The sequence below is a fragment of the Pyrus communis genome, chromosome 4 (genome assembly GCF_963583255.1).
Source record: "Pyrus communis chromosome 4, drPyrComm1.1, whole genome shotgun sequence".
Taxonomy (NCBI): domain Eukaryota; kingdom Viridiplantae; phylum Streptophyta; class Magnoliopsida; order Rosales; family Rosaceae; genus Pyrus; species Pyrus communis.
Window position 1 is genome coordinate 7615315 of NC_084806.1, and position 119970 is coordinate 7735284.

The following is a 119970-nucleotide window of genomic DNA, read 5'->3' on the forward strand; positions in this document are numbered from 1 at the left end:
AAAGGGCACAAACTTGCTGTCAAAGGCAAAATCGGAAAGCTCATTGTTTGGGCTAGCAGTCTTATTGGAATGGTTTGATGTTGAGCTTGTCCTAACCATTAAATAAAATTATTAAGTGTTTTTGGTTATGCTTCTTCATAAAACGCTTTTACTTATGAGCGTTTTTTTGTAAGTAGCACTTTTATAAAAAGAACAATTTGTTGTTTGCAAGCAACCAAATAGATGCTATTACACTATACAAATACAAGTGCTTTTGATGCTAAGTAGAATGTTGGACACTTAGTATTACGGTCTAATGATATTCCTCTTCACTTGTAAGTGAGAGGTCGTAGGTTCGATTCTCACCAAAGGCTAATTTGAATCACAATATTATTAGCTCATTATGAGGCTAAACACACCCCTCCTCTTTAATGTATATAATATCGATTATTAAAGAAAATGAAAAAAAGATTTAAGTAATGATAAACTAAGGATATTATTTTCTCCAGATTTATTGCATTTGTTATTTTGACCGGGTCAGATAATTTGACCTGGTCAAAAGGGACAGACTCGTACCAATGGTCATCCATCCAGCTCATTTGCTAACTCGTCACCCAAACATTCCTGCCAACTGGGGGAGTAATGCAGGTCACGCACGCGTCCTTATATGTGGTGTTTGCGTGAATTTGACCGTTAGTGGCGAGCTGACTCCCCTTATCGGAATTTACCGTACTCCTCCTCTCACCAGCATGGCGGCAAAAGAAAGTGTTTGGTTGGGGTCTTTCCTGCGGAGCAAAACTCAACGCGGGGTCTCTTCATATCCTACGGAGTTGTCGTAGGACGAAGAATCGGTAGATCGCGTTATACATGGAGGGGAGGAAGAAATGCTAATTGCTTATGCTAATAACTCACATCTTTACTCGACGTCGTATTGTCTAGTGATGGTGTTTAAAGGATGATGATGCCCCGAATGGCGGTAAAGGCGGAGAATAAGTTAGTGTTGGATCCGACGGCCCACATCACCCAGACACTCGTTTATATTCACAGCCTTATAAAACCCAAAATCTTCTCAGTCGCTCCTCTCACGCACTCCAGCTCTCTTTTAAGGTTCTTGCGGCTCTGTGTTTTCTGGTTTGCTACAATCTGCATCGATCAAGATGGTTAGAACTTCGAACCCAACACATAAATATTTTGTTTTTCATATATTTTCAACCAATTTCTCTGATCGGAATCCGTATTTTCATTCGGCTCACAGATTTATCCCCAGTTTCCCATATCGCCTGTTCTTTTTTAAACTGGTTTAATGTGTTGAATGTCACTGATGAGCGATTTTTTGAATTGGGTCGTTCTGTTTTTGTTAAATTAATTGGGAAAGATAATGGTTTGTGAGAAAATGGATTGATTAGTAGTGGATTTTGATGGCTGGTTGTAAACAGGTGCTTCAGAACGATATCGATTTGCTTCAGCCACCAGCTGAGCTCGAAAAGAGGAAGCACAAGCTCAAGAGGCTTGTGCAGACGCCCAACTCTTTTTTCATGGTAACTAATAGTACGTAATTATCGATTTGACGCTTGCGTTTTCGTATAATTTTTGTTTTCTTTGGTGAAGATTGTTAATTTTGATTGTTTTAAATGCGCCCAGGATGTTAAGTGCCAAGGATGCTTCAGCATGTAAGTAATGATGCCTATTTCGATATCTTCCTTTACTCGTTGAGATGATTTTGTTGTAGTAGTTTCAATATATGATTTAAATTTGAGTGTAAGTGTAACGAAGTGAAAATCATTTGCGCAGAACAACCGTGTTCAGTCACTCGCAAACAGTTGTGGTGTGTGGGAACTGCCAGACAGTGTTGTGCCAGCCTACTGGAGGCCGAGCCAGGCTCACCGAGGGTTGCTCTTTCAGAAGAAAGGGGGACTGATGCTCGTGCTTTGATCGCATTTACATGTATTCGGCAAATTGCAGAAGAGCTTTGTGAGGGTGATTTAAGGTTGAATTATTGGTTCTCGTTTTTGCCTTTGCTTTTTTATTTATAGTCTTTTGAATATGTAATTTGTTAGGGCAGCGGTCTGGACCTTTACCATGAGAGTGTAGTGTCATGAATATTTAGTTAATTTTGGTGGTTACATTACCTTTTGCACTTCTTATGGATTGTTTGAAGTGTTCATATGCCTGCCCTTTTAAGTTCCATTTACAGATTATCATTGATCAATTTCTCTGTCATGGAAATGTTATATAGCTGCTACTTTTGTTCATCGATGCACCAAATTGTTTTCAATGTATATTGTGTGTTGATATGCAAATGCTTTGCAAGTGATTTGGCCTTGAATGTTGGGTTTCACATTGTTTTATTTAGTCGGAGGGCTGAATACCGAATCACTGATTCAGCTTGTGCTCCATATCTATCTTTTATTTTTGGGAGTAAGGCTTTTAGTTTGCATACAAGGAGCTTTTGTAGTTGAATCTGGAATTTTCCTTGTGTAGCGATAACCCTTTGGTATTACGAGCGAGTGTTCTGATGATTAGAATTAGATCATGTGTTGTAGTTAAGTGCATCTGAGTTTTGTAGATTTCATTCTCTCTCTGCACCCTGATATCTTAAGCTGCTCTGTACGTAGTGTTTGGGGTGCTGATTAATGTTGTGTGTTGTCATTTTCGTCTATCCTTACATACTGCACTTACGATCCTTCTTACTCGGGCAAGTACCGGAATAAACCTTGCAACCTTTGTGTAGGAATGTCTCTCAAATTGCATTGGATTGACATCTTGTTCTTGATGAATTCAGGTTTTCTGTTTCTGTTAAAGAGCTTTGAGATTTACCGGCAACTGCGACATAATATTTTGTTTGCAGATTTTATGGTTTCGTTGCGACACAATCCTTCCTGCATGTAACTAATCATTCGCCGGATATGCGTGCTTGCCTACTTGCTGGTGGATTTTAGGTCTCTTCGTAAATTTAGAGTAATTTAGGATATCGTTGTACCAAAAAAGGAATGTCCTTCCATTCAATCAATCTCTCTCTTTGTTTTAATGCAAACAAACCACCTGTCTAGATCTAAAAATCTAAATTGTACGGAGCGAATTGTTTTGCCTGACTAAGCTTCAGCTGGTTTTTACTGTTTATTCGCTATGATCTATCAGTGCTATGATTGTCCCGAAAGGTAGAGTAACGAGAAATGTTATTGCCATTTCAAAAGATTTTTCTGCACTTCTCCAACATGAAAAATGGAACTCCGAAAGGATCATTCTACATTTCTCTTACATAAAAATCATAAACTACTAAATGATCATTTTGCATTTCATTTGAGAGTCGTGAGGAAAAATGCATTATTTCTTTATTAAGAAAATGACAGAGAATTGCAATGTTTTAAACATAAAATACTTATAATGACTTCTCCGGAGCAATAATACTCATTTTCTAATGACGTGTTTGATAACCATTTCGTTTTCACCTTTTTAAAAACTAAAAACTGCTTTCTTGAATTTCAAAATTTTTAGCTTTAGTTTTTACTTTTTGTTTTCCTTTTTTATTTATTTATGCGCTTCAAGAACTTATTAGTGCATTGGTGGGTATGTTGAGGCTCGGTGTTTTTTGGGTCTTCGAATTCAATACAAAATTAGATTGCCCATTATGTGATTTAGCGGAATTCTTTCTTCCCTTGATGTAAATATATCGTTGTACTATAAAAATAAAAAAAAGTGGTTGATGCCGCGAAGGTGGCTATCCTTCCCGCTGAAACATATCGCCCATTCTCAAAGTCTAAAGGGAGAGTGGTGTTCCCTACAGGAAGCCAAAGTTCACAACTTTACAAATTTCTTCGTTTTCAGTTTTCGTTGGCATACTTAGATTGCTGCCAAAGAACGTTGTAGTCTGCAAATCTCGCCACTCAATTAACAACAACCGCCGTGACAACCTTTTCACGATGTGGGTTCGCCGCCCAACTGGTCCCACAACACTTCACCTTCCACCCAGAGCTTCCCAGCTCTGAGTTCGATTCTCACGCATACGGCGCCGTGCTCCAGCACTGTCTGTGAAACGGCTATTCAACTTCCGCAGTGGGCCTTCATTGCGAGATTTTGAAAAAAAGGCGGCTGCTTGGACTTGTTTACTGACAACATTCTTCTCAATATGTATGTCAAAGTGGGTATGCTCGTTGATGCTGCTAACCTGTTTGATGAAATGTGCGAGATAAATGTTATTTCGTTCGTTATTTTGTTAAGTCGATGTCGCTAGAGATGTTTTGTTGATATTGTTTGTAAGGATATGGTTGTTTGGACTGGGATGGTAGCATGTTATGCCGAGAACGGTTGTTCTGAAGAAGCACTCAAACTCTTCTCTCGAATGAGGGTGACTGGGTTCAGGCCAAATAATTATAGTTTTACGGGTACGCTTAAGGCTTGTGTGGATTAGAGGCCTTAAATGGAGGGAAGAGTGTCCATTGGCGTGTAATAAAATCATTTTATGAAGGGGATCTGTATTTGAGTACAGCATTGCTTGATAAGTGCACCAAGTTTGGAGATATTCAGGAGGCTCGGCAAGTATTTCAAGTGATACCCAAAAATGATGCGGTTGCTTGGAGCCTCATGGTTTCACGGTTTGCTCAGAGTGACCGCTGCAAAGAGGCTCTGGACTTGTTTTGTTGGATGAGGCCAGCATTTGTTGTTCCCAACCATTTTACATATGCAAGCTTGTGCAACTATGGAGCATTTACTTTTCAGGAAGCAAATCCATTGCCATGTAACCGAGGTTGGTATTGATTCTGTTGTCTATGTTTCAAATGTCCTCATGGGTGTCTATGCTAAATGTGGAAAGATAGAGGACTCTATGGACTTATTTGTGGAGATTGGGATCACCAAATAGAAATTATGTATGTTGGAACACGATGATTGTTTACGCCCAGTTAGGTGATGGAGAGAAGGCGTTGATGTTGTTTCAAGATATGCTTAGATGCCAAGTCGAGGCAACAGAAGTGACGTACTCTAGTGCTCTCCGTGCTTCTTCTGGCCTAGCAGCGTTGGAGCCAGGAGTTCAGATACATTCTGTAACTGTCAAAACCATATATGACAAGGATACTAGTGGGTAATTCATTGATAGACATGCATGCCAAATGTGGGAACATTAAAGATGTTGGCCTGGTGTTTGATAAGTTGAAGCAACAAGATTAGGTTTCATGGAATACCATGATCTCGGGATATTCTATACATCGCCTTGGCCTTGGGACTCTAATTTTTTTTGAAATGATGCAGGAAACAAATTGCAAATCAAACAAGTTAATTTTTGTTGGTGTCCTGTCAGCATGTAGCAATGCAGGACTGTTAGATCAATGACAAGCTTATTTTGACTCTCTGGTACATGACTATAATGTTGAACCGTGCATGGAGCACTACACTTGTATGGTCGGGCTTTTAGGGAGACAAGCCATCTTGGTAAGGCTGCGAAGTTGATTCAGGAAATCCCATGTGAACCTAGTATTATAGTGTGGCGTGCTTTGCTTGGAGCTTGTGTTCTCCAGAATGATATTGAACTTGGAAGGACGGCTGCCAAGCATGTTCTTGAAATGGATCCTCAGGATGAGGCGACCCATGTGTTATTGTCAAACATATATGCCACCGTGAAGAGATGGAATAATGTAGCGTATGTTATCAAAAACATGAAAAGGAAAGGAGTAAAGAAGGAACCTGGCCTAAGTTAGATTGAGAACCAGGACACAGTTCATTAATTCACTGTGGGCGATACTTCACATCCTGATATGAAACTGATCAAGGGCATGCTGGATTGGTTGAAATTGTGAACCTTGAAGGCAGGACATATTCCCAATTGTAATGCCATTTTGCTTGATGTGGCGGACGATGAAAAAAAGTGCCTCTTGTGGGTACACAGCGAAAGATTTGCTCTAGCATTTGGGCTGGATAGAGCACCATCTGCGAGCCCCATTCGTATCATAAAAAGTCTTCGGATATGTATGGATTGCGATGCCACAGTGAAGTTAATATCAAAGGTTGTGCAGCGAGATATTACTGTCAGAGATATCAATTGATTCCATCACTTTCAGGATGGAGTTTGCTCTTGTGGTGATTACTGGTGATTGATCTGCTTTATTTGGATCTATGGTTCCTCGAGGGTTGAACTGAAGAAGTGCCCTTGTCCTCAAGGATTCACTCCCTTCCAGGTTTACTTAGCCCTGACCAAGTAAGTGAACAATTTACCCAGTTTTTGCTGTGCTTCACATCTTGTATGTTTTATGCTGCTAATTTATTTTCTTTGCAGTTCTTAATGGCTAGAAATTGACTATTAAAACCTGCTGATTCCATTACTTGTGCACATAGGTATCGCCCACTTGTTTAATGCATGTTTTTTCTTGGTCTTCAAGTAATTCTATATCAAGAAGAAAAAGTTGTGTCAAGTTTAGACCATTGGCTGTATCTTCTACATCCATCAATCCAAACAAATGCATTACACATGTACACATTCATTGATCATTTCTCTCAAAATGTTTGCAGCCTTTCAGTAGGGATAAACTTTCTAGTTTGGCCGTTGTGATAATCATGATAAAGAAGTTTACATTTTTTTTGGTGATTGGAAAGTCACAGCATTTTCCCAATTAAAAGACTCCTACATCAATTGTCTAAATGTGAACTGCAACTCCCACTGAACTTGTTAATTGTTGGTTATATTTTTTATCCCTTTTCATTGTTCTTTTTTTACTTTAGAAACTTTCTTATTCCTATTGTATAGCTTTTTACTTTCATTTTCTGATTTCAGTACAATTAAATGAAAGGAAATTTTCAACCTCACTATAAATTGGCCTGCCATTTGATGTAATGATTTTGTCCATTACTAATCTGTAGTCATGAGATTACATTCGTCTGCGTGCGTTGACGTTGTCTATTTAAAGATGATTACAGATTATATGAATTGTTATTGTGCATCATCTTTTCCCTATCCATGTGGGGATCACACCAGTTTAAAGGAATTGGGAACCTTGATCTTTTAAAATCCGAGTGCATGCACCCATGTGTATCTAGTATTTTACCAAATTATAATTTATACATATGTTGGTGTATCTATGACCTGAATCCATATTGAAATTTAATGGTACAACAGTAGAGAGGTTATTATATTTTATGGGCTTCCCTTTCAGTTTAAAGAGACTGATGCACAAGCATAATAAAATTGTGAATGCATTGACCTGAAGCGAAAGGATGTATTTTTCATGTTGCGTATTTGCATGTATCCATCAAATATGCGGTATGCATGGATAATGTTAGATTCATGGCAATTTGCGGTATCCATCAAATATCTTCCGCATGCTGTGGACTTGCGTGTCATATCAAACTTGCTAGTCATTTGTGGAATTAGACATCGTATCACATCGTAAAATATACTGTATTAGCACACCACCTTTTGAATCGTCTAACATTGCGATTTGAATGATGACATTTTGACTTTGATTCTCATCCTTGTAGATAACATTTTAGGTGGTAGTGGATTGAGAAATCTCATGATGAATTAGGTAAGCATATTTCTAATTGCTCCATGGAAAGATCAGCGTGAACCAAAGGCATATCTCCCTTTCTTCGAATCATCATAAACTGCAAGTGGTTCTTTAGGCTAGGGTGGAAGTTCTACCCTTTGGATCTTCACTTTAGAAAATCATTTGTGACGGCAGGCATCACCAACTTCTTAGTCTGCTATTATTATGATGACTACAAGAGTTACATAGCCATATCTAAGCCTAGGATAATATCAAATATCCTTCCATTTATTTGCTGCACATATCTTAATGGCTCACTTTTGGGACTCATCATCAGGGATATGACTATATTTATCGGAACTTGGGACTAGTGTTAGTTTAAACATATTAGGATATGACTATACAAACAGAGCCTGGGGCGGCAACTGTGAGTGTAAAAACAGGAATGCACTGTATTACCAGAGCTAGTGACTCATCAGGAGTATGATAAGATATCAACTTATGAAGAAATATATTGAGAATTGGTCTAGAGATCGTTTCTTTATGCTTACAATCCTCAACCATGTGTCAACTTTTTCCCTTTGTTTTGCAGGAAACACAGTATTGCCTCTTAGCTACATTTTTTTCATTCTCTTGGAATCACATTGTCAATTGTCTTTGTGCTTCTCCAACTAGTTATAGAAAATTATAGAAACAATTTCTATAACTATTTGCATTCCATTTGAGGGATTTTAGCTCTGAGAAAGCAACAGTTCATCTCACTGAAAAACAATATAGTTTATTGGTAAGGCTTTGCTTCAAAAGAGAATTGACCATCCAACTACTTATTTCCCACTATCTCTAGGAGTATACAAATTTTTCTAATTTTCCAGTTGGTCGAATTACCGTTTGACTTCGTTTTGGGTTTTCCACTGAGACCTTTTGTTATCTCTACCTTCAGATGGTGCACTAGAGGTTGAACATTGTATAACTTTTTTGTCGACCACTTTGAAACAGATTTAATGCCAAACATTTCCTAGAATGGAATCAGCAAGGAGAGACTTATGTCTAACGTTAATATTTTCCTTTCTCTTTGGACTCACTTTTGGACAATTTATGTCACCGAATCTATAAATTAACAGGCTACTTAGCTATGAACTTGCATATTTTTATCTCGCATCTTTACTGTAGCAAAAACGAAGGTTTTTAATTGTTCGTCCAATTTCTATAGCATCTTGCTGCAAGCTGAAACTGATTTTACACTCATTTTTTTCCCAAATTATTTTTGTGGATGATTACTGTTGCATCTGTTTTTATGCTTTCATTGTTCATGTTGCTGATACTAACTATTAGAAACTTGTTTTGTGCTCGACTTAGATGTATAACTAAAATTTATAGAAGACGTGGAGCTTGATACGTCAGCAGCAATTTGCAAGCGCTACACAGTGTGTTCCATTGTCGAAGCAAGAGAATATAAGTGGCCTCTGTTTGACAGCGATACTTACGGTTAAGACCACTCTGATTCTGAGAATGTAGGTGACGAAGGTGACTTTAGAAAGAAGGCTAAAGAAACTCCCTTTCCGGAGATTGCTTACATCAATTTGCCGATCAGGTTAGAAAGTTGCTCTTGTCAAGCTTTCTAAATTTATGAGTCCGGAATATACTCCGAAGTCCCAAGTCACACAAAGTTTGTCAGAATCTTGTCTTGCCAATGGGGGTAATTTGAGGAGACAAATCAAATTATTCAGAGAGGGATACTTAGATACAATTTTAGGATCAGTTCAAGATCACATATGTAAATCTTGAAGGTGTAAGTTGTAACGATTAGTTGTTCAGGCGTAAATTCAAATTTATTGTACCCCTATTGGATTCGTAGGCTCTGAAGGCCTTTATATCACGATATGTATCCTTAAATTCGATTTTGGTTATCTGTCCCCTAATTTTCCTTCGATGGTTAAGTCGTGCTGCATTACGTAGGAAAATCGTGTTCTTCTCAGAGATTTGAATGCAGGCTGTAACTTGTGAGTGGCATTGATGCTGGTATTTTTTAGCTCCGATTTTTTGGTGGTTAATAGTGAGCTTTTTCCAACAGAACATGAAAAGATGATATAAATTTATTTCACTGCTGCTCATGTGGAAAATTCCTTGGGCCATTCTTAAGTTGTACGCCAGCCCATCGGATCAGTCATTGGTTGTAACTAACATTCAGAAGCAGAAGCTCAAAGTAGAAAATACATAACCACATACTAAGGTCTCGTTTAGAACTACTTTTAAAATGATTGAAAGCGATTTTTGTGAAATATTTTTAGAATCAATATTTAATAAAAATGCAAGTGAATTTTGGAAAAACATTTCCAATAAAAAACACATAACTAATGTTTCTTGCAAGAAACACGTGCTTTTGGAACCCTAATTAAGTAAAAATTAAACTATAATACATGCGATAAAAACTTAACAAAAAATTATGACGGTCATTCAACAATGTATGTTATACATAAACCTTTTCAACCGTTAATGTTACGGTTCACGGTATTTCTGAGAGTATAGAATGTTAACTAACGTTGGAGCCTATGTACGAAAATTCATTCACGGGGGAAGAAATTAAGGCACAGTGTGTCTCGTGGATGAGCAACACACACCCACAAGGGCCACAACGTTGGAAGTCTATGAAACCTACCAAACAACAGAATCCTGCCGACGAATTTCGAACGCTCTCATCTCTCATCGGGTCCTGCTAAGGAAGAATATGTTTTTCCAACGTTTGAAGTTTCAAAGCACTCAACTAATGAAAGGACCCTACAGAAAGAAAGAAAAAATAATAATTAAAAAAAAGAAAAGAAAAAAAAAGAGAAAACATTACACGTCTAACTTTAATCTAGACAAGGTTATATTTTAAAAATCATGAAACTAGAAACATATGAGTGATCGTAGTTGTGACGTAAGAAACTCATTAACCGTCAGATTAGCTTCTCAATAAATATGATTTAGAGGATAATATTAATTTGAAATTTACTGAAGAAGTTGCCAAATATCTTGTAAAAGGTTGTAAATCTCGCGGAATTGCTTGGATAAGAACTTCTAAACCTCCTTTGATATTAAAATTAACAAACCGCACTCCGACTGTTCAATGCAAAACATGTCAAAGAGCTATAGTTTTAGCCCGCGACAGAAAAGTTTAACCGATGCTATATTAGTTGGACTATTTCAAACACATGATATGGTTGAAAATTCTTTTTTACCACGCTTGTTTTATTTGTTTAGGTGAATAATTGCGGACAAAATTATTAGGTGAAGCCACTTGATCGACACGGATAAACACACGCATATACATCATGCATGCAGTGTGCTTAATTAACATGTAATATAAAGATGTGAAACCGGGGCGAATGTGAATGGGGGTACGTCATACGTGCACCCTCTCAGTTTTTTTTAGCAAAAAAAAAAAAATATATTGAGAGTACTACTTTCATATTGGAGAAAAAAATGTATTTTGCATGTGCTTAATAGTTGGGCTAATCTCCGAATTGTAATTGGTTTTATGATAGAACATTACATTTCTCCATGGTATCAGGGTACCAAACGAACAAACAAAACAAACTAATTAACTACAAATATTATTAATTGAAAAACAAATAAATACTATTGTCGAGATAGCTACAAACTGAAGTCAAAATTTTGGTTGACTTATTCTCAATTGAATAACATAAAACAAACTAATCCTAATAAGTATGAAAACGAAAACCTAATTATACGGGTTGGGCCCAAATCATAAACCTAAAAGAAAACTCAAAACAATAAAAAGAACGTAAAAAACAATTATTTTTCAACACTTCTTGTCAAACTCATGGTGGTAAACAACACAAGTTTGCCAACAAGCTGATGCGAATATAAGCTCCGTTAGGTGGACAGGCTAGTTGGGTGACTGATTTTTGTTGGTAAACTGAACTGAATTTGATTGAATTGAACTGGACTAAACTGGCGATTTAGACGTTCTAATGTTGAGAGTATAGAAAGAAAGCATATAAGTCCTCTCTATTATTAAGCAGACAAGATTTCCATATCCCAATTACAGAAACAAACTAACAAAAAAAAAATATCTAAGCAAGTTGAGAATGAATCTTACATTAACTAGGAGAATGACCCTGCATAGGCTTATAAATAAGTTATGCATAGGCTTATAAATAAGTTAACATACTCTCCGTATTGCCAATTGGTTTTATGGTGAAATCTCAACTTTCTTTACAGTATCAGAGCAAGTTGTCCCATGTGTGAAGCCAAATGGTCACACATTTATCACGTCATTCGATTTGTATTGTCTACGTACTAAGCTTAAAAATTATCATAATTGAGGAGACATATTAAAAGTATTAATCCCACCTATCGAAAAAAGAAATAACTTTGCATGTGTTTAACGAAGATAGAAGCCTGCATCCATCGATACTTATAGTTGTCCCAGTAAACTAACATTTTGGCTTCGCCCTTCATGTGAAGAGTCACCTTTGCTACAAAATTAAATAAATAAAAATGAATCTGCATAAAATAATTAAACATCATAAACTTATAAGTTACTTTTTCAAAAAAAAAAAAAAAAAATCAAAGAAAGATTTTGAACATAATGAGGTTGTCTTATTTGACAATTGACATGTGCACTCATCACTCATCACTCATCACTCTTCACTCTTCTTCCACTTGTTTTGGTTCTACATGCACACCTAGCTAGCTATCCTAACCTAGCCTAGTACCAACACTTTTTTATGTTTTTTGTTCATGTACGTAATAGAAAACTTTTTGTTTCGGTAAATTTACGTAAAGAAAACCCTACGTGTTTTGAAACCTGCAAATCTGCAATGCACACCCCTAAAGAACAAAATGTACGTTTATATGGTGAACAGAATAAATGTATAATTCAAATTCGTTCGACCCAGATCAACTGTAGCTAGAAAATTAGGGTTCATAGCTGCAAGATCAACCTCTTGCAAAGAGAAAAAGAAAAGAAAAAGGGTTATTATGTGATTAATCTATATATGTTTGAGGCAGTTGACTATGTAAATATATTTATATATCTCTTTTTCATCTTATATAATATAAATGGAGATGATTGATGATGAGGGCCATGAGGCATATGAGCCATCCTGTCAAGATCTTTTAGTAGTGGAATTACAAGACGAACGATGCATATAAAAAGCTAGTTAGCTCTCTCTCTCTCTCTCTCTCTCCATTGTGAATTTGTGAGTGCGGAGGCATTGAATCATCGATCATCAGGCAGCAAGAAGACTCACGTTCCCATTACTAACTGTTTCACTTTTCATCAATAATCAAACGTCCACGTGACTCAACCATGACAATGCAACCCAATTCGCAAAAGAAATTTCATGGTTATGATAGCCGGTTATAAAATAATGGGATCCAGTAATTAGAGAACAATCAAACGGGGAATCAGTTTAATTAAATATTAAACTAGTCAGGCCAAATGCGGATTAGTAAAAGAAGAAGGTGGTGATGATGGCGGTAATAGAAAATGAGACGAGAGAACACATGTGGAGGGTTTTCCTAGGGCCCACAGGAGAGCCCCCCACGAAGTCCGGCTTTGCACGCGCAGTCAGGGATGGTGGGGACCACAGGAACAGGTCCACGCCTCTGTCCATGCAAAAGAAATTAAAAAAAGAAGAAAAGAAATAAAAAAAATGAAGCGTGGAATTTTATGGCCCAGGCAGCCCTTGTTTTGTCGGGAATTTCCAAGGCCTATCGCTGTTATCCTGAATCTGCGCGCACCCACACCATAACCAACAGAGGAGCTCTATATCTCTCTCTCATGCATGCGCATTCTTCTTCTTCTCCTCCTCTCAGCTTTCTAGCCCTTCCAAGTTTATTACCCAATAAAACTAAACCTACCATACACGTAACCCTAAAGAACATATATATATATATAGAGAGAGAGAGAGAGAGAAGTACTATGCTATGCTGACCAGGGAATTAATCTGTTTGCTACATGCATACATAGGATGAAGTAGAATTCTCTCCCTCCTCATCCCTTTTTTTTTTCTTCTCCTCTATTTAAATGGTTATGATTATACGACTCCGTGGAACTGACTCTGTGCCTTGTTCCTCGTGTGTACTCCTTACGAGTTACCAGCTGTAGGCCATTGATTTCCGCCTTAATTTCTTATCCATCTGAATATAGATACATACCATCCAAAAAAATAAAAAGAATCCTAACAAACATATATATATAGGGGTGTGCTATCCACACATCCCATTTTACTTCTCACACATCCTTTGATAATTTATGTCCGTTGATATTTTTCAATTCATCCGACCCGATGACCGAAAATTAATAAGATGTGTGAGAAGTAAAATGGGGTGTGTGGATATATATATATATATATATATATATATATATATATGAAAAATACACACACATATAACTTCTTCCAGTTGAAAAGGAGAGATTATATCCAATAGCAGTGTACTTTATATCCCAAGTATTTGAAAATATTAATATATATCAAAGCTAGGTTTGCGTTTTTTAAGTGGAGGGATCTAATGAGTACAGTTTTAGTAAATACCTAGCCAAATTAATGTATGTGGTAAATACACTTGGTGACACTTTGATGCTAAGTCATTTTGAAGTACCCAAACCAGGAGGTTAAGCATATCTTTAATATCTTTTGCAATACAAATGGATGTTCTTGACAAAGATTGTGAAATCCCATCCCCGGATTTCACTATTTAAAATTACGTATCGTATTTCGTATTCATTTTCGTAGTTTTGACGCTTTCATATTTACGGCGTATATATTTTTTCAATAAGTAAAAGGACGGAATTGCCCCTATTGTATTAAACAAAATTTTCGCGGACGTATTTGATCCTCTCATGATTTTCCAGATTTCTTTACATATTCGGATAGTATGTCTCAATACAGACGTGTGATGCAAATGGAGTGTAATTTGGAGTTATAATGAAGAAGTTATAGACGAGCAAAGACATGGGCGAAATGGTCATTTGATCATTATCTGGAATGCTCCAAATTCTTTGGAGCAAATATTTGTGAAGCCACGTGTGTGGCTGTGATGGAAAGGAAATGAAAGAAAAGGAGGGGTGCGGACCAATGGGAATGGGGAGCAAAGAGGGAAATGAGAGAACTCGGACCCCCTTTTTGACCCACAACCCGACCCAAGATTTCCATGGTCTCTGACGCTTTTCATAGCGGTTTTCCGGCGAGTTAAAGCCACTCACCACCTAGAAAACACTCCACAACCCTCCCTCTACCAATTCCACCTCAAAATTGACGAAATTTTGGCCTTGAATTTGTGAAAACTGATTGATGGGTGCAACGAGTGGGTGGCGGCGATCCACCAAACCTGAAGCTAACCCCGTCAATCACCACTACTAATAGACTCCCCTCAATCTCAGGAACAAAGGCCAAGCAATGGTGGAGGCGTTAGAGCTTGTTTTGAGGTCGAATCAAGGACACCCAATTCAAGGGTTTCTGGCGGATCGAGAGTGTTTTCAAGGGTTTCCCGGCATAATTGGACTTCGGCCTAGGTATAAAATTTCTTCCCCTTCTTGTGCTTTACATTTATGAAAAATTTGGTAATTTTTGGAGTTAGGTGAATTTTCAGGCAAGTCGGGGCGGCACGTGGCTAGTGGGCCGATGATGCCAATTTAAGTTAAATTCAATATCCTAATTTCAATTTGATATCTATTTGATGTGATGTGATTGTTTGAACCTCGTTTCATTAGGGACCGCCACTAGACTATTGTAGTGAACGACTATCCGACCATTGGATCGTCAGCAAACCTTAATGCGTTTTAGCATGTAATATTTGAGGACATTAGAAATTGATGGATCAAGAATCCAACGTACGGATCTTGATGAATTGAATTTCTAAATTTGAAAAATCGAACGTGACCGCCACTTGATTTTAGTGATGGGCGGAGATTCGACCGTTGGATCGTTGAAAAATTGTAGAATATTGTTCTAGAAAATTAATGAGAATCTTAGGAAGCTGCGGATCGAAAATTTGTGGGCGGATGTTCCACATCGAATTACGTAGGGTTATGGATTTCACCGTTGACTGAGAGTTGACTTTTGGTCAACATGTCTCGAATCGTTTAAAATACTAAAATTAGTACTACTAGAGATTAAGTGAAGGCTGGTGGGCCTACAGTGGTTATTGAGTGACATTAATAAATGTGATATGGTTATTATTCTGGTTTCGTATTTAATGCCTTTTGTGGATATCACTTGATTTTATAAATGTGATTTCTATTGAAATGTGATTTGATTTGTGGATTGGAAATATTTATGAAATGTAATTTGACGTGCATATTTGAAATGTAGTTTGATTTGTATGATTGGTATGATGTGATGAAATGTGAGGGCTAGTAGTGGACCGTTAACCCATTGCCATGGGGTTTATTGCTTCGAAGTTTGTTTCATATCCCATTTCATTGTTTCATTCCTCACTTCTTTGACTCGTTCTAAATTTAGTACTTATGCTTTGTTTCATTTTGTTAAGCCTTTGTAAATTGAGTAATTTGATTCATGCTTTGTTCTTCGAGCCGTTGATATGTTCCTTAGACTTCCTCTCGGTTCCGTTGAGTGATCCAAAACTGGGTTCCGTTGAGTGGTCCGGAATCCCTCGTGTTCCGCAATTCCGTTGAGTGGCCCAGAATCATATCCTGCATTGGATTCCATTAAGTGGCTCGATACCCATTGTACTTCACGATTCCGTTGAGTGGTACGGAATCGTATTCACTCAGATTCTGTTGAGAGGTCTGGAATCCCTTCTACTCCACGATTTCGTTGAGTGGTCCGAAATTGTATCCAGGTTTGGATTCCGTTGAGTGGTCCAGAATCTCGTTTGGTATTTTGGTTCCGTTGAGTGGTCTGGAACCTGATGTTGTTGGATTTCGTTGAGTGATCCGGAACCTGATGTTGTTGGATTTCGTTGAGTGGTCTGAAATCCCATTCTTTAGAGATGTGGCTTTGGCAGAACCGTGTCGCTGTAGCCTGGCATTTTGGTGCATTGTATATGTTATTGATTGATATGACTATGGAATAGTGTTGGAAAACATACATGTGTGAATGGCATACCCGTGTGCATGGCAAGATGACAATTGTTGTTTGGCTTATGGTTGATGTGTAGTATGGTACTCTATGTTTTTGCTAGAAGTATTTTATGAAAAGTTTAGAGTGTGATGAATGGTGAACTACGAATGACTTGATCCCTATTGAGGATACGTAGGCTGTCTAACAAGGAGGTTAGATGCAGCCATAAAGTATACGAAAATTACTACACAATTCGAATTTTGAGTTATGCTTTGTCCATATTCCGGAAGCGGGGTATGTTAAGTATGCAAGTACTTGGTGACGTCCGTATGTCGGGATCGGGACGTGACAAAGATCCTTAACAAGACCATACTAGATATTAATTACTGTCTACGAAAACTGTTGTTCTACCAAAGTTTATGGATTTTAACCTAAGAAATAATTTTATTTGTTTATTTTAGTTAAATCGTTGAGGTGCATATAACAACAAAGTAGTGCAAACTTACATGGTTTCACCGAGATCTATCTAAACAGGCTGATAGAATTTTTCGTAATCAGTGATTCAATATATATACATATAAATCAGAACAAAGATGATCATTTCCTTATATAGAGGATAATGCGTTGAGCTCTCAATATTGTTGTATTATATTTTTGTAGTTTTTTTTTTTTTTTATGGACTTTTGGTTGTATTATACCTAATTCTTGCACATTGTTTTAAAATGAAATTGTAATCATTAGGAAGAAACAAAGCTGGTTGTTGTTAAGTACTAAATCATGGTATCATTAAATATAGATGCACTTGCTGCCTTGCACAATATGAGGGATCCCGTAGAAAGACTTGGGGTTGGTCGAAATTTTTCAGTGCGTGTAGACATAATTACACGTCCGTTGCATATATTTTATTTGGATACAAACATTAATAGTGGGGATATAATGATAACCCGTTACTCGCTAATTAGCTTCATGGTCCAACATGATTTGATGAGATACATAGTCATATTCTCTTGGTTCTTTGGTGATCCTAATTTTATAGTCATTCACCGTTACTATATATATAGTAATTTGTTGGGGGTGTGAGAACTAGCTATAGCTAGGGAAGGCTCATTTGATGTCTATGATTGGATATTGACTTGGACAATTACAAGATTAAATGAATGTTGAATTGAAATATGGATGTCAACTTGCATATTATGTTCAAATGAAGTTAGAAGATAGAGAAGTCATAAAGATAATCCCTCTCAATCCCCCTATTTATGTGGACATTAAGGGCTGGTTTGGTATTGCTGTGCTTTGAAAAAAAGCTGATTCTACTATACTGTGAGAATAAGCGGCTGTGAAATAAAGCAGCAGAGTGTTTGGTAAACTTTTTTGTAAAAGTGCTTGTATTATAGTGTTTGGTAAACTTTTATGTAAAACAGATGTGAAAAAAAGCCGATTTTTCAAAGCTGGGTTTTGCAGCTTCTTGTTTTTGGCTTTTTTTCATCCAAAACTGTGAAAAAAAACTGAAGCTGAATGTTTACCAAACACAAAAACAGCTTCCAGCTTTTTTTGATACCAGCTTTTTTCAGAATCACCTCAGTACCAAACCAGGTCTAAAAGGGATACGTTTTCTTCATAATCTATCCATCTTCTACTTTCACTTGAACAAAATATGCAAATTGACATCCATATTTGTTCAACATCAATTGAATTTAGTGAATTGTCTAAACCAAACCAATCCTAGACATCAAACAATATAGTGAGGGGAAAAGAAGGGCCCTTTTTCTCTTAGTTCATGTATATATAGGGATGTACAATATTTTGGACTATGAGATACTTCAAATATTTTAACTGTTAGATATTTGTTTAAAATATCAAAACTAATTTAACGGTTAAAACATCCGGAGTTTCCCGATATATACATGCACTAAAGAATGCCTCGATGTTTTAAAGAAAACCAGTTAGCATGCAAGTTGTTCTAACCATATATATTAAAGTTGCAGCTATGCATGTCAGTCATTGTTTGCCTTTTGATAAATAACATGTTATTGAATGTCTTTCTGCGTTTCTTCCAATATCTACCTCTCCCCTGTTAAACAAATCCAGTTGTATCAATTTTTTACATAAAAAACATAAGTATTTGGGTGGTGTTGGAATTGCAGTTTGCATGCGACTTGTTATTATTTATGTTAGTTTGTTTTGTTTTGTTTTTCTTTTGGTAATGTTTTGTCCACTGTTTGTACTTTGCTGATGTCTAGCTCTTCCGCTGCTTGTCAATACGTTAGATTATAGCCTCCGCAAAAGATGAGTTGGCTAGCAGCCATGAAAGGTACCATCATCAAATATGAGTGAGAGAAAAGGAAAGCGAAAAAAGCTTTGATTGCCTTCCAAGGTCATCAATTGGCATGCAAAAGTGGTAAACAAAATTAAGCGTTCATAGTTTTTAATATTACAAGCTATAGTGGCAAAAAAGTTTAAGATTCATTGTATGTAGTCTAATATCCTAGTAGATATAATGTTGGGTTTTCACTCATACGTACCGGTTCGAAACTTCTCATCTCTTAAACTATTGTAATAGTTTTGAACCTTCCCCTCTCTTTAATAAAAAAATAAAATAAAAAAATAAAAAAATAAAAATTAAGTGTTCATAACTTATAGTACTTACAGCTTACCATACAATTCAAACGCTTATATTGTAACATGAACCCTACGTTTTAAGTTAGAATCTAAAGCAATCAATATAATTAAATTCACAATATATAGAACATTTACATTGTCGCAAAGTAAAATGTTCTTATTCGGAAAATATATAATATTTGGAGTTGGTTTGCCATGTCTAACTCTTGTCACTATTAATGGTATCTGGGACGAAATCATAATTTTAGAGTCGGGTGGGCTGATTTAAGTTCTTTTTCTTTCTCATGGACAAAAAAACTATACGTACAAATTATTCTTCATCATAAACAACCCCAAGATCATAATAACTTAATTTTAGAGAATACAGTGGTTGATTTTTAATTTGAGAGACCATCGTGACGGTATGGGTCAATATTAGGAACTATTTGTCCTTAAATCTTGTGAGCCTCATTTATTTGTCACAACAACACATTAACAAAAATTTTGACAGAATTATGATGAAATTAAAGCATATTAATTTTGCAACACATATTTTTTAAAATTACATTGGTCGATTTTCAATTTCAGAAACTATCGCGATGATGTTGATAAATTTCAAAGCTCATTTGTAATAAAAACCCCATAGTCTTATTCTTACTCTTTTTCCCATCTCTTCTGATAAAGTAGTTGTACTTGTCCATACATTATTTTCTTATTCTTTTAACCATATCTTCAGATAAAGTAGTTGTCCATACATTCTAGACATTAGATGGAGATGACCTAATAGTTGGATTTACTCTTCAGCTTACTGTTGGGATCAATTTTAGATCAATTAAATGCTATTCTCGTAGCAATTGGTTTTATGAATTTTAAGTTCAAAATATACATTCTGAAGGGAAAAGCACATGTACACTATGTAATATAATCCACTTGCGAAATACATGTTTGAAGAAGAGGTTAGCAAGCTAGGTAACCTGACTAGGACCCATTTCGAAAGTATAAAATTTAACATTAACCCAAAACCCTTCTATATTAAAAAGGGAATTGTTATTAGCACTCCAAAAATCTCATTTGGCACTTCAAACTTTCTGTAATTAGAAAGAAAAATACACTTGTGAGAAGTGTAGAATAAGATTTTTGAAGTGCTAATAACAATTCCCATTAAAAATCCTTTATTCTTTTTATGACCGCAATATCCTTGCTAATAAATTTTGCTCTTGTTTAATGTTCTTTTATGACATTTGTAGCATAATATTATATTTTTAATGAAGTTTTTTCCGATTTCATCTTTGTTTTAAGGAAATAACTATTAAAAGTAGACAACGATGTTTAATTTTTGTATCTTTGTTATAGGTGGATATTTTTGCATAAGCAAATACTGGTGTCAAATGACTTGAATATTTTTCATAGGTACATAATAGTTTATATCTTTGTCTAGATATACAGATAATAATAATATTAAATATCTTCGTCATAGGTAGAGAAGTGCTACAAGTACATAAAAAATATTCAATATTTTGTGCCTTTGTTATATGTTGATAAAGATGCTAAGTATTTTTCTTCCCACTTAGACCCTAACTAAAGATGCAAGTATTTTTTTTCCCACTTATACCCTAACCTTTTTCACATGTAAATGAGTTTGAATATCTTAGTCATAGGTAATTATTATTGTCAAAATTCAAAATTCAAATTAGGAAAATGAAGAATGTATAAATGAAGAATTTTAACTAGGATTATGCTATTGCTAGGAAGACTAAATTTTTTTAAACAAAATTTGCAAACCAAATATGTAAATGATGATTGGATTATTACTTAACATACTTATGAAATTCTTATTAGTGACATATCATTTGATTTACAAATTTAATTTAAAATTTTGATCTTTCTAACATTATCTTTTTAACTAACTCTTACAGGCTAATGGAGGGCAAAATAGATTAAAAAAAATTTGAAAAGGTTGACTACAGCTGTGCATGTTGACTTGGTCTATATCAAAAGACCACACTTTCGAAAGTTGCCAAAATAAATGGTAAAATGAAGATAAAAAGAAAACACAAAAGGTGATCTCCAAGTCAATTTGAGAGTAATTGCAAGAACCTTTTGGTAGTAAAACTAATAATCGCAAAGACGGAAGTAAAAAATGATAAAATGGAAGAAAGCGGTAGGGTTTGCAAAGAAAAGAAAGCTTTATCTCTGAAAACCAGCCGGCCAAGAAAAAGAGAAAATGTATAAAAATCAAGGATTACGAAAAAGAGTTTGGAATGATGAGGTTTGCAGTGATAGTGAGTGGGAAGCAGTGAAGAAGAAAAAAGAAATAAAAAAAAAGAAGGAATTTTAACGAAAATTTTCCGGTATTATTTATTTTAATGAAAACTCACATTTTTATACTAAAAAGTTAACTCCTGATACTATTCATTTTACTTTTTATTTTTTCATTATAGTTAAAACTCAAAGTTTTCAAACTCTTTTCATTAATTTTCATTAGAAAATAATGGAATATTTGGGGGTTTGGTGACATGCAAGCTAGCGCACTGCGTTGCTTCTGTCAATCTTTGGTTTATAATTACTTACTACTAGGTACTCTTTTTCATTCGTAAATTCCCATGCATATATGCTTGATCAAAACGCTAAGCGTGCCTGGTATGCTCTCTGCTCTCTCATAAATTCACTTTACTAGTACTACCCCAGCGGTTGTTCCTTTGAAGACAGAGATGATTTCACCACCAATGTTGATCATTTTAAATTTAGCTGTTAATTTTATCTTGAGGATTTAGGGTTTAGGCACGGTGAACACTTGTGAATCAATAAATTTATTAAACCGAGTAAAATTCATTGCAGTTAATTAATTCGATTAATTACGCGAACTTGATTATACATAGATTAGTCCATAAAGTGGGGAAAGGATGCTACCCAATTACCAAAAAATGGGCTGGGCAGATAATAGTTTTTATAGATGAATAAATTTAGGAAAGATATATTAATCGAATATATATATATATATATAGAGATGTGTGTGTGCGCGCGCGCGTATCCTGTAGACGTGAGAGGCTTTTCTTGCACTTAAGGGGACATGCAATGCAAAGTGGTAAACCCAAAACGGAGGAATATATAGAAAGTTGGCCCCCTTTTCATTTTGCAATGCATATTAATCACTAGAGCAACCCCACAGACCACTAAGCCATGACAAAAGCCATCCAACAAGCCTCCTACAAAAGGTGTCTCTGCTCGATCGCACATACATATATAATTTCTTTGTTCTATTTTTATTTTCCACCAACAAAGTAGACAAACCAAACCCTACGTACCTTTTTCTCCTCTAAGACCAGTCCCTGTCATAAGATTGTAAAAGAAATTAAAGCACGTCTTGGGCGATGAGTTTTAGACAGATCACTCTACCCTTGTCACACTATGACCCAATTTTAAAAGTTTGCACAGTGCTAAGAGAACTGAATTGACCACCAAGCAAGCAATACACGGAGGGAGGGAGGGGCAGAAATATGATCTAGTGCTATATATATAATTGTTGGGAAGTGTTACTGGCATTTCAAAAATCTCATTCTACACTACTCATAAATGTATTTTTCTTTCTAAATATAGAAAATTTGAAGTGTAGTATGAGAAATTTGGAATGCCAATAACAATTCTCTAATTGTTTCATGAGAACCTAGAGCAATATTCTTTGCATAATCAAGTTGGTTCTTACTTTACGTTTAATATCCTAATTAATCAATTCTTAACTTGATTATTTGTACGGTCATTAACAGTCGAGGGTACTATCTATGGTGTCATCTCCATCAATTAACGTGTATGAGGCGATGAATGATGACTAGCATATATCTGGTGAAGAGTCAGAAATCCAAACTAAAGTCTTCGCTCGTCATGATCAATGTTCTTTTTTTTTTTTTTTTTTTAAGAGAGAGAGAGAGAGAGAGAGAGAGGGGGGGGGGGGGTATAGATATCAATGTTCTTTTTTGGGTAAGCTCAAATATACAGTTCATGAAGGGTTTATATTTATATAGCTCATGACCATATAGGGTTGATTTGGGTTTGGTAATCGAACCGAAACCCTTATCCGAAATTTTCGGTTCAAGCAAATTGTATAATGATACCGAACCAAAATTTTTGGGATTCCAAAATTCGATAATATACTGAAAATTAATTCGATTTTGAGGAAATTCTGACCCCCAATTCAACAGTCAAAAACCCTAATTTCAAATTTCACAATTTTTAAGACTTACCTTGAATCCTTGATGTAATTGAAGGTGGAAAACTGGGGTTGAGGTGAGGTTCCTCCCAAACCCAGATTTGTTTGGTTTTGTGGGTGGAGGAAAAGGTTGAAGATTGAGGGAGAAATAGAGGTGTGGTGGTGGTGCAAGGGTGGTGGCGGATCTAAAAATGGGATAGACAGAGTGGTTGTAGATGGTTGTCATTTAGAACGAGAGGAGAAGGGCGACAAAGTGGTGGTGGTGATTGGTTGGGCATCGTCTGGGTCTAGTTCGACTTCCACATCGAGAAGATGAGATACTTGAGAGAGAACTCATCTTCAGACTCTAAGATTAGAATTCAAACTAATGGTTGATCTCAACCAATTTGATGACTATTATTATTTAGAATTATACATATTATATAATAAAAAATTTAAGTATATATATATATACACACACAATATATACATTTATTTATTTTCGATATGGTTCGAGACTACCAAAAATATGGCGAGGAGGTCTCGATCCCCGTATCGAATAATCGGTTACCGAACAGTTTGGGAGTTTTTGGTTTTGGAGTTTTCAGTATTTGGTTTGGGAGTTCAGGTTAGGTTGGGTTCGGTTTTTCGGTACAAAAATACTAGACCTAAGCTCATGTGGAGGGAGAAGCTTTTGTGTGTATTCAAAACAACTCTATGTGATGTTACTATTTGATTTTTAATACGGATGAAAGACATGATTAATTGGACACATTGTGGAGGATGTGAAAGTTTTGAAGTCAGAGTCTACTTGAGTTTTTCTCGCCACGTGCATTACCAAGCAAATGAAGTCGGCCATCGTTTACCTTGTGATCGATCATGGTTTGAAGAATCTCCTAATATAGTTCTTGATCTTTTGTTGGAAGAGTGCAATGGCTGATGCCTATTTTTCGGTCCTATATTGTTATTTTTTGTGTAATTCTCTTTTATCAATGAAATCTATCATTGCAATAAATATATATGTGTGTAAATATAAAAATAAATGTAGGATTATGATTTTTCAAAGCTGGAGTAAGGCAGATCGGAATACAGTTTCCTCAAAAGTCCAGTCATGGACTAAACAGCTCTAAGCAGAGCTGGGTTAGACAGAGCAACGGTACCACCATCACCTTGTTTTGAGGCCATAGGCGAAGTCCGAGCGACTTCACTGGTATTACCATGCTAGTTCTGCAAGACACGAGATCTAATTCAGATATGGAATCAATCTGATCTTTCATATGTCTTGGAGTTCCTACAATCTAGGAATTAGCGTGTAATGCAAATAATCACAACTCCTAAGAGGGTGTAATATCTACTTCTAGATATCCTCTAGGATTTTCCTGGCTTAGTTTGAGGATTCTATCCTAAAAAAAATCCCTCTCCCAATGGTATAAGTACATCTATCTAAGGTTCATCTCTGGTAACAAAATCTCTATACTCTAATTCTCTTGCCCACTGCTTGAATCTTTAAAACTTGCTGACTAACTTGATCGTCGATAGCCTTTGCTCGACACACACCATGGTCTCAGGCTTGTTCATGGTTGTTCTCTGTTTTACAAATTACTCGAATTTGTGCCTCCACAGTCCTTGGTGGTGCGCAAATTTGTTTCCAACAATAAATACGTGTTATAAAGGAATATAACACTATATAGTGATAGACCTAAATTCTTTGAGAGTAATTGGTGTCTCTAACCACATTAACGATCTTGATCATAAATTTAAATAATAACAGTCTTTCTTCTTATTTTCTCTTGGTAAATGGCGTTCTCTACCATTATGACATGTTTATTAATATGAGTTAGATTTTGATTAGGCATATTTGTTAATTTGCTCCCTAAACTTGTATAGAGCTGCCAATTTTTCTCCTGAACTTTAATTTTAGCCAATTACCATCTTGAAATTTTATAATTAGCCAAATTCCCCCTTAAACTTTAATTTAGCCGATTACCCCCTAATAAATAGCTAATTTCCCCCTGGCGTTAAATTTAAAATAAAATCATCAAAATTTTCATCCATCTTGATCACGAAAACAACACATAACAATTGTATGAGGACAAAAATAATAGAAAATTGGATGGATGAAAAATTGAATGAAAGTTCTTAAAATCTAACGCCAAGGGGAAGTTGGCTACTTATAAAAGTTTAGGGGGTAATCGGTTAAAATTGAAGTTCAAGGGGGAAATTGGCTAATAATAAAAGTTCAAGGCAGTAATCGGTTAAAATTAAAGTTTAGGTGAGAAATTGGCAGTTGCATACAAGTTCAGGAACAAATCAACAAATACCTCTCTTTTGTTTATTGATTATTTATGCGTTTAATAATAATTTTGTACGGAGGAATGCGAGTGATGAAATATTGCTCTTATAGTTAGAGTTTTTCTCTTCAACAATCGAACTTCAAATTCTCTTTTTTTTTAGTGTAGAGTAGTATAGATTATCTCTTAAAATTTAAAAAAAAATGTATGGAGAGCTCAAAGTAAGTGGAGACCATACAAAACAAAGAATTCAACTCATGATTGCAAACTGAACTCTTTGAAAGATGTAGTACTTTAATTCTTAAAGAAACAAGCCATAAAATTCCAAGCTTGCACATTTACTCTAGGCAAACAACATATAAAGCATTTTGGTAATTAAATTGACTTAGAAAGTCAGGTAATTTAGCTAGTAAACAATCTATATGAAATCAGTATGATTCTTGTTTTGATTTGAGATTATTTGGTGAACAACCTTAATGGGAATATGGATTGAAATTTATCATCAATCATAATGACATGTGTTTACTAAATCATAATTGGAATCAAAATAAGGAGTCAAATTCATATTACAAAGTATTCATGTTTAACTGAATGTGCTCATATAACTCTAAAAATGAGTGCTCAAAATTTTCAATGCTTATTGCGTCTCACTGTTGTCCTTATACAAAGCTATAAAAAATTTTACATTAATATTTATCGGCTGCTTTTACGTTGTTTTACATACTCATATTACTTTTAAAATACTGTTTGTCAAACAGTCATGCTTTATTTTACAATTGATAATTCTTATTGAAACTGTAGCAACTTTTTTAATACCCACAACAATCTCAAATTGACTCTTTGTAAATAACTTATATGAAATTTATATTAATCTTACTTTGATTCTATAAATATTTCAATAAGCATTTTGCAGCTTTATCTAATAATTTCAACACGATTCTGATTATGAATCTTTCTTATTTCAAGTTTTTCTAAATTCAATTTCTCTCATTCCATTTACTAGCTAGTTTATAAATTAGTAAATGAGCACTTATTCCTTTTTATTTAGTTCCTCCAATTGCACTTGGGAATTGAGATCATACGAGACTTAATAAATTCAATTTAAATGTTCTGCAAGTAAAAAGAGAATATGGCTATGGAAGGCAGATGAAGAATATGTTGACGAACTTTTCTGGGCTCTGAATTTAATTGGTAGAAAACATCGTATAGGATGGGAATGAAGGACTTCTCACTAAAGGGAGGAGACGTAGAGGGAAGCAATTTGTAAAGAAGCTAAAGATTAGTCATCAAAGTTGTTGCTAGGAGTGAGTTATAGTTTGTTAGAGAGTTTTGTATACTGTTAGTTTGGTTGAGGGCATTAGTGTAATTTGATAGAAAGCTCATATGTGTATATATAACAAACATTGTGTAATTATTGAGGTATTCAATGAAATAGAAAATATTCATAATTCTATATGGTATCACGCCCTTCTCGCCTCACGGCTTTCTCTTGATCATCTTCGCTCCTGCTCTCAATCTCTGATTTTTCTTCATCAATCTTGCTAAAATTCTTCATCGTTCTTCTTCGATCACAATCTATGTGCTATTGATCGGTGTTTTTCTCTGTAATCTGCCATGGCATCACTGCTTGCTTCGTCTTCTCAAATTGAGTCGATGCAACCTCCAAACCCTAATCCCCCAAATTCTTCGTTCTCTTCGAATTCGTATGCCTCTCTTACGATCCAAAACATTGGAAGCATAGTGCCAATCAAACTCAAACGCTCCAATTATCTCCCATGGCATGCTCTATTTGCTCTAATTCTGCGCAGATATAATCTTATTGGCATCATTGATGGTACTGAAGTCTGTCCACCGCCTCTTCTTCCCAATCAATCTCTCAATCCTGCCTTTGAGATCTGGTATGAGAAAGATCAGAACCTTTTGATTTGGTTGAACTCTACTTTGTCTGAAGAAGTGATCCCTTTCACTGTCGGTGTATCATCATCTCGGGATCTATAGCTCAAACTTGGGCAGCGTTTTGGAGGAGTCTCTGATGCTCACATTCATCAGTTACGCTCTCGTCTCCAGTCAATTTCTGATTATCTGCAGTAAATCAAGCAAATCTCTGATGCTTTAATGGCAGTTGGTGCACCTGTTACTGATTGAGACCTAATTGCAGCTACATTGGCCAGTTTACCTGATGAGTTCGAATCCTTCACTGATTCAATTCTCCTTCGTATTTCCACCACAACCTTGGATGAATTGCATGGCCTCTTGCTTACCAAAGAATTGTCAATCTACATTCAGAAACTAAACATTGTCTTTCCAGTCACAGATCTCAGTCCTTTGCACTATTTTTTGGGACTTGAGGTGCACAGGTCCTGTACAAGCATATTTCTACATCAAGGCAAGTATCTACTTGATCTTCTTCAGAAAACCAAAATGGATGGAGCTAAACCATGTTCAACTGCTTTAGGCATAGCTAAGCTTGCTCATACTGGTGCTCTTTTATCCAATCCTACAGTGTACAGATCCATTGTTGAGGCTTTGCAATACTTCACATGGACAAGGTTGGACATCTCGTTTGCGGTTAATAAAGTATGTCAATTTATGTATGCTCCACGAGATTCTCATCTTCAAGCTGCCAAAAGAATTCTCCGTTTCTTAAAAGGTACTCTCACCCATGGTCTTTGGTTTAAACCAGGCCATTTGACTCTTACTGCATATTCGGATGCCAATTGGGCGGGGTGTACTTTTGACAGGAGGTCCACCAGTGGCTATTGTATATTTCTTGGCTTTAATTTGATTAGTTGGAGTGCTAAGAAACAGTCCATGGTTGCTCGATCTTCTACTGAGGCCGAGTATCGGTCCTTAGCTCATACATCGGCAGAAATAACATGGATTTGTAAAGTTTTCAAAGATATTGGTTTTTCCCTACCTCAGATTCCTCATCTCTAGTGTGATAACATTTCTGCTATCTCTTTAGCTTCTAACCTTGTTTTTCATGCCCGGACTAAACATGTTCAAATTGACTATCTTACATCTGTGAGCTTGTTCTTGCTCGACTTATCAAGATTCAATATGTCTGTAGTCAAGATCAGTTAGCAGACATCCATACCAAGTCTTTGTCCAGGCAAAGATTCTTATATCTCTAATCCAAGCTTTCTCTTGGTCCCTTTGATGCTTCCAAGTTCAGCTTGAGGGGGTGTAAAGAAGCTAAAGATTAGTCATCAAAGTTGTTGTTAGGAGTGAGTTATAGTTTGTTAGAGAGTTTTGTATACTGTTAGTTTGATTAAGAGAATTAGTGTAATTTGCTAGAAAGCCCACATATGTATATATAACAAACACTGTGTAATTATTGAGGTGTTCAACGAAACAGAAAATATTCAGAATTCTATAAATTGTGCCGTGCTAAAAAATACCTGACAAACCTCCCTATATACGCCATGCACTCTTTTCTCTCTCGATCTCAACAAATTTGAATTATCCATTCTCCTTTCACAATCACATGCAAGGACAGAGGGGCTGACATTCAACACTCATTACACCACATGCACATGCAGACTCAGATACAGACAACCAAACTAATATTTAAACAAGAACCCTAGTAGGCTAAAATTATTGACTAAAAAAAGAACCCTAAAATATTTAGTTTATGGAAAAACAGAGGAAATAAAAGAAAGAAATCATGCATGGGAGAAATAGGAGCATTATGATGATGGCATTGATGATGCCATGATGACGAGATTAAAGCCCACCCAGTTTTTTTTTCTCCCAATTTTTCAAGTCCAAATATCCAAAGCATCCAACATTCCCAAACGATTAGTGGGGGATTGGGAAGGGAATTGAGAACGCAAAACAAAACCCACTTCTCGCAGTGGGAACAAGCACGTTAGAAAGCCATCATTATTTGGTCCCCCGCCTCCTACTTAGTACGGTATTTAATCTAATCCAATGAACTCTAATGCATGAAATGATCATCTCTCCCTCTCTGTCTCTCTGAACTCAGAATTGAAGAGCATCCCATGCATGATTATTACGTATTCGTCGAGCTTTCTTTCATTTTTCTCCACCCTTCAAAAGGCAAAAGCGATGTTTTTCAGATATTTTTCGTATTGTCTTGCACACTGATGGTCCTGGTTCTTTCAGTGCTACAAGAAAGCTTAATGTACATTATTGGTTTCACATACAGATGAACTCCACATGTGGATATTGTCTATTGTTTTGCACAATTTAATATTGTGCTGCCGTGACATGATTAAGATTTGAGCTCATAATAACAAAATTTTAGTCCGGCTTAATTGGGCAAAAATATGGATAACTCGTATAAGTTGACCAACAACAAAAAGAATAGGATAGCAATTGATGGAATTTGTAGTGACCGATACGATTTGTTCGGAAAAACTGTTAAAATAATTAAAACCGGTTTTAGAACTTCAACTTGTTTAGAAATGTTAAATGTATTTTTTGGTTCAAAAAAGAATCGAAGGATAATGGTATTTTGGTATTTAATGTTCTGAGATTTTCTTGTAAAATAAGGATTTTTTTTTTTTTTGAAGGGAAGTACGATATTCATTAAGCAAATCAGAAAACGTATAAACTAAGAATAGTGTGCATAATAGGCTTCGATAAGGATAAGGATTAGGGTTTCTTTCCCACGTTTTTATTAGGGTTTAAGATTGATGTGCTTTGTTCAAAAACAAAAAAAGATTGATGTGCTGGATGTTTGAAGATTAGTTATTTTACAAAGACACCTTTTATAACTTCGTAGGAATTAAGATTGGAAGTTTTTTTTGGTCAAACGATAGATTTGTTAGATTAGATATTAGATTAGGGAGTCAATGGAGTTTGAACCCACACAGTGATGCAAGGGCAACACTCATCTCTGCCACTGTGGTAGATGACCATTTGCGAATTAAGATTCAAAGTTTGCAAATCCTTTCTCTCCTTTTCTTGTCTTCTGCTTTGTTTAACACTTTAATTTCCAGCAAGCACTTGAACTTTCCTCAAAAATTTCAGTGTGCTTGTAATAAAAGCGCGTTTACTAAAATTGCTTATAAGCATAGATGCTTTTACGGATTCTAATGTTCAATTAAGTAATAAACGAGAACATTAGGGGATCAGGGATTCGAATTGAAATATATATAGCAAGTTGAACATATGTCATTTTATCTTGCAATTTATCTATTTCAATATAAATATGTGTTATTTTTAAATATAAGTAGACATTTATTTATATATTATGTAATAAATTTAATTAGAATTAAAAAAAAATCGCCTAGATGGCTAAATCCGTGTCCACCGTGATTAGCACCTAACACCTCTTAGAAGCTTGACTGCTCCCCATCCTTTTATATATATCCCCATATATCAAAGCGCATCATCACACTAGCTACTTGCCCTTCTTTCTACAATCTATATCTTGCCTGTGTGCATGGCACGACAACCACGTTTTCATTTGTACAAGAATAAACAACAAGTTAGGGTTACAATTATAAAATTACAACAACATTGCATCACCATTGGGGGAAGGGAAAACATCAAACAGTTAGAATGGATCTCGAGGGTGTAACTGATAGTTTCTTTAATCTTATATTTGATTTCAAACATGAGACAAAAATATCTTCAATGTACTGGAGGCATAAAACTCATAACTTTGGCCACGAACTCTGGCTCGAGTGTCGATTCCAATTCAATTAATAATATGCCTATCCATAGTTGAATATCAGAGTGTGAGACAGAACAAGATTACAAAATAATAAGAATATTATTAAACTAACGAGAATGCCAAAACGGCTACAAAACTTCAAAAGGTTACATTGTGAATGACTTGTTCTCAAATGAATAACAAACATGCTATTTATAATAAACTAACCCAAACCCTAATGCTAATGGGCTAAACCCCAGAAAACCAAACATTAAAGTAAACTTAAATACTGATATTTTCCAACATATGCATGATGCCCCTTTCAATTTGACTTCAACGTAGAACTTATACCAAGATTTGAGTTTTCACTCCAATCATCTCCAATGTAGATACAAATTTTCAAGCTCAAAATATGAGTTTTGGCTCTAATGTTTTCTTCTCAAATGAAAAATCTCAAATCTCAAAATATAAGTATTTACATTCAAGGAGAAAACTAGAAAACTCAGAACCAGACCCTTTTAGACTCAAATATAAGGCTTGCATTAAAGATGCGCTAACATCAAGCAAAGTTTCAGGCAAATGTATCATTTGATTAATTATGCATGAATCAGTTAAGGATATATAACCCAATGATCCGTGTTTGATAAACATTTCGGTTTTAAGTTTTACCTTTTAAATTTGTTTATTAGAATACAGGAAAATACAAGGGAGTTGATTGTTGGTGGGAATACAAGGAAAGAAACGTACGTCAAAGATTACACAATATGAACACTTAAGAACCAAAAAAACTTCTAAATAGGTTTGTTGTCATTCTAGTTTTTTTTTCTACATTCCCCTTCATTTTTAATCCACCCTTTCTCCACTCTTCATCCATCAATCTTCATTCTTTCTTCTTTCCTTCATATATGTCTCTATCAAGACAAAAAACTAAAAATTACAAATTACAAATAAATTGGTGATCAAACAACCTTAATTACTCCCCCCACAGTTACAAACTTACAATTATTTCATATGAACTTTGTTTGGTGTTTTATTTATTGGTGGGGTCGTTGATTATTTGGGCAGATACAGTCTTCATGAAGATTGATATGCAAGGATGGGTATAGAATAGTCTCATCAGCTATAGTACTGGTAGTGCGCCATGAGCCATATCCATAAATAATGATGAAAATATATGTAGGGCGCTGGCGCTCAATTTAATTTAAGATTGGTTAGGTATTGCTGTGTTTTGAAAAAAAATTGTTTTTGTTGTGCTATGAGAATAAACAGCTGTGAAATAAAGTAGCAGAGTGTTTGGTAAACTTTTTTTGTAAAAGTGCTTTTGAAAGAAAAAAAAAACAGTATTATAGTGTTGGTAAACTTTTATGTAAAACAGATGTGAAAAAAACCGGTTTTTCAAAGCTGGGTTTTGCAGCTTCTTGTTTTTGGCTTTGTTTCATCCAAAACTGTGAAAAAAAGCTGAAGCTGAATGTTTGCCAAACACAAAAACGGCTTCCAGCTTTTTTTTTTATACCAGTTTTTTTCAGAATCACCTCAGTACCAAACCAGACCTTAATTTGCATGTTCCTCCCCTCCATGCCGTGCCATATAATTTAGAAATTTTAACGAAAAACTTCTGGTACTATTCATTTTAACGAAAAATCATATTTTTACATTAAAAAGTCAATCATGGTATTATTCACTTTACCCTTTATTTTGTCTTTATCGTTAAAACTCAAAATTTTTAAACTATTTTCATTAGTTTTCTTATAATTTATCTTCCAAGTGTTCAGAGAATTCGCTGATTGACGGTCTTTAAAAAGTCCCATTTGTTTCAAAATCAACTGAAATATATAGAAGATTTTCTTAGAGAGAGAGAGAGAAACAGAGCGCATGTTTGATGGGCTGGTAAAGATAATGAATGAGGATCCTTTTTGGATTCTTTTTGTGAGGATTTCGAAGATCCTTTAATCATATTCATTCATCATATGTTATGTGGTCATAAATTATTATAAATTTTTTTATTTAAAATTAAAGAAAATCTAATGAAAATAGCTTGAAAACTTTGAGTTTTAATCAAAATGACAAAAAAGAATTGTAAGTTGATAATATCATGAGTGACTTTTTAAAGTAAAAATGTCATTTTCGTTAAAAGTTAACAGTAGGGGGAGTGTATCATTAAAACTTCCTAAAATTAAATATAAACTATATATGATGAAAATTGACTGTAAGATATATGATGAACATATGTGATTAGAAGATCCCCGGAATCTTCACAAAGAGGATCCTCATTCAAAGAAAATGGTCAGCTTTTCAGAAGCGATAAGACAGCCAAGCCAACAAGCACCACCATATGTGTTTAAGGAAAATGCTAAGGAGACTTTTTAAAGTAGATTTTTTTGTGAATCACCTCATATTTTTTACACAATATTTGATAACGTTAGCACAAAAACTGTGATGTGACAAAGAATCTAACTTTTAGATAATCTCCTAATCATTTTTTTGTGTCTAATTAAAATGTCAGTGTTTTGAAGTTTAAGTAATTAGAACCAAGCTGCTTCGAAAAAAAAAATTAGAAATAGGCATCCTGCAAATAGAATTGGGACAATAAATAAACAAGAGAAATGTTATGAAGCTCATTCAAAAGTATGACTCTTAGCTCTCCGTCACCTCATGATTTTGACACAATTTATATGCCAACATTACAAAAACATTATGCAAAAAATATGAAGCGATTGCGAATCTATAGAAAGTTCAAATTTTAAAAAGGGAATTGTTATTGGCACTTTAAATTTTTCATTCTACACTCCAAACTTTCTATATTTAAAAAAAAAAATACACTTATGAAGAATATAGAATGAGATTTTTGGAATGCCAATAACACATCCCTTTAAAAAATCTCTTTAACATTTCTCAATAAACAAACCTAATTAGATGTGTTGAGACTTTTGAGAGAGGGTAAGGAATTACATTTGACAAATCGGAGGCCGTACAAGAGAACCAGAGAGAGAGAGAGAGAGAGGGTGGGAAGCACATGGGTTTTGGAGGGAATACATATTATAAATTTGAGGTATTTGTTGATTTTTTTTTCGAAGTTGTAATGAGTTGCTAGTTTTTTTTCTTAAATTTTAATTTTAACCAATTATCTTTTGAATTTTTATAATTAGTCAATTTTCTCATAACGTTAGATTTTAGAATTTTTCATCTAATTTATAATTCATTTTGGTAACATGGCAAATATTTAAAGGCAATAAAGTAATTTTATTCCTTAACATAGAGATCAAAATTGCCTTTTTCTCTTTTTTCTTGTATTCCGCTACTTGACTCGTTACATTTTTTTGTTTAAATTAGCCATGAGAATCCAATTAGTAGTTGCAAAATATTGGCTTTGTGCCCAATTTATCAATACAAAATTACCTTTTGCTCTCATACAGTTACCATGTATTGTCCACGTTACTAAGATAGAAGAAGAATTGAATGAAAAATTCAAAATCTACCGTCCTGAGAGAAGTTGTCTATTTATAAAATTCAATGGAGATAATTAACAAAATTAAACTTCAAGAAAAAAATTGACAGACCTATAGAGTTGAAGGCATATCGACAAATAAGTCTTTCGATTTCCTACTTCCTACAAATTGTGTTTCGATTCTTGGGTTGCGGGGAATCAAAACACCATCATATCTGCATGCCCAAGTCCCCAATGTTTGTTTGTTTATAGATAATTACCTCTTAAATATAAAACAGTCCAATGTGCCCTGTGTATGAATATCTTAATTAGGCTTGTTCAGACTCAGACAGGTAATGTCATTATGCCCTGCCACTCCCCTCTTTTCCTCAATTTCAGCCATTTACTTAATTATTTAAGCTTTAGAAAGTACGTACCAACCAAAACTGCACCCTTAATGTTTCACTAAATTAAGCTGAGTATGCAGATAATTTTATGTGTGTGTAGAACGCTTTGCCACGCACTATATTTTTAAAGTGTAATAAAGTCTAGAGCTAGTAACAATGAATTACTATAATATTTATAGGGATTACTCTTAAATAATTGGAAATATATATGAGAATGTGAGGTAAAAAAGTCTTATATATATTGGTGAAAAGAGAAATCTTGCAAAAGCTTATAAAAGGTTAGCTACGCTTCATATTGCCAATTAGTTTTATGGTGAAACCTCAACTTTATTCATGGTATCTGAGCAAGTTGGCTCACGTGTGAAGCGCAACAGCCACACATGCTCCACATCACCCCCTTCGTATTGTCCACGTGTTAGACTTGAATGTTTGCCACACATGAGGGGGCTTGTGAGAATTTGAGGTAAAAGAGTCTCACATTGATGAAGGAGAAACCTTGCAAAGACTTATAAGAGGTTAAGCTACATCTCATATTGTCAATTAATTTTATGATGAAGCTTCAATTTTCTTTCATACAGACTATCGAGAAGCAAAACTTTGATCAGTAGAACTGGATAGGGCTGGTGGTGTCACTTTATTAACATTCCCCAGGACATATTGATGGATCGTCGATCCGAATATTGTGATGACCAAGTTGAGGGATATTTTTTCAGAATTAATGATTCTCAAAAGCATAATATGTCTTATGTATGGATTATGATAGAGTACCACATTGAAAAGCAAATATATAATAGATGGAGCCTAATGCAGTAGTGATGGCTTTAGCACATAAATCCACTACTGCTATGTATGCCTAGAAAGGGATCTTTTAGAGATATCTCAAAAGGAGAGAGCCGTTATGTCATTGTAGCTTTGGAACATAATGGCAATTCGTTCACGCACACACAACATATATGCAATTAGGGATGCACAAACATTAATTTAGCTTGTTACTTTTTACTTTTCCGATCGATAAAGTTACTTATACTTTACATGTAATTATTATTATCATGGGTTAAATGGAAGTTATCTCCAATTTGTTATAAATAAGAAGTAGAAATACTATTGTAACTTCCATGATCATGATATATTTTAACTTAAATATATAATAGTTTTTCATTTAAAATAAGGATTTAGTGGTATTTCTTTTCAGTTATTGGTGCGAGAGTTTAAACTTGATTTTTGTAGATGACAAATTTAATACAAAATTATTATAATTAGTTCATGCTATAATTAATCTCAAGCTCAAATTCCCTGCCTGTTAAAATAAATATACATTATTATTAGATATAATATATACGTAGTGAATGTTGCAAAACTTGGTATAAGAACGAAGTATGTTACCTATCTTTTGTACAGATATATGTTGCACAGGAATCTTGATATTTCCTACACTACTAATTTATTAGAAAACAGGTGGAATGTATATTTCTTCTTAATAAAGTAAGAAAAAAAAAAGAACAAAAAAAAGGAACAGTTCGACTTCTAGCTCCTTCACATATATAGAATATATAGAAGAACAATATATACTATATAATATACCTGACTGACCACCATCTCTTCTCTCTCTTTTTTCTATTCACCTCTCTCTCTCTCTCTCTCTCTGCAACTGTTTCATTTGTCCGCAAGCTTCCAAAGAACTAGAATTAATGGAAAGTGAGATTTGCAAGGTTTATTCTCTTCTAGGATGAAACAGCAGCAAACACAAACTCACATGGTCAGCTGCAGAACGTTCATGGGTGCCCCTCTCACAATCACTACTTCAAAACATTCCCATGGCACGTAAACACCAGATTCAAGAATCATTTTCTTTATTATTCAAATTCCATGGATCAAGTTTTTGAGACCACCAAACAATATTCCTGCAATCTCAAGAACAATCCAAATTTCTATTATTTGGGGTCGGTCAATAGTCCGAACTGACCATGGTTCCTGCTGCTGCTCATCATCAAAACGTATCCAACCAACAACAACATAATCTCTACGGCGTTTATGGTGGTTGCGGTGCCAATTACACGGCGGAGATCAGCAGTTTCGGTCTTATGAGTACTAGTCAAGCTGTAGAAGAAGGTTATGAGTATAACTATTATTGCAATAATATTGTTACTGAAACTGATCAGCATCATCATCATCTAGCGGGAATTGATCCAATGGCCGAGGATGAGTCGAGAACTAACAGCGTAAACGAAGCAGGTTCGAGTTCTAAAGATGCTCCGGAAGATAACGAAACATGGCTCCAATTGACTATAGGCGGCGGCTCCAACAACAACCAACCTGCGACCGGGGAACATCCAACCCTCAGCAGCTTACCAAGTAGTACTACTCCTTCTGGTCCCGGATTGGTTGAACTTGATCTTGATCTGTTACCACCAGGCCATGATCACGGTGGTTTTTCGTCATTACGGCAAGTGAGGTCCATGCCGCATATGCCTTCAATGTTTCATGTTCCTCAACATGAAAATATTCTCCGTGCTCCTCCTTCGAATCCGTCTTTCAGGCCTCCGTTTAATTCGAATTTTTCTTCGAGTAACGCTACGTCTTTATATTTCCAGCAACCGGGGCCAGGAATGGGTAGCTCCTCGTCCGGTTTATTTCCTCACCAGGAGGTTAACTGGGCATTTAGGCCAGCAATCCCTTATAATAATATAGGGATGATGGCTTCTACTTCTTTATCTTCTTCTGCTTCTTCTTTTATACAACTGGGTTCATCCTATTTTGCACGCCCATTCCATCATCCTCTTCGTGAATTTAATGTCACCGGGCCAAGCTTAGATTTCAGAGTTGTTGATGCTCCGAGAAGGCCCCAATCCGGCATTTGGTTTACGCTCCAAGCATCCCAAAATCAGTAAGTACTATTGCATAAAACTCCCCCTGAGTAGTTGTATCTTTCGTTTTTGGATTTAGAAAACTTCCCCTCCTGCAGTCGAGGTTTGTTTAAAAAAAAAAAAAAAAAAGTTAAACAGTATTGGCCTTCTTCCCTTTTTGTTTCTTTGTTAATCATTTGGGAAATATTGATGATGAAACAGCGTTTTTAATTAATCTGTTTGTCAATGCAGAGCAAAAGAACCGTTCTTGCCCCAGATACCCAAAAGCTACCTAAGAATCAAGTAACATCTTCTATCCCTCCATTTCCTACCAGTTCTTTTTTCATTTTCTCAGCTTCAATTAATTACTATTGTTTGTACCATACTTCTTTGCTTTTGTCGATTTTTATTAATTTATTGTGTGTGGAAAATTCAGGGATGGAAGAATGACAGTTCGGTTGATAAAGAAGTATCTGGTTAATAAGCTGAGACTGGAAAGCGAATCAGAGGTATGTATATTACCATAAACACTTCAATATAAATTGAATCGAAAAGTATAAAATTACAAAAAATTATAGTGGATTTTTATTAGTACCTTTCAGTAATGTTGCTTACTAACTTAACTAACACCATGAGGAAGAAAACATGATGACAAACATTAATAAATAACATATACACAGAAAATTGACCTTTTGTTTTTGTCCAGTAACTAGGTATGAGCACATGGTTGGTGTTAGAGAGATGATAGAAACAGCAGAACTAAAATGGGATTCTATAGTACTATTTGCTTCTTAAGCTAATAAAACCATATTTAGGTGGTGAGTGTATTTAGGTCTTAGCTTTTTTTGTATTAAAGGGAAATACTAATGTCTCTCTAAACTGGGTCATCTGCTTGTGTTTATTAGTTAATTAGTTACGGAGTGTTTAATTTGGTGATGGAAATTAAGTAAGAGTAAAGTTCAATGGTAGATGTTATCTAGATTACAGCATACTTACTGGCCAAGAGGTACTTAATTTACCTACCCCTGCTTTGCTCAAACCTCAAAATTAATGGTAGAGAGAAATGAATGGCCTTTCGTCTTTGGATAAAGGGGTTTCCTCTTTCATATCTAAAAATAAATGAAAGTAACATTTCATTGAAATGGCAATATATATCTGCATATATGGAAAGCAGAACAAAGCACGAACAATATTTAAAAAAACATAAAGAAAAACCATATATACCAAAGATAGAAACACGTAAAGTAAAAAAGAAACAATGGATTGGCAAAAAAGAAGAGCAAGCTCTTTCTTATCAAGACACTAAATCGGACGATGATTGAACCTGCAGTGAAGCTGTACGCTTAAACCCTATATCAGAAATGGGGCTTAGCTGTTACTTGAGCACTAGCTTATAAACTTTGCTGCAAATTAAAACCAGGGCTTCCCCCCGTATTGCAATTACTGTGTACGTATACATATTGCATGAACATTCACTTGGAGTTTTTTTCACTTCAAATAGATGGAATGAGTATCGTGCCCTGGATTGATATGTTTGATTTACTTTTTGAATAGATTAAATATAATGAAATTTAATCACCACAATTTGTAAACAAATCTATCGTATTATCAAAATTTCACAGTAAATTTATTTTTAAATATGTAATACTGATAGTCTTGAAATAAGATGTAGTATTTGAACACTTTTGAACCTATATATATGCCAGTACCCTTCACTATTTGTTCCCTATTAGCGACTCCCTCTATTTTTTTCCGTATAAAAAAAGTATTAATGTTTTTATTAAGAAACCATGACAGGTTTTAAACTGGTATAGAAAAGTATGCAAAAAGCATTACATAGGTGAATGAGATGCTGAAGTTAAAATTCCTTCTTTATCTTAAAAATAGGTGTATACAATTCATGTTATAACGTACCAATGTAAGCAGACATTGAGCTTTGCACAAGTGAAGTCATGGTTTTTAACGTACGTGAACAAATTAATTGTACCTTAACTGATTAACATACTGCATCCGGACTATTAACTAGCTAGGTTTCTTAAAATTATAAAATTCTTTATGCAATGAGTAAAGTTTAATTTAGTTCATTGATCATAGTATTCAATACTATACTAAATGTTGCGTGAAGGCCTAAATAAGTCAGCTGTTATATATGTTATTTAAAACTTGAGGCAGAATGCCAAAAAAAAATCGAGGTTAATGCATGCATGTAGATATGTTTATGATATATTTAAATTCCATGCATGCAAGTTTAAGCTGTATGCAATACTTTTAATTTATAACAAATGGATAGTTGAATACAACTTTTTTGCCGAATTTTTTTGCTTCCTCAGTAAGTATGTATATTCAAATTAAAATAACTGAGTGGATAATTGGGTGAATCAATAAAAAGAAGTGGCTTGGAAGAATAAAAAATGGTTTGTAAGTAATATATGTCAACAGCATAAAATTAATAAATGAAAATAAATTATAAACTTATACAGGGGTGCTAGTTTGCTTTTAGGTATACAAGAAGATTGTGGGAATGGAAAATGGAAGTGTTGACGGGTCTAGCAAAAACGGTTTAAGTTATCACCCATATATGATCGTACATTAGGTGTTTAAGTCTAGATTTTAAACCGAAAATGTAAGAATAATAATGTGGTAATAATTTCCATTGAGCGGTACTCCTCTTTAAAAGCTGCCATATATAAGTAGCCTTCAGGAGAGATGTCCCCGTTACTTTGTTGTAGGCTATTTTGCGAGGTCCACTAATCATTGTTTACAACTTATAAGTTTATAACAATCGAGTAATCTATTATTTAAGCCTTTATTTATAGATCATACTTGCGAAAAATTAATTCAACTCAAAACCGTTTACCCTTTTTGTTCATTATGAATCTCACTATTTCTTTGGTTAATATATTTGGTTGCAATCATCCATTACAATTAGGTGTCTCGACCATTTTAAATTTAGCTAATATTTTGTAAGAATAATCTAACATTTAAAAATTCATTAAAATTATATGTAAGGTTCAAGTTATTAAGATACATTATGTTGTAGGTCCATCAACACTCCCTATTTTTTTGCAAAAAAAAAAAAAATAAAAAATAAAAATCAATAATAAAATAAATGTATATAATAAAATAACCCAGTTCAATTCAAAGGTACATATACCATGTACTTAATTACTATACTTTCGTATGTCACAACGAAGTATCAAGAAGAAAATAACAAGAAACTACTACGTAATTTACAGTACTAAAACCCTAGTGTATTTAATCTCTTCATTGAGGATACAAAACGAAATCAAAATTGAAGGAATATAAATTTAATAACGAAAACCACGTAGTGGTGTAGTTGAATTTGTCTTCTCTTGACCTAAATTATATATCATATGCATCTTTAGATAATAAAAAAAAACTATATATTTTATGCATATGATATCTAGTTACCTAATTAATTAGTTTTTTCTTAATAAAAAAAATAGATAGGGATATATATATATATATATGTGTGTATATATATGTGTGTGTGTGTGTGTGTGTACTGATCGAGCTGTTTGACGTACTCTACATGCCAATTTTCGTATAAATAAGTAAGAAAAACTTTGAAATGTCATAGAGCAATTTATCATGTGAATTTTTTGAAATCATTAATTTGTCATCTCATTTTAACTCTATTAAGTTTTTCATCAAAAAAATGTTTTTTTTTTTTTTTAACTTTGGACCTCATTTGTCACAAGTTTATTTATTTATTTATTATTTTTATACAAAGATATATGTACACTAGGGCTAGGCAATAGATTAATTTTTAACTTTTGACTTTTTTTTTACAAGTTCTCTATTTATCTTTTGCCTTTTGGTCCGAAAGAAATATTTCATGTTCATTTTATAAATTTATGGTGGAAAACTAAAAAAGTACTTTAGGCTCACTTATGGAATTTAACTAATTACAAGTTTTGATAATTCAACGTAGTCAATCATGTTCATAAAAAAAAAAAAAAAAGGAGAGTTAAAATGTCTGAAATAACCTTGAAATGTCCAAAATAATATTGAAGGGGATCGGAGTAGGAAGTTGAAATATTCGAAATAACCTTGAAAATGATATGTGCCTTGCATATGACTTATTTTGGATAGAAAACATAACGGAATTAGGGTGAGATGACAAATTAATAATTTTCGAAACTCGATATGACAAATCGCTTATAAACTAAAAATTGGGTATAGACTAATTATATATGACGTTTCAAAAAAAAAATCTAAAGAAGTTTTGCCATTTAAAATTTTTTGTCAAAATATATATAAGTTAGGGGAAAATTAGTTGTTGACTCCACATCTTTAACAGTTTTAAGTTAAACTAAAATATAAAATAGTTGAAAGAATGATAAACCAACAAAACGTTATCTTTACTAGTCAAATGTTTTACTATGCTTTTGATACATTCATTCGTTTAGTTCTTTGTACTACATGGCCCCAAGTTCGGTGATAAGATAGAGACAGTATCTTATAACATTAAGCAATCTTCACAAAACAGCTAATTAAGCTGTATGCAACAACCAACAATCAAACTCTGCAGATAGTGTTTTCATGCACCCATATATTGCGTACCCCTCAACTACATTTGAGATTGTCATCCAAATTCTATACCATATTAATAAAATATAGTAATTATTTAGGATGTGTGATACACTAAACATTCTCCTTGTTTTTATTTTATGAATAATACTTGCATAGATGATCTGGCTCCCCCATGCAAATAATGGTGTTCACTGTACTAATTTTATAATCAAAATCGTTTAATTTCTTAATCTTTATTTGATGATCATTCTTACAAAAAATTATTTGAATCGAAGATCATTTAGTTATTCAAATATCTAGAACAAAGCAATGGTATAGGTTTGAGCAACTTATTCATGATGAACCATTCCTTTATTTGATATGTTTGGATGATTAAATAATTTCCAATTTGAATGATTTTTTTTTATAGGAATGATCTTCAAATGACAATTAAGAAAAAGAACGGTTCTGACGGTTGAGTTTATATGCTCAAGATACATTATTCGCAATTATGACATAGGGGTTTTTTAACTTTAATCCTTCAAGAAGATTGAAATTTAAAATAAATCTGGCGTTAGATTACATATTAATTATAATCCCTTGATGTGTCCTTAATTCAAAATAATTAATGTGCATTTTATTTAATGTCTCCCATTAAATATTTATATATATTAACATACAAATTTTAATTTATTTTTTGACCAAAAAAGAGTTTTTTAATTTATTAATTTTATTTAGCATTCTTCAAACTTGAAAGACTCAATTAATGTACCGATATGTATTATATTGAACTAATGTATTCAAATGTTAGTACCGAAATATATGCACCGAAATGTATTATATTAAATTAATGTACCTAAATGTGTGTACCAAAATATACGCACCGAAATGTATTATATTGAATTAATGTACTTAAATGTATGTACCGAAATGTGTGTACATAAATGTATGCACCGAAATGTATTATAATGAATTTAATGTACCTAAAAGAAGAAGACAAAGTACATCGAAATATATTTTATAACAAAAATTAGTTTATCTAAATGTTTATAACAAAATATATTACGATAAATGAAATAAAAATGAAATAAAATTAATACATTAAAAATTAGAAAGAAAAAGAGAAATAATTAAAAAAATCAAAATATAATTAATAAATAAGGTTATTAATGTATCAAGGATCAAAATTAAATTTTGATCTTACTCATGATTCTAATCTAAAAATTATTTTTTCCAAAGATTAAAATGAAGTTTTGTAAGAGGTATGGGCATCCCCTGATGGGCATGCAAATATTATCCTTATTTTATTATTAGTTCTCGTACTTTGTCATATATAAGTCAATCATACATCATTGAATTGACAAGTTCTTTGTCCATTAGGATATATCCACCGCCCAGGAAAATGTGCATACCTTGCTTCATAATTTTACTAGGGAAAAATTAAATTTAATTACATCCTGTCCGGAAAGCCAACTCGAACCCTTCACACCTGGCATACAACTAAATACACAATGATTAGGTTTATAATAAGTAGTTGTGAAAGATGAGCTCTAACTTATTACATAAAAATAAACTTATAGTCTTCATGTACAATAAATACATAATCTCTCGCGTTAACTTAAGATTCTTTCTCTCTATAGATGATATGATTCTCAGATGATCAACATATGATCTGTTAGGTTATTTGGTTTGTTCTCACACTAGATGGCTAGCTAGGCATGCACCATACATATCTAATATATTTTGTGATGAATTAGCCACAATCCATGAGAAGCATGATAAATTATATTTTATGGACATGAATAACATCTAGTGCAATAATCAGTGGTGGGATGTTTTCCAACCTTTTCCTTTTTGTAATTCCTTCATTGACTTTAAGCTCTTGCAATCAAACATGTTCGATCATCTTGGATTATCGTGGCCAGTTGACACTTAATACCATACAAAAAAGTGTTGATAATAACACATATCGGTCGGTCCAAATTATATTTTAGGGTTTCAAAAATCACACCTGGACCCTGTCATTCTCAAAACCTATTGCATGCTCGCTCGCTCGCTCGCTCTCTCTGTCTCTCTCTCTCTCTCGTCACGCTTTCGTTCTTTTGAACTCATCTTTCATCTTTTCCATTCGACAGCTAATATTGTAGGGCCTTCTAATTTGCTTTCTTTTCCTAAATTTGCATTGTTTGTGCTTAAAAAGGCCCATCAGAACCTTAAGTGCTGCACTTTGATGCATGGAATTTAAAAGATACCCCATCATCATCCTAAACTAAACCGAAGCTTGAATATATAGACACGAAATTGATAAATATATATATATGTATATATATATATATGAAGCATAAGAGTTAGTAAATATGCAACAGAACGATTCCAATCAAGTTATTCATAAAAAACAAAAATAAAATCAACGAGAGACAGATAAGAACCATAAACTTTAATGAATACTTTACAGTTTGTGAATGCGATGCATGCACAATAAACAAATACAAGGATATTCCCTGTTAGCTGGTATAAGAACGACACTTTAAAAACTTCGTTTTGCCAGAATTTAAGCAGTGTATTAGAGATTATAATATTTAGTTAAACACGTCTATCTTATTAGCCAAAGAAGATCATACGGCGGAAGCTGCTTCATGAAGGAATATTGACCTTTCATATTAGGGTTTTCAGAAGCAACGTGAAAGAGACGTGCATGAAGATGAAATTGGATAGGAAAGTTGGAATAGTTCAGCTTTGGGCCCCTTTAAAAATAAAAAAGATAGGCAGTGCCTATTTGTCGCCGTGCTTTTTGGATCCATTACGTGATTTTTTGGATATAATTTTAATCATTATATTTTATATGATGTATCTTATTTGTATAATATTAAAGTCCAAAGCGTCATGATTTTGGCTTACCAGCAAAGTCTGAGTAGGTCCTCTAATCATTAAATCCGGGAAGTCTAAGATCGTGGGATGGCGGGCAACCCTCATACTGCCCGTAATACTATTGGTTTTCCACATATAACTATTTTTCCCTTATATTTTTTGGAATATAAGATATATCAACGGGGACTGTGGGGTGTGGGGTGTGGGGTGTGACGAATCTGTTGGAGTAGCGATAAAAAGTTGAGATAGATTTATGGGTGAAGTAGACGTTACAAAGATTTGTATGGAGCATAGCCTGGAAAAGACGTAAGCTACTGACAAAGCATGACTTCAACACTGCATAATATTCAGTTATTTTGTTTTATTTTTATATTTTTAATAGATAACTCATATATTTTTCGATCATAAAACATAAACATAATTGTAAGTGAAATATATATAGTATGTTAGTTTGCGCGATGTGATGCTCCAATAGTATATTTTTGAATACTTAGTTTATACACAGTTTTTAAATGTCAGATGATGTGATGCTCCAATGGTATATTTTTGAATACTTAGTTTATACACAGTTTTTAAATGTCAGATACAACTTGCCACTCAGTACTACAACTAGTGGTATTCTTCTTCACTTGTAAGTGAGAGGTTTTAGGTTCAATTCTCGCTTGTAAGTGAGAAGTCTTAGGTTCAATTCTTGTCAAAAGCGAATTTGAACCACATTATTGCTAGCACATTATGAGATTAGCTTGCCCCTCCTCTCTCTTAGTGATAATATCGTTTGTTCAAAAACAAAAAAAAAAAGTCAGATACAACCAATAGAAACGTATATAACTATCAAAAATTTCTTATTAGCTGCTATCTTCATTTTTATATTAATTTTTTTACATTTATCTTATAGCGTGATACAATAGATAAATAAATCTAAAATATATACAATTGGTTACAAAGTAAGTCTTTTGGGTGTTGTGTGACTTAGGAGTATTGCACCCAATTTTTAGAGTTCATTATATATACTCGATTAAGATCTGCATGGCTATCAATTACACTTCGCTAAAGAAAAGAAAAAAAGCGTTACACCATAATGTTGTTCTTGCATGCACAATAATTATCGTTGCACGTATAATATGATTGCACCTACGAACTTCACTTTTTCATGCATGTGAAATCCCCATCGTTACCAATCATTGGTTTTGTTTCTTCCTTACCTGTTTGTTTCTGTTAATTATCATTATTAATTCATGTAATTAGTTCATTAATAATTCATTTACGTATATGCGAACGTGTGTACATGTATTTATGTGGGTGTATATATATGATTGGGATTGATATGAACGTTAACAGGTAGAGATAACATGTAGAGGACAGGAGCTTCTACCTTTCTTGACGTTGCAGCATGTAAGAGATAACATCTGGAGTCGAAGGGACGCACTCACTTTGCTTCCAGATTCCTCAACCATTGATCATGTCATGGTACTGCACTATGCTAGGACGACGACAATTACGACGACGACGACGACAACGACTACAACTGCTTGATTAAAGTTAAATTATCTCCTTGATTGAGAGTTTTTCCTCATAATTTGATCGATCGATCGGGTCCCATGTTGTTGTGTCATTGTTTATTTAATTATGCAAAACCCTCGGCCCTCTCCTCTTTTCGCCATTCTTTTACTCTCTTTTTTTTCTTTTTCTTGCCACTTTTCTTCTAATTGATGGAGAAATTTTACTTAGAAGGGAAATACCCCCAAAAGCAATGTGTATTATGGTTTTTGGGGTTAATAACATTAATTAATCCAAGTGTATCTCAAAGCTACAGCCAGATTATTGATATTTATTTTTATAATTTATGTTAACTAGTACAAGCTCCAGAGTGACTATTGACTATTTTGTTTTTAAGGTTTAGTTTTCATTTTTCGTGTCATAGAAAAAGGAATAGTATGTTGGAAAAAAAATGAGAAACGAAGATTAATGAAGGAACTTGAAGAGTGCTGGAATAAATGTGGAAGGAATGTACATGGACCTTGATATAGGAAAAGATATGGTTCAATTCCCGCGAAGAAAGATAAAGAAAATAAAATGTTTTGAATTCTGTAAAAAAAGAAAAAGAAATAAAGTTGGGAGATATTGGATTCAAATGATATGGCGACAAAATAGGCAATAAGAAATATTATGATGTCATAATTGGGCATATAATATGACGTTATAAAGAGAACCGTGAGCAAGACAAGACTCATAGTTATACCACAAGGCCGTCGTGTTTAAGACCAAAACCGATGGTTTGGACTTCCAAATTAGTGGTTTAAAGTTTGTAAGAAAAATCAAACTTTTTGTTTTACGTTCGATTTACTTATTTTACTTTCCTTAAGACTCCCCTGAACTTCCCAAGAGTTGAGTTAAGTCTATTCAAGCCTTATATGGCTACTATTGTAATCATCATTCATGAATAATAATAAAACATTTGAGATTTCTAGACTGGTGGATTTCAACTTTCGAATTCTTGGGTTTACGTTTGAATCCCATTTACTATGCTCGTGCTACGTCAAAATAACACACAAAATGAAAACTACAAACAATTAGTTCGGACTTGTTTACTATTGAACTGGAATCAAGATAAAAAAAAGTTCTTCTAGCGAGGAGGCCCCGCACGCTTTTCCTTTATTGAAGTAAGTGCAAATGGTCTGATTCAAGATTTTCTAATAATCAACTTAGTGAAAAAATTGCGGAAGGCATTCTACCCAATAAAGCGGATACTTCGGATCTTGCTTGGACAAAACAGAAGATACTGTCGATAAATAGAAGTACGTCTTGTTCATTAACATCTCGGATCAATAGTTCAAACTGCACTCAAAGGTAGGGCATTTCCTCTTTTTATAGTGGTCTGAGCCATCATTGTACGTACTTGTAAAGAACTCAAACGCGACAACGGTATGATAATATGATATGATGACAACGTTGAGGTTGTTACTGGGTGATCCAGGAAGTTGTCTATTCTTTTTTTAGTGAATACATTTCTATGAAAAAAAATATATATCATGTAGAAGAAGTCTTCGTTAATGATTTTCCAGCCGGCTTTTCTCCGTTTGTTTGATTTTTTATTTTGTGCACAAGCTCGTAATGAGGGACATGATCTTGCTCGTGAGGGTAATGAAACTACTTCAGTCCTCTACTCTACCAGCTAAGCTATCCCGACCATTCATGATGCATCATCCTCATTTCATTTTAATATAGGATTTAATTGTTTATGTCCACAATTTTTTTATGCGCATGTAAATCCACTTAACTCAATTAAGTAACAAATCTAAATGATAAATTCATCATTCATTTTGCAAGTTCGTTATTACGGGTAGTTCCTACAAAGGATCGGACTAATGATGCATCGAGAATTTAATTTTAAGTTATTTCAATCTCAATTATTTGTATCCATATAATTTTCTTCACTTCTCCCGCCACTTTCCTTTATCTTTCTCTATTCATCATTTCTCCTATATATACTTTCACTCTGTCCATATAAAAAAATGAAAACTATTAAAAACCAAATATGGAATGGTTATAACCTTGAACTTTTTCGTTTGTTCAGTATTCTCTCGACGAATATGCATCTTCTACTTGTTAGAATTTTGGTTTGTCCTTTGTTGATAATCAAACCAAATAAATACGGTAGTCCTTAGATTTATGATATCATCTCGATGTTCTGGGAAATCAAGTGATATGTGATATATCACCAATCAAAGTTCGTAATTTGTTGATACAACTCTTATTAGAATGAAATTAGTGTAAGTAAATGGTAAAATGCCTTGTGTCTTGTGTGGCTAAATGTTATGTCCTAACTTCTTTTTTTTTTTTTTTTTTTTTTTTCATATGATAGATTTTGTTAGATTAGATGTTAGATTAGCCACTGACAAAATTCGAACTCACATCATCATGCAAGAGTTTAACTCATTTCAACCACTGTGTTAAGAGCCACTTGCGGTTAAGTCCAAACTTTAACAGACCCAGTTTGAGTATGGCCTTGTGCCTTGCTCAACGAAATGCACTTGGACTTCAACTTGGATTGTTTTGTTGGGCTTCAAGATCCAAGACAAGCCACAACACAAATGAAATTGTCTCCAATTCTCTTTTATTATTATTATTTTTAGATTAATTAATTCAGAGTATCAAGTGGTACCATTTTCTTGTAAATCTGCAAATTACATATTTTCTGCAAAACTTTCAAACAGGCAAGAGCCACCAGAGTGTACCAGCTCAGTTTTCTGCTTGTAATAAGGAAGTTGACGATGACCAACGATGACTTTCTAAGAAATGGCCGTGGCCTCCAAGCACACAGCCCAGATGAGTGCATCCAATTTTCCTCCTCCGCCCAATCCTAATCAGAAAGAACGTTCATCGGCTAGCTTTCAGCGTGAGAATCATAAGAGACATAGACCGACACTGAACCAACGAAAACTGGGAGTATGGCTAAGCTACTTACGAAATGCTAAAGGAAAACCAGGTGACAAGATTAACAAGGCCGAACTAGAAGAAATTCAAACATCCAGATAATATCATAACACAATGAACTTTAAAAAGGTCAAAATTTTATGAAACGTTCCAGCAAAATATTAGAGACTGGGAAAAGATTTAAGGCAGAATCCAGTAGAACTAGTACAAGAACAACTGACAAGGCAGAATACAGTACGCCCAATATTTTCCCGCAAGCGCACTCTCTGTAGGTTAACAACATCACTGCTTCTCAAACACTCAAATTTCACCAGCTCCACAATCATTTAAAAGAAACAACTTCTGCATAGAAACAACTTCTACATCATCACGTAGCCAAGGAACATGCAAGTTCTGTAGACTGCATGACCACCCAACTATCTATCGAAGAATTTTTGTATACATTAGCGTAGCTCATGAAACTATGATTGTTTTGCTCTTGTTCCTAGACCCTGTCCTCAAACACAAGAAAAAACAAATTCACAACCAGTTGTTATGCTCTGCACAGGGGTCGGGTTTAGGTACTAGATTCAGTTCTTGCCAGACAAGCAATACCACACAGCATTACTTTGAGCTTTCGGATCAAATCCACCGCAGCATCCTTCTTAACAATGATAAATAACCCCTTTCAATGCTTAGAAACAAGTGGACCATCACTATTCATTTCCTATAACCCCTTCCAAATGATTCCTATTTAATACTATTTGCTAGAAGAAACTCCCCTCCTCCCATCCCCCAAACTATTTTGTATGAAGTATAGCATCACACTAAGCATTCAAGCCAACACTATTGGTTACAAGTTTACAGACGGTACTATGGAGAACAAAGCTTTCCTGACATAAAAGAAGAATACCAATATAACGATCCTATGGAGAACAGAGCTTTCCTAACATCCGAGCTATGTATCTTTTCAACCGACAACAACATAACTGCCACGCTACTCTAATTGCAACATGCTGCTAGAAACCTACAGACATACAACTAATAGTTCGTACTCACAAGTAGAAAAACAGGGCGACGTATAAATACAATAAATGCAAGAGGCAAAAGGCATCACAAAGGAAGGATACAACGAACACCGGTTCCAAATTACTTATTCAACATAAACTTTATTCAGATCAAAATATGGTAGTGTTACATCAACAAACTACAAGTCGAAACTCTTAGCTCAAAAACTAAAGAAAATTCCATTGCATTGATGGGAAAACTACAATTAAAATGGGTGACACCAAGTCAACAAGGGTCTCCGCTTTGCGAGGGTCGGGGAAAGAACGTCTAGCGGGCGCAGCCTTACCATTGCATCGGGGGAAAACAACAATTAAAGTACAAAAAAGATGAACAAATAGCTGATGTTACAACACAAGCTATGATTATCATCGTTGTGATTATGTTATTGTAAGAACAAAAAGAGTACACTGTTCTACTAAACCAAACCAAAAAAAAAAAAAAAAATTATAAGGAAAGGCAGACTCACGAGAACCCCTTGCGGAGCTTCTGAATGGCGGCATACATTTTCCGCCGCGAACCAACGGCGTTGATTCCCATATCCTTAAGATCCTCCAATGTCAGCATCGGCAGCACCTCGTCGTCCACCTCATGTATCTCGAACACCGGCGTGTACCGGCTCAGCCCCAATTCTATCAGCCACGACCTCACTCCACTCCAATTCGACTCCGGCATGTTATCCGCCTCAACAGCGTCGTTCTCCCTACTCTCCGACGCCCTAGCCCAGTTTCCCGCCATCCTCCTCTGCCCATCCCACATATCCTGCCCCGTGTCGTCCCCCGAGTTCAGCGGGCTGCTGTCCCTCACCGGACTATCCTGATCGGGGTCCATGCTGAACCACTCTCCTCCCTCCTCTCTGCTGTCGCCGCCGTCGTCGAGCTTCGAATTGGAAGCCCACTTCGATCGGACCCTCTTGGTCCCCGTGGCTCGCTTCGCCTTGAATCTCCGGCCCCCGAACTCGAAACCTCCGTCTCCGTTTTGGTTCCTCTCATCGTGCGGCGTCGTTTCGTTGGACTCGTTGCCATTGACGAGGTTGGTGATTGACCGGGCCTTCACCGATTTGGAGTCCTTGGGGAGCCTCCAGCTGGGCCTGGCTCGTCGCATATGTGATTCAAATGAGGCAGTGGCGGCGGGCTGATCGCCGATTTCGCCTAATCGGACGCTGGGGCGGCGCTGCCGTTTGGGGCCCAATTGAGGGCCGTGGTTCTCCGCGGTGTGTATGGCCGTTGTGGTTGCTATTGCCGTTGTGGCAGTTAAGGTTGTTGCTGTATTTATCGGTTCTGTCGTTGTGGTGGTTAGAATTGTCGGGCCGGCGGTGATTGGAGCTTCCAGTGGCTGTAGCTCAGCTGCCATGAGAGTGAAGAGTGAAAAGGGTACAGAGAGTGCGCGCAGGATAAGGGATCCGCTAGTTCTAGATAAGCATCCATGCGGCAATATCCACCGTTGGATCAGGAGTTGTCTCCACAATCTTTCCCAATTATTGTTGATAATCTAACGGCGGAGTCGAGTAAAGGGATTTTTCAAATACTTGGGCCTGGGCCGCTCATCTGCCTAATTGGACTCACATGTCTCCGTCTGGACCGTTGAGACACCTTTTGGACTCGTACTTTTGGGCTGAGTCCACCCGACTAGGCTTTAATGATTGTTGGGAATAAGCGGGAAAATGGCACGTTGGTAATTATATTTTCAAAAGAGGGAGCGTCCAAGACGGTGGTTGCGGAGAGTGCATGAAGCTTTACGTTTCCAACGGATTTTCTGGAATTTGGAAGCTACCTTCCCTGGTTTACTCCATTGATATGGTCACCATATTATCGTGTCCTTGTAAATGAGAACTGGAACAACACCTGTTTTCCACTTTAATTTCTTCCAACTCTTTCCTCCCATTTGTCAAAACGATTTTTTCATCCCTCCAAAGGCTCCAACCAAACCCTATCTTCAACTCTCTCCATTTCTCCATACCATCATCTAGAATATATTAGGATACTCATCACATCATTTCATTTAATTATATGTATATAAGAGCGTTCAAGAGCTAATCAATATGGGTATATCATCTAATGAGGCAAGTGATGCATACAACCAATAATTAATTAAATAAATTTATTTATTAATGTAACATGTAAAAATCAAATGTCACATTAGATGACACGCCAATTTGGTATTGTTATTTATTTTCCACTGAAAAGCTACTTTACTAAAGTTAAGCAATAAAACATATTTAGTAAAAATAAAATATTAGGGTTATTTTAAAATTATCAAGTAGGTTAGTTTTGGAAGTTTCTTTCACTAAAAATATAGTTAAGTTGTTAATGAATATTTTCAATTCCTATACATTCCTCTGTTTGTAAAAATGACATTGTTTATCATTTTACAGACATATTTTCTCTAAGGGGGAACAAAGTGATAGTTACCACCTACCACTTCAACACTCGTCGTTGCCACTGTTGTTGTCGTCACTACCCCACTACCAAGCCTTTTTTTCTTTTTTCTTTTTTTTTTATCATTAAACACAACTATAGCATTCTTACATTAAAGTTTACCAAAAGCTTTTACGTTGTTATTGATACTCACATCATTTTAAAAAATATTCTTCAATCAAACACTTGACTATTTTATTTTACAATTTATTATTCTTGCAACATACCATACTCAATCTCTTTAAAAAAAACAAAGATCCTAAGCTGTCCCTAACTGGTTAGCCTTTGAGAGCTCAATACATATGAATCCTTCTTTAAAAGAATCTTGTTTTACTATAACAAGTATGTATATGAAATAATGAACAAAACCTTAACAACAACAACAAAAAAACAAGAATATTGAATACATATTGTAGCTTTGCTAAGGTTGGCAATGGTTCGAAGTGCCGATGGGGTGGGTTTGGGTCAAAGGTTCTCATACTATCCCCGCCCCCACCCCATTTACGTTACTCAAAAATTTTCCCAAACCCGTCCTCATCTTTTCTTTTTTTTTTTTATTTTTTTTTATTTTCTTTTACGAGCAATATTATCTACACTAAACTCATTATGGATGAAGCCGCATGAAGACCTGAACCCATAGGAAAAATTGTCATCTTTACTTTGCTAGTTCAAACAGCTAGGTTCAATGAACCTAGCCAAAATATACATCAACTGACGTTACTTTGCTGAGTAAATCGTGTCCCTCAAATAGTTGGTGTGGTAGTTTGGTGTCGATCAATGAGATCCCTTGACGTACACTAATTTTCGCTTTCTCAGAAACTTACAATTCCAGCTAAGACCTTCCTCCCTCTTTTTAAACGCAAGTTTTGCCCTTCATATGATCACACAACTCATAGAAAGAAAGTGAGAGTTTTCGACAGACAAAAACAGATGTTTGTATGGGGAGCGTTACTAGTTCAGAGTATTATTTGAAAATTAATTAAGAATTATGGTCGATGTTTCCAAGAAGAACAAAGTTGCAGCTGGTGCTGAAGCTAATATGATCAAAAGAAGTAGAAATGGCGGGCATATGCGGAGGCGAAAGCTGTACCAACTGAACCTTGAGGATCACCAACTGGTTCAACAACTAGCTTCTTGCGAAACGCTTGTCTCGACTGATCCTCCTCCGACTCCACGTCGGGTAAGCTATCTTATGATGATCTAGTAGTTTTTTCATAATATATATTAATTTATGGGGGTTTCTCAAAAAATGTTTTTTCTCTGAGATATTAAAATTCCTTTGTCCACTTTCAGAAAGCTTTTTACTAAACGTTAATTAATGTCTTTTTAGTTTTTTTTTTCAAATAACGATATATTTACACTAAGGGGTAAAATTGTTATCCATCCCTTTCCAAACTTTAATTAAAGAGTTATGATGCCGTTATTGTTTTCAATTTGTTTAACATATCGTTATTTTATTTTTTATTTTTTAAATCAAAATGCTTATATTGCTTTCCAAAATTATCATTTTACTTGTTTGGAGTTTCTTTTTTGTTGGCATGTTATTTATGCCTTTTCTAGGTTTAATATTACTGGTTTATTAACTATTAATTAAGTTAATTCCATAATTTTATCCCACTTTAAAAAAATAATTATATATATATTTATTTATTTATGTTATAGCTCCAGTAGAATTGGCCAGCCATATACATATCCATGCAAAAGGTTTTTCTCATCTTACACTCTTATGTTTCTTTTCTTTTTACTTATTCTTTTCTTAAAGAAAAACCTAAATTAAAAATGTTTGGCTATCTTAGCATTAATGGTTAATGTGCTAGAATAATATAATCTGTGTATTATGAGACAATACATATATTAATTTTGTTGTTTTGAATTTCATGACAGGATGGAAGAGTATGGCTCCACTTACAATTCGACGACATGAACTATTGCAACTTTGGACTCCCAGATTCAGGTTAATATCAAGCCCACTTCCTACCTAATTTTTCGTCTCTCTTTTTTTGTGTTTTTTTTATATTTAAATTCTAAAATGTCATCGTATAATATTCACCACCAGTTTTGAGGATATTCTAATTATTATTAATTTTTTCAGGGAGCTTAATTGAGGAGCATGGATTAAGCGCTGGGGATACAGTTATGTTGTTTAAAGATGATCAGCTTGGATCCTACGACGTGAGTGATTCAAGTACATTCTTATAACATGTGCAACCACATCATGACAATTCATTGAATTAATTGTTTGTTGGTTTAACATTTTTGCAGCTTCTCCGAGCTAGAAGGGATGCTATGCGACTTTTAACTCATCCAACAACGCACAACCCCGTCCGGTTGCCTCCAGGATTACCATATGATCCTTTGCAAGATTTTGGGGTTGAATCGTTTGTTGTACCGCGAGTTTTAGAATATAATTATCAAACAATAGAGAACATCGCGGTCGTCATCGGCGTCATGGATGAAAGTCATAGTACTGATAACCTAGAAGGTGTCCAAGCTAAAGAGGATCATCAAATAACTGTTTACCAGAACAATTACGTTGATGTGGCAGTGGCTCCAGTTGAAGAAGATCTTCAAACAACGGTGAATGAGAACAGCAATGTTGGTATGGCCGAAGTTATGCAAGGTCATCAAACACATGCAAAATCATCAAACAATAAATGCGAACAACTACGTTAGTGATAATGTTGCAAATGAGATGATTTTTCCTAGTTTAGATGATCATAATTCGTTTACATTGGAGTCATTGTTACTGTTGTCTGGAAGTGATAACTATGGATCCTCTTATGAGTTTGCCTATCCGATCGATGACACTTGAGAGGTTGGGATGGATCAGATGGATTTTGACTTCATCAACTTCTTGTTGCCCAAATGAAATTTTCATGCATACAACTACGTAACAAATAGACGAGAGACTTGATGTAATATAAGTCAATAAGTGTATTTTTTAAAAATTTAATAATATTCTTCTTTACTTATAAGTGAAATGTATATATATATTTTTAAAACAGTAAGTAAAATGTATTAGGTTTAAATATAACTAGAGAAACTACACCAAACGTTTGGGCCCAACAGATTTAAATTCTTAACCCTGGGCCCCACACGTAGATAGAGAAAATTGTAAGTTGATGGCTAACAATCCTTGTTTGCTTTTGGTTGACACAGTAACAACTAATTAATCCATAAATGAAATTGAAAACGACAACCTTGTAATTGAAAGAAAACAACCCAGAAGGTGGTTTGGAGGAACCAGTAGGATTATGTCCCTCCTATTCTCATATCCTTCTTTCCACCTCTCTTATATATTGTTTTTTGTCTTACTATCTTTATAAAAAAAATTAATATAAGATGTTAAAATGACTTAATCATAACCGTTCAAATAAAAGAGAAGGGAAGGAAAAAGAGATTAGGAGGGAAGAAAATCTTCCTCCTTAGAGAAATGGGTCTTGCCGTCTTGGACTGTGTTTGAGAATATGTCTGACGAGTGCAGATTATATTTTGGGATTGGGCTGTGATCTGCGCGAGTGAATCTTTATTTAGGAAATTTTTTGTGATCTTTTCATTTGATTAATGTTCATTTTCTTCATTTCAATAACCCAAATAAAAATAAGATGTTTAATTTAAGTAGCCCAAACTGCGAAAATTGAAATTTCATCGATTAGTTTCATCTATATACAACCCACAAACTCAAAACTGAAACTGAGAATGAGGAAACTTTTGGCAGGAGAGAAGCGAACAATAAATTGATTAATGAAAATATTTTAAACAAGAGAACAAAAGAAAAAAAGAAAAAAAGAAAAAAAGAAAAAAAAACAAAAACCTATCAATAATCTAGATAACAAGGAAACTCTTAATGTTACATTTAATTACTCCAAATGACGTTGGTTTTACTATACCAAGGTTGGCCTTTACAGTGTGGAAGTTGGATTATACTGTTAAACTAGTATATTGTAGTTAAATGTTGTTACATTATATTTTATCATTCAAATTAAATGATACCGATACTTTATTTTTTATTAAGGTGCTGTAGATGGATCCGTAAAAAAATTTAATAAAAAACTTAAATAAATAAAAAGAAAAAAGGGGTCTTCTTCTTCCCTCGTTCGACAGAAGACGACGAGTGCCAAGACGGGAAATCACGTTTCCCACGGGAAACTACCTTCCCTGGTTTGCACCATTGCATTGATATCGTGTCCTCCTAATGAGAACTCGAACAACACCTGTTCCCCACTTTAATTTCTTCCCAACTTTTTCCGCCCATCTGTCAAAACAATTTCCTCATCCCTCCAACAAAACCCTATCCTCAACTCTATCTCCTTTCTCCATACCATCATCTAGAACTACCCTTGTGATTATATCCCAGGAACTTCATCAAACTTAATTATATATATATATATGTATGTATGTATGTATGTATTTATGTATGTATGTATAAAAGGATGAAACAAAACCCTAATAACAAAACAAACAAAAAAGAAGAAACTAAATAATTAAATGCAAACGGCAGCTTGCTAGCTCAGAGAGCTGGATTCCATGAACCATATCAACAAACGTTACTTAACACATTATAATCTTATTAAGAGAGAGTATTAAAGGGAAATGGGAGTGGTGACGAAAAGTCCCCGACTTTATCTGAGTAAATGGTGTCACTCAAATAGTTGGTGTGGTTGACGGGCGTCACTTAGCGAGACCCCTAGGCTTATACTAATCCTCGCATTCTCAGAAACTGACAATTCCAGCTAAGAGTCTAAGACCTTCCTCCTTCTCTTTAAAACGCCCAGGCCTTGCCTTCATATGACCATACAGCTCAGAGAGAGGGCGGGGGGTAGGGAGAGAGAGAGAGAGTGAGTGAGAGTTTAAGAGGGAGAAAGCAGTTTAGTGTGGGGAGCGTTACTAATTAACTTACTATAGTTCATACTAATGGCCGGTGTTTACGAGAAGAACAATGTTGCAGCAGCGGCGGCCGAAGATAATCTGGCCGGAAGCAGTAGAAGTGGCGAGTCTATACGTAGCCGGAACTCGTACCAACGGAACCCTAGGGATGAGCCGCTGGTTCACGAACCAGCTGCCCGCCAACCCCCTGTCTTGCTTGATCCCCCTCCGACTCCACATCCCCGTGTAAGCTAATTAGATCCTTGCCTTGTGATGACCTTGTAGCTTTTTCATATACATATTGATCTATGGGTTTTCTCTCAAAGAAATGATTTTTTAACTTAATATTTCGCACGACTGATATAAACTTGTATAATTCGATATAAATTCCCTAACCTCTTAAACTTAATTATCTCATATGCGAATTGCTGAGTTTCATTTATTTTCTGAAATTAAATTATACGAGATTCCTTTTCATATTCCTGATTGTTGACATGGAAAAGACTCAGACTGCACATCAAACTCTAACACCCTAGAACGTCCAAAAATCTAACCACTGTTCCTCACAGCCCAAGAACGATGCAAAACGCAAATTTCATACTTTTCATACGTTTGGATGTTATAAATTCCACTGTTTGGTTTAAGTTTCATTAAGAACTAAGCAACATATATGTATACCACTTTTTATTATTAGCATCACAAGTTATTGCAAATCTCACACATAAACTCCTGTATTGATGAATAAGAAAATTTCTTAATTGATATAAAATATAAATTTGTAATACTTTCACAAACATTTGCGTTTACAAAAGCACGACATATACATACTTAAATTTAGGTAATAGCGTCGCTTTCAAAGTAATTTCGCGCGTAAATTGTTTTCAAATGTTTATAAATAGTTTTATGCCGCGTGTCAGTTATATAATACGGTAAGTTAGGTATAATAACATTAATTTTACAAAAAAATTGGCGCGTATTCAAATGTATACAAAAAAAAATTTGTGCCGCGTGTCAATTATATAATATGATAAGTTAGGTTTAATAGCGTCGATTTAAAAAAAAATGGTGTGAATTCAAATGTTTACAAAAAAATTTTGTGTTGTGTGTCAATTTTATAAAAGGGTCAAGTTTAGTAATAGCGTTGACTTTAGATCAATTTGGCGGGTATGTTGTTTTCAGAGTGCTTGTAACAGTTTTGTGCCACATATGATCAATATTATTATGATGTATAAGTTAAATTAGGTAATATTGTTGATTTTGGACCAATTGGCTCACATATATATATATTGTTTCCATATATAGTGTTGCAAATTGTTTTGTGTCACGTGTCAATTATATGATAAGTTGAAATTCGATGATATGACCTAACTTACCTATCATATAATTGAACGTGACATTAAACAATTTGTAAACACTTTAAGAACAATATATAAGCCAAATCGGTCTAAAATCAACAATATTACTTAACTTACCTTATATATATATATATATATATATATATATCATATAATTGATGACACATGGCACAAAACAATTTACAAACGGATAATGCTAGGGAGAAAAAAAAATTCAATCTAATTTGCAAACCAAATAATATGTCACCAATAAGAAACACGCACATTAATTGAAAATTAATAATTCAATCATTTACAACCACATCATTTGTTTTGTAAATTTGGTTTAAAATATTTAATCTCTTTAGCATTACTCACAAACACTCTAAAAATAATATTCAAACTTTGTTTTCAGTATTTGCAAACTATTTTGTCACGGGTCAATCAATATAGGGAAAAAATAGTTTTGACATCAAACAAAAATAAGACATATAATGATTATAATCCACTCCTTATTTTGAAGACAACACACTTGATGCCAAAACTATTTTTGCCCTATATTTTCAAGATAATTAAGGAGTGGATTAAATTATTATATGTCTTATTTGTTTTGACTTTCGTCTGAAGTCGCTACTCTAATTTAATTGAGAAGAAGATTTAACTAGGGTGCAAGGGATAAGAGACACTACCCTAACCAATTAAAGAACACATATTGTGAGGACTTCTAGGTTTCGATTATTGCCATTCCTTTGTCTTAAGTTACAACAAAAACATATGCCATATATTATATATAATACCGAAGTCCACGGTAATCAAATAATATCCTCCCAAAGAAAGTTTTAGATTTGGATTAAGCATTATTTGCCAATTTATGTGTTTAAAACTAAAGCATTGTATAGACTTATATGCACACACATTTAAATGAATTGCAGTAGAATTTTGCTTATTACTTACTTCTCTACATTCAAAAGTGATTACTTATTGGTTTTTGTTCCACAAAAAACTATTTTCAGCTATTCAATCCACAGCAGATGAGGTTTTTGTTCCACAAAAAGTTACAGAATAGCGACGTCAGAGCAATTGGTCGCATCGTAATACCAAAGGTAATTATAACAAAATAATGTATTGTACATATGATCAGAACTATTTCACTTTGGATAGCATAGCGATGTACTTGAATTGTATCAGCGAGAGGCCGAATGCCATTTCCCTGTCCTCGAATCAAAGGAAGCAGGACTATGGCTACACTTGGACGACATGGACTATATGCAAGTGTGGACTGTCAGGTTCAGGTTAATATCAAGCCAACTCTCCCTACTTAATTTTTTATTTTTATAGACTCTCCCTACTTACTGTTCTCCCCCCCCCCCCCCCCCCCCCCTCCTCTCCTCTCTCTTTTTTCTTTTTTGCCTTAATTGAATTCTAAAATGTTATCGAATCTTTTCGCAGGTTTTGGCCCAACGAAAGGAGCAGGATGTACATATTTGATCATACAAGTGAGCCTAAGCCCCAACTCAACTTCACAATTCATATCATCACATCCTTAGATTACGCCTTTTCCTTAACATGATTAGTTAGTTTTCACGCACCATTTTTAACATTTCACACATCCCTCTTCATTTTTAGCCATCAAATAAATCAAACAGAAAAAAGGGACTTTTAATGAAACACTCCCGGTATTGTTCACTTTTAACGAAAAACCACATTTTTACCTTCTTCTGGTACTATTCACTACACTTTATTTGTCATTTTTCATTAAAACTAAACTCTTTTTTGACTTTTGGTTAATTTTCCTAAAAGAAAAAAAAAACCATGAATATGCATGTAGGAAGCAAAAATGGTGTATGTATCATTTTCCTTCCTTAACAAGAGACGAACCTTAAAGACTTATGGAGTTCAACTAATATGAGGCCCATAAGTTATTTAATGTAAGGCATTTTCTTCCATTAAAAGTGGTCGGCAGTGTTTTTTTTCCTTTTTCTTTCTAATACAATGTTATTAGGGAGGGGAATTTCGGCTAAGCCTCATAATGGACAAGTCATAGTACGGTATTGCACTTGTTATCTATATGAGTCGAATTTAAAACCTTCTACTTACAAATGGAGAAATATCATCATAGTTATATATAATGACTATATTAGTTTTGAGGATATTCTGATCATTATCAATTTTTTCAGGGAGCTTAATTCAGGCGCATGGCTTGAGCGCTGGGGATACCGTTATGTTGTTTAAAGATGATCAGCTTGGATCTTACGTGAGTGATTCCAGTACATTCTTACAATATGTACAACCATATTTCCGTAATTCATTGAATTAATTGCTTGTTGGTTTAACATTTTGCAGCTTCTCCGAGCTATGAGAGACGCTGTGCGACCCTTATCTCATCCAACCACGCATAACCCCATCCGGTTGCCCTCACGACTACCTTATGATCCTTTGCAGGATTTTGAGGTCGAATCGTCTGTTGTACCGCGAGTGTTAAAATATAATCATCAAACAATAGAGAACATCGCGGTCAACGTGGGTTTTATGAATGAAAGTCGTAGTAGCAATAATCTAGGTGTCCAAATAACTGAACAGGATCATCAAACAACTGTGCGCAGTAATAACAATGTTGATGTGGCAGTGGCTCTGGTTGAAGAACATCATCAAACATCGGTGCATGAGAACAACAATGTCGCTATGGAAGATTATCAAACAATAAATGCGAACAACAACGTTATCACTAACGTGGAAGCTGCAAATGAGATGATTTTTCCTAATTTGGAAGATCATAATTCGTCCACATTGACGTCGTTGTCATCGTTGTTTGGAAGTGATAATCACGGATCCTCTTATGACTTTGGTTATCCAATCGATGAATCTTGGAAGGTTGGAATGGATGATATGGATTTTGACTTCAGCAACTTCTCGTTGCCCAAATAAAATTTTCATGCATGCAATTGCATAACAAAGAGACGAGAGAGAGTTGATGTGAATGATGAATCAATAAGTTTAATTTTTATTATTGTTCAAAACATGAAAGTGTATCTATCTCGTCATTTTGCTTTACGACAGATGTAAATATGAGACTATGTATTCTTTACTGATTTTTGGTTATGATAAATCTGTGGAAGTGGTGGTATCTTCTTACCTAGTCTTTAATTCTAATGTGTAACTTATATGTATGCTTAATACGTGGTTTGTTCTTGACAACGTCAACAAGCCCGTCTAGCTCAGTTGGTAGAGCGCAAGGCTCTTAACCTTGTGGTCGTGGGTTCGAGCCCCACGGTGGGCGCTAAATACATTTTAGCTTTTTTAAATCCTTGGTTCATTTAAGAGGATTTGGATCCTCTCCTGGGCTAATGGAGAGGATCCTCTTGACCCATCATCACGGGCTGTTGGATTTTATTATAATTTTAAAAGAATCCAAATCCTATTTAAGAGCTTAATTGACATCACGGGTTGTTGGATTTTATTATAACTTTAAAAGAATCCAAATCCTATTTAAGAGCTTAATTGATTTCATAGAGGACCTTATTCTAACTTTTATTATTATTATATATATATTTTTATCATACGTAACATTCATTAGCTGCAACAACAAACTTTACAATACAAATGATCAAAATTTACAACAAAAAGGCCCAAAAAACAAAAACACAAACAAATAACAGTGGCCCAACCAAAAGTTGAGACCGAAACAAAAGAAAATTGAAAATAGCCAGTTTCGCTGCTTCCTCCGCCATAACCACCGCTGGAACCACCAAGAGCAGTCGTGCATGTCGATCCACATAAATTTTTGCCCCTAATTAAGCCTCGCCTCATCGATACCAGCATCCAATCTCAAGCTTCACTCCTAGCACAACTACAAATAACAAAAATCATGCAGCCAATTGAAAGAAGCTCGTGGGATTCCACGAGCAATACTGCCAACAAAGGCATACAACAAAAAGAAGGTGGTGGTGCGAGGAACACCCAACCCAGTGGAAGCATCTTATTCTAACTTTTAACAAGCTTAGAAGTTGTAGGAGTTGACTAATCCAGCATCCTCCAAGTAACAAAACTTCCACCATCCTGAAAATCTTCATCGAATCCATTCCAGATCACTGGGAATCGGAACAGAGATGTGTAACAATTTATATGTTTTTTTAAACGAATAAAAATGTTTGTAAGAACCTAATTTCATTTCATGATCAAATGAAGTGTCACTACCTGACGGATTAAGCTGGCTTTCTGTCCCTCTGTAAGTAATATGGAGGCCGAAGTCGGTGTAGCGTCTGCCAGAGACCAGAACTGGATAGAGCTAGGCTCTATCGCAGACGGAAATTGAGCAAGCTGCGCAGTGAGGCACTGAGCAACAAAATGGTTTGTGTTTACTGATCAGTAGTCACAAATTAAGAAAGCACAAGACCGAAACTGTCTTCGTGATTTGAGCGATATTTTAACTAATCTAATCCAAATTACCGAGAGTTAAACAAGCTTCTCCTAGATCTTTCTTTTTGAATTAAAGGTGGAAGTAAACAGTAATTCATTACCTCGACTTGATTCTTCAGTAACTGGACGTATGTGATGATCTCGTCCAGTATCCGAGCCTTCTCAGTAATCTACAATTATCATGCATAGACAATGAAGATTTTAACTCACAAAGAGTAAAGTTTCTACGAGAAAATCATACACAAAACAATCAAACATTAACCAATAACAAATATAAATCAGTACCTGATCACAACCAGGAACAAGAGAGTGCAAAAGTTTCGTTCTTATACTCAGTGGCGGAACTAGAAATTTACAACGATGGGCTCAAAAAATTGTTTTAGAAAATCAATTATACTTTCATTTGAAAATAGCTTTCACATAGATTAAAATGGAGATTATAAATAGACAATAGAGTGTTTACCTTTCAAACCCAAATTACACATACACCGATAGCTCTTACTCAAACAAAAAACAAATAGAGAAGACGAAAATACATAAAAAAATTTCTCTTCCAAAAGCTACCGAAAGTAGTACTAATATGAGTGATTGCTCATATAGCACAAATGAAGCAGCCTAAGGAGAGCATTAGGCCATCTCCAACTGAAGGCTGGTCAGAAGGCTCGTTTTAGCCCTCTAGTCCTCCAAGAAATTAATATTTTTATGAATAATACATGGTCATATTTGCTTCCATCTCCAACCGAGGGCCAAAAATAATTTATTATTTAAATTTAATGTTATTTAATGTTGTTTCATGTTACTTAATTTAATTTAATGTTGTATAATGGCTTAGGAAGTTATAGGAAACAAATAGAATTAAAAAAAAAAACAACTTAAAATTTTTTTGTAAAAAAATAAAAAAGAACAACTAGCTGACGTCACCTAGCCGTTATATTCAAAATTTTTCATATTTGTGTCGGTTATAACCGACACTACTTCTGTCAAATAGCCGTTTATTTCAAAAATTTTCCGGCTATTTGTGTCGGTTATAATTGACACCATTTATGTTATAACTGGCAGAAAAACCGATACTACTTCAAAAATTTCCAGCCAGCTCTTTGGCCCTTTCAGATTTTGTGGGGCCCACGAACCATCTAGCCTGGCCCTCGGTTGGAGACTGTTTTTAGGCTATTTTCGGCCCTCTAGACCCTTCGGTTGGAGATGGCCTTAGAGGGATGGAAACCAAAAGCGTAAGAAGGATGGAACCAAAAAACAGCAAATGGCCCACTAAATTTGGCCATAATTCATCTGTTGCTGGTGGTATAGGGATCAAATAGTTTTCACAAGAGAAAATTTAGGAACTTATTGGGTCAAGGGATCCCAATGCACCCCCCTTGGCTCCGCTAGTGCTCATACTGATTTTCTCTATTCTTGCTTGGAAAATAAGTTAATTCGTGAAAAATATAGGAGAGTCAGCACCTAGGTGTAGTCAAGTTGATTAGATTAAAATATCGCTCCCCACAATTTAGATTAGATGAGAATATCATTCGAAGTCAAAACAAAACATAAATAACTAGTAAATAAAATACCCTTTCAGCAAGGCTGTGATGTGACTATCTGTTGCTTGACCCCTTCTTGCTTTCACACGAACCCCATTGTTTGGAATTGGACCTCTTTCTCTGCAGCAGCTTTGTTCATCTGTTTGCTGGGCTCCCCTTCTTCCTAACCAAGATTAACCACCAAAAACACAAGCAAACAGAGCCGCACACATAAATAATAAAGTGTTAATTGCATCATTTCAGGCTAGAAAATAAAATCCAATTGCCAAATCCCCACCCCAACCATTCTAATTGTGAACCAGACTCTCACCCGACAACGAATCTTATGCTACTTTAGAAAACATAAAATTCCCAAATCACCCCAAGAACAAAACCTAACTCCCAAATCACCCAAAAAACAAAACCCAATTCCCCAATTTTCCAAAAAATGAAGACCCAGTTCCCCAATGCAACATGAAATGCTACCTTAGAAACCATTTTCTTCCTCGGTTTTCTCCACCAGGGTTTGTGAATCCTGATCACCACAACATGTATGTTTGGAGTTTTCAACTTTCAATGTGCAGGTTGTGGAGTAAAAAATAATTAAGAAAATTATGGAGGCGACACATGGATTTTTAGGTGAAAATGACAAAATTACCTTCGAAGTACACCGGAATTCCCACGTGCATGCAACAGATAATTATGGCTCAATCAAGAAAGAGTCAAAGATGATATTTATTCAAATCTCTCCCATCATTCCTCATCAAATCCTCACTCAAAAGGTTATTCAATTTAAGATTAGTTACCAAATTAATTGCAATATATTATTTCTCATAATATCTTGTAATTATATTAAAAAATACCACCATAAGTGGCCGGTCCCTATTCTCCAAATAGGGCCGGCCACACCTCTATATGTAGTCTCATTTCTTCACTAAAAAGCTAAGTTCAATCTCTCCCAAAAATCCCCTAAACACTTTCTCTCTAAAATTCTAACTTTGATATCGAAAATTTTTCGGCCAAAGCCCCCCCATTCATTATGGGCACGTGAGGCTCTTGGTTGTATCTTAGGTGTTATTATTTTCCAGGTGCATTTACGTTAAAGGAGAAGAAGACGGAAATTTGCATCCACACAAGTAACGATGAAATGGACTAATCCAATATCCCCCATGAGGTAGCTTTCGAGCATCAAGAAGTGTTTTTCCCATCTAAGTAAGTATAATTGGAGAGAAATAGGCGTTGATAGGGATCGTTTGCTCTGTTTTCTGAAATGGGGTAGACAGTTGCTTGGCTTTGGGGCATCAATTATGAAGGGGATCATTTATATAAATTAAAATAAAAAAAAAATTAGACGATGGTTTTGTCAAAATAGATTTGTATTTTTGAAACCAAAAAAACTCATAAAAGCATTTTAAATTTTTCCGACCATTATCGTGTAATTTACCAGTCAAAAATCGAAACCGGAACTCATTTGTCGAATTGGCTATGACGCCCTCAACAAAAACTCAAGTAGGAAATAAACAGTTTGAAAAGGTATATTCTTAGACATGAGGCGAGGGCAAAAAGGGAAAAAAGAAAAAAGAAATAGTCTCTGGGAGGGGCCATCCAGTCAGATCCCACAACTGGTCAATAAAAACAAACTCCCACAACTAGTAATGGAGCAAACTTGCTTTTGTCATTTAAAACCTCAGCAGGATCACCTAGCTTTTCCGGATTCATGACGTGTACGGCCCAGATTCAAACTCATTGCGTGTACTAGATTCCCTTGTCCTTATTATAAACTCTTCCCCCGGTCTTTACTCTCTCATCGTCCTTTATTCTTATTTTTCTGCAATTTTTTTTCCTCCTCCCCGATCCGAAAGCGCAAGTGGAATCCCAAAGATCGCGATCTCAAAACTCTGCCATACAGATCTGAAAACCCAGAAATTTCTACGAAATATTCCAATTCTTCGTCTTCTTCTTTTCGTTTCTTTAATCTGATCGTAATTTACCGTGCTAATTTCCAGATATCTGGAAAAAAAAAATATAAAAAGAGGAAAAATTAAACCCTAAGAATTCAATTTTGTGTAAAAATACTTGACTCTCTGGAATTTGTTTTGGTGGTGGTAAAATTTGGATAATTTTTTATAGCGATTTATGGTCGCTGGTGGATTTGGGTGGAACAATTTCGAGGATACCCTAGAGGGTGGTGTGATGGGGAGAGATGATGAAAGTGCGAAAGTGGTGGAGGATGTAGAAGAAGGTGAAATTTCCGATTCGAATTCAGTGGAGGAGATCAGTGAGGAAGATTTTATCAAGCAGGAGAAGCAGCACGAAGTTAAGGTGGTGGTTCCGCGGCCGCCGCCCAATGATCAATCTAAATCCAACGGCGGAGATGATGCTAGGGTTTGGACGATGCGCGACATCTACAACCACCCGGGATGTCGGGGGTACAGGCCCGGCTTGGTTAGCCTCGCTTGGGCTCAGGCCGTACAGAATAAGCCGCTCAATCAGTTTCTGCAGATGAATGTTGATCCCAACGAGAACTTGAAGCGATTGTCATCGTCGCCGTCGGTGAATTCGCCTGAAAGGAGCAATGCGAAGGAAGTGGATAGAGTGGTGATTGTTGACAGTGGCGATGAAATGGATGCTGAGAAAGAGGAAGGGGAGTTGGAGGAGGGTGAGATTGATTTGGATTCGGAGGCTTCTGGTGACGAAAAGGCCGCCGCGGGTGTGGCTGACGAAGCTGGAGATGGTGTTTTGGATTGTGATAATATGAACATTGATAATCCAGAGACAGGCTTGAAGAATGAGAAGCTGGAGAAGCGAGTGAGCTCGATTCGGAAAGCTTTGGCAAGTGTTACTAGAAATGAAGCAGAGAAGTAAGTGAACTGATTGATGTCGAATTTCGGGTCTTTGGGTGAATTGTGGCTGTGAAATGATGATTGCCCCAGCTTGAGTACTTTGCTTTGTTACTGTTAAACAATGTTTTCTTACAGTTTGGTTTATGTTTTGTAGATCATTTGTGGATGTTTGTCTCCAGTTACTCAACACTTTGGTGAGCTTGCGTGGGGTGCTTTCGGAAACTAATGTTTCCACAAAGGAAGCTCTTGTTCATCTGTCCTTCACTGCGGTACAAGCTATCACCTCCGTAAGCCATCTAAGAATTGCTCACATTGATGTTTTTCTGTCCAGATATTTCCAGATTCTGGTTATTGAAGTTGTATAGGTTTGGTTGCTGTTTGTTGCAGGTGTTCTGCTCCATGAGACCAGTCCAAAAGGAACAGAACGAAGATATCATATCAAGGTTCTTATGAGTTCGATGCTCTTTTTCTCGTTCTTGTAGTTTCTAATGCCGTTGGTAGTGTAGTTACTTTCTTTGTTTTGTTTTTGGTAACAGGTTACTTTCTTCTGTGAAGAATGATCCTCCTCTTTTTACCCCTGAGCAGATAAAAGAGGTGCGCATTTTGCTGTATTAGTATAATCATTTAAGGATAATTGTTGATGTTTTAGAAAGTATTGACATGGTTTCTAATTTCTCCCAGATAGGTGTCTTGACATCCTTTGTGGATTCCCCTGATGTTTTTCTTCAAACTAAAGCAGGCATTAAAGATGATGAGATACAGGTTATCGGGTTTAATAATAAGAATTCTGACGCTTCGGCTGTAAATGCGACTTCTTCAGCTAACTACAGCAATCCAATTATGTTGTCCGAAGTTCCAAGATCAGGAGTGTCTGGTTTAAAGGGTAGACGGGTCGTGCTTCCCCTGTTAGACACTCACAAGGATCATGATGCAGATAGCCTTCCTTCCCCAACACGAGAATCCCCATCATGTTTTCCTGTTCAGAACACATTGGTTTTTACTGATAGGATGGTAAAACCAGAGCCTGATACCTCTAGGGCGCCAAGTGCAGAAGGTTCTGGATTGCATCCTTATGATACTGATGCCCTTAAAGCTGTATCTACTTATCAACATATTAACCGGAGCTCTTTTTTCATGAGTGAAAGACTTCCAAGTCCAACCCCTTCAGAAGACGGTGATAAAGGGGACGATGATACTGTTGGAGAGGTTTCTAGTTCTTCTTCTGCTAGTAATTTGAGAACTTCAGTTCCTCCTATTTTGGGACAGCAAGTTGTTTCTCCCTTCCCTATCCCTGTGGGTAGCTCCAGCATGCAAGAACGATTTACAGGTAAAAGTGCTGCCCCTGCGAGTTCTGGGTCTAATATCACCATAAAAGTTCCAACTAGGAATAGAGATCCTAGGCTTCGGTTTTCCAATTCTGATGTGGGTGTCTTGAATCATAACCCACAACCCTTGACAGTGCATAGTGCACCTAAAATAGATTCGGTTATAACATTAAGCTCGAGAAAGCAAAAACCCATTGAGGATTCTAAATTTGATGGTCCTGCATTAAAGAGGCAAAGGAATACATTGGGAAACTCGGGCTTTGTTAAAGATCCAAAAACCGCTTCTGGAAGTTGTGGCTGGTTGGAGGACATTGGTGGCTTTGGACCTCATTTAAGTAGCAATAATCAGACAGTGGAGAACAAACCGTCTGATCCCAGAAAAGTGGTTAATGTTGTAAGTAGTCCTAGTACTGTTGATGGAAACTCAAATGGCCCAAACAGTTCAAACGAGCATGTGGCATTGACGGATTTAAGCACAGCTTCCTTGCCTGCATTATTAAAGGCTGTGAATCCAACCATGCTGTTAAACATACTTAAGCTGGGACAGCAGCAAAGGTTAGCTGCAGAAGCCCAGCCGAAGTCTGCTTATCCTGAAAAAAGTATGACACATCCTATAAGCTCAAATTCAATACCAGGGTCAGATGCATCAGTGAATGTTCCTTCAAAGACTGCAGCGATGTTGCAGACACTTCCCATTAGTTCACAAAAAGCTCCGATGGTGAGTGCTTGTGTCCTTTTTCCTAACTGTTGTTTTAGAATGGGCTAAGCATGTGTTCTTTTGCAATTTTTCCCATTCTGTAGGACTGATGTATTTCAGTTTTCCTAATTATTGATTTAGTTTAATTTTTTATCTTCTGTTTTTAATTTTCTATTTTTAGGGGGTGGGTTGATTACCTTTTTTACTATTTTGGATTCATAACTCCTGCTATGAGTTATAAAAACTCTTTGCACTGCAAATTTTGCAGGATGAGTCAGGGAAAGTTCGTATGAAACCCCGCGACCCTCGCCGTATTCTCCATGGTAATGTACTTCAAAAGAGTGGGAGCTTGGGACAAGAGCAGTTCAGAAATATTGTAAACCCACTGCCGAGCAGCCAGGGGAATAAGGATAATCTTACCGGTGAAAAGCAAGATGGTCAGTCAGATATGAAGCTAGTCACTTCTCAATCAGTAGAGGCCCCTGACATTGCTCGTCAATTCACAAAGAATCTGAAAAATATTGCTGATATGATGTCTGTTTCTAATGGATTAACAAGTCCAGCAATAGCTTCTCAGAGTGTTCCTTCCCAACCTGTTCCAATCAAATCTGAGAGAATAGATCCAAAAGCTGAGGAGCAGCGTACTGGAAGTAGTTCTGCTTTTGAAGCAGTTGCTGCTGGTCCCTCTCGTTCAGCTCCCATGTGGGGAGATGTTGAACATCTGTTTGAAGGATACGATGACCAGCAAAAAGTTGCTATCCAGAGAGAGAGAGCAAGGAGGATAGAAGAACAGAAGAAAATGTTTGCAGCACGCAAGCTCTGCCTCGTCTTGGATCTAGATCACACACTTCTTAATTCAGCTAAGGTAGTCTTTTTGATGTATGGATTCAGTCTCTTGTGACCAGTGATTCGTAAGGGTTGTTTCCTCTATAAATTCGTTTTAACTTGGGTTTTCCTTTTCAGTTTATTGAGGTAGATCCAGTGCATGATGAGATTTTGAGAAAGAAAGAGGAACAGGATCGTGAAAAACCACAGCGACATCTCTTCCGATTTCATCACATGGGAATGTGGACCAAATTGCGGCCTGGGGTTTGGAATTTTTTGGAGAGGGTAAATTATTATTTTTTATATAATTATATTTTGGCATAAATTCTCATTTTATGGCTTATCTGAAAGTGGAGAATTCATTGCATTGCCTCTCTGGACATCAGGCTAGTCAACTTTTTGAGTTGCATCTTTACACAATGGGGAACAAGCTATATGCTACGGAAATGGCAAAAGTGCTAGATCCAACAGGGGTACTTTTTGCTGGACGAGTCATTTCTAGAGGCGACGATGGAGATTCTGATGATGGTGATGCTCCCAAGAGTAAGGATCTGGAAGGAGTTTTGGGTATGGAATCAGATGTTGTGATTATAGATGATTCTGTGAGGGTCTGGCCGCATAACAAACTGAACTTGATAGTTGTGGAACGGTAACTATATGCTTTGATTTAAGATATAATAATCCTTTGTACTTTGATGGGCTTGCTTGCCTTGTTACCCAATGCTTATGTACAAGTACTTTTGCAGTTATACGTACTTTCCTTGTAGCAGACGACAATTTGGGCTTCTAGGTCCTTCTCTACTCGAGATTGATCATGACGAGAGACAAGAAGATGGGACTTTGGCATCCTCATTGTCGGTGAGGATGCTGTTCATATCTGTTCACTTGCTTCTCTGGTTCATTGAGGGTAATCAATTATCTGTTGTTTTGTCTGTATAGGTTATTGAGAAGATACATCAGATCTTTTTCTCCCATCCCTCCCTAGATGAAGCAGATGTTAGAAATATTCTAGCCTCTGAACAGCGGAAGATTTTGAATGGTTGTCGTATAGTATTTAGCAGGGTGTTTCCAGTTGGTGAGGTCAATCCTCACCTACATCCGCTGTGGCAGACAGCTGAACAGTTTGGTGCTGTGTGTACCAACCATATAGATGACCAGGTCACCCATGTAGTTGCCAATTCCCTTGGAACTGACAAGGTATTCTTTCTCACATAATCTCTGCCATGAGAACCAATTACTAAGACTTGATATATGATTTCGGGCTTTCCCAGCTTCTCTTGATTACCCGGAAAAGAAAGAAAGAGAGAATAACCCAAAACTGCGACGCCTCTTCCAGAAGAGCCTTTAAAAAATAAACAAAAATAACTTATAGAAATCTTAGTTCAGTGTTTTTCTCAGCTTCCTTTTCTGCTGCGTTCTTTTGAGTTGAGGCGTGACATTAATTGTTTGAGCAGGTGAATTGGGCTATTTCTTTGGGAAAATTTGTTGTCCATCCTGGCTGGTGAGAAATTTTATCTTGTTTGCTCATATTTGTTATCTTTGTCATTGTTAATTTCTTTGTATGTAGGATTTGACATGGATTTCCTTGTCCTAATTAACCAGGGTGGAAGCATCAGCTTTGCTTTATCGGAGGGCAAATGAGCAGGATTTTGCCATTAAACCATAAACAATCACCACCCTAACCCTTCCGATAACTAAAACTGATTAACATAGAATCAAGAATCGCATTGGAGTCGGGATGAAAACCTTAGATTATGCTGAGAGCAGCAAAGCCCTAGACCTGACACTGCTTGGCCTCGTTTGGAGTCTGTGATTCATGTTTTCCACCCATTAATTGGCAGTTGCACCTTAAATTGCCGAGGTTTTGCTTTCATGATCGGTTTCATTGTGAGAAGAGGAATGAGGTGGTAAACTCTTGCTCGAGCTTTGGTGGCTCAGTTCGGGCTTGGTGGTTCTGGTTGGGTGTTGAGGTGCCTCCCTGTCACATTTTGTTCCTGATCAAATAAGAGAAGGTTGCCAGACGTGGTCACTTCGGGGACGAGGATGGTAAAAGGCAAGTTTTCGAGATCCAAAACGTAAAATAAGAGATTCAAACCTAGTGATGGACCAATATGGCCCTGCTAGGAGGTAAATTTCGGAAAAGGATGGTGCGGGTATGAAGGGAAAGGTGGTGGTGTGGGGTGGTCGGGATACAAAACTGTATATCTGGGGTGCGAAAGAGCAAGTCTGGCAAGGGAGAAATTGATCAGTCGAAGCAGCATTTGGAATTGGATATTTGGTAGTTAGCAGGTGGGAAAAATGGTTGGGCTGGTTGTGAAGGTGCCTGATTACAGTTAATCCTTCACCCTAATCACAGCTAACTAATGATTTAGCTATTGAATTTGCATCGACACTTAATTAACTTGGTTTTCAAAGAAAGAAAACATCAAGAATAAGCGAGTATACGGATTTTCATGCACACGAATTATGTTACATAAGATTTCAGCCTGGATCGCCGTTTACATTGTTTCAACATATAAATCTCATTTTCTATCTCTCTCCTCACGTAACTTCTGAACTCTTACATATGAAAATCCGCTAAACTTAAGGATGACTACTTGAGTATTCTTTAGGCAGGAAGGTCCTTCGGGAATTCAGAGTTGTTTTTTATGTCAGAGTGATGCTGATGCCTAAAAGCTTATGAGGGTATTTCGAGTAGTAGTCAAGAATTCAATGAAATTACCATTTTTAACACCCGCAGGACTTCTGCATGGTTGTAAAAGGTATGTGGACGTGAACTTGCTTATTTAGGACATAGAGATGGTTGCCTAAACCTTACAGCATCATTATTTGAGAATGGTCCAAACTCCATTTTTGACAAGGTTAGATTTTTTAAACTACAACTTGTTTAAAGACGGTCCAACAAGTGATGAATTGACTTAATGATTATAGTCTTCTTATCTAACTCAATGGAGAAAGGGTCGAATTTGGATATAAAAGACGAATGCACTGTCCTAGTCAATTAGCTCAACCCACATATGCTGGGATACCCTATGAAGGATGTTTCTTGAGGTAGAGTCTCTTTGTTTGGCTTGATCTTTTTATATTCTCAACGATCTGCATCTTAAATATAATAAATTCTCAGAGATAATTTAAGGGATCCACATTGATTGATTTCCCAAGATAACATTTCTGACTCCTCAATTTCGGTCAATTTCACATTAATCATTCCAAATTAATTTACAATTATCGAATTTAAGTGACATAAGAATATGCTATTGTCAAAATAATAATAATAATAATAATAATATATCGTTAAATAAGAACCCTTGATTCAATAATTATTTTGAATGTACGGTTTTGATAATATCATACTAAACCTAATACTTAATTTTAACTTCAACTACAAAATAAAAGAGCTTTTCATAAATAAAAATGCAATTTTTTGAAAATTGTAAATGTCAAAATCATACAATTTCACACTTAAAACTTAATTAAGAGTTAAGACGCGTCACATTCTCGAAAATATTTTATTTTTGAAGTCCTTAAAATCAGGAGGATATTGACAAAGAGTGTTATAAGTCAATATAAATTCAAAGAGGGAGGACGGTTTCTGGTATGATAGCTCTGTAGAGCGAGCATATAGGTGGAGAAGACGATGGGTTCGATTTCAGGAGAGATGGTGAAGAGGCAGGAAGACCAGGCTGCCTCCTTTTCATGGTGGTGGGACAGCCATAATTGTCCCAATCAATCTCAGTGGCTTGAAGCTACTCTCTCAGGTTTAGTAATACGACTCCTTTTCTTCTTCCTGATCTAGGGTTTTGAGTATGAGCACCCAGTTAAGTACACCAGCTTCTGCATGGTGTACACACACACACACACACACACACACACACACACACATATATATATATATATATATTGATAGATCTTCCGTGTTTGGATTAGGGTTTAAAGTTTAATGAACTGTTAAAATAAAATAGTCATCGTGCACTAATTTTAATATAAAAATTAATAGAAAACAGGCTGCTAACAACATTTTCCTAATTTCTCACACTCCTCATAATACCAGTTTTTGTAATCGATATTCATTCTGCACTATTTCGTCATTAGAAATTTTATTTGAATTCATGTTTTGTATCTTTTGGCACTCTTTTTTAACACAAAAATTCAGGGAGTGTAGTCAAATGAGGATTTTAAAGGATCTTAAAAGACTTTAGAATCATGGTGTAGTCAACTAGGATTTTAAAAGATTTTAAAAGAATCTATTCAAATACATGGGTAGTCAATTAAAGGATTTTAAAAGACTTTATAATCCTGATGTAGTCAACTGAGATTTTAAAGGATTTTTATAGAGTCCATGCAAATCTATAGGTATTCAAAAATTCATAGATTTTGAAGGATTTCTTTCAATAAGAGATTTTGTAGGATTTGAAAAGGGATTATAACTTATAAGCATAACAAAATCCTACCTCCAGTCCTATGATTTCTTTTCAACCCCCTCTCTCTCTCTCTCCATTCTGCAACTCAATTTTTCCTTCTCACTCTCCATTTTCTTTCAGACATAGAACCTGCTAACCTAATTTCCTTCCATGTTCAACTGTAATCATCCCAGTTGCAAACTCAAAATTTTTTGAATTGTACAATATTTTTTGAAATTTTTATTTCCTTTATTTTGGATTGTGTAATAGTATCTCTTGTAATGCTTTGATGGGAAATGTTAATAGCTACTAACAGTTCTTGTAATGATTATGCGTTCTATCTGAATGTGTTAATTTTTTTACCATGTTAATTGAACTCTTGGAAATTACTACTAAGAATCTTATTACCAATTCAAGCTTTTTGTTCTTTTTCGTGTAATCATGTTATTGTAAGGGTCAAGCATCTTCCAAAGCCTATTTATATTGGTAACTGTAGTTAGACTGAATAACACATTATGAACTAATCAATTGTTGAGGAAAAAGGGTTAATTTTGAGACATTTGATTTAAGAAGCATTACTTGTTTTGATTAGTTCAAATTATTTTTCGTAAAGAAATCACAATTCAAATGAGAAAAGAAAAGAAAAGACATATTTGATTGGTTTATATTTCCATACCCATATACATATGCTTATGTCTTTTTCAGATTTTGCACTGAGAAAAGAATTTATGTTGTAGGAGTCAAAAAAGAAATCCTAAGAAATCTATGAAAGAAATCCATACAAATCTATAATAGAAATCCATAATAATATGTCAAAATCCATATGGAATTGTAGAATCTATTAAAATCATTTGAAATCTGTCACTTAAAAAAGTCCATTAAAATCCTCTGAAATCCAAATTGATTATATTCTCAGTTTGAATCCCTACTGATATGGATTTAGAGTGATAGAGATCCATAGTAATGGTCTTAGTATCAGGATTAATACCATCTCATGGGATCACAAAAAAAATATGGAAAGAAAAGTAGTACACATGGGTTGAATTATTCGTTTCCAACTTTTTAACCGAATATATGGTATTATTGTTGCAGAGTTGAACGAAAAGACCAATCTCATGCTAAATATAATTGAAGTAGATGGAGATTCATTTGCAAAGAGGGTTGAGATGTTCTTCAAAAGGAAACCTAAGCTCATAAACTTGTTCGAAGACTTCTACAAGTCGTACCGATCGCTCGCCGAGAAGTATGATCAGCTTCGATCCGAGCTGATTCAAGCCTCTCATCTGAGATCATTTTCTTCTTTAGACTCCCTAAAAGTCCAAACTATGCAGAAGTGTGAGAAGGAAATCTCAAGTTACTTGAAGGACAAGTCTCTGAAGACACAGGTTGAGACAGACCAAAAATCCTACGAAGAATATATGGAAAAAGAGAACATTGATCATGGCGTAGAATCTGATATTAATGTGGATGAAAAAGTGAAAATGTGGGACGAAAAGATCTCAGAACTCATTGACGGAAATATGCAGCAGCAGGCTGAGTTGATAAGGAGAAACAAGGAGAAAAGTGAAATGATTGAAAGGCTTTTGTCTCAGGTGCATAGGCTAACAGATGAGAACAAAATTTTGTGGAATCGTCTGATATGCCATGAGGATACTACTGATCATATAATTACAAGCCAAAACAAGCCTCAATTTTCAAGGTCCAAGTCCAAAGGGCCATCTTTCTTTGGAAGGCTCACTGGATGCACTGGTACTTGATCTTAATTAGCTATTTTTCAACTTAATTAATTAGCGTTTGAGTTTTCAAATGTGTCTATTTATATGTATTCATAATACATATGATGATTTCGAGTAAATTATGACATTATTAGTTTTTATTTCGGCACCTTATAAAGAATATGTTAAATGTTTTGATTTAGAGGGCTGGAATATTGTTTTACCTGTCTGTTTTGTTTTGTGAGAAGAAATGTAATTGAAACACCTTTACGTGGTGTGCTACTCACACCAGTTATAGCTTATCTGTTCAATGTTGAAGAAGGACCCAAGTTCCTATTTTCCCTCCCCATTGATAGAAACAAAACATTCCTAATTACGTTGTGATCAGTCAAGGAGTCCTAGTCCTTAAAAGGTTATGATATTTCAGATTTGCTAAGATACGAGGTTTTTTTACCCAAAAAAGTTGTAGGCCAAAATAAGCAAAGTCATCCGGGATAAGTTCCAAGTATCCTAGTTCTTGAAGGGGTATCCTGGATAGAGCTCTATATAAAGGCATCATGGCCCCTCTTTAAAGGGCAAATTCTAAGTACTCGATCTCTCCTACACACTTTGTCTCAAAATACTTGATTGACTTAGGGTTTAGGGCTCTGGACGACAATCTCGAGAGGTCATACCGCTGCTGAGACCATGGAACGTAAGTCTCTTAAGACATTGCTTAAGACAGACCAAGAATTCTACGAAGTATCGGATGTTGGAGCTCATCGATGAAACTATGCAGAACCAGGTAGTAGATCAGGAGAAAAACAAATGAGCGGATTTCGTTCAAGGTACACAGGCTAACGAATGAGAACAGATTTTTGAAGTCTCACCTGGCAAGCCATAACTTATTATTGAAGGCAAAACAAATATCAGTTTTCAAGGTCCAAGTCCATGGGGGCATCTTTTCAACTTAATTAAGTAGAGATTAAGTTTTAGTTCCGGCACATCAGTATATAATATAGAATTTTGTTAAGTGTAGTTTTCAAGATTGAAATAATTTACTTGTTTTTGTTTGGGCGGCCTTTGTTTTCTTTAGTCTTTCTTTTGCTAAGAACACCTTTTGGATCCGTTCATCGATCAAGTTCTACATTATAACGTCGTTTCTGTACTTAAAGCATCTCGTTAAAAACGAAGTTCAATTAAACTTTAAACCATAGAAAAGTTATTTATAGTTAATTACAAGAAAAATAAGTTTTTATATATATATATATATATATATATATTTTTTTTTTGCCGATTTTATCACCATTTAGTGTGAATGGTACAATTACCAGAAAACATGAACTTGGTGGTAACATTTTTGTTAAAATATATTATCTGCATCTTAGGTGAGCTTTCCTTTCTTTTCAAGTTTATGACTTGTGGTTAAAAATTTATTAGACTAAAGCTTGTGGAACATATCTTACGCTTCCTTGAAAACAAATTCTAGTTTAATAAATTCTTAGTGGAAGTCCTTTAGTTTACAGTGGTGTTTATGCAAATTTTTCTATCTCAAATATGATATTCAAATCACATATAAAACAAATTCAACCTCATTATCATAATTTTCAATATCCAATCCAAAATTATGGTAACAATCTTACTTTTCTTTTCTTATTTATCCATTCAAACTTAAAATCATTCCTCCCTCTATGGAGAAACTTATTTGTCTTTTCATTTATAATTACTGTGTATTCACTGTACAAATATTATAATTAAAACCGTTCATTTTGTTTATTATCATCTAAAAACTATATTTACCAAAAAAAAAAAAAATCATTTAGTTTGGAGATCTTTTAGTCACCATGTATGTCAAACCAATCGGCAGTTTTGATAAGAAGTAGCATTTTCATGAAGAATCATCAATTTGTTTGATGCATATGAATGATTAAACGATCATCAATTTATTTGATGCATATGAATGACTAAACAATCTCTAAATTGAATAATTTTAAGCAGATATAATTTTTTTTTTTTGAACAAACGATATTATCTATATTAAGGGGGTGGGGAAATGAGTTAAGCTTTACAATGAGCTAGCAATAATGTGGTTCAAATTCGTCTTTGACGAGAATCAAATATAAGACCACTCACTTACCAATGAAGAAAAATATCATTAAACCTCAAGTAGATTAATCTTGTTATGATAATTATAAGCGAGAGACAAGTAGGTTCACCGTGAGAGACAAACGCTATCCCTCTAATTCTACCAAAATTATCCATCTAATTACCCATTTACACCGGAAAAAGACCAATTTGCCATCATAAATTACTCGTAAGTCGTGATGCAATATCTGACTAACGTTAAGTTTACAGACAGCGGTCTGCTCAATCCAAGGGCCCCCAAAATCTCTCTGTCCATGCTCTGGTTCAGTCTTCAGCTGAAAAAAACTCCGACCTTGGAGCCGTCGAGTCTCCGCCTACGCTACCCCTACATCCTAGAGCGCGATCTAGGCCCCTCCCATTGCCTGTAACTAACTAACTAACTAACTGACTACAACTCCATGGACCGGAGGCGAACCGACAGCCCGGTCTACGCCCGCCAGTGGACGAGCGAGTCCGCCACCACTGTCGGCGGAGCTACGTCTCCTGCAATGTCGCCTGTGCGTGGCCACCACGCGCGGTCCTCCTCCGCCAGCGGAATCTCCAACATTAAACGCACTCAGAACTTTGCCGCCAAGGCCGCGGCCCAGCGCCTCGCTCAGGTCATGGCCTCTCAGACCGCCGACGGCGACGACGACGACGACGAAGATGATGATCTAGGATTCCGGTACAGCGCTCCGCCGCCGCTCTCTCTGTCGAGGAATACCAACAGTCCCGGTGCTAAGCCGGCGGCGCCGTCTTTGAAGTCCACTACTCGATCACCTTCGCCCGCGGTAAATCTCTGAGCTTTATCAATTGTGCACTTTTTTTTTTCGGTTGTAAGTACTGAGTGGTTGAATGAATTCTTCAAAATGCAATCAGATCGTGCTTAAATTTGAGCGGACGAAGAACTGAATGTGGATTTAGTTGCTCTTGTATTTGAAATCCGGTAGTACATTGCTCTATCTATTCTGATTAACGATGAATTTTGCGAAATTCTGCCCTCTTGAGCTTGAAAAAGGCTGCCTTTTGTGTGGATATAGAGTTCTACTGAGTGGAAAGTTTGATTGACTGCGATGTTTAGATTTGTTCATACACAACTTAGATTGGTAGACATTTACTATTTTTGTGTCTTGAAAGGAATGTGTGTGTCGATGAATGGTGTTGTGAATGGATGGGGAAGTTTTGGCTTCAATGAAGAGGGCTAATTCAATTTTCTGATGTTTTAATTAGTTAGCTCGGAACTCCTTAGACGAAACTCCACAAGTTCGCTCAACATCAGCAGGAAGGCCAGCAATGTCTCTTCGTGCAGCACCTCCATTGGTACCACCCAATAGAACAACACTGAGGACAGCAACTTCCCTGCCGCCATTGGATCCTCCCACCACTAATAGCAAAAAGGAGAACAGGTAAATAATCTTCTTTCTCTCGTGTCATTTGTATAATTGAACATTTGAAGGTCTGCCACTATTTTATGAATTTCAGAGGTTTAGGTATAGAGTAACTGAATAATTTTATGCATTCTTTTAATGTCTTTGCTCATAGCATAGTTTACCTTAGTTTTCACTATCGTTCTCGTTCAGGCTTTCAAATGTATTCATACTATTTAAGGAGTTCAATTAATGTCTTGCTAATAGTTTCATTTCTATGCATGATATATAACCCCCTATCGGGTTTTTGGATTGGGGGTTCCTTTATATGAATGAATAATAAAAGTTAGAACATAATGGATTTGCATGAATTGCAGATTCTTGTCAGAAATAGGAAATTACAAAACAAAAGATCCAGGAGATCAACGTGACGCTTCTGCACTCCGTGATGAAGTATGTCAATGAATAACATCTATTTGAGTTTATTTTATCCTAACATCTCAATACTTGTCATTTGTATACTACTTTCGATAAATAAGGAAATTATTTTCTGTTTCCTATCATTGGAGTGGTACTTATTAACTATTTAAATTGCAGCTTGAAATGCTACAAGAAGAGAATTCGAATATTCTTGATAAGGTGCAATAAGTTATCCTTGTTATTTCTTAATTATTTAATTTAACTGAACTTATCTGTAACTGATTCCATTCTGAAATTTATCTTACAGCTTAGACATGAAGAAGAGAGATGCGATGAGACAGAGGCTAGAATTCGGGAACTTGAAAAACAGGTAAGTGCTCTATTATTATGATCTGCCCATAATGTTTGAGAGTGTGCCTTTATTAAACATGAAGTTTGCTTTTGTGAGTCTTCAGGTTACTGCGTTTGGCGAAGGCTTGTCTTTGGATGCAAAATTCTTGAGCAGGTGTACTAAAGTTAACTAACCTTCACGCCTGCCCTTTTCATTCTCATTTTCCTTTGATGACATCTTTTCTTGTTGCTTTGCAGAAAGGAAGCTGCCTTGCGGCAAAAAGAGGTAATTGTAGAAACTTGAAATGTTTTATTTTTGCCCCACCTAATTACAAGCCAAACCTACTTACAAACTCATTTGGTTGAAGTTTTTTGTTTTTATTTAACTTTTATCAGGAGTTTGCTAAACCAGAATGCACATGAATTATCTCAAAAAAAATAAAATAAAAATAAAAATAAAAAAAAACAAAAAAACAAAACAAAACAAAGAAACTAAGGAGGCTTTTTTTATTGTTATAGGTTGCACTTAAAGATGCAAAACAGTCAAAAGATGAGGCCGATAAGGAAGTTGCGTCCCTTCGGTCTGAAGTTGAGGTAAGCATGCTACCGTGCGGCCGTTGTCAGTCTGCCAAAAAAGAAATCTAAATCCAAGTCTTAAGGCTGAAGCATAACAAAATATTAAATATTATAGATTCACCGTACAAAAATATGTTTAGGAAATAGTACTTGGAAAAGCTTATTGAGAGTATGATTTATTCTTCATTGGCTCCTTGAGGAATTTTCTATTGCTACCACTGCAAATATTTTATTATTCTGTCTTTAACATAATTGCTTGAATCAGAAAGCAAAAGAAGCGAGTGACACTGTTATGAGACAACTTCATGGAGCTGAATCAGAAGTGAAATCCTTACAGTCAACGACACAAAGAATGATATTGACTCAAGAAGAAATGGTATTTGTACCCGTTTCTTGGAGCATATGAAATCATTGGTGATTAATTGTTTAGTTTCGCACTGCAGAGAGCATATTAGTAGCATCTGGAGGATTTTGATTATCTATATCCATATTTCAGGAAGAAGTAGTCCTCAAGAGGTGTTGGCTTGCACGCAATTGGGGTTTAGCTGCGAAGCTTGGTATCTATTCTACGTGATACTTGTCTTACTCTTCAGTGGTCCATTTTAAATTTATTCTGATAATTAATTACTCATTGAAATCCTTTTTTGTTTGCCTTTGCTTCCATTTTATTTTATTGAAAATAAACTAAATTTAATAATGGAAACAAAAACTAATACAAGACAATAAAAAGAGACCAATCTGTCCTTTCATCTGACTCAATTTTACACAATCTCTGTAATGCCTTGTAGGTATATGTGCAGATATTGCAGTATCTAAGTATGAATACTGGTCATCATTAGCTCCTCTCCCATTTGAGGTCGTCATTTCTGCAGGACAAAAGGCTAAGGAGGAACGTTGGGAAAAAGGCTAGTAATCATCGTGCAGTGTTTTTTGTTAGTATATATTTTTGTATTGTTTGGTTATGTGACAAGAGTAGGTCATTGTAGTTACGGCATGCTTCTTCGTACATTGAACAGGTAATGATGATGTTGAGAGGAGAAACAAACTGGTGCAAGACTTGAATGATCTAACTGGAGAAGGAAACATTGAGAGTATGCTTGCAGTTGAAATGGGCTTGAAAGAGCTGGCTTCCTTGAAGGTGCACTTTAATGCATTGCCATCTTGTTTTGTTCTCATATTTTGTTATTCTCAGACTCAGACTCACCATGCTAGATTAGTATTTGTCTCTCTTTTTACTGTCTGTATTAGATTGCTTCAGTGATTTTCTTTCAGTAATCTGCCTCTTTTTTAGTTTTCTCAATAATATATGATTTTTCGTACAACGAAGGTTGAGGATGAAATTGTGCTTGCATTGGCTGAACAACGGCGTCCAAACTCTGCTCGATTATCATTCTCTGGTATGCATTGTGTTTTTATATCATGTTGGCATGTATGGTTGACTTTTCTTCTGATATTTGCTATCATCTACAGTTCCTACTGTCTTATGCACATACGGGTTTTTTCAGGTATCAAATCACCTGTTGATCCAAAGTTTATGGAGGCCATTGGTATGCCTCTCTTTCTTAGATATCAAGTCGTTGGGTTATCCATAGTTTTCTATATTTAAAAATAAACAAATAAAATTTGGAACTGTTACTAACGTACTACATTATGGAATAGGGACAAAATAGTCACATATATCAGCACCCGATCAAATTACATAAATTTCTCATAAAACATTGTGCAGAGAGTCATTAACTCTCTCCTTTTTAAGTATTGTGTGAATTTAATCGATAAGATCTCCAGTTTTATTTACGTCGTAATCAAATGATGGATAGCTTTCAAAAATTTGTTTGTCATAGTGGTAATGTAATGTGTACTGATATTAATGTTTTCTTGCAGAGTTGAGTCCAGAGGAGTCAGAGGATGTTCTTTTTAAGGAGGTCTGAAATTTCGTCTCTTTTTATTCGTATTTGTGTCCCATTCATTCAAAATCATTTTCCTTCTGTATACGCATTTATGTAATTACATGTACACCTTGATTGCTGAAGTTCAATTTAACGGATGCTATTCTGACCAACCTTTGTGGCTAAATTCTCAACTTAATAATAGGGTTTCTATAGATAGAAATATACCAGCTTGTTAATCAACTGCCACATACATTTGATCTATAGAAACTTAATAAAATGGTCCAAGTAGTCACTTGTCATAATCTTCAAATTTATTAGTGATTTTGTTTTTCGGTCTAATAAACATATTAGTCTATGCGTTTCTTTGGTACTATTCGTTTTTCACAAGGACAAGATCTTAATTACTGTTAATGTAATGACTTTAAATGTATTCAACTGCCGCAGGCATGGCTTACTTATTTTTGGAGAAGAGCCAAAGTTCTTGGTATAGAGGAGGACATTGCCAAAGAAAGAGTTCAGTTTTGGATTAACCGCAGTAGGCATGCACCGACTTCACATGATGCTGTTGATGGTAAGTTTTACTTTTTTTCTCAGAATTTTAGATTTCACTCGGTCCTTGCACACAAAATCATTGCATTCCATTTCAATTAATTGGTTTTTGCCTAAATACGCGTGTTTTTTGATCAGTTGAGGAAGGGTTGATGGAACTCAGGAAATTGGGAATTGAGAGCCGGCTGTGGGAGGAATCCCGCAAGGCAATCGATCAAGAGTACTCTTCCGCATCTGTTGCGCAGAAATCTGCTCCACAATGAAGCCATGCTTGACAGTAAATATCTCTTAGATGTATTATGATCAGCTATTGCCTGCATTTTTTTCTTGTTAGTTCATTTATTATTTGCGATAAACTGATTTTGTTGGAGCAATTTTATGAGATTCTGCCTAACACGGCGGCCGTAGTTAATACACGAGAGGTGAGTTCGTCTCTTGTAATACGTAGACATATTCGCAATCGAACACGAACAGTTCCAATTTTTGTACAGATGGAATTTCAGTATTATGCCCTTTTCTGTTCTATTTTTTTACTACTCTTATGGTCTGTTCCAATTTTTGTAAAGATAGCGGGCTGGTACTACACTTAAAGGAGATCTCATAAGCATTATATTTCCCACCCATATTGGTAGGGAAATGGTTTCTACTCTTTTTGCTATTGTGCATATTATTTTTTTCTTATCCAAACTTATGTTTGACTTTTGTGGGCTATAGCTAGAGGTGTCAAACAGGCCGGGCCGGCCTGGGTTAATTTAAAGCCAGCCCCACGTGGATTTGAATTATGTTTGGGCATGCCCACTTAATAAATGAATCCTGCACTTAATAAAATATTAAGTCCAGCCCAGATCGTGGCCTTGGCCCATTAAAACCAGGGCCGTGCTATGATGGGTCACTAAACTGGCCGGTTTCGGCAAAACAAACTTTAGTTAATTTATTTATTTTTTTTTTTTATTAAAAAAAAAAAAAAAAAAAAACTGATTTGAACATGTTATTGAACTAAACATAACTTATATTAAGTCTCAACCTTAAAATGTATATATTTTTTTTTCTTGAACAAATGATAGTACTACACTAAGGGGGTGAGAAGTGGGCTATAAGTTTTACAATGGCCTTACCATAATAATGTAGTTCAAATTCGCCTTTGGCGAGAATCGAACCTAAGATCTCTCATTTACAAGTGAAGAAGAATACCATTAGACTATAATACTAAGATCGTGGGCCATGGGCCGGTCGGCCTTTTAAGCCAAAATCTTAGACTTGCCCCGCCCACTTCTTACGAATCATAATGTGCCATGCTTTAATTAAATGAGCTTGAGTCGTGCCGTGTCTTATTTAAATGGGCTGTGCTCGTGTCTTGCTTGTGCCAACTCGCCCGTTTGACACCTCTAGTTATGGCTTAGGAAGAACTGTATAAGTTCGCTACGAAAGATGAAAAATATGTTTCAAACAAGAGGGGAAGAAATAATGCTTCAAGGTGCGCTTTCTTTCAGAATTTATTTTTTCCCACCCATCTGCAATGCGGATATGCACTACCAAAATTGAACCAAACACATGAAAAAATGATTCACTTCATTTACGGGCTTGAGAAAGAAAGAATAAGGCCGGGAAATTGGTTTTGTCATCTCATAGATGGAGCGTTGTAAATGGCTGTTGGAGGCTTGGAATATTTGCTAAACTCTCTCTCCCCTTCTCTCTCACTGGAGTCTCTGTCACGCGGTCCATGGCACTAAGCACGCTCTGCATATTTTGTTGAAGCCACTAGCCACAGTGACTAAAATATATATCGTAAGTGTCCCCCGGGGGCCATAACATAAACTTACCACAAGAGTCAGGAGAGTTGGGCAACTGATCGACTAACTGGGACCAAATTTAGGGGAGAGAGAGAGAGAGAGAGAGAGAGAGAGATAGATGTCTACAATTTGCATTGTATTCTGGAGGATTGGATAGCAGCACTTAGCAGGATAGGCATGTGCACTTGAATATAATAGTACGCAGTGCCCCCCGTTGGGGCCATGGCCTTCTGGGTGGACTCCCCCACCCCATCCCAGTAAAAAGAAGAAAGAGAAAAAGAAAATGGTGAAAAGGTTCGCGTACAAATGAAAGAAAGACACTAGAATCCTAAAGGTGAATTTGACCCAATTCCCCTTCCCTATCGGTTTTTCCCCTTCCCATTTCTGTGAAATGGGACCCTTCTTTGCTAATAGACGGTTATTATAAACCCTAATCTAGAACCCCCATAGACACTACACACACCCCTACATGTTTAACATTGTTTAGAATCTTCCTCCACTATAATTAAAGTTTGTGGTGAATGATTTCATCTGCATATCTGTGATTTTGACTATGTAACAAGGCATTGAGGCCGCTACTTAATACTAGGTCTGGTGGTATTTTTTTTTATTTATAAGTAAAAAGTCTTAAGTTTGATTCTCGTCCAAGGTGAATTTGAACTACATTATTGCAAGCACATTGTGAGACTTGGCCACTTACTCCCCCTTAATGTAGATAATATCGTTTGTTCAAAAAAATAAATAAATAAATAAAGGCATTGGGGCCTACACAAATTAGCAAAAACAACCCTAGAAATTAATTACAAATTGATATATTGTTGCCCTATCGGTCTATCAAACTATCAAGTTGATCTCTTTCTTAAGCATTTGATTGACTTACTACTAACTTACATGGACGCCAAATTGATGTCATATGAGTCTTTGTTCATCACCTTATATCTATAAGGTTAAAGCTGTCTTTGAAAAGGTTCTTATTTCTTGCTCATATGATTTCTATTAATCTACATATTATCATTTGAAGTCCATGTAAGGAAAAAAAATGGTAAGTCATGCTTTTGCTTATTTCAAATTTTCATAGCAAATGTTGATTTGCATGGAAAGTTTTGAAAAATGTAACCGATCTTAGTTTCTTTAACCGCAATCATTCTAATTTGTATAAAAAAAAAATAAGGAAAACTAATGAAAATGATTTGAAAACTTTAAGTTTTAACATGATTGATTTTTTAGTTTGTAAAAATATGGTTTTTCGTTAAAATAAACAATACCGAAAGCTTTTCGTTAAAGTTTCCTAAAAAATATGGAGCTATAATTTGTTTAATTGAATTATTTTTCTTATAGTCCGGTTGCTTACATGGAAAATATTGCCAGTGTAGATAGGCAAGTTTTGTTTCTTGACATATCATAATATTGACTGCGTTTAGATCAAAACACTCCCTCGAACAGTATGATCACACGTGTCATTAATACAAAACTCATAGTGTAAACACACCTGAAATTCAAAGATTACCATACAATTGGACGTATCCATCATGATTTTCCTCATAATTATTACACTGGAATCATTACACTGGATTAGATTATGCGTTGGGTTAATTAAGAGGTGAAGTTGGAACTCTCATCTAAAACATACTTTTTTTTTTTTTTTTTTTTTAATCTCCACAGTTGTGAAAGTTGATGTGGAAGTTAGTAGAGATAGGACGGCAAGAAAAGAAAAGGCAAACGTGGTGGAAGTGAGGAGGCTTCCTACATCAAAATGTAGAGGCGTGCATGGTGTGGCCCTGTGGGCGGCAAGTGCCGCAAGGCAGTGCCTTTTGGTAGGGTTTGCCCTTGGTCTCTACAAATCGGGTGGTCTAGCTTTGGTAAAAAAATTAAAATGTCACATTACATAGCATGTTTTCTCCAACATGCTCGAGTGAAAATCATTCCCCTCTTGGCCCCATCATCACCGCACAAACACACATGAGAGAGAGAGAGAGAGAGAGAGAGAGAGAGCTTCAAAGTCTCAAATCTTTTTTCTAGTTTGCACTTGTGTCAACAATTCATCCATTTTGTCAAGTTAAAAGCAGGTCTGACTTTACAAGTTTACGTATTTATGCTTTAGGGTTTCACCAATTTCTGACTTGTATCCGTGCTTTTGCGGAGACAAACCAACTAACAACGACTTATATACATCTATAAAGAAGCTTTCCAAGTATAAGCTGAATATAAAGTATAAACTGAAACTTTGAAGGGTTTCACTTTCTGATCTAAGATAATTAAATTTAGCTGTCCTCCCAATTAAAGTAAGCAGTATTCAATTCTTTCTTTATATATATATATATATATATATATATATTAGAATTGATGAACTTCAACATAATCATATTAATTCTAAAATATTACAAAAAAATTATAATAATAATCAGGCATATTAATTGAAATGCCCCATAAAACTGCCATTTATTCTCAATTTATCCTTTGAAACTGGTTTTGTTTCAATTTACCTTTTGAAACTAACATTGTCAACTTGGTTTCATTTCGCCCATTCCGTTAAAGAATTGTTAAATTCAAGCGTATTGTAGACATTTCAGTTTTCAAGGTTTAGTTAAATAAAAGCTTATTACCACACACCTCTTTGTATTTGCTTCTAGCCCGAGTTCAATGGATTGATTGTGCAAAACAAATTAGGGTTTATGGAAGAAGAGAAAGGAATTTAGGCATTTGATGGCTAATATGGGCGATGATGGCAGCCCGTTGTAATCCAAAGCAACCATTTTATTGTAAGTTAAAGTCGAAATTGTAATTAATTTATCGTCAAATTGTAATTAATTAATCGATGCTAATATATTTCTGCCATACCCATGCTAATCCCATCATCGTCCCAATCATGGAAACAGATCGAGATCCAAAAAGAACGAAAGCCTAGAACTCGCGTGCCTACTTCTAATCCCGTTTAATCCCTCCCTGCCGCGCAGAATTACATAAGGCCATTTAGTGAGGTGCGGAATCAATACGAATCCGAGTTAATCTCATTTATTTTAATTCTGGACTCTACTAAACGTGGGTTATTAGTCCTAGCTAAGCTACTCCCACTTGATATATTTTTTGGTCCAAAGCTAAGAGCATTTCCAACAAGTTAGCTAAATAGGTTTTTTTTTGCTATTTTAGCAGGCCAAGAGAAAAAAGTGGAAGTCCAACAGACTAGCAATCCCACCAGCTAAATTAACAAAATGAACATTGGCCAGGAGGAGAGCGAATTTAGCATAATGTTAAACTTAAAATAATACTAAATTTGCATTCTCTCTCGTTTCCGACTGGTGCATCGTTGCTCCTTGTGTCTCTGCAACTCGGGCAATACCCCTACAAATCTGGCCAATAAAGGGAGGATTGGGTTGCTGGATATGAGATCCTCTAATAGACTTAAGTTGGGATTGACATGTTGATAAAAAGGGAAAAATAATTGACAACGATATTAGTGTGATTAGATGTGACGACCCGTCTCAAATTATTATTATTATATATATATATATATATATTTTTTTTTTCCCTCTAGTGTAAAGTGACAATATTGTCCTCATTGGCTTAGTGACATGGATGTACATTTGTAGTTTTAAATTATTTCCTCGCCGTCGTAATTAAATCGTATTCGGCGTCATGAACGCGTTGACGCAAGTTAGGGCAGAATCGGATTCGTAACGAAAATGTTACGATTATTTGAATACGTAAATGGGTAGAAATATTTTAGGATTGAGTACACCAATCACAATAGTTCCAATGTTCTTGAACCCAATCAGATTTTTGGGTTTCTTTCTTGGGCCAATTGAGAATCCTATCTCTCCCTCCCTCTTTCTCACGGTAGCCCAATCAGAAAATATCATTTTCTGATGCTGCCCAATCAGACACACACACGTGTACTCTCACCCTCTTCTCTCTCTCTCTCTCTCCCTCTCTCTCTCTCTCTTTCTTTCTCTCTCTCTCGATCCTTCTCCCTTTTTCTCCTTTTTGCAACGTGACACTCATACACCCAACTATCATCAAATTCGCATGGATCGAGTTTTTAGAATCCACCATCACCTTTCTTGTGACTTCACGAACCTAGCCATACTAATTGTTTGGGATTTTGACGAGTTTTAACCCGTGGACTCTTGAACGCCGACGTAGTGGTTCTTGGGTCGTCGTGCTTGTGGCCGAGTTAGGAGACTTTAAGGCTCGAGAAAACATCTACGCAACTCCACAGAGACCCTGGGGTAAGTTGGGAGTGAAGTTGACGTCAGAACAAGTGAGTTCGAGAAGTTTCAATTTTGGCCAGAACTTTCGAGGGATTTTCAGGCCGATTTTAGTTTGATTTTGGACTTTTGAGAGGTACAACTTTGTCCTACTCCTCAAGGGCTTTAAATCCATATAAATTTCATGGATTTTGGTTAAGAAATGGCAAAGTTATAAAGATTTGAAAATTTTCCAGAAATCCGGCAATATTTTTCCAAAAATCAACAAACAGAAGGTGGTGCCAGCGATGGCGGACAGCGGCGGATGGCAAGGTTGACTGGAGAAGAAAGCGAATATTTCGTCAAAGTTGACGGAATATTCTGACGGCGTCAGGTAACGCCGTTAATTCCGTCAGGCACTGGCCACACATGGCGAGTGGATGCGCGTCCGAGGTCCAAAATTTTTTCTAAAAATATGAGGGTGTTCGTGTTGTCGAGTAAATTACGTTGGTATATTCAAACATCCTATTTGAGCAACATATGAAGAATTAATCCTAGACTTTGTTTATGTGCTATTGAGTTAACGTTAAAATAGTTGTATCGCATATAGGTGAGGTGTACCCCGAGGACGAGCGTGGACAAGCGAAGTAAGGGGGCTACGATCCTGCTACTTATCAGTGAGTGGGCATTTGCTTTATATATATGCCTTACGATTTCCAGAAAACGTTTTTAAATGAATTTATGCCTTGTATGCCATGTCTATACTGCTTATTACTATATTGTTGCATTAGTATGAATTGTGAATTATACTATTTGATGCTGCGGAGGCTCAGGTAAGCTTCAGGTGAGTTAACATGTGATTGGTCTTGTTGCATTGCATATTGCTATGCATTTGTGCATTTAGAGCTTTTTATGCTGCACCCCGAGGCCAGGGCACAACTTTCACATGATTGTTCACCTCCAGCATCGCACGCTCACATTGGATCCAAGTTTTGGTGCTAGCTTGTCATACATACCACAATAGGTGGTTCCGACTCGTAGGTGACCCGCGATCTATCGCACAGTTTTCTTGTGATTGTAACACTTAAGCGTACTTATTTACACCCAACCTGTCGTGCATGTCACATTAGGGGACTCCGACTCGTTTGCAGACATATGTTGATGAGTTATAGATCTAGTCGTACAAGTCACGTTAGGTGACTCCAACTGGCATACTACTTTATATTGGTTTCACACCTGGCTTACATCTTTTAGTACTGAAATATTATGACATGGCATGCTTTAGTTTTCGTTGGCCTTGTGCATTGGTTTTTCGTACCTACTTAGTAGTATTTTTTGGAAACTATACGGGTTTTACGAAGAGAGGTTACTATGTTTAGAAAAGATAAATGTGTCAAACATTTTGTTTTTGTTTTGTTTTTTTTTTTTTTTGGCCCACTCACCCTTCTGTTTTGCACCCCTCCGGGTTCTAGGTAGCTGTTCATCTTTGGTGGCTCACGAGGACTACTCGGCGGTTCTGACGTTCTACTAAATAAGTAGGGATCTTCTCCCTGTTTGTATAATTAGTACTTAGTTAGTTTGACTGCACTTCCGTTTTACCTATGCTCTGATATGTGTGTATTATATACTTGAGCACTTTCACACACTTACATAGTATCTCTAGTTAAATAAGTTTAGTTTTGGTTTTTATTTATTCACATTTTTCTTATCATTATCACTTCTGTTGCGCACTAGACTACATCACTCTCACGTGACGGCCAACACGTCTCGATTCTGATCGGGATGTGTCATTAGAGTTGCTGTATACGTCTATTGCTGACACAAACTAACTACCAACCTTGTATACATCTATAAAGTACTTTTTCTAAGTATTAGAATGAATGTATATTGAAACATTGTAGGGTTTTAAATAAGAAATGAAAAAAAATCTCAATCCATTGCCATTTACTTATCTGCACACAGAAACCCTAATCAAATGTGAAACCAAAATTTATGGGTGCTAACCATGCGTGTCTAGGCCAATATAAGAACCGAAAAATCGATATTATTGATTCAGAAAGTTGGCTAGCTTTCCACTGTAAACAACTAAAATATAACAAAAGAAAGAAAAAAAAACCATCAAGTTTAAAATAAAGAATAATTTAAAAAAAAAAAAAAAAAAAAAGAGGTGAAGAAAAAAGTGAAGCCTTTGCTTCGATTTCCAAACTCACAGAATGCTCATTGCTTCACTTCCATTTCTGGGCACATTTCCCGACCAAAGTCGGGCACAGGAACAGGTACTTTCCATTGAAACCCTACTCTCTCTTTTTTTATCCTAAAAAAAGTGACCTAAATATTGCAGAGATGCTGGCTGCTGCAACGGGTAAGTACATTTGGTTTGGCGACGATAAAAACAAAATTTTGCATGCGGATTAATTAGGATTTAATTCGTGGGGAAAAATAAAATGAATAATAAGTTGGACAGTTTCCAAGTTGTCACGAGCAAAGATTGAGACCTTACATTAAGCTGAGCTCGAGGGCTGAGAAGAAGCAAACAAGACATGGAATAACGGAATATGTTTTGTCCTACTTCACACAGAACCATGGGAAAATAGAGGTTTATAGCCTTCTGCGGCTGAGTGCTTGCTAGGGCACACGCGCAATAGTTTAATCTTAGTTGATTTGATTACAGAGAAGCTCTAAATTTTTGTTAAGCTAGTAAGTATACAGTGTCAAAAAATTATTTTAGCTACTTTTTATCTTAAACAGCATTCTCTATTTTGATAAAAATTGAATATTTTTATTATTAACAATTCAAACCAAACACACTCATTTTCTAAAACAGACTTCTCTCTCTTTTTTTTCTCTTTTGCTCAATGGTCCATCTTGAGTTTTATTTTTTTTATTAATATTTAGCTAATAAAGAGTTACTATGTAAATTTTAAGAGTGATGGTTTATTTTGTTGTAATAGAGACTTTTTTATAGAATTTGTTAGAAGCGTGTTTTTTTTTTAGATTTGACTATTTAAAATAGAGTTTTGGTTGTTTTACATCTCTTGGAAATGCTCTTATATTTTGAAAGACTTGTTTGTTGTATTAAGATCAATCGTTGATGCCTGTATGTATGCTTTTAGAGACTTTATCAAATATGGACTGAAATGTGATATTTTACCATTGGCATTGACCCTCCTAAATCATAACTCATGATTCAATATCTTACTATTTCTTTTAAAAAAAACCAAAAGTTGTAGAAAGTTGTAGTGAGTTTCTGTGGAGACATAATTACACTCTGGTTGGTAGTCACCTTCAACTGTTTTGTGGTGCCCTTGCCATGCTTATATAGCTACTTTTGTTAAAAATATTTATTTAATTCAATTTTTTTATCTTAAGTTGTATATGGAGCAGAGTATACTGGATCCGGCTTCTCTACCTTTTTAATTCTCATATATTTTCATCCCTTTATATTTTGTGCAGTCACGATTAAGTCACGTTAGTATTTTATATTGATTTTTTTATAGAAATAAGACAAAAAGTAATAGTGATATAAAATGTTGATGTGACTTAACCGTGACCGTACAAATAAGAAGAGATGAGAGTGTATGAGAACTTGGAGGGAGAGAAGCCAGGTTCGAATATATTTACAGTAAATCCAATTGCAGCTTCAGTTGTAGATTTTGGAGTACTTGTTGGACAAACCCCAAAAAGACAATTACAGTAGAGTTCTGTACAATCTGTGAATTGATAGAGTTTCCTTTAAAGCACACTCTCTCTTTTCATTTTCAGCAACAGTAACAGCCTATTTTGCTGACTCACTCGGTCAAGTTACACCCAAAAGAAACACTTAGGCAGACGAGAGTAACCTGCACAATACAAATACATTTTTACGAGAATGTCACATGCTAATCATACGAGATCATATAATAAAAGAACTTACACATATTGTTTATAATTGACACATAATGCTGTGATTACAGTGTATTCGTACCGTTTGATTCTTTCTCTAGGCAAATAGGAGAAATTTTGGAGTCTAATGTTAATTGGAACCACGTCACTCTTTTCCACACACATTGAATTCCCCCTATATAGGTAAGTTCTATGTTGTGATCGTGTCCTTATCATTGTATCATTTACACATTCCTTTTTATAGGGTAAGTTTTTTTTTTTTTTCTCAATGTGTACGTGTCCTTAAATCATTAGCATTGGATGACACCATGATTGTGTACATGTGGCATATAAGTTGCTCTCCTCACACACCCAATACTTATCCCACCTCGATGTTTGGGTCTCTCTTTTTTAAGTGTGGTGACGGATGACGAGGTGCACCGGCCGAATCAAAGAATGTTTTAGGAGAGCAATTTATATAAAATGAGTTTACTGCTATATGACATCTCTTATTGAATACTACATTGCTATGTGAAGAAAAACTTGCACACAACAATGCATTATTGGTCAAGGACGTCACGTGGTGATGAACCGTTTCATGTAAGTCCTTTTCCTATTTTGGGCCCAATGTCTTTGAACAGACAAAAGTTCAATGATAATTAGGGTTTTTAGCCAATATGGTCCTTGAAATTGGCATAACTCCTCACCTTGGTTATTGACAATTAAAATCGATAGAAGTGGTCCCTGAGTTTCTCCACTGTAAATCATTTTGGTCATTTTGTGAAAAATTTGTCAATATTCTCGTTAAATTGTCATGTGAATGACCACATGACCATATTTTAAAAGATATTTTTGTGAAACAATCCCTCCACTTAACGCTGATTTTGACAGGCTTTTCACTGAATGACCAAAATAATTTGCTGTAAACAAACTCAGAAACCACCTCTTTCGATTTTCAATGTCAAATATCAAAATAAGAAGTTATAATTAATAATCTCATTGAACAATTTGGCTAGAAAGCCTAATATAATTGCAAACTAACAAGATATCCCGTCTCTTGTAATCTTTATATAGTGCCCCCACTCTGGCCACCATTGCACCTCAGCTGACCTCCATTCACTCGTCCTCTCTCTCTCTAGGCTCTTTGCTCTCTCTTCCCACTCAAACCATGATTTCCCTACCATGGAAAACCATTGTACTCACTATACTTCTCCTCCACATAACTTCTTCCTCCTTTGAAGCAGAAGCTTTTCCTTCTCTGCTCGATAGAATTACAGGGTTGCCGGGTCAGCCCCCAGTCGGGTTCCAGCAGTATTCGGGTTATGTGACCGTTGATGAGAAAAAACAGAAAGCTCTGTTTTACTACTTAGCTGAAGCAGAAATAGATCCAGCTTCCAAGCCTCTTGTCCTCTGGCTCAATGGAGGTCCCCATTTCTTACCCACCACTAAATTTTCCATCTTTTTTACTTCTCACAATGTTTACCATCTGGGTTTTTAAATAAATGAGATTTTATTTCTGGGTTTTTGATGGGTTGTGATTTTTCCAGGTCCTGGTTGTTCTTCCCTTGGAGTCGGGGCATTTTCTGAGAACGGACCGTTCAGGCCCAAAGGAGAAGTCTTGGTTCGAAATGAACATAGCTGGAATACAGGTGAGATATTTTCTGATCAATGGTGTTTTTCAAAACAATCCAAGGTTGCAGATTGCTTGACGTGCTCATTGGTTTGCAGAAGCAAACATGCTGTACCTGGAGACACCAATTGGAGTGGGGTTCTCTTACTCAACGGATACTTCTTCCTATGAGGGTGTAACCGATCGCATCACAGGCATGACACCTATTTCAAATTTGATTTTTTTTTCTATTTTCCGTCAAAAAAAATTGAAAACTAAAAACTAAAAACGAAATGGTTATCAAACGGACTCTAAATTTTTTTTCTGTCTTTCAAATTTTCTCAGCAAGTAGAAATCTTGCTAGGAAAGAAACAAAATTTCTGCACCTAACTTTCAAGTCAACTTGTCTTGCTATCATCTTCCTTTGTTCATTTTCCCAAAAAAGAAGGAAGTATTCTTTTTATTTCTTCCAAAGTTCCATATGAAATCTTTTCATATCTTGTCACACCAAAGATTCAAAAGAATATTTCATGATGGGGTTTCCACTAATTTAATTTTTTTTTAATTTCCAAAATTCACTTTACAGACATGCCATGTGTGATGCTGTTTTGTGATTGTCCTCGTGAGTTGACAAAAAGCCACCTTTACAGGCTATGTGTGATTTCTGAATTTTGTCCTTGTTGTCTACAGCCAGGGACAATCTTCTCTTCTTGCAAAAGTGGTTAGAAAAGTTTCCCCAATACAGAAATAGAAGTCTGTATATTACTGGAGAAAGCTATGCTGGTATATTTTCTTGATCTTGTTCCTCACTTTTTCTTATTTCTCGATGTTGATTGACTCGATCCTAATGTTGAAAATATTTTCGACGTCAGAAAAAATACCCCGATAAGTAAAAAGGGAACTGATTTTATTTGTCCTGTAGGTCATTATGTTCCTCAGCTAGCAGAACTCATGCTCCAATTCAAGAAGGAATATCAGTTCAATTTGAAAGGAATTGCTGTGAGTAATAATCTTTGAAAATTACCAGCTTTTCGTCGTCTAGATTTTGGTCTAAATGTTTTGTTCTCATGGCAGTTGGGCAATCCAGTCCTAGAATTTGCAACTGACTTAAATTCAAGAGCTGAGTTCTTCTGGTCTCATGGGTTGATATCTGATTCAACATACAACATGTTCACTTCCGTTTGCAACTACTCGCGGTATGTGAGTGAATATTACAGAGGCTCACTTTCGCCTATTTGTGCGATGGTGATGAGCCAAGTGAGCAGAGAAACCAGTAAATTTGTTGACAAGTATGATGTCACCCTTGATGTTTGTATATCATCTGTGTTCTCCCAATCCAAAGCCCTCCTTCCTCAGGTGAATACCATCTATTGCTCCATTGCAGCATGAAATTCTGTGGTTTGGTTTCACGAAGTTCGCATCCATTTTTTAAACAATTGAACTTGTTCGTTTTGCAGGAAGTTGCTGACACAATAGATGTATGCGTAGATGATGAAATAGTTAATTATCTGAACAGGCCAGACGTGCAGAAGGCGCTTCATGCTCGTCTTGTTGGAGTTCGTCAATGGGCAGTTTGCAGCACGTAATTCTCTTCCGAAGCCATACGTTTCAAAAATTCGAATGCAACTCAAAGTAGTATTCACGTTAACAGTTTTGCCTTTGAAATTATCTTCTGTGTTATGGCAGCATACTGGATTATCAGCAGCTGGATGTGGAGATACCAACGATCACAATCGTAGGCAAACTCATCAAAGCAGGAATACCAGTCTTGGTTTACAGGTAGATGAACTTTAGACAGCATCAAAACATTTTGTTTCATCCTAAATTTCATTGCAGTTGACTAAATTTGATTTTTAAACATTCAGCGGCGACCAAGATTCTGTTATCCCGTTGACTGGAAGTCGAAAGTTAGTTAACGGACTTGCAGAGCAGTTAAGATTAAGTACCACTGTACCTTATAGAGTCTGGTTTGGAGGGCAGCAGGTAAATCATACTTGTGATTACTTGAATTTAAGAACTTTCAGATGCTTCTGTTACGAATTTGTAACTTGATAAATTGAATGCTTCATCTTTTCATCTGCAGGTTGGTGGATGGACTCAAGTTTATGGTAATATGCTCTCTTTTGCCACCATTAGAGGAGCATCACACGAAGCGCCATTCTCGCAGCCTGAGAGATCACTCGTGCTGTTCAAGTCGTTTTTGGAGGGCCGGCCTCTACCAGAAGTATTCTGATCTACTGATCAGTTAGGGTCCGAATTGAGATTGTATTGCATTTGTTTGTTACTTGTAACATGTTACATGGGTTTTCCATGCTGTGGAAAGTAGAATTTTGTAAAAATTTGAAAAAAAAAAAGGAGGTAAAGAAAGGGAGTGCTTTTGTCAAATTTCAAGTTTCCATTTTTGTATAATAATATTTCAAGTAATTGATCTGTTTGAATTATTCAGGTGGAGCCGATTTATTCCGGCAAAAATACATCAAGATAAATAATTCTATATAAAAAAACATTACAGCCTGACAAAATAAATTATGATCAAGTGGTTGTTAAAGAGTTATTGGAGTTGAAAACTACAACTGGAGCTTCAACCTGCATTTTCATACAACTGAACTGCAATGCCAATACGGGCTTGGATAACATCACAGATTCCCAGAGGAGGTTGCCTTTATCCACAAATTCTTCGGTTGCGTGGTTGTTTGTATTGCTGGTATGGATTTCTGAAGATTTTTCTGTTTCATTCTTTGGCATCGGAGATGGTCCTGATACTTTTGCCGGATGCACTGCTTGTACCCTATCAGAATTGGATCAGGCAACAAACTAACAATTAACACTTGAGTTAGGTGGGAACCGATGCATACATGCGAGTTTAACATAATGAAGCCTGATGAACATAAAGAAAGTAACTGAAACTAAAAGAAAACCTGCACTCAATCCGGCAAGAGTACTTGAGAAGGTTGGGATAATATTCTGTGCCGCCGCTACAATTTGACAACAGAAGGAAGGAAATAAGGGAAAAAGCTAAACACTCTAATAGCAAAGGGAAACTAAGCGAGAAACTTACCTAAAACTTGGAAGAGAAATTTTGATCGCTGGCCCCCTCCACTCACCGCTCGATTCAGGCACTGCCATCATCAAACTCGCAATTAGGAGCATAAAACCACAGAAGAAAAACATCCAAGTTATACTAATGAAATGAGATGTTCAGATTAACCAACTTACCGAAAGTGGTGAGGTTGACATTACAGGAATCTTTAACTGACGAAGCCTTGATTTCAGTCACTTGAACTTCCATACAATCTTTTGGATCACAGAAAGCAGCACTGCTACCATTGACATTAAGAAATCCCATATTTTTGTTCTTTGGTTGCCTTGACACTGCTGTAATCCTCTGTTTTGCACAGAAAAATGGATTTCGTAAAGGGAATTGTTATTATCACTCCAAAAATCTCATTCTACACTCCAAAATTTCTATAATAGGAAAGAAAATTACACTAGTGAGGAGTGTAGAATGAGATTTTTGGAGTGCCAATAACACTTCCCTTCTTAAATACTTTTAGTAAAGAACTGTATCCGTAGTCCACCTTAGGGATGAAGAGTTCACCATATGCAAGCTGCAAAAAATGTTTATAATTCAAATGCAAATCATACCTTTGAAAACCTCGCAACATGACTTGGAAGCCCTACTTCCTGCAAGAGAGGACTGCAACCAACATAAGAATTACATACGAAATTTAAGAATTCATGACAAACTCTGTGGCAAAGTGCCTTATGCAGCCTCCCACCTTTCGTCCATGTTTACAAGCTTCATCACTATTCACAAGCACCTTAGCTGCCCAGCTGTTTGACAAAAACAAGTAAAAGTACTTATAAATAAAGTACTTCAGCAACAGGATTATATCAACTCTAACTTAGAACAAGAACAAACTAATGATTTAGCTGTCGCTAGGCATAGCTCAGTAATCAGATCTCTCTCTCCCAGAGAGGAGTTCTGCGTGTACGCCCCACGACACGCTATTTTCTGCCCCTAAAGAGGATTTACCAAGTCTATATACCCTCACACAATGTCACATCTGACAGGAAAAGATGTAACTCAACTGGCAGTCACACCACTCGTATAAAGACCGACATAAATTAGTTTAGGAATTAGGGTATTGTTGCTCAAGAGGCAAGCTTAGGGAATAATTAGCCCCAAAGTTAACAGTGTACATGTTCCGGAATAAGATTGTATGCAAACATCTTATTACAGAGAAAGATAAGGTTGAGGCAAACATACGCGCAAGATGTTGGAGGGCTCCATACAAGTCCAGCAATCACAACGAGCTGAGAGGGAGAAAATAAACCCACTCTCGTTAGCGACTGGTTGAATAAACTTGAACTTATGTGTTTTCTTTATCATGCTTAAGCAAACATGGACTACTCCTACAATAAACAACTGATTCATTTCTGGATCAAGGCTGAATAAGTATTAACTTCCTAGATGAGACGATTAAACAGAAGACATGAACCTCATCAAAGACTCCTGCTGGACTGTCATCATAGTTGGCAAGAAAGAAGCCGCCAAGAGTATACCTGAAACAAGTGTAAACACAAATTTCAGTGATCAAATTCTCACAACAATCACAAATCATATGAACGCTATTCTCTTTTACAACAATGTTATAATTATACTTACCCAAATGCTTCAACTAATCTGAAATCTTTCGGAATGCATGCTCGGACAGTTGCTGCTTTGACAAGATGGAGTTGATACAACGCGCTAGGTACAAAAACCAGGGCAATCAGCAAGTCCCTTATCATTACCAAGAACAAAGAGCAGTCAAGTTATAAAAAAAGCAAGTGCTGTTGGACACTTACCTGCCTTTGAATATCCACGGAGGCTTGCCGTAGGAACATTTTGTCTCTCCAACATCCATATGGACTTGGATAATTTCAAGAAAGTGCTTTATCCAGAAGCAATTAAGTTTGAAGATGCCAAAATCAAGTCATTTAAACTGCATCCAAGGAGTCCCTACACAAAAGTGCAACTTTCGTTAGAAGTATAGAAGATACTCTGTGACATAAACAAAGGAGTTAATCACCTCATGGTGCCACCCCAACCCCATGCAATCGCAATGATCACTTGCCTTGTCTTGTCAAATACTAGAAAACACATTTGTAGAAGACGAACTTCCATGCACCTGAACACAATGGTGGCGATATCCTAAGTCAATCAGACATTGTTACGTGAAAAATGACACGGTAGTGCATGATTGGCCATATATATATATATATATATATATGAGACTTGGTGCTGCATTGTGCAGCGTGTGTGTACGGACCGCAACCTTTTGTAAAAGGTTGGGTTTCATTCAACCTTTTACTGTTGTATATTTTGTTGAAAGATTGTAACTTTTGGTTAAAAGACATGATACTTATTCAAATTGTATGAATAAAATTAAAAGATGTAATAAGTCAAATTTAATTTCTGAAAATATTAAATAGAAGACATGTCTGTTAGGTCAACACTATTAAGAAGGGTTGTATATCTTCAACTAAAATAAACGGACTCAATGAACGATGTTTTAATGCCTATAAATACCTATTGTGGCATAATGTTTCACATACAATTTCAGAAATTTGTTTCTACATTCCTTGCTCTCTTCTTTCTACATCACATTCATACAATTTCTTTCTAGTTATTTATAAAGAATATAATTCAGTTTTGCTAATCGAATATTTCATACTTTGTTGTATCCTGAAAATGATTTGTCAAGAACCCTTTAGCAAACTCATTCGAGTGGGAACAAATAACACTTTAACAAAACGATTCAAGTCGTACCTCAAAATCATCATTCGGATTATTCTCTATATTTCCATATTTACTCTAACAACCATGACATCCCAAGTGTCGGTGGAGGACAGTTAACAATATTTGTTTTATACTAATTACTAGAAATAATTGTAAGATCGATGCCCATTTTTCTTTCTCCACCAAATCCAATTCATTAAATCTCTAACGCATGCAGAATTTAGAAAAACCAAAACCCTCTTCACTAGCATTGAGAAGATCAAAAGCACATCTGAGTTGTAAACAAACACAAATAAGTAAAAGCTCACCAGAAAGAAATGAAACCAACCATGAAAAGCTGCATACAACAAAACCCAGCGCTCCAAAAACTTGCCAAGCAAGGAGGCTTTTTAAGTTGAATTATGAGAAGAAAGAGAGGTGAAAAGCCAGAAGAAGAAGAAGAAGAAGAAAAAAGTGAAAAAAATGAGTGGGTGCAAGAGTGAGTGAAGGAGGAATAATTTAAGGAGGTGAGAGAAAACCAACACACAAAAAGGGATTCGCTGAGGAGAAAAATAACATATGTGAGTGGGGATCACCACCATTTAATATGGTAGATAAATAAAATGATAAACATACATCACATTAAATTTAAATACTTTCGAAATTCAAATTTATCTAATGATTGGATGTGGATAGAACCAGGAGGACTTGTCCAAACCCACCACAAATTCTATTTGGCGCCAACTGAAATTACCAATACCATCAACTTTCAGGAACGTGTTACTTGCTGCCCAACTGATGAGATGATGCAATCATATTCATATAGCTACGAGCTTAGGAGCTTACGAGATGAGTTTTGTTTGTTTCTACTTGTTTAATTCTTTACAATGATATCTAACCACATATCCTGGATCACAACTTCATTATATCTTCTGTGTCTCCAAGTATACTTTTTGATTGGATCATATTCAACAAACTTTAACTCTATCATATTCTAATACTTGGCAACATGGTTTTTATGAGATTACGGAAGTCCTGTGCGAAATTTATAAGAGCTTCATTTTAAGATAGTTTATACAAAAAAAGTAAGATAATATATTGATGCTAGAAAGTAATAATTTAAATCAAAACAAACTTTAGGACTCATTGATTTTAAGTTTACAAATGTCATTAAATAATAAATCAAAAGATCTACAAAATAACTTTCACTAAATAATAAAAAGCTGTTCAATATTAAACAACCAAACAAGAAAAAAGGCTTCAAAATCTCTAAGTTTAAAGTTTCATTTGAATGTATAGCATTATTATATAATAAATTTTAGAAAAAAAATGTTCATTTTTACGGAGTTGTTATTGACACTCAAAGTATCTTATTATGCACTCCAAATTCTTATATTTATAAAAAAAAAAAAAAATTAAACTTATGAGGAGTGCACGATAAGATTTTAAAGTGTTAATAAAAGTAATTTTTTTACTATATGGCATTATTAGATGGCAAAAAAATTTGGGGACCCTTTCAAAACTTTATCAACTCTATTCATGCAAATACTCTACAAATAAAGAGTCTTTACTTGACGGTTTTCTTCTTATATTCTTGCTGAAGAAAGATGAGGTTCTACTATAAATTTATTGACAATATGATGAGGAACGCAACCTCTTATAAGCCCTTTTATATAGTTTGATCACTCACCAATGTGAAACTTTATCCTCACATTCTCACATTTTCACCAAAACAACGGATATAATGCACACACAAATCTCTGTTGAATTCTTATAATTTGTTTTTGAAACTTACAAAAATAGGACAATGAAGGAAAATGAATAAGCCTTTACAGAGTTCGGGTTCTCTTCTTTCATGGATAAATTTTTGATTGTGACGAAAATACGAATGGTACACCACGTATTTTTATGTAAGTGGTGGGAAATTTTATTTTTTAAGTTATTAACTTTTTAACATACATATTTCATAATTTATATAGTAACATTGATGTACCACTTCGTGTGCCGGTCAAACTAAAAAAATCTATGGCATGCATGATGGCGATGGCTTTGGACCCACTAAAAACGGAAGAAAATGTTGAGATTCTCACTGAAAGACGTGTCAACGAACTGAACACACACAAGGGAAAGACAGAGAGGAGGGTGAGCTGCAGTAAATACTCGTAAGAGAAGAGTTAACTACTATTAACTACCAACTGCAATGATCCTCTGTACTGTGCAGTGCACTTGAGAGGGTGACTAGTGCTTCTCTTGATGAGCAGCAATCTTCAAGAGACGCGTATAACCAATCCTTCCGACAGACAGGCACGCGTGCACTAACATGCAATGGTGCCACGGAAGGTAGTATAAGTTTATCATCCGTTTTGTTAATTTTCAAGAGTGTATTTTTACGTTGTACTGAATGCAACGTGATATTGTAGATTAAATTATAATATTTATTTAAAATTTCTATAGTATATTAATGATGTGTTCAAGTTCAACACGAATTTTAATAAGAATGCAAAAGTAATAATTTGATGAAGCCAAATTAAAACGGTACAAACCACACCGACAACTTAAAAATCATTATCAACCATCCGTATCTAAGTCTCCACATCTAAAATTGTAAATTAATATATAAGCTTCAATCAAGAATCACATCATAAGTGATATTGCTTTTTGTATCAAGGTTTAAATTAAATGCACCCCATAGACAAACGGATGTATACACCACTATGAAACAATATTTTCTCCCACTAGCGGCCTAAGCTTCCATGAGCCCATGCTTGAGCCAAGGCAAGCCATGTGCCCCGCCCTAAACCCTGAGAATGGCTTACCCATATAATGATGATGCTGTTTACCTTTCTCATGAGATCATGTTCTTAACTTGAGATAACGTTCCTGTGACATTCCGGGTGTAGGTACGTTTCTCTCCGATATCAACTAGTGACCATGAGACTGCTCTTTCAAAGCATCCATCCCGCAACTGTCATGCCCAAATCAACATTCGAAATTGCTCAGGCTACCAATAATCTCTGCAAGAACACTCCCCAATCTTGAAGTGATGGAATCTGTCGGAATCACTCACAACAATTGCACGCCCCGTTACCACAGAAACATGTTTTGCGAACTCATGGCAATCATTGCACGCCCTGATGTTCTTAAAAACCACAATAGGGGCATCACCTGTTGCGGAAATAAGCCCAAATGCTATGGCAAGTCTCTCACTGTGGTGAAGAAGCTGTTCTTTCCTTTCCGGAAAACCGCTCACTACGTCCTCCTCCGTAAGAAACGACTCTTCAGCATCCCTGAAAGAAATGCTCAGCTCCTTCAGTTTCGAGTATATCTGTTCTATCTGAGAATGGTGCTGATCGCCCACTATAAACCGATGCTTTTTGCCCTTGACGGTAAATGTAATCCAGCTGCATCCGATTTCTTTCCTCAAGTTCCTTTCAGCCATCATTCTTCTATAAAATGCAGCTTCTTCCCACTTCTGGGATGATGCATACAAAATAAACATAATTATGTAACTAGCAGTGTCCTCCGGGTCCAACTGGAGGAGGTTCTCGGCTGCTAACTTTCTGAGCTCAAGGTTTCAATGCATCCAGCATCCACCCAATAAACTTTTCCAGCTCATTGCATCGGGTTAAAACGGCATACTCTATATTAAATCAAGTGCCTCCTGTAGTTGTCCAGCACGAGAGTATACGTCAATCATACAATCGTAATGATCAATGGTTCGTAATGATCAATGAATGGTTCGTCCTCCATTACTCATTGATTCCAGATACTGCTTTCCCTCTGTGACCAAACCCGAATGGCTGCAAGCAGCTAAAACTGCTATAAATGTTACTGAATTTGGCTTTACACCTGAATCCTGCATTCTTTTGAAAAGCGTAAGAGCTTCGGAGGCATTGCCGTGATAAGCATAACCACATATTGTGGCAGTCCAGGCCACAGAATCAGGTTTATCTATCGATTCAAATGCTCGATAGGCACAGTCCAATCTGCCACATTTTGAGTACATCATAATCAATGCACTCGCACCATGCAAGAATGCAATGAGCCCTATTTTTATTGCATCAGCATGAACTTGAGTCCCCAAATTTATATCCGCGATTGCAGAGCAGGCTTGAAGAATGCTTGTATGTACGAATGAATTTAAGGTAACACCTTTAGTAATTAAAGATTGAAAAATCTCTACACACTTATCAAATTTCCCACTCTGGCAATAGCCAGAGATTATAGCACTCCATGAAACATCATTTGGTTCATGAATCCTTTTGAATGCTCGACAAGCAGACTCAAATTTTGCACATTTGACATAGAAGTCCACTAGAGGAGTTCCTACAGAACCTCGGAATCCAGCCCAAGTTTAACACCGTAACTATGAACTTGCCTTCCCATATTCAAGTCCTCCAAACCAGCACATGCCTTGAGAACTATCGAAAAAACGAAATCATCCACCTCTACACTTTTCTTAACCATCTCAGCAAACAATTCCAAAATCTCCTCTAATTTCTCGTCTTCAGTATAGCCCACCATCAACCCAGTCCAAAAACAGCATTCCTTTCTTCCATCCTATCGAAAACAATCCTAGCACCCTCTAACCACCCACACTTCACATATATGTTTGCAATCGCCGTTTCAACCGAAACATTACTACTCATTTCACTTCTTATCACATAAGAATGTATCTGTCTCCCAAGCTCCAAAAGTGATTCCTCAGTCAAGGAACTTAAGATGCTTGTAAAACTCGATGCGTTCGGTCTAATCCCAAATTCTATCGTTTTCGAAAACATCGAAATAGCTCTGTTCAAAACACCCTTCTGCGCATACGCCGATATAACTATAACCCAAGAAACCAAATTCCTTTGAAGCATCTCATCAAACACCTTCTGTGCAACCGATAAACTCCGCAATCACAATACATCTGCAGAGCCTCGTTCTCAAGAAACTCAAGTGGGTTCTTCACTGTCCTCCTCAACCATCCATGCACAGATTTTCCATCCGACAACGAACCCATCAATCCACACATTTCAAACAAAACATTTATACGAGTGAGGACTGACGGATACACCCGCGTCGTTCATCTGCTCGAGAAAGTGGCGCGCTTCTCTGAGCTTCCCTTGCTTGGATAGAGAGACCAGGTGCACATTTTCGACCTGACCCATTTCGATTTGGCAGGTATCGATCGACGTAGCGGTGGATTTCAGGGAAACCCACGACGGAATTTGAGCAAAGTTGGCAGCTTTTGCGGACGGAGACTGATCGGGATGGTGTAAAGCGCGGCAGAGAACATTGGACTGTGAAGGAAGACGACATTCAAATTTAAGCTTTTGATTCGCAGGAAAATTACGAAGGAAAAACAGTTGAAAAAGCCACGAAAACTCTAATTTCTATAAAACGTTAGCGAAAACGACACCGTATCGGCGAATAAAATAGGCGCCACAGGCCCACAGGTGCTTTTTACTTTTCACAGAAAATCTCCGTTAATTCTGGCTTTGAAAAAAAAAAAGGGGTGCATGCACCGCCAATAAAATTTGTTTGGTTGCCGAGAAAATCCAGCAAAATCGAAACCCTAAAATTTGATAATTCGTCGAAGCAACTTGGGTAAGCGAAGCAAATGGAGGCTTCGTTGCATTTCCGCGGGGTTAGAATCCCCGGCTACTCACGAACTCCGAGACTCTGGCACCTGTCGCGGGTCTCCTTCGGGGCGTCGCCGTCGCGATCAATCTACGCGGCAGTGGAAAATGCATGCAGAAGCGGTAGGCTGAGAGCTAAGAGCGAGAAGAGAAGAATCGAAGCTGTGCTTGGAGACGAAGAGGATGAAGAGAATGCGACAGAGAGCCGTGGGTCCGATGCGCCGCCGTTTACGTGCGTGATGAAGTTCGGGGGATCGTCGCTGGCGTCGGCGGAGAGGATAAGAGAGATTGCTCAGCTCGTTGTTAGCTTTCCCGATGAAAAGCCTATCGTCGTGCTCTCTGCCATGGGGAAGACCACTAATAACCTCTTACTTGTAATGCACTTTTCATAAATATCTAATTAGTTTCTTTAATGCTCTGATTTAATTGGTAAAGAATGATGAGGTTGAATGCTGTGATTTGTGTACCATGTATGCATTTAGGCTGGTGAGAAGGCCGTTAGCTGCGGAGTTTCGAATGCGTCCGAAATCGAAGAATTGAGCTCTGTAAATCAACTCCATCTCAGGTAGCTTGTAGTTTTCTCTTTGTTCTTATTTTCTTTTTAATTGCGACTTTGGAACTGTTGTTAAAAAACTGTGTGGTTGCATTTGCTCAGGACTGTCTATGAACTTGGAATCGATGCCTCCGTTATTTCGGGTAAGGAATTTAATTATTGAAGGGATGAAAAAAATATGCAAACTTTTCTGTTTCGGTGTGGTCAAGTTTTGAAATTTGGATAATGAGGTGAAGGATCAGAGGTTAATTGGAATTTCGGGTATTTGCTATTCTTTGTTTTGCATATTTTGCAGTACACTTGGAAGAACTAGAGCAACTGCTGAAGGGAATAGCTATGATGAAAGAGTTGACTCTCCGAACAAGAGACTATCTAGTTTCATTTGGAGAGTGCATGTCTACAAGAATCTTTGCAGCTTATCTAAATAGCATCGGTGTTAAGGCACGCCAAGTATGTATACCCCGTCTTTAGAAAATATGTTTCTCACTTTGTTTCTTTTTTTTATTTTCCAAACCCAGGATTGCATTTTGATTATGTACGTTTTCTTTTATTAGAAGCCACTAAAGCTTTCTTTTTTATGATGGTTGCTGCTTAATGTATTGCAGTATGATGCATTTGACATTGGTTTCATAACAACAGATGACTTCACCAATGCTGACATCTTAGAGGCAACTTACCCATCTGTCGCTAATCGTTTATATGACGATTGGATTAGGGATCCTGCACTTCCTGTTGTTACTGGCTTTCTCGGAAAGGTCTTTCTCCTGGCTAGCTGCCCAATGCAATTCGTGCTCATGTGCATGCTTTAAAGTCTCAGTTTCTCAGGAAATTAACGTTATTTGCTGGGCTTTCAACATCACATATGTTTTACTGATTGTAGGGCTGGAAAACTTGTGCAGTCACTACCCTCGGCAGGGGTGGTAGTGATTTGACAGCCACAACAATAGGCAAAGCCCTAGGCCTGCGAGAAGTTCAGGTGAGATTTGGCTCTGAATGCATGTACCACCAGAAGTCATCTGCAGATATGCACCTATCATGCATGCATTCACCACAATTATGCTGATTGTTGTCTGTTACTTTATGGATCTAGCTAATATTACGGCCATTTATTGGAGACTTTGTTCATTTCTTTTTTTAATTAGAACTAATGCTAATATTTTTACCTTTCAATTATTGGACAAGCATATACAGAAGCTAATTTGACATTTTTAGCAGGTGTGGAAGGATGTTGATGGTGTTTTGACCTGCGATCCTAGTATATGTCCTGTTGCAGAACCTGTTCCTTATTTGACTTTCGATGAGGCAGCTGAGCTTGCATATTTTGGTGCTCAGGTTAGATTCTGTTTGTTCTTTCAGTTTAGATGTTATTTTCTATTTCTAATTAAATGGACTCAATCAGTTAGTTGAAATTTAGTCTTGATATTATATCTGCAGTCTCTGTTTATGAGAGAAACAATGGCACAGAGAGTTAACCTAATGAAAGGTTATCAAATGGACTTTGGGATCCCATCCATGAAGTTCTCTAGACTAAGTTTGCAGACTACAGCTTATTTTTGCATGAGCATCTGTCATTGAGATGATTAGGATGGCATCCGTCATGGTCGGTTCATTCGTTTCATGTATATATTGTAACTAGAGAGACAAAGCATTAATCGTCTGATTTGTATGGTGAAACGTAGATAAGAGTCCACATGAGCGCTTGCCATTTAGAATGAGTAGTAGAAAAAGAAATATAATCACAATGGCAACTTTGCAGGTTCTACATCCTCAATCCATGAGACCAGCTAGAGATGCTGAAATACCTGTTAGGGTCAAGAACTCCTATAATCCCAAAGCTCCTGGTACCCTCATCACTAAAACAAGAGATATGAGCAAGGTGTGGGCAGCTTAATCCTTTCTTTTACTTGAGAAGTGAAGCATGTGTAAGGATTCGAACATTCTTGCTTTTTTATTTATTTCCCCAACTTATCCGTTCAAATGAACTTTAGGCTGTTCTAACTAGCATAGTTCTGAAGCAAAATGTCACCCTGTTGGATATTGTCAGTACACGCATGCTTGGGCAAGTTGGTTTCCTTGCAAAGGTGAGTGAATCTTTGTTTCCTTGGTTTTGTTTTCTACTTGTTGCCCTTATTGGTTTTTGGTTTTGAAATTTATGATCGTAACTGGCATGATTTCCCTCCTCCATTGGGATTCATCATCCAAATAGGTGTTCTCAACCTTCGAAGATTTGGGCATATCCGTGGATGTTGTTGCAACAAGTGAAGTTAGTTTATCTTTGACATTGGATCCATCAAAATTTTGGAGTAGGGAACTAATTCAGCAGGTAAGCATATGAATCTTGTATCATTTGTCAAGGAATTACTTGTCATGCGTGCTTAGTTGTAATGTTTTCAAAGCTGTGCATGATTTCTAAGGTACCTCTGGAGAAGATGCATCCTGTTGTAAGTATCCACGATGGGAAATACATAAAGATGTGCATGCAAAATACATAGAAAATAGATATGCATTGTCAGCTTCAAGTTTCATGTTTGTTAAGAATCAATTTTGATACATCTTGAGTTGAAAGATTTGTCTGGAACTCAAACTTTTTGGGTAGGGAATTTGAATGATGGGGATCCAGCTTAATGGCATGGGTCTAAAACTTAGAAATAGTCCCCATACTTAATGCAAGTACCCTTGTATGTTTTTCAGATGTACAAAATTGAAAAGCATTGTTATTTTATTTTATTTTTTTCTTGTTTCATGTTCCCACACCCAAGTGCTCTTTCTAGTTTTCTAAATGCATATGAAATGGTGCCATACGTAACAGGAACTTGACCACATGGAAGAAAAACTCGAACAAATTGCATTCGTGAATCTTCTGCAGCAGAGATCAATCATCTCGCTCATAGGGAATGTTCAGTATTCTTCACTGATACTAGAAAAGGTGTTGTATTTCTCTCTGCAATGTATAGTATCTATTGATGTTTTCTTTCAGTAGTGTATTATTTTTCTCTTCTTTCTTAACTCATGGACTTCCCTTCGCACAGGTATTCCATGTTCTTCGAACCAATCAAGTCAATGTTCAAATGATCTCGCAAGGGGCATCCAAGGTCTCTTGTCCCGACTAAATAAGATTTCACTCGTTCATTCTTTTTTTTTTTTTTTTTTTTGCTTCTAATATTTGATTTGCTATAAATCAGGTAAACATCTCATTGATAGTAAATGATAGTGAGGCTGAAAAATGCGTCAAGGCCCTTCACCATGCCTTTTTTGAGAGCGGTGACCTGTCTGAGCTAGTACCAGAATTTGGATTTGGAAATGGGTCGGCCTCGCCATTACCCGTAGAAACATGGTGATTATGAGGCAGTCTAATCTTCTGAACACAATTTTCTTCTTAGCTGACTTAAGCTTATATTCCTGGATACTGCAGTTGCTTGCAAACTTACGAGTCATCTCCAACCGAATTCCTTGAAATATTATGTTTCTTTTGCTATTTTTACGTTTGCCAAATATGATATGATCGATCAACTGGAATTTATTCTTCCGGGAAAGACGAGACACTTGTATGCATGATCTCCTTGTTTCATTCATCTTGACACTTAATTGCATTAATTCTAAAAGATGTATGCCAGTAAACTGTCATGGATATGCAAACAAGAGATAATTCAACATAAGGCATTAGGCTGTTAGTTTTCGTCTCAATCTCAATCAAGGCAAGAGACTCCCCGTCTTACAACCTACTGTTTTGAACCTGATTTTCCCAAAGCTTGACTCGCAAAAATTCGATGCTCAAATCGAAGGTCACGATGATATATTTTTCGGCGTTCCTGTCACGCGGTAGAACCCAATGCAGAGCACCATTCGCAAGTACATTGTTGGAAGCGACCTAAGAGCGCCAATAAGCAGGAGCAAGGCATGTTAGCACGTTACAAGTTCCGAAGATGAGCAAAACCCGAAGGGGACCATCCAAAATTGGTGGTTTTAGAAGCTCGATACAGTACTCAGCATAATACGATGGGTGATACGTATCTTCACTTCGGTCACTCTGCAGAACCAGAAAGAGCTGACGACCGTCGTTTCTGCTGTAGTGGTCGGATTCGATTAATAAGGAAGGAGCGGCTCAGATGAGTATCAATGAAGGGGCAAGTTTTGATCCGAGAGTTCCACAACTTGCACACTCTTCTACATTTGATTAAAGATTTGACAGGCAACCGCAGCAAGATTTCTGCTATGATTTCTTCAGCAAGGTAGTCGATTGACATTGCCTTTCTAGTTTCTACCGGATCAATTATCCAAGTCTTTTCTGTTGGAAGGTGAAGGGAGAAACTATGACAATTTATAGGTAGGGTAGTGAGGATGGGTGACCCTATTTTTCGTGAGTAACAAGGAAGAATAAAACGCCGGCAGCACCTAAATTATGGTATATTCAAAATGGACGGATCATGGAGGCCGAGGCCGAATAAGCTACCAAACTACGTCTTGGGGGTATAAGGTTGAAGTTGATCAACTAATTATTGGTTGATCTTTTCAACGTTGGAAGAAGTACCGAGTTCGAATTCGACACCCATAGACCTTCACATTTCAACAAAGGACTGAAGGAGCGACGCTATATGGATATATATAGTATCTCAAAGTGAAGTCACCAGCTTTAACTGTATTCAAAATAATTCACAAGAGAAAGAAGATTTGTTGATCGTGGTCAAAAGTGCATCCTTGTAAGCAATAGTGAAGATTCAAACACTTATAAGCTCTATTAAAGAGTACTTGGAGATGAAGTGTGTAAAGAGAAGGAGATATATTGTTTAAAGATGGCATTGTATAGCCTACGACCATGAGCTTGGAATTCTTGTGTTACAAGTTACAACTATCTTCAATAAAATGGATTCATAAAATGATCATATGAACACTCTGTCTACATGAAAATAGTGATTAAGGAGAATTTTAAATCGTCTTTACGTGCAGTGGGGAGCCTAAGAATTCCTAATAGTAAGGGACAACGCTTCGCGTATCAAGGATTACTTCGATGCGCCACTTGCAGATCAATCTGATGGTTCAAGACCAAGCGAAGCCTATTAGGTGAGCCTGTTCAAGTTCGAGATGCAAATGATTGGGGGTGAAAGAAGACGGTATGATCAACCAACGAGAATTTATTCTTTTCCTCTTGGGTGAGCCTATTCAAGTGAAGCCTATTACCTTGAAAAGTTATGTTTCTTTAAATTATGCTCTTTTTTATTTTAACCTTTTTTCCAACCATGATATGATCTACCAACTGGAATTTATTCTTACAGTAAAGGTGCAATACCTTTGGGCATGATCTGTTTGTTTCATTCAGCTTAACACATTTTGCACTAAATCTAAACAGATATCTAGTAAATTGGGGTAGATATGCAAACAACAGATGATTCAACATCACACAAAATTTTTTAGTAAACCAACAAAATGCATTTAGGGAACATATAATGGAGATGTAAAGAATCGGATAGCTTAGGAATGGGAAAAGTTAGGGAATTGGTATAAAATTGAATTCGACCATGCCAAATGTAAGTTGGGAAGAAAAGGATACAACTTAGAAAATAAAAGGAGAAAGGAAAATTTGTAACATATTGTTCCTTGCCCTGCTGATACTTTATCCATGGAGCTGGCCAATCGATTAGTAGGAAACAGCATCGGGCTGGCTAAGTAAGATGAGACTCTCTACGAAAGGATTCATTGATGAGTAGCCATCTAGAGCAGTTGCAGCATTTTTATTTCCGGTCTTGAAATCCACCACTATTGCCCGCCTATCGCCACCCACCAATATTTTCATCACCAGTTCATCACAGCCATTGAAACCAAGAGGGGTAGTAGGACGATATCCTTTGAAGAGTACATTATTGTTATCTAGTTTAGTCCACGATTTCACTTCAACATATGCTTTCATGACCCACAAATGAAGCGCATAGACAAAATGTTCTCCTCCGTTGTCAATCTGAACCAAGGCAAGAGACTCTCCATATCTTAAAATGTAACTCGGGCAACCTGTTTTTCTAAAACCTTCAGGCATCGCGATCTCGTGGAAGAGTTCAGTACCGAAATCAAACGACACAATGACATGTTCTTTGGAATTTCTGTCACGGGGTAGAACCCAATGCATAGCACCATTAAAAAATGCATCTTTCGATTTCCTCAAGAACCCTGAGCACAAATAAGCAGGAAAAACAGCAGTTGCAGCAGTACTAAGACTTGTCCAACATCCCTTGGCCAAGGAGTAAACCTCAACCCCCAACAAAGAATTCCTCACAGTAACAATTCTCAAGACCTTGTAGTCATTGGTCAGTGAATCATAGCCAAAGAAATAGGTTTGTGTATCCTTAAAGTTGTTCTTCTTAATATTAGGGCTAGGCAAAATCACATACTTTCTGACTGAAGGGTTCCAAATGATCGTGGGGGCATCTTCGTCCTGCAACAGTCCGTCATGAGCAAGGCATATAATCCCGTTACAAGTTCCGACCATTGACAGGTGACTAAAACAACGTTTTATTACGTCTGGAATTGCTGGTTTGATAAGCTCGGTGTAACCAGATGGAGAACTAAGGATATTACCATAATACGAGTAGTAACTATTACCATACCATCCATTCTTCTTTCGTAGAAGAAGATGGTGTCGACCATCGCTGTTGTTTTCGTGTTCGGATTGTATCAATAAGGACCGCCTGAGATAGGTGTCAATGAAGGTGCAACTTTTGATCACAGAGTTCCACGTCTTGCACACTCTTCTAACTTTGATTACAGACTTGAAGGGCAACCTCACCAAGATATCTGCTACGATTTCTTCAGGAAAGCAATTGATTGACATTGCTTTTTTACTTTGATTTCACAAATCCATGTTTCGACTGTTTCAAAGAGATGGCGGCGGTGCAAGAGAGTTGGTGGTTCTTATTCTCGTTGAAAGGGTGCAGGGAGAAATTTTGGCAATTTACAGGTAGGGTTTTCGTGAATGTACGTATAACAAGGATTTGGGTTTTAGGGTTTTCGTGAATGTATAACAAGGATTTGGGTTTTAGGATTTTCATGAATGCCTATGTCATATTAATTAATGAATTTATCTTATTGGATGTTAATTATATACATTAAATATCACTAGATATGATACACCAATGTAAATATATTGTTGTATTAAATAAATAAAAAGTCAAACGATAGTGATTTTTATTAGAAAAAATAAAAATGCATACAACTTGGTGTCTTGCATAATATTTTATAAATGTTTTTGACATAATTTGTGTACGGATTGGTTTATTTTTAAATTGTGTTGTTCAGTATTTTTTTTTTTTTTTACAAACAATATTATTTACAATGAGGGGTTAAGATGAGCTAAGTTTTACAATGAGCTAATAATAATACGATTCTAATTCGCATTTAATAAGAATCAAACTTGAGAAGGACGACAGATAAAAAAAAAAATAAAAAAAACTACGGTGGGCAGGTTATATGCTAGGCCCGTAAAATCAAAGAAAAGTTTCTGTTAGGCCCCGGCATTGTGATTCGAACCAAGGTAATAAATTTCCGTAAGACGGCTGACGACACACCTCCACCCTCGAGCCTTCAGCTTTCAGCAGCTCTCGACCATGGTGCGGAGATATTTCTCCGTGTGGCAAATGGACCTCCAACAAAACGACCAATGCCACCCTATTCTACTTCCCTCTGGCCCTCCTTCCTGGTACTTTTCATAATTCAAACTCTCTCTCTCTCTCTCTCTCTCTCTCTCTCTCTCTCTCTCTCTCTCTCTCTGTGATTGCTTAGTGGGCTCTCTTTTTTTGGCAGCGGAAAGACCTCCTTACTATTCCAGTTTGCATTCAACTCCGCCATGGATGCTGCCCACCAATGCACAAATGGTCAAGTAATTTTCATCTGCAACCGGCGCAGGTTAGAGGCCAAACCCCCTTATCTTTCCCAGGTACCTTTCCTCTTCTCATTTTTTTTAAGGAGTTGGCTCATTCCCCGCCAATTGGTTGTGGGGTGGACCTCAACTTCATAGGTTATTAATTTGTGTTAGAACTGTTCAGGGCGTTGATTCATCATCTGAAGCATTTCAACGAATACAAATGAAGTAAGTCAATAGACCATTAAAAGAATGAACAATGGTGATGCAAAAAAATGGGTTTCTTGAGGTTGTGATCTGCGTAGGTATGTGGACGACGAGGAAGGAATTAAAAAGTACTTTGCTGCATTTCATCTGCACGACACATTTCCAGTCGCGGTTGTCATCGATGATTTTGGAGATTTGTTTGAAATAAGGTGCTTCCTTTCTTCTTCTTTCATGGACTTTCAACAATTTACAAAGATTAATTCTTTTCTGCTTGCAATTTGAAGAAGCCGCCAAGAAAGATACGGAAACCCACGAGGAAGAGACTTGGCAATGGTTCGGACACTGGCTTTGTGTCACAATGCCATGATCCATGCCAAGTGAGTGACTATTTTAATTACAATTAGTGACTTATCTTTCTCTTATGGTTTGATTTTTTATGGTAGCGAAATAAGGCCTTGTAAGTAGGGATGTGCAACGGTTATGGTAGGCGGGTAACCGCAGTTATTTACCCATAACCGTTTAAGCTTTTACCCGCATAACCGTTTACTCGTTAGGTATTTACATAAACGGGTATACCCATACCCATAACCATTTATAAACAGTTAACCATACACATAACCGCATACCCATTTACCCATAACTGCATACCCGTTTACCCATAACCGTGTACCCGTTTACTTTTTTATTTTTTAACCCATCTACCTATTTTTTTAACAACTTGAAAATCAAAAAGAAATTTGTCATAATTTTCTTTTTTTCTAACTATGAAATATCATTATAAGTACATTTAACATGTATTTTTATATTAACAGCAATATTATTTATGAATATATGCAATGTCTCCCAATTATTTAATGGTCAATCTATTACAAGAATCATGCATGGTTGTAGGTTAATTAATATTCTTGTACACATTCATATATATATATATATATATATATATATATATATATATATATATATATGTAAGTACACATTAGTCTTCATATATATATATGACACACCCCGACCCAGAAAGTCCACTTGGACCCTGAATCGAGCTGTGCTGGCCGACACCTGGAAGGTGACGAAACCATAAAATGTGATAGTGTATAAAAAGTGAATAAATTTGAATCTAAAAGCGTCTAAATACCAGAGTGCGCTACGAGTGGGAGCGAACCCATTTCACACGCGATGTCAGAGCATAAGTAAGGTACAGTAGTGTGGGTAAGAATCATACCCTTAAAAGTAGCCACCAATACTAAGATTAGCTATATATCCTCGTCGATACGAACTCAGCAGTTAAAACCTGAAGGGGTACAAAACAGAAAGTGTGAGTAAGCAGTAAAACCAAGCTTCCCAAAACTATTACCTTTCTAACAGTAATAACCCCTCACTGTAATTCCCTTATCGTTTTCTATAAGACAGTACAACATATATACATATATCCAAACCATACTCAGAAATGACCAAAACCACGGTTTGCCATCAACTCCACCATGCAATAATAAGTGGGCCAAATGAACTTAATCAATACAAAATGATATATCAGTCGGAGTCATCTAATATGACATGTACAACTTATCCATATCTCATCAATTATGGCTAGCATATAAGTCAGAGTCACCTATAGTGACCTATACGACTTATCCATATCTCATCAATCATGGCTAGCATATAAGTCAGAGTCACTTATAGTGACCTGTACAACTTATACATATCTTATCAATCATGGCTAGCATATAAGTCGGAGTCACCTATAGTGACCTGTACGACTTATCCATATCTAATCAATCATGGCTAGCCAATAGCTCAATAAGTATACCTGCACACGAGTCGGAACCACCTAAATTGGTCTGTATGACATGACTGGGTGTAAATAAATACGCTCAAGTGCTACAATCACGTGAAGACTGTGCGAATAATCGCGGGTCACCTACGAGTCGGAACCACCTAAAGTGGTCTGTACGACAAGACTATGCACCTACCTTGGATCCAAGGTGAGAGTAAGGTGCGGGAGGTGAACATCACGTGAAGGACTGTGCCCTGGCCACGGGCGGGAGCACTAACATCGGGGTGCAGGTTTATGAGCTCTCAATGCATCTCAATATAACATGTGCAACTCATGGCAACCAGTACGACAGTATCGAAGTTGCCTAACACATAACTGTAGTCATGCTATAACGCAATCGATTCAACTAATACTATAAACTCACCTGAACTTACCTGGGTGTCCTGCATTCACCTTTGCACTTGAAAGCATTCCCAATAATTATATGCAAGTAATATACATATGGATATACCATGATGCAATCTAATACTCAACCATGTCGTAGCATTTTCAATTATAAACAATACGGTGTGAAGTGTACAATCAATAATGCCCTACTCCCGAACTACTTATTTTCAGGGATAATTATCCATGACAACCCAATTAACACTAATTTAACTAACTAATTCACAAAACTAAAACTTGTCTTTACCAATTTCCTCCGCATTACTTAATTTCCCAAGCAAGGCTTTTGTCTCAAATATTTTATGGCTGCATCTAACGTCTCGTTAGACTGCCTATGTACCCTAAACAGGGATCAAGTCATTCGTAGTTCAAATAGGTACTTCAAGCATTCACAATAATTATATGAAGGTAATATACCTAATCAATTTAAAAGTGTCGATAGAACTCTCAATAATATGTACGATAAAAAGGAAAAGATCCACTTATCTGGAGTCCACGCTATGATTCTCTAGCGTACACACATCGAGACATCACGATCTATCGCCGCCTGTGACCAATTATCAAATCACGTCTCAAAGTTTTTACCGATAGAATACATAATTTACATAAAACATATCCTCAAGGACCCTTAAGAATAATTTGAGACCCATTGACCAAAAGTCAACCGTCGATCAAAAATCGACGGTAGGGTCTACAACCCTGTATAACTTGACCCGGAAGATCCACATATCAGATTTTTAATCTGCAACTCCCAACGATCCACAATATGTTTCTAGAATAACATATTAAATTTTCATTACGATCCAACGGTCAGATCTCCGCCAATTGCCTAAAGCAAGTGGTCGTGAACATTTATTTTGCTAACTTACAAATTCAATTCGGGAAGATCCGTACATCGGATTTCAGATCCATAAATTCCTATGATCTTTAAATATTACATATTATAATGTACCCAAGTTTGGTGACGATCCAACGGTCGGATCGTCGATTCACATTTTCATCAAGCAACGTATCGTAACGAATTTAGGTTCCAACGATCAACCTATGTCATTCAAATAACAAAACTGAATTCAAGACATTCGACATAGCCTAAAAATAGCATTGGCAACCCACTGGCCACGCGCCGCCGCGGGTGGCGGTCGGCCGCCCCGACTCGCCGAAAAATCCAACTATTTCCAAATATTCTCAAACTTCACAGAAATGAATATCTCAGTTAGTGGAGCAACTTTCATACCTGCCACGAAGTCCAAAAGTGGACGGAAGATGGTCAATTTTGCCCACAAAGCCGGCGGGTGCCTAAAACTTCCCGACGTCGATTCGTCGTCTACGGTGGTCCAACGGGGTCAAGGTTGGTTGGGTTTTGCTCCTGGGATGATGGGCTACAAAGCCCAAGTGGTGGCATCAGCCATCACTTTGCCGATTTGCCGAAAAATCGAAAAGGGTGGCCGGAGCACTATTGATTTTCGTCAACTTTCGTGGCCTCAAACCACCACATACCATGGTTAATCAAGGTGGTTCTTGGGTGATTTTTGTAGAGGGGAAAGAGAGCTTCAAGATGGTAGTGATGGCATCGAAAAATTCTATCGGAGTTGGCCGGAATCGGCCTTGGAAAATGGGTGGTCACATAGGTCGAGCATGGGTGCACGGGAAGCTTTCCCAATTTTTTTTTTTTCTTTTCTTTTCTTCTTTCTTTCTGATTGGCTGCAGGCTTCCCTCCTCTCTTCTAATTGGTTCCTTATCCCTTTAATTTAATTGGTCCACTAATCCCACAAGGTGGGAATTCAAATATTTAAATAACCAATTTCAAACGTTCATAACTATACCGTTATAATCCGGACTCACAAACGGCTTTCGCCTATGCGTTCACACCAACAAGTACTACGAGAATATGTTAAAAGAATAAGTCATACGTCTCTCTAAACGATGGTCAACATAAGTCAAAATCTTTGTCTTTATGGCATTTTCGTAAATTCACGCTTTTAAAATAAGAT

General features: G+C 36.2%; 10 protein-coding genes, 1 non-coding gene and 2 pseudogenes across 13 annotated transcripts; 9 read left to right on the forward strand and 4 right to left on the reverse strand.

Moving 5' to 3' along the window:
• The first annotated feature begins 621 nt into the window (after positions 1-621).
• LOC137731927 (small ribosomal subunit protein eS27y-like) lies at positions 622-2236 on the forward strand. Its single transcript, XM_068471189.1, has 4 exons — positions 622-1139; positions 1416-1517; positions 1621-1649; positions 1771-2236. The coding sequence occupies exons 1-4, from the start codon at positions 1137-1139 to the stop codon at positions 1895-1897; spliced, it is 261 nt and encodes an 86-aa protein (XP_068327290.1). The 5' UTR covers positions 622-1136; the 3' UTR covers positions 1898-2236.
• Positions 2237-4109: 1873 nt separating this feature from the next.
• On the forward strand, positions 4110-9206 carry LOC137732606 (putative pentatricopeptide repeat-containing protein At5g13230, mitochondrial; annotated as a pseudogene).
• Positions 9207-36979: 27773 nt separating this feature from the next.
• Positions 36980-46998, forward strand: LOC137732608 (protein LAX PANICLE 2-like). Its single transcript, XM_068471914.1, has 4 exons — positions 36980-37899; positions 38111-38161; positions 38295-38367; positions 46601-46998. The coding sequence occupies exons 1-4, from the start codon at positions 36980-36982 to the stop codon at positions 46793-46795; spliced, it is 1239 nt and encodes a 412-aa protein (XP_068328015.1). The 3' UTR covers positions 46796-46998.
• Positions 46999-50800: 3802 nt separating this feature from the next.
• On the reverse strand, positions 50801-52123 carry LOC137732438 (uncharacterized). Its single transcript, XM_068471745.1, has one exon. It carries the CDS (start codon positions 52091-52093, stop codon positions 51206-51208), a length of 888 nt encoding a protein of 295 aa, XP_068327846.1. The 5' UTR covers positions 52094-52123; the 3' UTR covers positions 50801-51205.
• Positions 52124-62561: 10438 nt separating this feature from the next.
• TRNAK-CUU (transfer RNA lysine (anticodon CUU)) lies at positions 62562-62634 on the forward strand. Its single transcript has one exon. It is a non-coding gene; the product is annotated as a tRNA-Lys (tRNA).
• Positions 62635-67117: 4483 nt separating this feature from the next.
• On the forward strand, positions 67118-73713 carry LOC137732311 (RNA polymerase II C-terminal domain phosphatase-like 3). Its single transcript, XM_068471619.1, has 12 exons — positions 67118-68151; positions 68288-68420; positions 68521-68576; positions 68670-68727; positions 68815-70176; positions 70424-71020; positions 71119-71265; positions 71367-71629; positions 71727-71838; positions 71920-72177; positions 72435-72481; positions 72583-73713. Exons 1-12 carry the CDS (start codon positions 67427-67429, stop codon positions 72644-72646), a joined length of 3822 nt encoding a protein of 1273 aa, XP_068327720.1. The 5' UTR covers positions 67118-67426; the 3' UTR covers positions 72647-73713.
• Positions 73714-74617: 904 nt separating this feature from the next.
• Positions 74618-77137, forward strand: LOC137732609 (protein NETWORKED 3C-like). Its single transcript, XM_068471915.1, has 2 exons — positions 74618-74738; positions 76473-77137. Exons 1-2 carry the CDS (start codon positions 74618-74620, stop codon positions 77135-77137), a joined length of 786 nt encoding a protein of 261 aa, XP_068328016.1.
• Positions 77138-79436: 2299 nt separating this feature from the next.
• Positions 79437-84817, forward strand: LOC137730645 (coiled-coil domain-containing protein SCD2-like). The gene is made up of 17 exons (XM_068469618.1): positions 79437-79989; positions 80429-80604; positions 80943-81018; positions 81163-81204; positions 81293-81355; positions 81441-81490; positions 81574-81601; positions 81835-81909; positions 82157-82267; positions 82388-82448; positions 82680-82796; positions 82908-83029; positions 83219-83288; positions 83397-83438; positions 83773-83813; positions 84225-84351; positions 84468-84817. The coding sequence occupies exons 1-17, from the start codon at positions 79618-79620 to the stop codon at positions 84590-84592; spliced, it is 1698 nt and encodes a 565-aa protein (XP_068325719.1). The 5' UTR covers positions 79437-79617; the 3' UTR covers positions 84593-84817.
• A 10465-nt stretch (positions 84818-95282) lies between these two features.
• Positions 95283-98159, forward strand: LOC137730649 (serine carboxypeptidase-like 45). Its single transcript, XM_068469622.1, has 10 exons — positions 95283-95588; positions 95712-95813; positions 95893-95988; positions 96464-96556; positions 96696-96772; positions 96848-97129; positions 97231-97355; positions 97460-97552; positions 97639-97756; positions 97857-98159. Exons 1-10 carry the CDS (start codon positions 95333-95335, stop codon positions 98004-98006), a joined length of 1392 nt encoding a protein of 463 aa, XP_068325723.1. The 5' UTR covers positions 95283-95332; the 3' UTR covers positions 98007-98159.
• Positions 98160-98269: 110 nt separating this feature from the next.
• On the reverse strand, positions 98270-102035 carry LOC137730648 (protein NEOXANTHIN-DEFICIENT 1-like). Of its 3 annotated transcripts, XM_068469619.1 has the most exons (12): positions 101867-102035; positions 100849-100947; positions 100625-100778; positions 100443-100526; positions 100276-100339; positions 100044-100090; positions 99553-99607; positions 99419-99457; positions 98990-99158; positions 98832-98892; positions 98692-98748; positions 98270-98561 (listed from the first exon to the last, which is right to left on the reverse strand). In XM_068469619.1, exons 3-12 carry the CDS (start codon positions 100681-100683, stop codon positions 98306-98308), a joined length of 891 nt encoding a protein of 296 aa, XP_068325720.1. In that variant the 5' UTR covers positions 100684-100778; positions 100849-100947; positions 101867-102035; the 3' UTR covers positions 98270-98305. The 3 variants fall into 3 exon arrangements, with proteins under 3 accessions (XP_068325720.1, XP_068325722.1, XP_068325721.1); XM_068469621.1 differs by lacking the exon at positions 100849-100947 and having other exon boundaries at positions 101887-102035; XM_068469620.1 differs by lacking the exon at positions 100849-100947.
• Positions 102036-104330: 2295 nt separating this feature from the next.
• On the reverse strand, positions 104331-106841 carry LOC137730647 (pentatricopeptide repeat-containing protein At5g13270, chloroplastic-like; annotated as a pseudogene).
• Positions 106842-107013: 172 nt separating this feature from the next.
• On the forward strand, positions 107014-111282 carry LOC137730650 (aspartokinase 1, chloroplastic-like). The gene is made up of 13 exons (XM_068469623.1): positions 107014-107535; positions 107644-107726; positions 107817-107857; positions 108010-108164; positions 108320-108469; positions 108595-108690; positions 108930-109046; positions 109471-109590; positions 109703-109795; positions 109921-110037; positions 110524-110640; positions 110744-110806; positions 110897-111282. Exons 1-13 carry the CDS (start codon positions 107143-107145, stop codon positions 111050-111052), a joined length of 1701 nt encoding a protein of 566 aa, XP_068325724.1. The 5' UTR covers positions 107014-107142; the 3' UTR covers positions 111053-111282.
• A 2064-nt stretch (positions 111283-113346) lies between these two features.
• LOC137732610 (F-box/kelch-repeat protein At3g06240-like) lies at positions 113347-114531 on the reverse strand. The gene has a single exon (XM_068471916.1). The coding sequence runs from the start codon at positions 114529-114531 to the stop codon at positions 113347-113349; it is 1185 nt and encodes a 394-aa protein (XP_068328017.1).
• Positions 114532-119970: the final 5439 nt, after the last annotated feature.

Excerpts from the sequence above, each read along its gene's own strand:
- LOC137731927 (XM_068471189.1), top strand. Across the intron at positions 1,518-1,620 it reads CGCCCAACTCTTTTTTCATG|GATGTTAAGTGCCAAGGATG; the intron begins GTAACTAATAGT and ends AAATGCGCCCAG. Across the intron at positions 1,650-1,770 it reads TGCCAAGGATGCTTCAGCAT|AACAACCGTGTTCAGTCACT; the intron begins GTAAGTAATGAT and ends TCATTTGCGCAG.
- LOC137732608 (XM_068471914.1), top strand. The coding sequence starts at position 36,980 with ATGGTTCCTGCTGCTGCTCATCATCAAAACGTATCCAACCAACAACAA. Across the intron at positions 37,900-38,110 it reads CTCCAAGCATCCCAAAATCA|AGCAAAAGAACCGTTCTTGC; the intron begins GTAAGTACTATT and ends TTGTCAATGCAG. Across the intron at positions 38,368-46,600 it reads GACTGGAAAGCGAATCAGAG|GTAGAGATAACATGTAGAGG; the intron begins GTATGTATATTA and ends GAACGTTAACAG.
- LOC137732438 (XM_068471745.1), bottom strand. The coding sequence starts at position 52,093 with ATGGCAGCTGAGCTACAGCCACTGGAAGCTCCAATCACCGCCGGCCCG.
- LOC137732311 (XM_068471619.1), top strand. The coding sequence starts at position 67,427 with ATGGTCGCTGGTGGATTTGGGTGGAACAATTTCGAGGATACCCTAGAG. Across the intron at positions 70,177-70,423 it reads GTTCACAAAAAGCTCCGATG|GATGAGTCAGGGAAAGTTCG; the intron begins GTGAGTGCTTGT and ends CAAATTTTGCAG. Across the intron at positions 71,630-71,726 it reads AACTTGATAGTTGTGGAACG|TTATACGTACTTTCCTTGTA; the intron begins GTAACTATATGC and ends GTACTTTTGCAG.
- LOC137732609 (XM_068471915.1), top strand. The coding sequence starts at position 74,618 with ATGGGTTCGATTTCAGGAGAGATGGTGAAGAGGCAGGAAGACCAGGCT. Across the intron at positions 74,739-76,472 it reads GCTTGAAGCTACTCTCTCAG|AGTTGAACGAAAAGACCAAT; the intron begins GTTTAGTAATAC and ends TTATTGTTGCAG.
- LOC137730645 (XM_068469618.1), top strand. The coding sequence starts at position 79,618 with ATGGACCGGAGGCGAACCGACAGCCCGGTCTACGCCCGCCAGTGGACG. Across the intron at positions 81,602-81,834 it reads CTGCCTTGCGGCAAAAAGAG|GTTGCACTTAAAGATGCAAA; the intron begins GTAATTGTAGAA and ends TTATTGTTATAG. Across the intron at positions 82,797-82,907 it reads GGAGGAACGTTGGGAAAAAG|GTAATGATGATGTTGAGAGG; the intron begins GCTAGTAATCAT and ends TACATTGAACAG.
- LOC137730649 (XM_068469622.1), top strand. The coding sequence starts at position 95,333 with ATGATTTCCCTACCATGGAAAACCATTGTACTCACTATACTTCTCCTC. Across the intron at positions 95,814-95,892 it reads TGAACATAGCTGGAATACAG|AAGCAAACATGCTGTACCTG; the intron begins GTGAGATATTTT and ends ATTGGTTTGCAG. Across the intron at positions 96,773-96,847 it reads TCAATTTGAAAGGAATTGCT|TTGGGCAATCCAGTCCTAGA; the intron begins GTGAGTAATAAT and ends TTCTCATGGCAG.
- LOC137730648 (XM_068469621.1), bottom strand. The coding sequence starts at position 100,683 with ATGGATGTTGGAGAGACAAAATGTTCCTACGGCAAGCCTCCGTGGATA. Across the intron at positions 99,608-100,043 it reads AGCCCTCCAACATCTTGCGC|CTGGGCAGCTAAGGTGCTTG; the intron begins GTATGTTTGCCT and ends TTTGTCAAACAG. Across the intron at positions 99,159-99,418 it reads ATGTTGCGAGGTTTTCAAAG|AGGATTACAGCAGTGTCAAG; the intron begins GTATGATTTGCA and ends TGTGCAAAACAG.
- LOC137730650 (XM_068469623.1), top strand. The coding sequence starts at position 107,143 with ATGGAGGCTTCGTTGCATTTCCGCGGGGTTAGAATCCCCGGCTACTCA. Across the intron at positions 108,470-108,594 it reads TTACTGGCTTTCTCGGAAAG|GGCTGGAAAACTTGTGCAGT; the intron begins GTCTTTCTCCTG and ends TACTGATTGTAG. Across the intron at positions 109,591-109,702 it reads AAACAAGAGATATGAGCAAG|GCTGTTCTAACTAGCATAGT; the intron begins GTGTGGGCAGCT and ends AATGAACTTTAG.
- LOC137732610 (XM_068471916.1), bottom strand. The coding sequence starts at position 114,531 with ATGTCAATCAATTGCTTTCCTGAAGAAATCGTAGCAGATATCTTGGTG.